Source organism: Trifolium pratense, linkage group LG2 (genome assembly GCF_020283565.1).
Source record: "Trifolium pratense cultivar HEN17-A07 linkage group LG2, ARS_RC_1.1, whole genome shotgun sequence".
NCBI lineage: Eukaryota > Viridiplantae > Streptophyta > Magnoliopsida > Fabales > Fabaceae > Trifolium > Trifolium pratense.
The window spans coordinates 26,701,479-26,842,358 of record NC_060060.1 but is presented as its reverse complement, the minus strand read 5'-3'; the positions used below and the strand labels follow the sequence as shown (position 1 = coordinate 26,842,358).

The following is a 140,880-nucleotide window of genomic DNA, read 5'->3' as shown; positions in this document are numbered from 1 at the left end:
GTCAAATTGTTGATATCACCTTAACACTTTTGATAAATGATAAAGCACCTTTAAAATTTTAGGGTGATGCAGTTCTTACGGCATGTTATTTTAATTCATCGTATGCCATATTCTATTTTGGGCAATAAAATTTCTCGGTACCTTCTTTTGCTTCCATGGGATCCCTTATGTATTTGTTTCCCCTCATGTAAAGTTGCACCTATGATATTACTCTTGGGTGTGATAAATTGTCTACTCGGAGGATTATTCACCACAAAAAAAAAATTGTCTACTTGGAGGATTAAATGTGTCTTTCTTTGTATTCTCGAGTTTAGGAAACAATATCTTATTTAAGGTGGAGACATGCAGTGATTGATGAGATGACAACTTTGAAATCCAATAGTACATGGACTCTTGTTCCTTATTTTACTGAAAAATCTACAATGGGTTGTGGATGGCTTTTTACTGTTAAAGTTGGGCCTAAGGGACATGTGGAACAATTGAAGGCATGTTTGGTAGCAAAAATACACATATTTATGGCTTAGATTATGGTGATACTTTTTCTCCGGTTACTAAAATGGTATCAGATTGTTTGTTCGCGTTTATGGCAGCTCTTTGTTATTGACAACTTGATATTAAGAATCCCTTTATACATGGTGATTTAGAAGATGAGATTAATACGGAACAACCATTTGTCTTTGTAGCTTAGGGTGAGTCATGTTTTATCTTCACGTTAAAAAATTCATTGTAGGTATTAAAACGATCATCACGTTGAGCTTGGTTTGGAAAGTTTGTAAAGTTATTTAGCAATTTCGTATGGTTTGCTATATGAAAGTTGACCACTCGATTTTCTTTAAATGATCACCTTTTAATGAGGTGATTTACCTTGTGGAGTATGTAGATGATATTATTATTATTATAAATGATATCGCATTAAACAACTAAAATAACACTTGCTTACACATTTTCACGCCAAAGATCTATAGTTCGTTTGCAATACTTTCTTAGAATGTTGCTCCACACAAAAAAAGTATTTCAATTTTTGAGATGAAATATGCTCTCGCCATTTTAGAGGAAACAAGGATGCTTGATTGCAAGCTTGATGATGAACAAATGGATCCAAATGTAAAGCTTATACCTAATCAAGGGGAGCCCTATCCAGACCCGAGTTGATATAGATTGGTTAGAAAGTTAAACTATTTCACTGTGACCGGGCCAAACCATGCCTTTTAATCAGTGTCATTAGTAAGTTTCTCAAGTCACCATGTGATAGTCATTGCAATGTAGTTGTTCAAATCCTAAGAAAATGTAAGGATCCCTAAGGAAAAGGTTTATTTAAATGGACAGAGGCCAAACTAATATTCTTGGATATTCAAATGTAGATTGGGCAGGGGATGCTAATGATAAAAGATCCACTTCAGGCTATTATGTTCTATGAGAGATATGTCCTATGAAACTTGCTTGCGACAACCAATCAGCTTTGCATCTCTTAGTCAAATCCAATATTTCATGAGAGAACTAAACACATAAGATACTAACATACTTAATAAGAGTATATTAACGGCCCATAATTCATAATACACATAACAATTGAATTGAATGATAAATATGTCGATCGAGATATATAAAACAAAATGAGTAGTATTTATTATTTAACAAGACAACAACATTGCAATTTCAATGCAAAGAAAAGATAATGCTGCAACATTTCCGAGAGCTCCAAAGTTGTAAGTTGTAACAAAGTCCTAATGTACTTTTTGTGAACAAGAGTTGTAAAATTGTCACTTGATGTATGCAGAAGTATTGGACTCGCTATTACAGATCTCTTGACTTCAATTATATTACTTCCTAACAAGTGTTGAACATAAGTACTCAATCTTGGGTTTGAGAAGTCTAGAAATGTGTGTTGGAGGAATATACTGCGACAAGGATAAACCCTCATTATTGCATCTCACATGTTTAATTGAACAAGGGTTATAAATATCTCATTAAGAGACTCTTAATCTGTATAAGTCAAGGACTACTATAGCTTGCTTGAGTATATATCACAACAAAAATGCACACTCAAGTCTTTGAGCATCTATGAAGTATGGACTCTCCTTGGATTAGGCATGTCCCGGTGTTAGACGACACCGACACTTATGATTCCATTGAATTATGTCATTTTTCAAATTATTATCAGTGTCGACATGTCATTGTCCGTGTTGTGTCTGACGTCTGTGTCTGTGCTTCATAGTTGAGCATGACCAGCTTGTTGAGTGGGACAAATAGTTTAATATCCTTTATATAACAGTAAGTGCAATGCAATGAAATAACTCACATAAGAGATATTAACTCATTGAAATAGCATCTATTTTGATCATACTCACTCTTCTAAGTCATCCACCGACAAAATTACACTTTAAGCATTGAAAAGCAAATAAGCTCACTACTAGCAGACAAACAAAAAGTCCCTATGCCCTATGGGAAGTGAAAAAGCCTTCCAATTGAGGGATGGTTTATATTATGTCTCCACACACTTGTACTATGCAAGTTTATGAATAAATAATATAAATTGATCAATGTTATTAGAGAGTAACATACATGATAAGATAATCTTAAAACTAAAAATATTGGAGAACTGGAAATTTTTATTAATTAAAGTGACACTAATGGTCATTTTACAATCATTTCCTAAAAAGATTTAAACTTCGCATTTGAGTTACAAAGCTAAACTCTTACCGCTAAACTAACACATCAGGTGTAAAAAGATAGGAATACATGATAGGGTAGGAGAATCTAATCATCATAGCTTTGAAAAGAATATCTTCATGACAAAACTTGGTTTGATTATGTGAAGCAATGAATAAAAGACTTCAACCACATATTAGAAGTATGACAAAACTCAATATGAAATTAGTCCAATTTGAGTACAGTAAGGGTGCCGTTCCTGCAAAGACTCCAACTAGTAAGTTAGTTGTGAATTCAAAATAGTTTTGGTAAAGAAAAAACAACCTTAGATGAGAAAGATATTCGAATTCTTAGAATCGTGATGAAAATTGAGAACTCAAAAATGAAAGATTAGCTATTAAACTATATCACAGAAACACTTTATTAAATTTGTTACCTTTTCAACAAAACCACATCACATTGCAAAAGGAGGAATATATAAAAGAATTTATTAGCATACTATCGAAATGACATCAAAATGCGCAGTTTCCTTTTTCTCTCAGCTTCCAACGCTTCTGGGCTGTTCGCATATCTTCGATGCTCCTCTAAAATCATTTCACTATTCTCAATGACTTTCGTGATAAATTGTAGCTGTCGTTGTTCCTTGTTCATTTCCGGTGCTTGTGGAGGTGACGGAGTGGCCACAGGAGATGATGAGATTGGAGTATGAGGTGGTGATGATGAATCCATATAAGTGATTCAAAAAGATTGAGAATGAGTGAAAGGAAAAGCGATATTAATTGTGTGAGCTTAAAAGAATGATATCAGAGAGATGGAAAGTGTTTGCTTTAAAGAATACTGAATGAAATACTACTGCTATAGATAGATGTTCGCGGATTAAGGCGCAACGGTACTGCAATATACTCGCCTATTAAGTCGGTCAATAGGACCGTTACAGTATTTTTCTGTTGACTAAGGGTTACAATTCATAGCAGTTGGATTTTATTTTGGTATAATAATGGTATTAACTTTCTAGTTTATGGAAGAAGGGTACGGTAATTCAGAGTTCTACGGTGAGGTAAACAAATTTTGGCCAAAGAAAAAGAGGTTTGATAATTCAGAGTTCGACAGCAAGGTCAACAAATTTTGTTCTCAAGAATTGAGTTGAAGTTCTTCCGATAGCTGTCGAAATATTGTTTGGTTTGGTGATGCACCGAACTCTGAAGCAGGGGCGTCTCCGAGTTTTAGGAGACTCTGTGCAAATTATAAAATTGGCCACGTTAATAAAAAAAATATAATTTAAAAAAAATTGTTGATTTAAATTGCATATAATATATAAAAAAAAAAATCAATCTTATAAACATATAAATTATCAATATTAAATCAATTGCATTAAATTAAATGGAACAAGAAATACAAAATAATTATCTTTGTATATAACGTCAAAAAGGAACATCCTAATATAAGATCAAATTGTATGCAAAGATTAAAATGGACTAGTACTATATTTACGATTTTATATAACTAATCTATTGATACATATGATATTTTATGAACATTAACAATATATAACTATTATTTTAGGGCCTAAAAATTAATCTATTAATATACATTTGATATTTTATAGGTATAAATAATATATAAATAATATTATAGGACCTCAAAATTTTGAGTTGAGGCTCTCAAAATTTTGAGGCCCGATATCATCGCACACCTCACACATATTTGCGAGACGCCTCTGTCTGAAGGGGTTGACACATCGAAGGGGTGCTTTGTCTTTATATTGCAGAAGTCAGTTGGATATATTTATTATTTACCCTATATTTATTTGTGACTCTAAAGTTCTATATATAAAGTTAAATTGTAGTAAAAAAAAAACATATTTCTAAATCATATATTTAAATTGTTTAAGAAAATTATATATTTAAATAAGAAATAAGTTTTAAAATATTCTAAACAAAAATATAAATCATAAATTTTAATATGTTTTATTTTAAATATAAATCTAAAATATATTTTAATATAAAATCTTCAAAAAATATTTAGAGTATTATTTTAAATATTCATCATTTTTTGTTTGATTTCTCAATAAATAAACACAAAATTGATGAGTTCAGATATGCTCCATTACCTTATTCACCATTACCTTTCCATTACTTGTTCAGATCGTGACACATGGATAAAAACTAATCAATGGTCCAGATTAAAATTAATTTAATTTTTATTTTTTTCTTCTCTTCCTCCAAGAACGCGACAACGCTCCCAATTCCTATCATCCCCGCCCGCCACCGTTACTATCTCCATCACTCACAGCGCCAATCAAAGGTTGTTACATGCCAATCAAAGGAAGCCGTTGTTGTTGAGGAAGACAAATGAAACCCCTATGTTGTGATTTCAACTACTAATTCCTAGTATATGAGGAAGCCACCAACCACTACTGCACAAAATATTTATTTTTGTTTTGGTAAATGATGACGGGTTCATTTGTTTCAATTCTGATGGTGAACGGAGTAAAGGAAGCTGTCGGAGCTACCACTGTTTATCAAAAGCTTAATTTGTTACGGTTCACGTCCTAGAGAAAGGAGGAGACTGGAACAGAACACGGTTAGCTCAAAACAGAGAGAGGAGGAGACTCGAAACCGAGGAAAGCAAGTTGGGCAGAGGCCGCCGTAGCTGCAGCGGCAATCAAACCCCACCGGGTTACTTTTCATCCGTGAGAGAAGAAGGTAAAATATTGTTCATCTGGTTTAGTTACAAAAATAAAAACTAAACTGATTCTAATCTGGACCATTGACTAGTTTTTATCCACGTGTCACGATCTGAACAAGGTAATGAAAAGGTAATGGAGGATAAGGTAATGGAGCATATCTGAACTCAAAATTGATAGGTCTAAGAAGTAGAATATAAAAAAAAAAAAAAAAAAAAAAGGAAAAAAAAGTACCTTAATTAAGGGGACATAAAATATCACCTAGTATAAGTGTAAATTGACTCAAACGGATAATAAAGATAGATAAACCAGCACAAGTTGAACCAACCCTAATCAAGTCTAACAAACTACCACCAATCATGAGCACAACGCAAAGATGATTACTGAACATCTGTGAGCATCAACTAAGGTTTGAACGTTGGCGAATGAGTCGTCCGCCAACACATAAACGAATCCACGTACCATCAATTTTTCGTGAACAACAAGCAAAATGACTCTTTCAAGTTATTAGACAGTTCGAAATCAATTCATTCTAGAACTGATAATAATAAAGTCACACCATTGTAGTGAAGACAAACATAAATCAGTGAAATCTGCAAAACTCAACAAACCTGAAATCAAAGACCCTGGTTCCTCAAAAAAAAAAAAATCAATTTTATGACGGTCCCTGAAAAAATAAAATTAAAATTAATCCCAACATTTTTATACCGAGACAAATTAGTGTTTTTATTATAACAAATCAATGACTAATTTGTTACCGAATAAAGAATAATTTGGATTTTATATATTTTTATCAAAGACTTAATATGCCATCTAATAATTTGGATTTTATTTCACTACTAGATCTAATATTATGTTTAGTGTTTGAATATGTGTATGTATGCTTAATGAAGCTCTTTATTTTTCATTTTTCTTATACTTTATTGTGCCAATATCACAAGTTTGGACAATAATCATAAATTTTGGTTCTTTTTCTTCAACTTGGGTCACACCTTCTTCAACTTGGGTGGGATCTTATATTGATTTGATCATGAAGTGAACTAAGACATCATTAACTTTTTTTGCATGTGCATTTGTCATAGGACATCTTAAGTTTTGTATTGCATCACTTATATCTTGCAAATGCCCTTGATTTGATCACATATGCAGTTAACGTTCACGTTATCACCTCTGACGAAGTAAACGGATGTAGGGGTAATTTGACAGACGAACCACAATTTTAGGAGGGTATTTGATATTTTGAAAATTTCAGAAGAATATTTTACGATTTTTTCAATTTCATGGGATATTTGGCTAGTCACTCATTAATCAAATATATATTATCAATTCTTTCAAAAAGAAAAAAAAACAAATATATATTATCAATTCAATATTTTTCTAACACTTACCCTAACAGTGATATTTATAACAAACTTGTCAGATAACACATGTATTCTCTATGATCATTATTATATATATATATAGGCAAAATTACACTGCAGGTCTTTTATCTTATTTTTTTGTAACACTTTGGTCCTTTATCTTTTTTTTATAACATTTTGGTCCTTTATCTTTTATTTGTAACACTTTAGTCCTTTTTTTTGTAACACTTTGATCCTTATCTTATTTATTTATAAAAAATAAAGGACCTAAATGTTACAAAAAAAAATAATAAAGGACCATAGTGTTACAAATAAAAGATAAAGGACCAAAGTATTACAAAAAAAAGATAAAGCACCAAAGTGTTACAAAAAAATAAGATAAAGGACCTGCAGTGTAATTTTGCCATATATATATATATATATATATATATATATATATATATATATATATATATATATATATATATGGAGAATGTTAACTTGTGCCCTTAAGGGCACATGTTAAGGAGATAAATGTGGAAAAAATTTATTGAACTTGTGGTGTATTCAATTTTCTAAACATTAAATGTTTTCTATCATTAAATGCTATATTTCTATTTTTAGGTAGCTTAACATGTGTCCTTAGGGCACAAGTTAACATAACCCTATATATATATATATATATTCATTGAATAATTGATGTATCCGATCAATATTATAGACTAGATATATTTACTATTCAATAAATATAAAAAATGGAATTTTGCTTATAATAGTGACATAAGGGGTATTTGTCGATTTTTTTATTTTTTATTTTTTACAAGGTATTTGCCTAGTTTTATTTATTTAAAAAAGGATCACATGAGGAAAAGGAATCTCATTTGTTTTCTTTGCATTGTATTGAAGAGGACAAAAATTAATTATTTTCTTTTTGTCTATTATTACCCCAAACAAAAAAAAAATACAAGCTAATTTGACCAGAATTAAATAAATAAATAACTAATCGATGAACTGTATGATAGTTGATCGATTTCATCAATAATATAGTTATCTGGCTGACACTGATTAATTTTTCCCTTCCCAACTGTGAAAACCGAGTTGATTTCAATCTTATCTTCGCCTCACTCAAATCATTGATTCTCCTCAACTCATTCGTAAGTTCTTCCTCCCCCGCTCCACTGTTTCTCAATTTTATTTTATTTTCACAATCTTATGATCCTTATCATTTTTTAGCTTCTGTTTTGTCTTTATGCTTACAAATCATTAACTTATCTTGTATTTAATTTCTCCGAGACCATAATTATAAGCAAAAGTTCACTTTTCTGATTCATTGAATAACCGATATAACTAATCAATATTTGGAATTGAGTTTGCTGGTATTATATTTGGAATCTGAATTTTGTTATTGGAATGCTATATATTTGATTTATTGCAGGAGGAAATTTGTGTTGAAGAGGTAAATCAATTTCAATCAATCAATCAAACAAACAAAACATGTCACATAATTTGTTTGAAATGAATATGAGGTCAGGTGCTGCAGATCTGACCACTGCTATAGTACCTTTGCTGAAACTTATCTGCTTAACAGTCATTGGACTACTTCTTGCAAACCCTACAATGCAATTCATCCCAAAAGCTACATTCAAACTCCTTAGTAAACTCGTCTTTGCTTTGTTTTTACCATGTCTTATATTTACCGAGTTGGGTGAAAGCATTACTCTTCAAAATTTCCTCGATTGGTGGTTTATTCCTGTTAATGTTCTCGTCAGTACAGCTCTCGGTTGCTTCCTCGGCTTTTTAGTGGTGGTTATATGTCGGCCACCACCACAGTTAACTAGGTTTACTATTATCATGACAGGATTTGGTAACACTGGTAATCTACCTCTTGCTGTTGTTGGATCTGTTTGTCATAGTAAGGATAATCCGTTTGGGAAACATTGTAACACAAGAGGTGTGGCTTATGTTTCTTTTGCTCAATGGGTTGCTGTTATTCTTGTTTATACTCTTGTTTATCATATGATGGAGCCTCCTATGGAGTATTATGAGATTGTTGAGGAAGGTGCTGAAATTGAAATTGAGGAACAACAGCGTGCGCTCAATGATATTAGTAGACCGCTTCTTGTTGAAGCTGAGTGGCCTGGTATGGAGGATAAAGAGACTGAACATTCTAAGACACCCTTTATTGCTAGGGTGTTTAAGAGTATCTCAGGAATTTCCTCGTCCGCAATTCCTGATCTTGAGATCACGGCAGAACACAATGACGGTAACAACAGTCCAAGGTCTATTAGGTGTTTGGCAGAACCTAAAGTTGTTAGGAGGATAAGAATTGTTGCTGAACAAACTCCACTTCAGCATATACTTCAACCGCCAACAATTGCGTCTCTGTTAGCTATCATAATTGGCACAGTGCCTCAATTGAAAGCTTTGTTCTTCGGATATGATGCTCCGTTGTTGTTTATTACCGACAGTTTAGAGATATTAGGTGGAGCAATGGTGCCTTCTGTGATGCTTATATTAGGGGGTATGCTTGCTGAAGGACCAAATGAGTCTAGACTTGGACTTAGAACTACAATTGGTATTGTTGTGGCAAGGCTATTAGTACTTCCTATCATTGGTATTGGGATTGTTGCATTGTCGAATAAGCTTAATTTCTTGGTTGAAAATGATGCGATGTTTAGATTTGTGCTTTTGTTACAGTACACAACACCTAGTGCTATATTACTTGGAGCAATTGCTAGCTTGAGAGGTTATGCAGTTAGTGAAGCTTCGGCACTTCTTTTCTGGCAGCATGTGTTTGCCCTTTTCTCATTTTCCTTATACACTGTAATATACTTCAAAATAATTGAGTATATTTGAAGTTGATTTATATATGTTTTACTACCTTGAAATTGATTATGGGGTAGTAGTTAGAAGATTGTAGCCATTGTTTGTTGTCAAAGGTTGGAGTTGGAGTTATGATGATGTAAAATTGTTAGTTTTATTGGTTTGGTATTTTGATGAAGATACAAATAATGTTATTGCAATGATTTTGAATTGGATTTATGTGGTAAACCATGTTTATCGTTTGAAATTATAAGTTGGAACTGGCCGTAGTTTTTCCATTTTTGGAGTATATAATAGCCACTTTACGCATTCATTCATATTGTCTTCTTTATTTCTCTCGTACTATTTTATCTTTTACCACTTACACAGAGTTTAGAAGTACACATAAAAAGCAAAGGACATCTTGTTTTTTACTTCAAAATGTTGACTTCAAAACATCATTTCTCTAAATAAATTATCTAGTTACCCTCGCAGCAGTGTTTGATACTCCAATGTCGGGGGGTCATATGAGTCTTTGCAGTTTTCACACATGATGTTAAGAGAGTTAACTTCATAAGCTTTGGTAACAAAGAGAAAAGGAAAATCTTCTACTATGTTTATAGTTCAATAAATCTATCTATATTAAATAAAAGAGTGATAATTCACATGTGAAAGTGCTTAGGACCGTTAATTTATATAGAAAAACAATTTACTCGAGGGATCTTATCTGAGGCGGCCCATCATTGTGTTTCTGGTTGCGGAGGGGTTGAGTTGGCTCAGCACTTATTCCTTTCTTGCAGCACTTTTGGTGCCCTTTGGTCTCTTGTCAGCTCTTGGATTGGCTCTTCTCTGGTGATTGCTCAGACTCTTTCCGATCACTTTGTTCAGTTTACAGGTTCAGCAGGGGGTCTTCGAGCACGACGTTCTTTCATGCAGCTTATATGGCTTACTGTTGTGTGGGTTGTATGGACCGAAAGAAACCATAGATTGTTCAGAGGCTCAACAAACTCAGTGCATCATATGTTGGACAAGATCAAGATTTTTTTCCTACAGGTGGTTGAAAGCGACGAGTAGTACTTTAGCTTTGAACTGCCATAGTTGGTGGTATAGTCATATGCTTTGTCTGGGCCTTGTATAGTTTCTTTTGGTTCTTGTATTTTTTGACTCTAATGTAACTTCATCTGGTCGTTCTTGGCACTTCTTGTGCTAAGAAGACTTTTTGTTTATATATATATATATATATATATATATATATATATATATATATATATATATATATATATATATATATATATATATATATATATATATATATATATATATATATATATATATATATATATATATATCATTTTGGCTTGTTCAAAAAAAAAAATTTAAAGGTTGGGCATTGCATTTAATCTCTACCAAAATTTATCTTTATAGTGTATTTGGAGGGAGAAATATTTTTGAGTGTATTTTGAAAGTAGAAATACTATTGGTGTGTCATCAAATTTATTTTTAGAGTATATTTGGATGGAGAAATATTTTGATATAAAGTATTTTTTTGAGAAAATTTAAATTTTTCTGTTGAAATTCTTTTGTTTGGAAGATTAATTTGAATAATTTTTAAAATGAAAGAAATTTATAAAGTGTTTTGTCTATCAACCAAAAAAAAAAGTGTATTGTCCAAAGTAAATTTAAGGAATTTCAAATGACACCTAAAAATTAGGATTTTGAAATTTCATCCTCCTCCTGTGTGTTCAAATTGACCCTTATAAACCTTTTAAAAATTGTATATTAACCCTTAAAATTTTCAAAAAATTTAAGTTGACCCCTAAATGCTTTCAATTTGGTCCTTTAAATTTTTAAATATGCAAATTAGGGCTAATGCTACAGTGGTCCACCGTGGACAAGTGATCTACCGATTATGAATTTTACGAAATTCACTGTTGGATTGAAAGTTTATATCGTATAGATCATCCATAAATTTTTTAAAATTTTTTGAAAATCATTTGATATGTTATTGAGACCGATCAAGATTTACGTTTTTTAATAAACTGTTAATCTTGATTTGTCTAAATAACATATCAAATGATTTTTAATTTTTCTAAATTTTTCTATGAATGGTCTATATGATATAAACTTTCAATCCAACGGTGGATTTTGTAAATTTTGTATTCGTTATAATGTTATTCATGACTGGTCCACCATGACCACTTGATGAAGTGATCCGTATTAGAATTTACCTGCAAATTAGTCCCTATTTTCCAAATTTTAAATTTGACCTAAACCATTTCAAATTTATAAAATTGGTCCAAAAATTTCAATTATTCTATTTGTTGGATATTTGTGTGCTGGCCTCATTTTGCTAAAACAAATATACAAGCAAGATGTTAGACCAAATGTTTCAACATGTTGGGTACAAAAGATGTTGGACCAAATGTTGTAACATGTTTGGGTATGACAGTCAGATTGCCCAAATCTCGCGCATTTATTACACGTATCTGCTATATATGGAAATCCACTCTACAAACGTGTATATCAAGATTTGATCTGATCAAGACGTTATTAGTGCAGATATCTTATTATCAAGACTTAATGGAATGATTCAACACATTGTTTATTTCCTAAAGAGGATCAACTATTTTAGGAAAGATTTTATTAAGGTCTGATTTGCTTAGCTGGACGTGACTCAAAGACCAGCTGTGTTCTGAAGCTTATCTTGGAAGATCAGGAGCGTGCTAGCTCTGTCTATATAAAGAAGACTCAAGACCAAGATTTTAATGAACCGAAACCACTGTTCATCAAAGATGTAGTCTTTAGGGTTTCGTGTCTTTAAGCCACTCTCTAGGAGAGTTGGTGTAAGTGAACCACTCGGGTTGTGAGATGGTCACTATGTCCTCACTCAGAAACCTTTAGGTAATGAGTAGAGTATTGTAATATCTCCGAAGCTTTTAAGCAAGGAGATAGTGTTTGTGAGCCTCTCACGTATTGATTTAATACTTGAGTAGGACTGTGTTTTATTGAGTTGTAATGTTTTAAGGTTACTCCTAAGCTTTGAAGCACGGAGTTAACTGTGTGTGATTTACTCGAAGCTTTTAAGCAAGAGTAAAATATGTCACGGTGATTGTCGCCACATTTTATTCAATATTTTATAAACAACACAGGTTGTGTTGAGTGAGTGGAAGTGAGATGGGATCTCATGTCTAGGAGTTCCTAGGCAGAAGTTACATGAGTAGTGTCGAGGTCATAAGGCGTAAACCTAGGATTTGCTGGAGGTCTTAGTGTAAGACGTAAACCGAGGGTTTGCTGGAGGTCTTAGTGACTAGAGCTATTAGTGGATTTCCTTCCTGGATTGGTATCCCCCAGAGTAGGCAGGTTGGCTGAACTGGGTTAACAATTTCCTGTGCAGTTTATTTACTTGTTGATTTTATTATGTTTCGTAAGATGTTCCAACATTAAGTATGACATTCTCTTTAAATTGAATGTTGGAACATCTGTTAAAACATTATTTCTCAGTATCCGTTTTAATGTTATATGTCTTACCGTGTTATTCATGTCAGACCAGATGTCTCGACTTTCTATACAACATCTGGTTCTGCTATACCAGAATTTCAATTGGTATCAGAGCAGGCATCCTGTTCTGTTTTCTGGATGAGATCCTAGGGAAGATACTTTCTGGTTATGGGCAAGAAAGGAATACTAAAAATTTGTTTGAACTTGGAGAAGTTCACATTGATTGAATGGTCCCTAGAAGTGGAGGATGGACTATTCATGATAGGGTGTGTATTAGACCTATCTTTTGTTGTTCAGGCGTGTAGATCTTGTGATGAGTTGTTGTATGGTTTGATTTATTTTCAAACACGTGTTATTGTAGTGTGCCTGAAGTTTGTTGAGGAGTTTTGTGGTTTGAATTCCGCTGCATATATATCTGATGGAAAACTCCTGGTGGTTTTGTTTGTTGAGGATGCACCACTCTATTTTATGATGTAAGCCCTGGTGTGGTGATGCTCGAGGAGAGTTTTTTTAATTAACTTGTTAGAGATGCCAAAGATACTTATGGGTGATCTCAAGTCCACTCATAAAGGCACTCATGTATGAGTTTGTTGAAAAGGGGTCTGAAGGAAGTTATGAGCAATTTATTTTTGCTTTCAACTCAGAAAAGTCAACTTCCAGTGTCTTTGATAAAGGATTTCTTGGTGTGTTTCGTTAGAAGGGAATTGATGTCTTACCAGATGTTGGAACATCTGACGGAACATCTGACGAGCAGATTCTGCAGAATCTTGTTGGATGACAGTAGGGCATGGCAGATGCTTGGGTGCTAAACAAAGTGTGTGTTGGTTACATATGTTTGGAACCTTCTCCTGACCTGGAAGAGGAGGCATCTGTGTCTGAGATGGTTTCTACGCTAGAAACATATCTTAGATAAGTTTGTTGGGACACGATCAACATATGGTTGACCTCTTGGGTTAGTTCATGTCTGATCCAAGTAAGTGATAGTTGAAGTTGTGTGCAGTGTTGATGTGTTATCTGATGTTTTAACCATACATGTTATATTCTTATGATAATATCTAGTTGTATGAATGCATGATTAACAAGGAGGATTTATTATTTTTGGGACCAAAGAATTATGGTTCTCTTGTATTTTTGGTGAAGTTAATTCTTGACCTTGTGCGTTAAAGATATCTTTTGAATTAAGATTGACGAAGTTTTTACTTCCCTTCAAGATGTGTGTTTGTGTTGAAGTGAAAGGAAGTATATGTTGCATCCCTCTCTCCATTGTCTGGTGCACACTAATCAAGGGAAATCCATCTGATGTATTTAGTGTTTCCACTAAGGTCACAAGTGAGTTTGTTGATAAGTCTCTCAAAGGATCTGTCTTTGAAAATGATGTTGTGTCGAATGTTGGTACATCTTTGGCACCTAAGACTGATGTTGTGCTAAGTACTGTCACATCTGTGGTACCTGATATTATGTTGGTTCAAAGAGTTCCAGATACCTATTAGAGGGAATCTCCTCTATAGGTTCAGAAGAATGGCATCAAACATCTCAAAGTAAGACAAGGGGTTGGAACATTAGAAGAAGTTTTTGAGATGTAAAATATGCATGTCCCTGCATGTGTGGATGATTTGATATTGAAGGTTGATCAACTACTGATGGTTGATTCTCCTGTGTTCCCTTGCAAGAGTTATGGACTACTATGGTATCTTCAGACCATAGTTCAGGATGAAACCGATGGGATTGAGATTGATGTCAAAATTAATGTTGAAACATCTTCTCCAACATCTGATTCTTTAGCCAAGGAAGCTGGTTCTACTCAGGGTGGAGTACAAGGTCAAGCAACTGACCTAATCTGGAATGACCTTTTTGTAAGAATAACTGTCATGAGTGGATGTTATTTGTTGGTGCCATATATGTGCAGAAGAATGGTGTCAGATCTAATGTCCTACCTTGTGTGAGAAGGTAATCATATCTGACAAATGATAAATACTTTAATGGGAGCTAAGTATCTGTATATCCTTTGTTGAAGTTATGCATAAAACTGATATATTTGTCTGAAGAGCTGTGCAATTATGTAGTCTGAACTTTATTGTTCGGAGAGTATATTTCTCTTCATGGTATTCAGGTGTTTTTGAAAAACCTGGATGATCTGCATTGATGGTACTCTATTGGGAGCTTCTTGAAGAATGTCTATGCACAATGAGTCCATTTGAATGATGATTTATGAACCAATGTAATTGGGTTCCAAAATCAGAAGCTGATGTCCTAAATGATGTTGTAACATCATATTTACTTATGGCTGTTCTGTGGAAGGTGCTTGAGACTTTGCATGGGAGTGCTCAAGCTGTGTGGTCAGAAGACGTGTTTCTGACTATGTGAATCAGAATGTAGAGGATCTGATCTTGTTTTAATAGTATGCTCTAGCAATGCATGACTATTTATTCCACTAGTATCAACAACTACTAGTGAATGTAAGGCCAGACGAATATTGTCAAATACTGAGGTTTGATAATTGTCTTTGGTTTTCTTCTGTTGCAAGTCACTCTAGAAAAAGGGTTGATAATCAGGATCTTAGTCAAGCTTTTAAGCAAACTAAGATGTTTTGGAGTTTGTGAGTGACTTTACACCTTGTATGCATGACATCCTGCCTATTCAAAAGGTCATGATACATAGTGTGGTTCTGCTAGGACATTGATCAGATTTGTCCTTGTTAAGTGAAGAGGTCAGAATGCTTGGATGTATTCTCAAGAAGTGAGAGTATCTGACTCAGAATCGACTCTGCTGAGGGAGTTGGTGTTGCCCTTCAACATGAAAGCATGAAGTATTTCACATGTTTTCATTTAGTGCTCGAGTTTTTTTTTTCATCTTCAGCTGGAGCCCTGATTATCTATGACAGGTAGAGTCATGTGTTTATCTGTGGATTGCATTGGTACATATATATTGTCTAGAGTGTTGTACAAGCTTCTGGAGATCTTTGCCTCATATGAGAATATGATGTCAGACAACATGTTGTGACATTATGAAATTATTAACAAGGCATGGTTGATTCTAGTCATGTAAAGCTGAATAATTATATCAGTTATTCACATATCTCTCGAAGGGTTAAATGGTTGAGTTTGGGAGAATTTATTTTTCTCTACAGTTTTTTTTGGAAGGACTTTCCAAGAGTCTTCATTATTGAGAGATGTCACAAATGGGATATTCAGATGTCTTGGTATGTGTCACTAAGTGAAAGGAGAACACTTCGAATCAAGTGGAAGACAGTATGTTTGAAGATGTGTTGATCAATTCAAGTAAAAGACGACAATGTCTGACTGAATGTTAGAACATTATTCGAGACATGTTTCCTGTAAGATCAACAAGGAAGTGAAATGGACAGTGTGATCAACCACGTGTCAGAAGGGAATGCATAAAAGGTCTGTGAATACTTTGAATCCATCTGAATCTACTTCTATTTTGCTTGGTCAACAAAATGTGCATCATCTAGGAAACCTATTTCTAAATCCATTATCCGGGTTAATCTTATATCTCAAAAGATCCTAGAAAAGTCTATCTATGTTTGTTGATGATGTTAATGAACCTACCAAACTCGTTTTGATAACCTCATTAATTCAGTTGTCATCCCTAATGTTGAGTCAAATGTTGTTACATCTGTTAAAGGTTTTTGTCAGTTCAAATGTTGTGGGTAGTATTAAAACATCTGTGAGATCTGTCTCTGAAATTGTAAGTCTAGATAAACCAAGATCTCTTAAAACCATAGGTCAGTCTAGTATGAATGTTGTGGTTGTTGATGACATTTTTTTTGAATTTTTTTTATGTGTCATCTTTCAAAGTTGTTGATTCTGTCACTTTGTTATCCCCCACTAAAGTTGTGGTTGTGTCCCCCAAAGAAACCTCACCTGAGTCTGATATCACATCAGATGTCGAAACATCTTGGACCAACCTGTTCGTGTTGTTGAAACCTGTTCTACAATTCCCCAAACTGATGCTAATATGGTTCTGAGAGTCTTAAACCTGATGGTGGTTTGGAGTATTGAAGTTTAGACTGTGGTGGAAGAAACTGATCTTGATGATCTTCCACGTGACCAAGCTATTGCTCAAAGTATGACTGAAAGAGAACTGGTCATGCTATGACTGTTTGTGTGGATGTGCATTATGCGGAGAAGTACTGTATGTGTTCAGATGTGTTGTGATCAGATGTGATAATGCTCAGATATGTGATACTTAGATGTTATTACTACTACTATGTGTGACAGTTTCAGATCTGCTTCTGAAACCTCTAGCTTTATGTTCTCATGAAATATGTTGTGCTGTGATGTCATCCATGATGTCTACACATCCTGATCTGATTTTTGAGAATTATTTTTCTCTGATGTGTGAGAATTCATTTTCCTCAGTATATGGGAGTTTATTTCTCCCTTTGTGCTTTAAAGGAGAAAGAAACTATGAGAAGTATTACTAGCTCCTGACATTATTATCTCAACTGGTGTGAATGTTGTTGATTCCACAAACACAATTATAGATGTTCTTGTTCCTGATATATCTCAGATAAAAGATGCTTGGTTCTGTTGTTGATAAATCAAAACAAATTGTTCCTGAAAAGGATGTTGTGACAGACGTTGACACATCTGTGCACCAACCTAAGGCTGATGTTACTATTGTCCAGAAACCTGTTCAAGAAACTGCTGTGGTGAAAGATGTTGGGACATCTGTTGACCCATCTGACTCATCTGATGAAGAAACAGGGTCTGATGAAGAGAATACTATCGAGGTTGAAGAAGGGTCTCTCAGTCTAAAGAAAGGCATCAAACTATGCCACTTAATGAAGAAGTGGCTGAAGAACATGTATGAGTTTATTGTGCCTGCTAGTAAGAAGAGATAGAGTCTGAAAAGAAAGGAAGCACCTTCAAGTAAATCTAAGTATAATGTTGAGGAGGATGTACCAGACATCACACCCTCTGCCTCAAAGAAAAAGTCTGGTGGGAAAAAAATCCCTCATAATGTGTTTGTTGCTCCCTGTGACAATGTTTCCTTTCATTGTGTTTCCTTTGCACAAAGATGGGATCATGTGTACAGGAGGAGTTTTTGCTAGATGGATGCTCAATGCCCTGATTGGAAGACCAAGTGCTTTGATACCATGCTGGAATAACCTGTGCTAGAAGCTGTGCTACCATATGTTGCAACATCTTTGCTAACATGTGACGTATTTTGTGATTGCTCCTATTCGCTCTGATACAACGCTAGATAAACATGTTGAAACATCTTTGCTAACATGTGCTATGTGTTGTGCTAACATGTGTTGAAACATCTTTGTTGTCAATGCTCTGATACCATACCGGAGGAACCTGTGCTAGATGGTGAAACATCTTGGTCATCATGTTGAAAGTTTTGTGCTGATGAAGTGTGATCTGTTTTAGGCTATTTGTTGATGTCTCCACTGCTGATTTATATCTGATGAGGTATGTATCCCATGGTGTTGTCTTCGTTTGTAGTAGCTCTGTGCACTATGTTCCTGGATATCTCTACTATTGTACTATTTGATTAATGCATGAAGACCCTATTTTGTCTAAACTTCTGACTAAAAAGGGAAGTAGTTTAGTAGTTGGTAGGCATGATATGTTTTTCCTGCTAATGTCTGTTGTGCTACCTGATGTTGAAACATATGCATGCTCTTTTAGTGGTTGGATGTGTTCTACTATATGATGTGGTGTCTGATGCTTAGACATCTGCTAATCTGAGTGGTGTAGTATTGAATCTGTGTTGCTGTATGCTTATGTGCTGATATGGATGATAAAATTGAGGGGGAGTAAGAATTGTTTTCTGATGATCATTCTGATAAGCATGTGTCAATGTATTTGGAGGGAGTGAAATTAATTTTTGTTTTGATTCTGACTTTGAGGGGAAGTAGCATAATGCAATAAGTAGTTACTATTCTGTTGTGCAATGAACTATTTGTTTGCTCTGGATGATGTCCTGCCATATGTTGGAACATCCTGGTTGCATGAGAACTTATTTTTCTCAGCTTTGTGGGAATCTACTCTTCCCAACTGCTATTTTGTGGTTTGCTTAAGGAGCTGTGATCTGTGATGTGTTTTGTGTGCGGTAGCAGTATGTGATGTATGGTATCTGATGATTATATGATGTGGAGCATAATGTTGAGGACATTTGCCTTTTCTGTTGGTACGTGATGTAATGCTTCAGCTATTTCAAGACTATGGATTGCTAGATACTAATATATGGATCTGTTATGCTCTGATATTCTGCACTATGGATTTTTGTGATGTTCATTACTATTGCTCTTAATGCACGAAGTTTTTGTTTGGCATATTTTGTGGCTAAAAAGGGGGAGTAGTATGTTTGGTGTTTGGACTGGTTGCTCTCTTCAGATTGAGTTTCCTCTTCATCAGCAGAAGCTCCTTCATCAGCAATTTCAGTCTCTTCATCTGAGGTCTCAGATGTTGTGAATGTTGTTGATTCCACAAACACAATTATAGATGTTCTTGTTCCTGATATATCTCAGATAAAAGATGCTTGGTTCTGTTGTTGATAAATCAAAACAAATTGTTCCTGAAAAGGATGTTGTGACAGACGTTGACACATCTGTGCACCAACCTAAGGCTGATGTTACTATTGTCCAGAAACCTGTTCAAGAAACTGCTGTGGTGAAAGATGTTGGGACATCTGTTGACCCATCTGACTCATCTGATGAAGAAACAGGGTCTGATGAAGAGAATACTATCGAGGTTGTATCTGATGTTGTGACATGCTAGTCTAGCCTGTCTATGAAGAAGTAGTAGTGTGTGTTGTGACATGCATGAATTCAGGGGGAGTAAGAACCATTTTTTTCAGATGGCCTGATGAGATGCATGAGCTGATGTATTCAGGGGGAGCAAAAGTATGTTTTTCTCTGATATGATATTAAGGGGGAGTAATGCAATATCAAGTTCTCTGTCTATGTGTGCTTAATGTATGGATGTTATGATGCGCTACAAAATGTTGAAACATCTTGATGCTGATGTGGGAATTTATTTTTCCCAAGTGTGCTTGTGAGAGTTTATTTCTCTCTACTGAAGGATGAAGCTAAGTATGTTATGATTCCGCTGCTGTGTATGCCTCTGATGGTTTATGGTAAAGTTTATTTCTTTACCCTGTGCGTTATTTTCATTTGAGGAATTCTTTTGGAAGTAACATAGAAGATGTTCTACCTTCCTTCATATTTGTGTGTTCGCGTTGACTTGAAGGATTGTATGGTTTTTAAATCTCTCTATGATAATTAATGGGCTGAAGTTGTTTTAGCCAAAAATTGCCAAAGGGGGAGATTGTTGGATATTTGTGTGCTGGCCTCATTTTGCTAAAACAAATATACAAGCAAGATGTTAGACCAAATGTTTCAACATGTTGGGTACAAAAGATGTTGGACCAAATGTTGTAACATGTTTGGGTATGACAGTCAGATTGCCCAAATCTCGCGCATTTATTACACGTATCTGCTATATATGGAAATCCACTCTACAAACGTGTATATCAAGATTTGATCTGATCAAGACGTTATTAGTGCAGATATCTTATTATCAAGACTTAATGGAATGATTCAACACATTGTTTATTTCCTAAAGAGGATCAACTATTTTAGGAAAGATTTTATTAAGGTCTGATTTGCTTAGCTGGACGTGACTCAAAGACCAGCTGTGTTCTGAAGCTTATCTTGGAAGATCAGGAGCGTGCTAGCTCTGTCTATATAAAGAAGACTCAAGACCAAGATTTTAATGAACCGAAACCACTGTTCATCAAAGATGTAGTCTTTAGGGTTTCGTGTCTTTAAGCCACTCTCTAGGAGAGTTGGTGTAAGTGAACCACTCGGGTTGTGAGATGGTCACTATGTCCTCACTCAGAAACCTTTAGGTAATGAGTAGAGTATTGTAATATCTCCGAAGCTTTTAAGCAAGGAGATAGTGTTTGTGAGCCTCTCACGTATTGATTTAATACTTGAGTAGGACTGTGTTTTATTGAGTTGTAATGTTTTAAGGTTACTCCTAAGCTTTGAAGCACGGAGTTAACTGTGTGTGATTTACTCGAAGCTTTTAAGCAAGAGTAAAATATGTCACGGTGATTGTCGCCACATTTTATTCAACATTTTATAAACAACACAGGTTGTGTTGAGTGAGTGGAAGTGAGATGGGATCTCATGTCTAGGAGTTCCTAGGCAGAAGTTACATGAGTAGTGTCGAGGTCATAAGGCGTAAACCTAGGATTTGCTGGAGGTCTTAGTGTAAGACGTAAACCGAGGGTTTGCTGGAGGTCTTAGTGACTAGAGCTATTAGTGGATTTCCTTCCTGGATTGGTATCCCCCAGAGTAGGCAGGTTGGCTGAACTGGGTTAACAATTTCCTGTGCAGTTTATTTACTTGTTGATTTTATTATGTTTCGTAAGATGTTCCAACATTAAGTATGACATTTTCTTTAAATTGAATGTTGGAACATCTGTTAAAACATTATTTCTCAGTATCCGTTTTAATGTTATATGCCTTACCGTGTTATTCATGTCAGACCAGATGTCTCGACTTTCTATACAACATCTGGTTCTGCTATACCAGAATTTCACTATTCAAACACATCTATCTAAAAATTGAAGTTAATTTAAATAGAATTGTTTAAAATTGGCATTCCTTTGTTGATCTATCTAGATTTTGTGGTTACAGTTACACACCAACAACTGAAGTAACTTTGAATCACAATGACCAAGCTTCAGTGACTGAAGCTATGGCAATGATGATAACAACAACAACAACATCGTCTCCAACATTTCTCTGCTCATTTCATTCACCTTTGGCCTCAAAATCGTCGCTCTATCATCACCAATGGCACATACTCAAACCAATTCAAACCCCTTTCAGTTCCTTCACCAATTCCCTCTCTTCTGTAAAACCACTCGTTTCCAATTCGAGAAGAACCCACTTGTGTTCCGCAGGTCGGCGAAAACCCACAAATTTAACTACATCTTCCTCCTTGAAAGAAGAGTATGATGGCAATCTAAGAAGAGTTCTCCAAATTGGGTTGTGGGGTGCTGAGGTTGTCTATATTTTGTGGCTCTTTCTGCTTCCGTATGCTCCTGTAGGTACTTTGTTTTTTTTTGTGCTCTCAGATTATGTGATTTTCATTTTTGGATTTTATGTTGTTGTACGAGGTTAAGACTTAAGAGCAATTAATAAACTTTCACTTTCCTTTATCCGTTGAACTTAATGCCTTGTTAACTTATTAGCAGGTATAGTACTCCTGACTCGTGAGTGAACTTAGCTCAGTTAGTAGGAACATCACATTATATATGTAGCGACTGTGGTTCGAACCCTGGACACTCCATGTATTCACCTTAAAGGTGGAATTCTAACCACGACTAGGTTACTTGACCAAAAAAAAAAACTTATTTGCAGCTAATAGCACAAGCGCTTATCATGATGAAATAAAGTTAAATTGTTTTTGTATATGCTATACGATGTTTTCATAAGCTACATTGGTGAAGTTATGAAAATAAGTTGACTGCATCTTATGAAAAATGTCATAAACTAAGTTGAAAAGCTTTAATCTTCCTTTTCAAATGGAATTCATATTAGGACCATAATAACTTCAAGACAGTGTTTCAGATTTGATTTTAAGGCAAAATGTGTTTTTCGTCCCTGTAATATGGGCGAATTTAGGTTTTAGTCCCTGAAAAAATCCTTTCGTTTTGTCCCTGTAATATCAGATTCCTTTCATTTTAGTCCTTCATTCAGACATATCACAAAAACGATGACATGGCATGCATTTGATGATGTGTCCTTTGCCACGTGTGCAAGGAATGATGACTTGACATATTTTTAAAAATAAATAAATGCTTGTAAATTTGACTAGAGGCAGCAACAGAACTTTTACCAATAATCAGTGACAAAACTCCCTTGTGTTTCTTACTTTGCTTGGAAATCTAGGAGTTCTGAAATGATGTATTGCATATGGTTTTTCTTTTCCTTCTGTTTATTGATAATATTATTTGAGATTTGATTTGGTTTTGATATCTGATTATTCCCTTGAATTGTAATAGGGAGATCCTGTATGGGCTATCAGTTCTGAGACAGTCAATTCTCTTGTGGATCTTTCTCTCAATTTCTTTTTCATCTTGCCTTTCCTGAATGCTGGTATGTTTTCCTACTGCACTTTAATCGATAATGTTTAATTTCATTTGTTTTCGCTTCGGGAACATTCTAAGAGAGGAATCTTGTTATAAAAGATATTCCAAAATGACAAACATGGCCATTGCATTTGTGTTTATACATTTCTTTTTTCTTCTCCCCACAAACCTGAGTTTTTGTATCTAATACTTCTTTGAAATCAGCTATTATAATATTGGCTTAATTGCATACTTGGTCCCTTATGTTTAAAAAGTTTCAAGTTGGTTTTTAAAGAAACTTAATAGGGATATCCTTGCACTTCAATGATTTCTGTGCTGACAATTTTGGCAGAGTAGTCGGCGTTCGTCTGATTGATGCCCCAGTACTTCATCCTGTAAGTGTCACTGTGTAAAATATGATTTGGCACCTAATATATTATACATCCCATTTGATGGAACAATTTCCCTTATGTTGGATATTTTTTCTTACTTCAGATGTCAGAAGGACTATTCAACTTTGTGATTGGCTGGACATTCATGTTTGCACCATTACTATTCACAGATCGTAAGAGAGATAGATACAAAGGGTCTCTTGATGTACTCTGGGGCCTGCAAATGTTCCTCACAAATAGTATGTTTCATTAAACTCTCTTGCTTGACTAGTCTTTTTTATTACCTACATGTATTGTCTACGAATTATTTGATCTCAAGTTGATTTTCCTTTAAATATGTCGGTGTTGTCAAATAGCAGAGCAGCTACAGTGGCGTTATAGCATAGCGGTATTTTTACAATCTGCTATTGTTCTGCGATACTTGACTTAGTACAAAGTGTTGTCTAATAGTTTCTATATAGCGTAGCAGAATTTGAATAAACAGCTATGTTTTGCAACCCTCAATTGCATATATGTATCATGCAATTGTATCACATATCATAACTCCTCTTTGTGATTCCAGCATTTTTGATACCATACATGGCTATCCGATTGAATGATGTTGATGATGACAGTGTCCCAAACAAACAATCGAATTTGGGATCTGTTATGACAAATGGGGCTCCTCTTGTTGGACTGATTGGTGGGGGTGTGTGTCTTATATCTCTACTGTGGGCTCTTTTTGGTCGAGCGGATGCAAATTTTGGGGGCATAGCTGACAGATGGGAGTACGTGGTTGGTTATCTTGGATCAGAAAGACTGGCTTATGCCTTCATATGGGATATATGTCTTTATACGATTTTTCAGCCATGGTTGATTGGTGAAAACCTCCAGAATGTTCAGCAAAATAAGGTTTCAGTAGTAAAGTATCTTAGATATGTACCTGCGGTTGGCTTAATCGCGTATCTTCTTTGCTTGGAGCCTGAAGAGGTATAACTTTGTGTTTTGATGATTACTTTACTAGTTTACTTTGCACTAAAGAATGATCTCTTGGAACATTTTTGAGTACACAAACAGTTTCATGTATCAATTCCTAGACCCGTCTAAGCCGTCTTAAAGATTTGTCATGAACTTCCTGATGAGAGGTTTGTTTGAAAAATTTATTGTCATAAAGATTTGTCTTTTACTATCTTCTTCATAAGAAATAAATTTGTTACCAGTTTAGAAAATATATTTGAGAAAAATAGTGTTTTAAGTGTAAAGAATTTTGATCTTAAGGGTACAAGTGATAAAACCCTATAAGACAAAATAATGTTGCTTAAAGCAACACAATCAAGTTGCCTCTGATAACTTAAAGAAGTTTGATTATATTTAAGTATGAAGAATGAAGGATAACACTCAAGTCATGTTCAAGTACTGCATCAAGCAATATATCTTATTGTCTGTTTGGTTTCGCGTCTAAACTTGATTTCGCACGTCCCAATGCTCTCTTTACTGCTATTTGCTGAAGCTAGACATTCAAGCTCCTCACTAAACTTGTGGCCGTTTCCAAACCACAGCTAGACCGAACACATGCTTAGTAGAAATTCATCTTCGAAAAAACAAAAACAGTGCCATAGTTACAATCCAAGGACTCTTGTGCTATAGAAGTTGATTAGCCAAATATAGCACTTTTGTCCTTGATTTTCTTGTTATCAAGCGCATATTTGGTTTTGGGGTGACAAATATTGTTTTTGAATCGATTGATTTTGTAAAATTGATTATACTTGATAATAAACGAATATAAAGTGGTTTATGTTTAGATTGAATTGCTTAAAAATGAGCAGAACAATAAATTTCAATGTAAAAATTATATTTAAAACAGAAGCTACATATCTTAGCTTCAACATTTATTGTTGTTTGACAGCTACTGAATTCGTATTATTACTTCATTTCCCTTACTAACTATCATCAAACACCTTTCATTTTGGTGCATGTTTACTACGATTTGGATCCTCAGCAGCGGCAACCTCTGCTGCGGTGCTGCTGGATCCTGACCCTTCAATTAATCTGCCTTTCAGTTCCATATTAATACATAAATATGTAATTAAACCTAAACGCAGAGGATTATAATTGAAACATGTTGATAATGAAGTTAGGTCTCACGCCAAAGCTTTCTTCACCGCTACAACGATACTACATTCCGAACCAGCATGGTGATCAACTGATTTTTTTATCCATTAAAACAGCAACCTGCATCTATGAAATTCTTTTCATAGAATCATAGATGCAAAGAAATAGCGCTTCAGTTGTTTGCTCTAAGTGGAGGTTTCATTTAAGTGGTTTGTGAATCGCAGATTCGTCCATCTAATATACGATTCTGTGATGCTCACCGTTAGCCGTCGTGTGCCGATCGACTTCACTGTCTGTGTCCACCGCTCAAACAATTTAGGGGTTTCATTATGTTTTTAATCCCATGACTCAAGTGTTTTTACAATCCACTTTTTCATCATTAATAGTAGGCGTTGGATTAATCCAATGGTTTGCATAGATGCAGCAGAGATGGCAGCTGACAACTTTGCAGCCGACGATCCAAATCGATGTTTACTATAAGCACTACGTTGCCATAAGCATACCATTCATCTCTTATTTTTCTCCGCATTTGTAGTATGTTATGATCGAAAAAAGGGATCATGATAATTTTGTAGCAAGTTATGATTGAATAATTGATGAAAAAAGGATCATGTTAATTTTGTTATATGTTTTTATGCTATGACCCTTACCTTTTCAATACCACAACACTATAACCATTCAAATGTGCATTGATATACAAAGCATCACAATAATTAAAAACATTTGCCGCTAACCTATATCTTCTAAAGAAAATTAGATCAGTAGCTACCAATGATAAGGTTTCTTCTCAGTATAACAGATTATTAACAATGCTCTATATCCGAGGGTCGCATCATTTCATCACTGAGTTCCTATTACAAACTAACATAAATAGCCAATCAGTATTCCAGGAAACATAGAAAATGCACCATCGCTAGATCAAGGTGATTATATCAATATAAATCCCTAATCCCTTGGACGGGCTAACCATAACGAGCTAAGTGCTCGTAGTCTTGAAATGTAATCATTTCTGACAAGGAGTGCCCGAGCAATCTGACGTGTCGTCAAAATCCTTTGTAACTGTTGTAGAGTTTTTTGCTTCAGGAGGTCAGCCTAAAAACACAAAGCATGAGAACGATGCTTATAAACCTTTGAAGATAATAAACTTGGTAGTGAATATTTTATTTTAGCAATTGGAATGAAGAAATAAACTATCAATGGTGCTATTTTAATACATGCAGGCATGTAATGCAGCACATTAAGGTTCTTTTGTTTGTATATCTAAAGTTTAGGTGAGTTAGGTCCTGAGAGCTCAGTATGGTCAGAGCAGCTTTAAGGTTCAAAGCGTTAACAAAGGCACTTAGAAATTACCTACCAACAAGGTCATCACACCGACGATAGGAGTTGAACTCACGCTCTTGTGGTGTATGAGTCAACTCAATTGGCAGAACATCCCATAGATTTGATAAAGTTTCAATTAAGTGTTGAATGAGAGAAAGGCATATGATGAAACCGTGTATTTTGAACTACACGGCCAAGAAGGAGCAAACCAGAGTAGGCACACAATTTGCATAAAAAAAAATCTTGCTGGAAGATGGTAATTTAGGGTGTGTTTGCGAGTTGGTTTTTGGAGGATTTTGGAGGGAAGAGGCTTTGGAGGGATACATATATATTTTAATATATATGATATTTCAAAAAGAGATTAATTGCATATCTATTTTACCTGACGAAGGAATTCCTCGATCGATGCAAGCTTGCTCATTGCAAATGCCATCTGGCCCATGTAATCAGCTACATTTCCAGAACCAGTACTAGGTAATGAAGAGGTAGAGGAAAGTGTCTCTAAAAGAGATTGTTTCAATGCTTCCATTCCTTGAGATAAAGCATCTTCAGTCTGCTGAGTAGACTTCTGCAGAGTACAAATTCCCATCAACTGATTTTCGGTTAATGGCTCGAGGTGGTTCCTGACTATCTGAATCACAAAAGAAACAAATATTAGGATCAAACAAATTCAGAATAACTATTTCTACGGTTCTACGCAAGTAATCAAGTTACTTGCAAATGAAGTACTATTGAATTGTCTATAAGGTGTCAGGTCAGCGGTAAGAGTTTGACCTGATAACACAAGGAACTAGGTTCAATTCCAGTTGTTACAGTTGTAAAATATTCATTAACGTCACCTTATTAATAATAATTAATTTCCCCCTTATCCAATTTAAGAAAAAAAAATAGTGTTGAATTGATCAGTCACCTACCTCGAGAAGTTCGGATGAACGGAATGCACCATGCCAAATAAAAAATCTTTCAACCGGTGTCTTCCACTGCCCATAAAGCATGTGAAATATATCCGCCTTTGCCCCTATGCTCTTTAGCCTAAATAATTCATTATAATGTGCCATAACACCATCAACAAGAAGATGCAATTCATTATCACCCATTTGAGAATTTAACGCCGATCTTAGATCGTTCAGAAGACGTTGATGCTCATCAACCCAGTGAGCATAGTCCATGTCAAATGCCATGGCACCTGATTGATCAATAAACATTATCATTTACAAACCTCCCTACCATGAAGCATATTTGAATAGAATCACTCTCATAAATGTACAAATGAGATGTTTAAAAGACACTAATGAAATCTGGGAAATCATCAAGTTCCATGCATGACTTCGATGCGAGTTCACATAAATAAAAATTCAACAGAAAAACAAAAATCACATGAAATAGCATTTTCATTACCATTTCCAACAGTTGAATGACCTTGATCTCCAGGATTCGCAAGATACAAGCCCTGCATTATTAACATTCACAACCATGAGGATAATCAAAATGTTCATAAACATCAAATTGAAAATGGAAATGACAAACTCGGTGCACCTGTTGACGTGCTCGTTGAAGCTCTTGCTCTAATTGCATAAGCTTGACTCGGCTGCTCTCCAGCTGCTGTACATATGCCTATTTAAAACCAAAACCCATTTATCATTCAAATATCTTAAAATCATAAGACATTTTATCTATTCTCCATAATAAAGAGGCTATGCCAACACCACATCACATCACATCTCATAGTTTTTGTAAGAATGTATATATGTTAAAACTTAACTAACTTATGAATTTGGTTACCCCGTAGTTTACAGCAAAAATGCAGACATGGATGCAAAGGGGGGTCGATATCAATTAACTTCACCAATATAAAAGGTAATTGCATAGTAACCAAAAAAATAAAAGGTAATTGCATGGAAACTGTTTACCTTCTTCCGTAACCGGCTCTTCCTAGCCGCCTCACGATTCTGAGCAAGTCTACGAAGGGTCTATTAAAAGGGCATCCAAATCAGGAACGAGCTAGAAGATGTTGACAGATGTCGTAGCAAAGAAGAATAAAAAGAAAGAACAAAAACCTTGTGATCTTCAGCTCTGAACTTGGTTTGATCCCTGGAGTTAGCAACCATATGCGCCTCACTCTTGCCTCTATTGGACTATAAAGTTGAAAAACATTATCAGATGTCAATAAAACATATGTATGACTTTAGAATTAGTTATGATTAATGTCAAATGTTATTACTAATGATCTAACGATTACGATTGATTGTGTAAAATTTTACACTGGCGGTGTATCTGAATCAAATCATTTTATTTTTTTTTTTTAAAACTTGGTATCCGGCCTTAGGACCGACTAATTCAAGGGGACCAATCTCACCGCCCACTTGCGGGGGCCCCATTTAAAGCCAGAGTTTTTTTTGCTCTGTATGGACTTAGCCCACCGAAATTGGCACCAGTGGGAATCGAACCTGAGACCTTGAGAGGAGCATACTCCAAGGGCCAAGCCAACACCACTCGACCAACCCCAAGTGGGTATCTATAATTTGTATCTATAATTTGTAATAATCTAAAGATCTAAAAAAGCAAAACATGTTTGAAAAATTTTTGGAACTCACTTGGTTTTTATCATCAGTATCAATATCAGTGGAAGTATCATCAGTCTGTTGGCTATTATCTGCCATTCCAGAATCAGCCCAATTCTCAACCCCCAAAGGCAAGGAGGCTATTCCCTTGTTGTACATCAGTTGCTGCTGCCCTGCATCCGAACACCCTGCGCCATTTGAAGCTATCTCTGCAGACCCAATATTCTACGAAAACACACAAAGTTTAATCAGATACAAAGCAAATAACAAAGATTATCATATTATTATCTACAGTAAATATCCATTTTGAAACCCAGTTTAGTCTCCTATGGGGAGAAAATGCTTGCGCGAATAGTCCCTCAAAATTATGAAATCCGGACAAATTCGGCCGTATTTCTTGTAGGAACTAACTACTGGATAAAATCCAAGTCGCATATTGAAAAGAAATAAATTCTGGAAAATAATATATCAAATGGCACCACTCCCCTTAAAACTAGGTTTTGTAAAGATGAGTTAGACGAATAAAAGAGCTGGTGTGTCATGAGTTTGATAATTTTTAAATAATATGTTGAGTAAGAGTCATAGACACAAATGGTGGGCAAGAGGAGGCGTGGGAGCCGAGCGGCCCTAGCAAGCGAGGTGACCCCGCAGCATGGTTCAGGGGTATTCCTGTAATCTGAACCATAATTGTATATAGTACATGACTTGTAACACTGAAAATCTTAATTCATTCCAAGTAATAATACGGAACTACAACTGCTCTATAGTCGCAGACATAGACACACTTTGCCGAACTGCGTAATCAAACAATTTGTTCATTGTTTGCAATTTTTGTTTTCCAATTTCTCTTTTGTTACCGGTTGTTGTTCTAACATAAAATTTGTGAAATTTCCCTACTTAAACTAAATTGGATATCAAAAAAAATTTCTTCAAAAACAAAAACAAACCTTATTCTATTATTATGTACTAAAAAGTAAAAAAGAGAAAAGAATAGGATGATAAACCGTGTTGATTGTTGTTTCATACTGCATGTTATTACCACCAATAACAACATTGTTCGACTTTACACTACTAAACATACAACCTGCAACAAAAAAGTTTCAATTTTGAAATAGTTATATACCATCAACCACAAAAAAAAACACAAACATGCATATATTAATATTATTATATTATACATAAAAAAATTAAAAACAAAAAAAAAACAAGAGAAAGTTTATTACTTGAACTTAAATCAACAGCATCTTGTTGTTGAAAGAAAGGAGAAGAATGATGAAAGTCTCCAAGATCAGAAAAACGCATTTGGTTTCTGTTTATATCCTCTCCCCTGTTTCCTCAAAACAGAGACAAAAACATCATTAAATCATTTTATTCATGAGAGAACTCAAAAGCAAAACAACAAAATGCAACATATACATACCGAAGTAAGAAGGGTTGGTGACAATAGAGTTGAGAGTTTGATTGAGCTGTTTTGAAGCTTTGCATAATTATTCTTATTATATTTTTAATTTTAAAAAAAAAAATTAGTGAATGTTAATGTATATTAAGAATGTTTTTTCTACTGAAACATGAATGATAATAATACAGCACACATAACATAGAGAGAGAGAGGTTGTTTTCCTTTGTGTCTTTACCAAAGCAGCAGCAGGAGCAGCAGCATCAGAACCAAGAGAAGAATCAGAAGATTTTATGAGAAGAAGTGAAAGGAAAATCTTGATGTATCTTTAAGAAGTGGATGGCGTATTCATTTGTATTAGTAGTAGCCTAGTAAGACTAGTACTTTTCCTTTTTTCTTTTTTTTTTTTTTACTCCAAATGACAAATTATCGAAACTATCGAAAACTTAACGAACACACAAAATAAAGAGATCGGAGTTCGAATTCCGATAATAAGAGCTGACATAGCGATTTCAACATTTCAGTCGGTTGAAGGATGATTTTTATATTAGTAGTACTTTTCCTTTTTTTTATTTATAATATACTATTTTTTTGAAGAAAATATTTTTTTAACAGTTATCATTACTCATACAAAGGATCTATACGTCTTGGAAAAAGTGAGAAATATTCAGAGAATAAAAAAAGAATAAGAAGTGATAGAATGATGTGATAATAGTGGAAAAATTACAACCATGGTACTGTTAAAATTTAAATTTAAAATGTGATTGTAATTGTAGCATAATATTTCCTCTTGTCTTATATATAAAGAACACATTGAGAAAAATACACAGACTAAAAAGATTTATTTTTTTTATTAAAAATTCTAAAATTTTATGTGTTATTTCAAAAATAACCTTGATGTATTAATTTATTATTGTCTCTTATAATTATCAATATACATCACTATCTTAATTCCAATGTAACTCCTCTTATGCACAAAGCTAATTAATACGAGTATAAAACGGATTATCTATTTAACAAAAAATAAATTTAAAAAGTGTTTCTTATAAAAATAACTAAAAAAAAATTAAAGTGTTTCATATATATATATATATATAGGACCGAAGAAAGTAAATACTACTAAATACTACTAATACTTACTTGCATTTTTTATTTCCTATTTCTAAACCTACAATTTTTGTTCCCATGTTTTAATGGTGAGATCTCCACTATCTATTGACAATTTGTATATATTTATTAAACCATTCGTGAGAATAAGTATTGCATAAGTGAATTTATATGATACTTTACAACTAATTTTTACTTCGGATATATATGATTTTTTTCTTATTAGTTATTGGATAAATACCTAATATTAACTGATATCGTAAAATGAATTTTGTTTAATGTACTGTAATATTTTAGTAGCGTATACTTAATTAATTAGAGGATATAGGACAACGGTGGCAGCTGCGGAATCCACCAGCTATGAGGGGTTTTCCTATACCACCGATATGCTGGGAAAGTAAAATAATACTAGTAAGGGTCTTGTTAACATGTGCCCTTAGGGCACATGTTAAGATATACCAAAATAGAAATTCATCATTTAATGATACAAGAAATTTAATGCTTCAAAAGTCAAAATGCACAAATTAGCATTTAATAATTTCTATTTTTGCTTCATTAACATGTGCCTTAAGGGCACAAGTTAACATTCTCCTACTAGTAATTCATGCATGGATAGATCCAATCTAACGGTCAATGATTAACAATTTTTGAATGGTGGCCTTCCACTTTCTTTTAACCTAGTTTCTCCTTTTTTTTCTGCACCCATTATAGAGGAATAGTTTAAGGTTAATTTCGACGTGAAATCACCTTTATAATTTTATTTTTTTATTTAAATAAGTGATTTTCTTACATATTTAGTTTTTTATTTTGTAAGTTCGTCATTTTATAGTGTGATGTTGTATTGTTCGTCGTTTTGTTGTGGCATTATTGTGTTTTTCCGTCTTGTGCGGTGTTTGTTCGGTTCAAATTGTTAGATTGGATTTGATTCCGTGCAGATTCAATTAATGACTTTGTCATCGTCAACATGGCAAATATGAAAGCATGTTCAGACACTTTAATTTGGTCATATTTGTAGGCATTTTACCTAATAACTTGAATATTGTGAGTTTGTTTGCATATTCATTCGATTTTAAATTTGCATTGATTTATTGTAAAAAAAAAAATTGCATTGATTTTTTTTTGTACATAAATTGCATTGATTTTAAATGTGAAGGAATTTATGTTTATATACATTTATGTAAAAGTAATAGAAACTCAACATTTAATGATACAAGAAATTTAATGTTTCAAAAGTCAAAATACATAAATTAACATTTAATAATTTTTATTTTTGTTTTCTTAACATGTGCCTTAAGGGCACAAGTTAACATTCTCCTTAAGAAAATCAATGTCCATGTCAGCACGATCCATACCACATTAAGTAATTAATTTCACAAGTCACATCAACTCTTAATTGCCACATTAACATCTCTATTAAAAATTGGATGACAACTTGATAGATTGGCTAAAACTGTAACTTTAATAAATAAATAAAAGAGACAAAAATTATTAGATTCAGAAAAGAAGAGTTTTTTTTTGTTGACAGGTGAAAAGAAGATATTAAAATCATATAGAAAGACATAGAGGATAAAAGACATTCAAAGCATGGTAATAACATGAGAAAAAAATTTAGTATATATTTTTTTTGGTTAAACTTTTTTTTTTGGTTACTTGGTATTTTTTTTTAGTATATATATATATATATATATATATATATATATATATATATATATATACTCCCTCCGTCCCATAATATAAGCAAAAAAAATATTTTCACACTTATTAAGAAAAGTAAAATGTGATAATTTTAAGGATAACTTTTTCTGTTTTTGTTGAAATAAGTTTAATGGGAAGATGTAAAAAAAGTTTTTATTGGTTATTGACTATAGGAAAAAAAAAAGAATAAATTAAGTAAAAGTCTATCTTGAAAATGATAAAAGAAGATTTTTTTGCTTATAATTTGGGATATTTAAAAATGATTATTTTTGCTTATATAATATGGGATAAAACACCCTAACATCAACAAAGACACAATTTTTTCTATAAAAAAGATACACAATTTTCAATTTTTAAATTAATTTTTGTACTCCCTCAAATCTTAAATATAAGCAAAAGTCAAAACGTATTTAGCTTAAATTTGAGCAAAAAACATTTTAATTTTTGCTTATATTTAAGACCGGATAAAACATCTCTAATTTTTCTCCCTGCTCAAATCCAACATCCACATTCATTCAATAGTATACTAGGATTTTTTGTCTCCAAATAACACAACTATTATAATATTATTATTATTATAGGTAAAATGGGATGGGATTGGGAGGCTTTTATTTATTTGTTTATAAGCATTATTATAAATTGGTATCTGACTCGGGAGAGATTTTTATTTTCCCAACAACTCACAGATACAGTCACACACTGTTCAATAAACTATCTCAATCTCTTCCCCATAAGACGTCTCCTTCTTCTGTTTTCTTCTTTTTACTACTCCTATGTCCTAACCTACCTACAAACACCATTTTTTGCTTTTATTTTCCATCTAATCAAAAGCATAATTACTTACCACTAGACTCTAATCTAAAAAGGTGCTGAATTTCCACTCAACAAAGTTTCATAATTTTTACATTTCAATTTTTAGTTACTTGTTAGGGGTAGTCTTTTCAGTCCTTAATGTAAAAAAGATTACTTTCTTCGGACATAAATATAAGAGAAAAAACACTTTAAATTTTGGACACAAATATAAGCAAAAGTCAATTACTTTTAAACTAATTAATACTACTATTCTACTATACCCTTATTTAATCATTTCGCTTTTTAAAAGTTTATGTGAATTTCAAGGCATAAATCACTTTTCAAAGGGTAATATAGTAAATTTAACTCATGTTTTGCATTAAATCAAGAAAATTAACTACACTTAACTAAATTTCTTAAACACTGGGTAAACGATTATTTTTCCTTATATTTACGTCCGGAGGAAGTAACATTTTAGATTCATGAAATGATTGATAAAATAAATAAAATATATTAAATATTCTATGAATTTAAAATGTATTTAGTCTAAAATATAGACCAAATATATTAAATTCTCGATGAATTTAAAAAATATATTTCTTTTTATATTTAGGATGGGTGAGTATTAAGGAGGAGTATTTAAAAAACAAGACTAGCAAAAAAGAACGTATTCATATTTATCACTTGGTATTGCTAAACGGCCATATTCGAAAAAGATAAATAAACGAATATCCGTTACTCAACCAATAGCAAACGCGATTCACGTTAGTAACATGTAACAAGGAAACACGTGCATTTAGTAAACGTGCAAAGTCAAAAAGATTAGAAGCAACAAGTAATAGTAATAATTTTAATTAAATGATCAAGAACATTTTAATTAAATGACTAAAAGTTATTAAAAAAAAATAATTAAATGACTAAATTGATGATTAAATTTGTGAAAAAACATTAAAATCAACCTCAAAAGTAAGATAGGAAGCATTGATACATATCATAAAGATAACTATTATTTCATCCGTCCCAAAATAAATAACTTATTTTTTACTTTGTCAATTATTCATATGATTTTTTTTTACCGTTATTGAAAAAACATCAAAGATAACGGTAAATTGATGTCCAAGGCCATTTTTTAGATTTTACTAGTCTAAAGGTGAACTTACATTTTGGATCCTAATTAATAAGTAATATAAAAAATTTGATTTATCATTTTTTTTTCACTACATAAAATGACTATATCATTCAACATTTCTTGTGATATTGACGATCTCAAGTAGTTTTTCAATAATTTTAACTTCGGAAAACTCATTTACACATATGCAACAGTCACCGACATAGTTAAGAGAATACAATAAGCAATCGAGACATTTGGATTACTGTATGCAACTTTGACAAATTCAAGAATTTCAAATGTTGACATTAACATATTTGACAAAGACATTTACAACACTTTCAATTCCGTAAATCACACACCTTGAAGAAAAAGAAAAAAAAATTGAAAATCATATATACAAAACGAGAAAATAAGAGAAAACTATAAATGATTGATCATGTGCAAACTTGATACCGTAGAAAACTAGAATAAAATAACGGGTATGTATAGCGATAAGGGAGTAGTACAAAAAGCAAACCGACAAAGAATTAATATTTGATACAAGAAGAGAGAATTTTATCATTGATCATTTGATTCTTCATTCCAATAATTCATTGTAATTGACTCCGGACAATTGCACAAGTTGCGTAATAATATTTATAATGATTCGTCTTCACAGGGACCGTACGAAAATAATTAATTTTGTTTAGGAATTTAAGATAGAAAAGTAAATTTTCATTCGCTTTTGAGTTTGATAAGGTTTTCATAAAATAATACATAAAATAAGATAGATAAATTCAAGATGAGACAAGTCGTTAGGCGCTTTCGATTTCATCCCATATCTCTTGCAATTATTTCTATTATAACCCTAAAATAGTGAGACGTGCTTGCGCATACAAAAATCACCTTATTGCAATTGAAGACACTGCCACTAAACCAAAACTCATGTTGTAACATACATGTTGTCACATTCATACCAACCTTAATTGACCAGTTGTAAAGCATGCAGAAATTAATTAAGTGTTCGTTAATCTTATAGTATGTAGCATCGGGTGCTTGAGTTATCTTTCCCAATGCTAGCTAGATTAATTATCTAAGGTCTTGAAAGTGATTCCCAACCCCCTTGAGAGTTGTTTTGTGTGGAGTGAGAGGAATGAATAATTGTGGTGGAGGAGAACTCTATTTATAGTTTTTCTTCTTGGATTTAGGCTTTCCATCATGGCACGACACATTCATCGTGGCACAATGTCTCACAGAGGTACATCGTGGCACGATTGCTTCAGATTTTCTCCCAAAATATGCCATATTTTCTTCAAATAAATAATTCTTCATTGTGGCACGATATATAACTGGGCTTTTTATCCTTTTTTTTTTTGCTCCTTTTTGTGTAATTTTCTCTTTCCTTACTTCTTGGTCAAGTAACTTCATTTCTTAGGTCATTGGCATGCTTTTGGTCTTGAAAACTAGTAAAAACTAATAAAACTACGAGAATGTTAACATGTGTCCTTAAGGCACATGTTAAGGAAGCAAAAATAGAAATTATTAAATGTTAATTTGTGCATTTTAAGTTTTGAAGCATTAAATTTATTGTATCATTAAATGTTGAGTTTCTATATTGAGATATCTTAACATGTGCCCTTAGGACACATGTTAACAAGACCCAAAAAACTAACCTAAAAACTATCTGAAATATCACAAATTTATGTCATCAATGATCTTTTCCTCTGAATGGCTGGATAAAAGCCAACTCTGATGGTGCAACGAGGGGTTCCCTAGGTCATACCTCAGCGGGGGGCATTTTTCGTAACTCAAGTGGAGGAATGAAAGGCTACTTTAGCATGTATTTGGGTATTCAATCTTCTCTCTTTGCTGAAGTAGTGGCAGCTATACATGCTATTGAAATTGCTCATCAAACTAATTGACATAATTTTTGGCTGGAATGCGACTATAAACTAGTGGTGGATGCCTTCAATAATTTTCATATAATACCTTGGAAACTTAGAAATCGTTGGTATAATTGTATTTATTTATGCTCTCTTATGAACTTTAGAATTTCTCATATTTTTAGGGAAGGAAGTTGTTGTGCTGATAAGCTCGCAAATTTTAGTTTAAATTCTCAGAAAAATCATTGGTGGGAGAATGTTCCTAGTTTCCTTGCTGAGGATTTTTTTCGCAATTGGACGGCTTTGCTGTCTTATAGATTTAATTGATTGTTTTTTCTTGGGTTTTGGCCTAGTCTCCCAATGTTCGGTTGCTTTCATTTCAATAAATTTTCCTATGTGGTGCTGCAAATGATTGATGGTGTTTGGGGTGCCAACATAGTTGAGATGTCAAGTTTTTACAACTGATGTCTTTTCACTGCACTAGCCTTTATATAAAAAAAATTCATCAATGATCAAATGTGAACCAAAACCAGCAAAACAATAGCAAATATGAACCAAACAAATCAGAAACAATTAAAAACAAGAGAATTAGGGCACTCTTTAAAACCTTAAATAGTTAATAGAATTTTTGTGGGAGTATGTAAGGTCATGACATTGAAAATTATAGTGTTTAATTTTTTGAATAAAAAGTTTCATTAAATGAAGGCTTAAATGCAGTTTTGCCCCCCTGTTTTGATTAAATCGGAATTTTACCCCCCCTGTTTTAAAACGCGGACTTTTACCCCCCCTGTTTTATAATTTGTTGGATTTTGCCCCCCCTAAAATTCTGCTTTCGAGTCACAACTTTAAAGCTTCGCACACAACTCAATTTTGATCAATAATTTACCAAAAGGATACCGAAATGACCGTAATCGAGTTATCTTTCCACATAATCAAACCCCACTGAATTTGGAGTTACAAAGAGAGATTAATTTCCGTTTTAGTGAAGGTATGTCCCCCAAAATTCTGCAAAAAATTTGCTTTCGAGTCACAACTTCAAAGCTTCGCATACAACTCAATTTGGATCCATAATTCACCAAACGGCTACCGAAATGACCGTAATCGAGTTATCTTTCCACATAATCAAACCCCACTGAATTTGGAGTTACAAAGAGAGATTAATTACCGTTTTAGTGAAGGTATGTCCCCAAAATTCTGCAAAAAATCTGCTTTCGAGTCACAACTTCAAAGCTTCGCATACAACTCAATTTGGATCCATAATTCACCAAATGGCTACCGAAATGACCTTAATCGAGTTAGCTTTCCACAGAATCAAACCCCACTAAATTTGGAGTTACAGAGAGAGATTAATTACCGTTTTAGTGAAGGTCTGTCCAATTACTAATTCTGCAGAAATCTACTTGTGATCTTCAAATTCAACATCGTCTACCGAACACATCGTAACTCCAAATTCGACGAAATTGAAATGCCAACAAGGGTAATTTCGTTAGATTTCCATACATGTAAATAGTATTAAAAAATGAGCTACAGGGTGAGAGGAATGACGAGAATACCAGTAGTAGTTTCATACGATAATTAATTTGAACAGACCTTCACTAAAACAGTAATTAATCTCTCTCTGTAACTCCAAATTTAGTGGAGTTTGATTCTGTGGAAAACTAACTCGATTTCGGTCGTTTCGGTACCAGTTTGGTGAATTATTGATCCAAATTGAGTTCTGTGCGTAGCTTTGAACTTCAGGCTCAGAAGCAGATTTTGTGCAAAATTTTGGTGGGGGGCAAAATCCAACAAATTATAAAATAGGGGGGGTAAAATTCCGCATTTTAAAATAGGGGGGGTAAAATTCCGCATTTTTCAAAATAGGGGGGGTAAAACTGCATTTAAGCCTTAAATGAAATACTTTAATTAGTCTATTGGTCTCTTAAAGATATTTTAGGTTTTACAATGATCTCTTAAAGAAAAAAAGGTCCGGATTGGTCCATTAAAGACACATTTGTTTCTCACATTGGTCATTTTCGTCAATTTTTATAAAAAAACGTTAGTTTTAGTTAACTGAATTGTGGATGTCATTAAGTGTAAGTGGTCCACCAAAAACCTTATTAATTTTTAAAATTTTAACCATTGGAATTTTTTGTTATATTTGAAGTTAAAATTTAACGGAAATGACCAATATGACAAACATGTATGTCTTTAAGGGACCAATCCGGGTCTTTTTTTCTTTAAAAGTCCGTTTGGTTGTAAAGAGAAAGTGACAAGAGAGAAATAGGTGAGAGAGAGTAAAAGAAGAGAGAAAAATGTGAGAATTATAGTAGATTTGATGTGTTGATTGGTGTAAGAGAAAAAGAAGAGAAATAGAGAAGAGAGAGAGAAGTATTCATTATTTATAAAAGTACAAGAATGCCCATGAATAAAAAAAAAAGGGTCATGTTAACTTGTGCCCTAAGGGCACATGTTAAGCTAGCTAAAAATAGAAATATATAGCATTTAATGGTACAAAGAATTTAATGCTTAGAGAATTGAATACAACACAAGTTCAATAAATATTTTTCACATTTATCTTCTTAACATGTGCCTTAAGGGCACAAATTAACATTCTTCAAAAAAAAATTATGGTGGGTATCTTAAATGGAATGACATTAATGGAAAAAGCATCAAATAAGCTATTTCTCTCATCTTTCTTTCCTCCTAAGAAGAGAAACAAAAATGAGTGGGCCCCACATCAAATTTTTTTCTCTTCTCTCTTTCTCACATGTGCCAAACAAGAGAAATATCATATTTCTCTCCTCTTTCTCTCTTCTATATTTCTCTTTTTCTCTTGTACCAAACAGACCATAAGGGACCAATCCAATTTTTTTTTTAAAGGACCATTGTGAAACCTAAAATGTCTTTAAGGGACCAATAGACTAATTACTTAAAGAGTGCTCCGAATGCACTCGTTAGCTAGACCTTAAAAATAATAGTGCTTCAAACAATATGTTTGGAACTAAATTAAAAAGAAGTGAATAAAAGATCAAATTGAAAGCTAGTAAGTCATAAAATATAGAGATTTAATTAATGATAAATAATTAAATATAGAGATTTTATTAGAATTAGAGTTTTTTTAAATACTACTCTAATTTTATATATAAGGAAAATTTAATTTCTTAAATTGATTGAAAAAGTATAGTCTATTATTTACTTAGATATATCACTTTTTTAATGAATTTAAAAAGTCAAATTTTACTTATATATAAAACGTTGGAGTATAAATAAAATCATGAAAACCGATGTTAGTTGGTTTAGCGGTGATTCACTACAACAAAAAAGGACATTTAATAGCGCTTGTTTTGACTTTTAATAGCGCTTAAAAACGCTATTACTGTTACCGCTATTATAAGTCTGGTTGCCTATAATAGCGCTTAAAAACGCTATCAAAAGTCCACTTTTAACAGCGCTTTTGGTAAAAACCGCTATTGTATGCAAACTAGCGCCACTTGAGAGGCCTGTTGAAACGACATTTAACATCGCTTTATTCTGAAAGCGCTATTATAATTCTTCAAGCATACAACGTTTAATAGCGCCCGTGCCCTGAAAACGCTATTATAGGTCATCTTTTAATAGCGGTCTTTGCAAAAGCGCTATTATAGGTCCTTTTCCAAATAAAAAAAATATTTTTTTTTTTGGTAGAGAAAATAATCCTTTTTTATCTAAATCTCTTCTTTCAAGAAAAATATCTTTTTTAATTATTATAAATTTGAATAAAAAAAACTAAACAATTTTTTATTAATCATAAAATAGAACAATACATTAGAAATAAGTGAATACAACGTATCGGTTATAAAATAATCCAACAAGATACAACTCAAATATAAGTATATAACAGAGGCATGAAAATGACAAACTTAATCAATCCTTTGCATATAAGCATGTATGTATATGACACCACTGGTTTCAAAATAGTACAAGGAAAAAACCTTAGTACTAATGTCACAAGATTCATAATTTCATGTGGTGCCTTACTACTAATGTTTAGTGGCAAATTCAATTCCACAAAAAATTAACAGTCACCTAAAATGCTAAACATGAGTGCAACGTGGACCATCTCTTCCAATTTAACTATGTCACTCTCCCATTAGATCTTTATATACTATTTGATTTAATCTTCTCTTTGGGTGTAGAGCTTCTTTACCTGAAAGTTATTCAAAGATGATTCATCACTTAGTGTTCAGACCGGAATGAAGAATACACTACTAGTTTCACAATTCTTGTACACTAGTACACACACTTGAACCTACACTAAACAGAACTTAAACGACCTACACATAGGCATACAATTATGCACCACAATAACATTTTCAACAAAAACAAATATCCATCACTAAATATACATACATAAATACAAGATTCTTGCTTATGATTTGGTATTAAATATTAAATATCCTTAATAGTTGCATAAAAGAACATTTTAGAAATTAATCACGCAAGTAGGAAATAGTAATAGCTCTTGAAAATGAAATTTCCTATAAATGTACAAAAGATTTTTCATGTAAAACACTTACCTTTGTATCCCACATCAACTTTCTCTAAAAGTAAATGCTTTCCAATATTACCTACAATACAAGATATATAATGTTGAGAAATGTATTCATGTCCTACATGAATTTAGTTGCTTTCAAATTAAATTGAATATTTTTTTTTGCATGGTATATATCATATACCACACCCTATGAGTAAGTGGCATATTTTTTATCTGACTCCATGTCAATGGAATCTTCTCTGCATATTGGTTTCATATATTGCCATTTGTTTTGCTGCAATAATATGTGCAGTTTTTTCCACTCATTAAGATATTAATTTTGAACACAGAGGAATAATTACTTAATTATAATGATTAGAAATTCTATGATGGTACTTGAGTATCCAAGTAAGAACATTTGTTGTAGTATCTTGTGCTACAAATAGTATTTCCAATGAACTTAATGATGCAAATTATCTCACTTATAATCTCCTGAATGTTGTCTCACCTAATTTAGCATTTCTAGTGAACTTAATGAACAATTCCAATGAAGTGTTTTATTACTTAGTCAAGACAATAGCCATTCTATATGAAATCATATGAATATTACAAATAGGAAATTCACAAACTTAATATTGCACAGATTTTGCGTATGTGAACTTACTTGATGTCGTCCACGAGGGCGCGAGCAACCTCATTGTGTGGAAACATCTTCTAGCAATGTACACAACTCTACATGAAAAAATGGGAAAACCAAAAAGAGATGTAAGCATTTAGAGAGAAAATGAAGAAAAGGGAAAAGCAATCAAACATTTCCAATAAGCATTACAGCAAGAACAAACAACAGGATCTACACTCAAAAACCTCTTTGTGTGGTAACACACTCCAACAGGATCTACACTAAAAAACAAACAACACCTAATAATCCCCCACCACCACACACCACAACACTAGGTGGCAAAGCAAACCAGGAGCACCTTGAACTAAAACAAAAACTTTAAAAAACGAAACACATAAACCAAATAACCAAAACAAGAAAACCAAAGGGAAGAAAACCAAAAGGGCAGCACTCACTCCACACTAGACCTGTTAAGTGACAGGAACACACCAAACACTCAAACCCAAGCAATACCTAGCACAAACCAACAAACTGAACCAGCACCTACTAAAAGAAAACTGCAAAGTTTTGATAAGCTATATTCCATTGTGATGCAAAGGAAAAAGACACAATCCATCTGCCAAGCCTAGCAAAAACACACAGCCATACGAACCAACTAACGCACAAACCAACAATATCCTCAAACAACAAACACCTCCGCTCACACCGCAGTATCAACAACAAAACGCAGCAGACAGAGTTTGAATGACAGAAAAACAAACACAACTTGAAATTAAAAAATACTAGTAATATTAGTTAATATTAACAAGCACCATCAATTAAATCAACAATTAACAATCCCACATAATATGAATCAATGAAATATAAAAAAATAAACCCAATCAAAATGGTGGTTGCTCACCTTGTTCATGTTAAAGCTTCAAATTGAAAGACGTTCCCCTACCTATGCTGGAATCAAGCTTAGGGAGTGTTTTCAACTGTTTTCTTCTTAGTAGGTCTTCGACTTCGCCAATATCAAAATAATCTATGGAGTACATGACTGGGCCTGCAATTTTTTGTAAATAGTATTCAAATTAAAAGATGTGGAGATATAAGGGTTGTTCGCTGAGAATTTTCATTCCAGGTATACTGAAAATCACAAGATTTAGGGTTCGACGGAGATGGAGTCGGCCGAAACGAAGACCTAGGGTTCAACGGAGATTGAGGTTGAACGAGGGTATAAGGATTTAGGGTTCGACGAAGGATCTTGATAAGGATGAGGAGACGAGATGTTGTGAGAGAGGAGGAATAATGGAGAGATGAGGAGAATTGGAACAAAAAAACTGTCAGTAGAGTAGAGGAACGATTTGCGTCTAAGAGTAGGAGATAAGTTTTTTTTTTAAAAAAATAAATAAATTGGAACTCTGTTTATTATTATTATTATTTTATTATTATTATATATTATGCAACCAAGGGGTCAAAGGTTCGACACCCACCCATAACAATTTTTAATTTATTAATTTTACTTACTATAGCTTTTATGCAAAATGCGCTATTATAGGGTATCAGGTTTAATAGCGCTTTTCAAAAGTGCTATTATAGGGGTTCCGCGTTTATAGATTTAATAGCGTTTATTTCAAAAGCGCTATTGTAACGTTCCTGGGTTCAAGGTTTTAAGAGCGTTTATACCAAAACCGCTATTATAAAGCTCCGTGTTAAAGTTTTAATAGCGCTTTTTAAATAAGCGCTATTAAATAGGCGCTATTAAAGCTCTTTTTTGTAGTAGTGATTGGTGCTGAACTTGGTAGGGTGAATCACGGTTCCATTCCTGCAACTGTAATCGGGTGAAAGCTGAAATCACTTGATGTCAGAAATGATCCAAATTAGATTAGGCGTCCAATGAACCGAATACGAATATTGAAGGTGGAAAAAAAACACATGAAACTACTGTATTTGATGGCGTGAGTTAAAAACCTAGGAGTATTTGATGGTTTACATAAAAAATCATGAAACTACAGTTTTGTAGAAATTAGAATATACTGTGTGCCACATCCCGAGGCATATAAAACGTATAGGATTGATCCTCTCTCTTGATAGGGTCTCTCCCTGCTCAGCTGTGAGCTCTGAGATGATCTGATCAATTCTGAACTCTTTGATTTCTGAAGAGTTTTCACAGCGTTAGATACCACAAAATTAATATTTGTACTATATGAAATCACGAATAGAATAATGTTAGCAACACACTCTTTAACAAACACATTTTAACACACTTTTTTTTATTGGTTGAAATTCACATGGATCCCATAAAAAAATGTGGACTCATATAATTTTTATGAAACCCATATAAATTTTAACCAATAAAAGAGAGTGTGTTAGAGTGTGTTTGTTAAAGAGTGTGTTGCTAGCACTCCTCATCACGAATATATAGCTTCTAGGTTAGTGTGAAGACGGTGATCAGATTGTGGACAAAAAGACCAAAGAAAAAATATAGTAATTTGTATATCTTAATTACTACCTTTCATATATAAATAAATAAAATTTGACATTTTAAATTTATATGTTAGGTAAGTTTTCGATCCTTATAAATATCTTAAATTTTGTGTTTAGTCTGTATGAAATATTTGAACAATTTTAGATCTTCAAATATTTTCTATCATGATTTTAGGTCCTTGCATTTTAGTCAACTAGTATATATCATTCGAAATTTTAAAATTTTGTTCCGCAATCATGTTTAATATCCTTCAAAAACAAAATCATGCTTAATATATTATATAAATATTTCTTGCAAAATTTTAATTTTTTTTAATAAAAGATGAATTAAATATTAATTTTTAGTTTTTTCACTTCAAAATTCATAAATATTTCATATGTTAAAAAATTCTAAATTTTTGTGGAAGATGTTTATAATAATATTATAAACAAAAAAATATGAAAGTACACAAGAGTCGATTAAAAATAGGAATCAAAAGTTGTCATACAAAATATTTGAGGACCCAAAGTTGCTATTTTTTATAGGTACCAAAAACAAAATTCAAGATAATTAATGGGATCAAAAACTTATTTCACTTTAAATTTATTGAAAAATTAATGTATTTGATTAATAATGTAACTAGATATATGACTTTTTCAATAAACCTCAAAAGTCAAATTTTACTTATATAAGAAACCGGAGTAGTATAATACTTGAATTCTTCGGTATATATCTTATTTGGATATGTACTGATACATCGGTTGACATGAACAATTTTGATTGGGTTATGCTTAACTAGTGTTTCGGGAAAACTAATTAGCATGAACTTTAATTTTTTTTTATATTAAATAACATTTGTTGACCTATTAAAATTATCTATATCAACGGTGTATCAATACATGTTTAAATGAGATGTGTATGTTATAAGAGAATTGGATTTTCATCAATAACTCCGTTGACGGCGACACAATTACTGTTTTAAATTGTCCAATCTAAACTAATGATTGAGATCATTGAATAATGTTAAAATTGAAATATAATCTAAATTGTTCGATCATAAATCAACGACTATGATCAATTACTGTATATAACCGTATTATTTTGCTACAACGGCAAATCTGGATCCCATATTAAGTACTCACAACTACATCTTCATCCATTTTATGTTTTTAACGGCAAACTTCACTCTAGGGAAGTAATGAAGGATAAATAGCGTTACATTATATTATATATAAATACAAAAACAAAAAAGGTAAAAGAGTTCAGAAAAACAAAGAGGTACAAGAAGCACACTCTACCGGAATTCAATAATTTCTAAGATAAGACATAAAAATGTTAGACGCTATGACCATGACTTAAAAAAATAACATTTTTGTGGGAGAAGTTCTTATAATGTTATAAATATGAAAACAAAAAATTATTAAAAAATTTGAAAGTACAAAAGAGTTTAATCAAAAGTTGGGACCGATAGTTGTGACAGCAAATATATGAGGGACTAAAACTTGTTGAAATTTTTTATAAGGACTAAAAATGTTCTTAGCAAAAGAACTTAGTTACTCATAATAACAATATTCATAGCAAAAGAGTTTGAGAAAGAATACATTAAATCCGATGCACAAATGCGTTGAAATTTCCTTTCGGATGAGTCTCCGGCCCTAGCACTCTCGAATTCGTGTTCCTTGGCATTTTTCCACTCAAAATCCACCCTTAGGTCAGTTATGAAAGCCTTTATTTATAGAAAAACGCAAAATCCTAATTTGGTGCTACAAAGCTGTGCGAGACGCATGAAATAGAACTGGAATGCCTTGCCTTTCTTCATGAAAGTTGTAGCTCTGGATCTTAGTTTTCATTTGCCGCAAGTCCCACCTCATTTTGAGTTACGAAACTCTAGATATGGTCAAAATACCGGACACACGTCATAATGCAAATTGTGTTGATTTTGCAACAACAGAGCTGCGCGAGGCGCAAGGTACAGACCACAAAAGCTTAATTCCTTGCTTTTCTTCAATTTGCGCGAGGCGCAGAACACCGTGTGCGAGGCGCGTGCAGCAATGTTGGGAAACTTCCAACATTCTTCAAAATTCTTCATATAATTAGCCTGAAATACCTGTTTTATGAGCTCTGCATCCAAATCTTCAACTTCTTACATAATCATCTAAAACCATATCTAAATGACTAGGTGTCATCATTGATTATTCTTACCACAATCTTTCTAGAGTTATATTGAGTATTTTTACCACTGCATCTCTAGACTGTGATTAGGTATTCACATTGCAGAAATGTTCTTCTCCTTCATAATCCATAATCCAAGTCTTATTTAATTGTGCTAGGTTGGCCGGCTTCAACACCTCACCTTTCAATTTTTCTACACACTTCCCTTGAATCAAGGTCGCTTCCGCCTTCACTTTCCACAACTTAAAATTGTCTTTGAAAAGTTTTGTTCATGATGCTCACTTGAAAGATTTGTTCTCTTGTTCCTCGGTGGACAACACTTATCATCAAATAGGGATTCAACCTAGAACAAATCTAGACCATGCGTGTAAAGCAAAACCACACAATCAATTCAAAGAATATGATAAAGAGACTAGATGAACAAAAACACCAAAATTATTTATCTAGTTCGGATAAATTGATCTATGTCTAAGAGAGAGTAACTCTTCGATCAACTTTAATGGGTCTTTATCATATACACAAAGAAGTTACAAGAAATTTGCTTCAATACTTCTCTAAGAAGAAACCGTGAATTTCTACTTTTTTTTTCTTCTTTCTCTTAATCTATTAAAAACAAACAAATTTCTCTTTAATATTACAAAATAAATTTTTGATCCAGCTTCCATTAGTTTGCAATCAATCAACCACTTCATAGATTTCACTCAAAAACTCATTAAATAAAGTTTTAATCCGGCTTCCATTATTTCTTGCTTCTCAAGGTGTTTAGTGTATATCTTTCTCAACCCAAATTTCTCAGCACAAAACTTTCAACCCAAAAATTTCTCTTTGATATTGCTATTACTAAGTAGATATCAGGAACAATATTAGTATTATCTATTTCTTCTTCAAAAAAAAATTAGCATTAAATATTTTTTTATTTTATTTTTACCATTACTATTCGGTTCACTAGACTGACGGTCTAATCTAATTCAAGGGTGAACAAAATATTTGATGTTTTGTTTGTTAATGGTGGTGAGTAGATATATAGTCAGAGTTAATTAAAGGCAAATCCTTTTCTTGAAAGGAACCTCCTGTCTGTCCTGGGGTTTTGGCATTTGGTTTGAATTAGATACATGGTTGAAACCGTGCATAGTAGGACTAGTAATGTGTATTTTAGGGTGCTCTTTTATTCAATAATAACTGCATCTTGTGTCAGAAACCTTGCATGTATATGTTTCACGCTAATGGTAGCTAAACCCTCTGTTTCTAGGCCCAAATTGGAATGCGTTATGACGCATTTTATACAGCTATCGTACACTTGATGGCGTGTCAGGGGCTCTATTTCAACCATGCTTGCTGACTTTCTATACTTCTGTATCTTTGTTTTGGCACTACCCTAGTGCATCAATGCTAATGCTATTACATTCAACCAATGAACTCATTCTTTTTTTTTTTGAAGGAAACGTTAGTGAATTAGTACTGCACGTACTTAACTTTGGAACTGAGGCTACTTTATGAAAATATTTGGACATAATAATTAATAATATATTGCAAGATATTCAAATATTCTATTATTCTTTGAATAAAGTATATCAATTATACTATACCACAAGTTCTAGCTTAACTGATAAAATTGTCAAAATTGTTAGGTTAGACGTCATGGTCAGGGTTCGAACTCTGACTTCCTCATTTATGTATGTGAATTTATAATAGTTTTGTCATTTCATCTATCTACCAAAAAAACAAAATATATAGTACCAATGATATAAAACAAGACCAAGTCAATGAGGAAGTAAGTTACATTTTGCTTACCTAGTGTACAACTTCAAATTTTCATGTCTTAAAAAAAAACCACTAATAATCTATTTTTTCCAAATCATATTAGTTATTGAGCATAATTGTGGCTGACTTTAATAGATTAAAATTCATCAACTCCAATGGATTACTAAATCTACCATTTGTTGTATCCAAAAAGTGAAAGTATGCAAGTGTGCAAGATTTTAATCTTGCTACACATTGTTCAATAGTGAATTTCTTCTCATTTGGTATTGTAGTTAAATGTATATAAAAAATAGGAGGACATGGAATTATATTGTTTCTATATCATAGTATAAAATAGGCTGTTATGTGTATGGATTGCATATACATAGATTATTTGGAAGGCAAGAAATACAATAGTGTTTGACAATAAGATGGGGATTGATAATATAGTGGACTAATTTAATAAAGCTTTGATTATATTGTTTAATATGTCAGTCTATTATATGCATGTCTTACGCTTTCTTGCTGTAATAATATAAGAAAAGCAACATAACTGCTAAAAATTATTAATCACCGCAAGTGTGTTGAATGTTGAATGTTGCTGCTCCTTTGATTTTTCTCCCTCATTATTAATCACAGCAAGTCTCTCCTGCGTTCCTGCTGTGGTGCTGTAATGTTAAATTGACGCAATAATTACTGTGTCTGCAGTTACTCGTCTTAGCCATCCTATCTAGAATCGATGGCCGTTATTGTTTATAGTTGGTTTTATTAGTGTGTAATTTGAACCGTTTGATTTCTAATTATCGGCCAAGATGCAAAACGTGTAACTGCGGGCTAAACAACAAATGGCCTGCTGTGTTGGTGATGGAAACAGGAATCAAGTGTCAAATCATGGATTGTGCAAGGTGACAATAACGGTTTGAGTACAGGATGAGTATATCAGATGTATAAACCTCTGCTATACAAAGTAAATAAACTCTTGTATTCCTGATGTAAACAGATGGTGGTGTTGTCTACTAGATTTCGACAGTGTTACCATATCTGAGACGTAAAGACTAATTTGTACTAGTCCTTGAATTTCTTATGCATTGGATAGAATTTGTTGGCACCTGGTATATGCAACATCAAATATCGACTAGCCGGAATTTGAACAAACTGCTATTTTCTGCAATTTACAACATTGCCTCAACATCGACCAAATTTACTTCTCCAATTACTTTGAACTTTTTGTAACATGAAAGTTACACACACAACACAGCACATCATGAAATTAAAAGATGTGAAGAGTTGACATATATATAGAAGATAATTTAAATAAACAGTTCTTGTATAATACCATTTAGTGATTCCTCAAATTTAGGGGTTATCTGGTATATGAGCATCGAGGTGATTGTGGGTTAAAACTTCCCTTGCACGTGAACTCCTATGTTGAAGTCGCTGATGCAGTGTTTCAGAAATCTGGTTGAAAAAATCATTGTCCCATCTCTGAATCAATAATGGGTCTTCAGCATAACAGATATATATTGATGTCACCGCACTTTCCACCACAACCATAGCCACTCCAACCTGAGAATTGGAAGTTTGAATGATCTTTACATATTGCAGATATTTATGGATGATAGACAAAGCTATCATTTTTTTTTTAAAACAAAAAAACAAAGACATCACTGAGGTGTTTTTTTTTGTATTAACCCTCTAGTTCCCATGGGAACGGGGCTCCGGTAATCCAGAGTTCGGCCACAAGGTAAGTAAAGCCCAGCTATCATTGAGTTTTGTTATTAATGGAAGTGCGACATTTAGTGCTTTAGAAGGGAAAGCAAGAGTTGCACAAAAATATGCTTCCGACAATGTATAAAAAACTCTTTTACATCATACATCATAGTCTCAAATCTTGTAATTTTTTCTCAGATTTGAGATCAATTCCAGAGAGAAAATTTAATAAAAGTAATAAAAAATCAAGAAGGTTGTAAACATACCAATATCATCCCCATGAGCATTGATGTAGATCCAATCATAAAAGCTCTGTCACTCCATTTCATCCATGCCCAAACACCAGAGCAAGTTCCAGTTATCAACCCACCTAAAATGGTTCCCATTAACAGCACAGCACCTGAACAATCATATGCCACAAGTGCTTCAACTCCAGTTGATTGAAATAACTCCCAGGCATCTCTAGCAGAACGGTTAAAGCTTTTACCATAAACACCAATCTGCAAGGAACATGCGCATAAAACATGCTCACATAAGTTTCTCATTTCAATGTCCATGAACATGACATTTTCACATTTTGACTCTATAGAAACAACAGGTAGTTACACTAAAATAAAAAAATCAGCAGTATCTCATTCTAATCTTGATTGCCGAGATCAATTTCTATTGTTATCGTATATTGAAGTGCTTACTTATATAGACACAATGAGCTACCTGGACATAGGCATACTTGTTAAAGAATCGGACGAGAGTCTCTACAAGATGGAAAAGAAAATCAACGCAGCAAAGCAAACACTCATTGTTGCCTATCTTTGACCGGATTCCTCTTATCTAAGAAATAAAATTTTGATGAGTGTACAAGAGAAATGGTGTAATATGTATAGGAAACGAACGTCAAATAATTCACAAAAAATGAAAATGGTGGTAGATAATACCTCCCATCGCAGTGTCCTAATAGCAGCTGTGAATAATGAGCCATAACAAATGCTACCAAAAGATGTTGTTAAAGCATACTGTAAAGATTTCATTATCGAGTTAGTGGGAATTGATGCACCCTCGGAACCACCATGGATACTAACACGAACAAGTGTCCCAGACACTATGACATGTATAGTATTACAAAGCACAGCACCCGTCCAAAATAAGCTTACAGAGAGGACCTGCATGCATGCATAATTGCAATATCTGATAAGATAAGCTTACACAATCTGAATTCATAACCAGCGAATCCAACAAGAACAGACAGAATGAAGAGCAAAACTTGCCAGCTCACCACAAGAAGCCACCAGCGCCCACCGTCACCCATGCTTGAAGCTACAACACCAGCAGCTCCAAATGACCACAAGGCCATCCATAAAAGCACAACGGCCATAAACGCATATGCGACTCTCAAAACCTCAGGAAGATTCCATACCATCTTCACAGCCTTTTGCAAAACCAACATTGTAAATGGAAGTCTGGATAACAAAGAGAGCCAGCCACCGGAAATTAACTTGATTATTTACATAATTATATACAAAGAAAATTGATGGCAATGATGAAATTATACTATAATAATAAGATAAACAACAGCAGAGAGCTTCCAAAATATAGAAAATTGCAACATCTATCTTCCTGTAAATGAAAGTATCCAGGTTGCAAACGGTTATTTACAAAGTAAACATCTATTTATATGCATTTCCATGGAAGAGAGACATTACAGTTATTACCATAGACCTGGTTGATGAATTGTGATATTATAAATTGAACATTCTAACAAGACTAGTTTAGTCAGACGTCCAAATTTATATCTATGTACAACATTATGTCTATGATGCATCAACAGCATAAAATGACCTAGGTTAATGGAATCGCTAAATATGGTTCTCATAATCCAGGCATTATAAAATAATCAACAACCAATATAAGATTTTACCATAGACATGGATTATAAATCTCAGTTAATTTTGAATTTACAGAAGTTGAGTGAAAGTTGATAACAACCAACATCAATTTAATTAATCATTTCGTGTATTGGGAACTCAGGAAAGCAGAAGACTTCTTTCAGTAATTGAAAGGATTTATTAGGAGGATACAGAATAGGAGAACTAGGTAGAGCTCTTAAAATGTTAAAGATTTCGACCCTAAGATGAGCATTACTTCTGAATTTTTTAAATAAACAAATAAACTGGTTAAATCAACGAGAATGGGAGTTTAACAAGAGAGATCAACCTCTTGAAAACTCTACCACTTGATATACTTGAAGAAACTAGCTTGCTTTGATTTCCGACTGAGTGACACTTGTAAAATATGTAAAACTCTGTGTCTAGAAAAAGATCACAACTTCTATTTATAATGAAGCTGCAATAATTACATTAAATGTCTAGGAAGTTGTAATGACTAGGAATACTAACAAATAACACTCATATGGATCCCACCGTCAAGCTACTACCAGTTAGGGGGAGCCACTGAAATACCCAGGCACCGGTAGATATTGACTTCTGGTTGGCAAATTTAATTACCTCACTTTGACCAGACATTCATTTTGTTGTAAGTGTGGTTAGCCAATTTCCAAATGATCCATGTGATGACCATTGGAATGTTGTGATTCGCATTCTTAATTTAAGAATGTGCCAGGTAAAAGATTACTTTATGATAAGGGTAACACCCAAGTTGTGTGGTATTCTGATGATTCTGATGCTGATTGGGCAGGTTCACCAAGGTCCACTTCAGGGCATTGTTTCCTTATTGGAGGAAATTTGATCTCATGGTGGAGCAAGAAACAGAACATAGGAGCAAGAAACAGGGAATTGTTTCCTTATTGGAGGAAATTAGAATATTGTGCTATGGCAACAAAGAGCTTGAGGAGGAGTATTAGAATTAAGTAAATTTGTCCAGTCCTTACAACTTCCTAGGTTAGTGCTAATCAATTAGACATTCAATGTAAACATTTATTGTAACTCCCTGATAAATACAAGTTGTGTGATCTGTGTATAGACACACAAAATTTACAAAAAAAAGAAAAGAAACAAGAATTAACCATTTCACCTTCAAAACAACTTCACTCCATCAATTCCATTTGCAATCAAGGGAAAAGACAATTTCATGTTACACATTAAAGGGTGATTTCATAAAGTTATCAAATTTTAAATAGCAAGAAATGTAATTGGTCTCAATACTTGTTTGGATTGACATATTTGAGTTTATCTACTCACATAAGCACTTGTGAGACTATTTGGGAGAGATTAAGGAAACAACTTATAGCATATGCATAAGATGTTCAGCTAATTTGGATAAGCATTTCATGATGGCTTATGAAAACACCTTATAGCTTATATGAAAAGATATTGCCTTTATTTTATTTTTTGTTATAGATATAGTTTCTACATAAGCACTTATATGCTATAAGCACTTAACTAAGTTGTTTATTTAAACAGGGTCTCGGCAAAAAAAACTGTAGGCAGCTTCAAATATTAACTTTACCAATCGCTAAAATATGGAAAGGGATGGAGCAAGCAACAACCTCCAAACAGCCAATCAGCAACAGGAAAACATCATCAAAATTCAAATAAAATACAATGTATCCGAAGGAAGGATAACTACTTACCTATCTATAACAGATATAATATACAAAAACTGCAGAGCTGCTCCAATAGCAAAAGCAACACCCCAGAAAAACTGTTGAGCCCAGAAACACAAAACACTGATCACAGCAAGATAAGTGGTGAGAATGTGGACAGATACCTTCATCATCTGGATAGCGCGTGAACCCAACAATAACAACCAACTCCATCCAAGAACAGTCCCAACACCGCCGGCTACAGCATAGAGTGGCCAGTAATCCTCTGTCAAACCAGCCTCATTCTCCATGAACCGGTATGTGTATTTATCAATGTCAAGTCTGTTCTTTTTTTTGAACCTATTAAGGCCAAGAATCGCAAGCGCAAAACCCAAACCAATCAATTGGATCACGAATAGTCCTAACCAGAACAGATCGTGCCAACGCCTTTTTTGTTCCATGCTCACCACTTCACTTATGTTGTTGCCACTTTTCCTATAATTCCCCTGCACATTGTCAAAAATCGATATGATCTATTTAGATATCTACTAAAAAAGAACACAAGTTACCCATGATCGTTTTGATAAGATCTATAAGATGACACATGTCGCTTCTAGCTTAACTAAGGTCATGGGTTCGAACATCTATATTTATTTAGATACTTAAAAAGAACACAAGTTACCCATGATCGTTTTGATAAGATCGATAAGATGACACATGTCTCTTCTAGCTTAACTAAGGTCACGGGTTCGAACCAATGCAACAACATTAAAAGGTTCGAGAGATTAGTCTCCACAGTTGTTTGCCCAATTTACACCAAAACAGAAAGGAACACAAGTTCAAAGATAATAACAGAATCAGTGAAAACAACACAAAAAAGGTAATGATTTTTTTTTTTTTTGGCATGATAAGGTAAGATGGGTATACCCAGATAGATGATATTACAGATAATGAATAAATCAAAAGCTTATAGTACCTTATAGAGGGTAAAAATGACATCTTTATTATTGATGGGGTAAACAAAATCATAAAAAAGCAGTGAAATGAAAGGGGTATGTATGTGTGTATAACAAAAGAGAGTGAAAATGGAGAGAAGAAAGTACCTGATTGTTGGTGGTGGGAATGGAAGAATCGATCATTGTAATTGGATATGAAAAAGCATTGTTGTATTAAGAGAAGAGATAGAGATCGAAATGGAATGTGACAAAACTTGAATGTAATGATGATGATGATGCTTTGAATGAATAATAGTAGTAAAACAAACAGTGATGATGATGACGATGGAGAGGGTTTGGTAATGTTGTTGAGAGTTTAAGCAGAGAGATTGGTAGTAATTATGAGTTGGGTTAGCACAGAGAGAAAAAGACGGTGAGTGAGATTGTGGAGATGCCACGCGCCATGATTGTAAAGTTGCCATGCGCCATTATCATCATCAACGAGTAGGGTAGGGTAGGAGAGTACTATAATGCTAGTGCTATGCCTAGTAGTTAGTCCTACTAATTATTGCAGTAACCCAAATCTCAGACATTTGTCGCTGGATTAGAGATATGTCTTTGGCTACCAATCGTTGGTAACCTATAATCACATACACGTGTCGCGGTGTCTGACACGTGTTTGTGTCTGACAGTCCTACGACACTTATACGATACCTGTCGAATAGCTTAGATCAACGTCCAAAAAAAATTAATTCTTTTTTTACTTTGACACTCCTTTAATTGTGTCCGACACCTGTAAGACACTCGTATGACGCGTGTCGAACAAGTGTCAAAAAAATGTTTTTCTTTGCTTATAATCTCCTTATGTGCATATTAGACAATAGACATATCTACAAAAATTAAAAATATGTCGAAACAACATCGTTGATTACAATATTTGTAGTTTTTCGATAGTAGGCGGATAAATAAAGGTAAAATATTATCATATCTTGTTTTAATTTTTTTTAAGAAATAACTTCATCGACTTAGATTTAAATGTAAATATTTTCATTCTTAATTTATACTATCTTTTATAAATATATAGCGGTGATAGTGTTCTATATGTTTTACATTAGCAGTGTCGTCGTATCCGTGTCGCCGTGTCCGTGTCAGAGTCCGTGCTTTATAGTTGGTAACTTCGTTAGTAGATGACCAGGATTCAACCCCACAATTATGATTGGAAGAGGGTTGAAATCACAATACCAGAACTGACCCCGAATTAGATTAAGTAATCCGGTGAATTGGATATCGGTGGTGGGAGAAAAAAAAACATGGCTTGTCAAGGATCATTGGAGTACCGTAGCCGCCCTTATAAAATGAATGGCTCATTTTAATATATTGTTTTTATCAATTTTTTTTTTTTGAATTATTATTAAAAAAATAGTAATAAATAAAAATAAATATTTGTATATAAGATGTTGTATTTATTTTGAAGAATATTTATATAGTTTATTTATTTTTTTATTATTTTTAGATTTAATTCCAATTTTCATCCTCATATTTTTTATTTTATTTTGCAGAACTGATCCATCTATTTTAAAATTCTAACAATTTTGATCTTTCATCATATATTTTGTCTAAAATATTGTGATAGAGCATATAGTATAGACTATATTCATTGATTATTATGTAACTAGACTAGATGGGGTATTCTTTAGAAGAAATAAAAAACAGCTAGTGTGATGGGGTTTCTTTTGTTTTTGTTGTGGCACACCTTGTGCTAACGTATCATTTTTAATGCAATTTCAGCTTCTAAACAAAATAAATATATTATTTATTCTATATTTTACAAACAGTTTTACGAACTGTTAACATAAAATGATATTTTCCTTCAAAAAAAACATAAAATGATATTTGTAATAAACCCGTGTTAATAGCACGGATGTCTTAAATTCATAAAGATAACTTGACAGGAAAGGTGTTCACATATATAGGGATCATTAACCAGCTAAATAAGTTTAGGAAAATGCTAAACAGTGCCCTCGGGGCACTAGTTAAGAATACAAATATAGAAGTTTTATCTCGTAAATTGTGCATTCAATGTTTTAATGATGTGAAAAGTTATTCTCTCTCATCATTAACTTTATCATTTGTTTCCTTTTTTAGTATGCTTAACTAGTGCCCGTGCCCCAGGGGCACTGTTTAGCATGACCCATGAGTTTATATGTTATTTATTCATATTCATAATCAAAGTTCCTTGTCTTCATCATAAGATAATCAAGTTTTACACATGTTATGTCTGTTTTTTTTTTTAGGGGAAATTATGTACACACCCGATATTTCCTATCTCACCCGAAGGTTTAAACTGAAAGATGTGATCAACAACCACCACCTGCAGGTTCAATTGAACTGAGTAAACCATTGCCTCTAAGTTGCATGCAATGATCTTCAGCATCAGCTTGAGCACAGATAATCACTACTGACATTCCATTGTGGTGAGCTTCTTGCATGATGTTAACCGCATTATCAAGGGTCATTCCAGGGATCACCTTCATAAGTACTTGGACGACATACTCCCGTTTATTATAGTCGTCATTGTGTAATATTACACGATATGGCGGTGCTGTTTTCCGTGATTTCCTGCACATCTTAGAAATGCCAGAATCAAATATTTTTTCTTTACTCTACAAAGAAAGAAATAGTTGAATATCCTATACAAATTAACCAATCAGCAGAACAAAACAACACAGCATCTAAACCACTACAATGGATCTCCAAATTATATTTTCTAAATGACTAAACAAATTATTTTGAAGTAAAAAAGTGAAAAGGGGAAAAAAAAGGGTTCCGAGTTTAAATCTTACCATCGCTATTCTTCCACAAGATACTATTTAAGTATTTAGATGTTTAGGCTGCCTTTCACTACATGTGATGTGACGACATACCTTGAATTCTTATCACTATTAGTAGGACCCTATTGAAAAATTATCACAAATTTCACATATTTTTAATAAGTTAAGAGAATAGAGGACATCAAAGGATCTTTAGGCATGCCAACTAGGTTGGCACATACAATAACAAATATCTTCAAATATTAATGGTTAATAGACACATTGTAATTATTGAGGTTTCTCTAATAACATTCAGAACGACAAATATTCTTAGAGTGGTTAGAAAATCTTAAGTTGATGATCAACAATCAAAACTTTCTGCTTACTTCAAATCAAATTCAGATTCCCGGCCTGGGGTGGCTTTTTCAATAATTGGCTTTTCCAGGATTCCTCCCCCTTTACCAGATCCTTTTGTTAATACAGCCATGGGAACACACAGATTGGAGCATGGGCCCTTACAAAAAGAATATTTGTCCCCTGTTATGCAAATGCTCCATAAGTAAGTACTATATGCTTAGCATGAGACAAGGTTTTATGGAGACATGAAATTTCAATCACAATACATAAATTGAGAAACAAATGAGATAAAATATAAATCGGAAAAAGAAAAACCCAATATAACATTCATAGTAAGCACTATCAGTGAATACTTTTTTAAGTCATTATGGATACATAAGAACAAATAAAAGAATATCCGAACCTACACAGATGAAAATGAAGGTTCATGAAATATGTAATAGTGTACACAAGGAAGTTTTAAATATGCCAACTACATAGTAAGTACCCTGTCAAATTTTGATAAATGTTGTAATAGATCATTTCATCTAGATGCAATAATTTAATATAAATTTACTTTATGGATATATCTCATACTTAACAAAATGAATGCATTTAAATAATCTATTATATTTTTATTCTGATGTGAACTATGGATCAATATGAGATTTGTTCATATCAAGAGTATTCACTATAAAATTATTGCATGGTATACAAAATTTGTTGAGATAAGAAATGAAATGGTATCTTTGTAGCATCCTCACAATTTGAGAGTTCAGTTGAATATAAGTTTATGGCGGCTATTAATAATAATTAGTGGGCGTGTATATTTTTTACTCTCGAGAAACTGATAAATTACACATAAAATGGTAAGTAGAGAAAAAGAAAGAAAAAAAAACCCAAAACGAACCTCAATAAATTTAGGTTGTAACCAAACCAACAAAGTTCAATACAAACAGGACTATTGTTAACAGTATTCAATAACTTCAACAGAATTTAGCATCCACAAAATCCATTATTAGATCAACATCAAGATAGTAAAATGCTTATTAATAGAGATATAATTAATTGTCCATATGAGCATAGCTCAGTTGGTAGGAACATTGCAATATGCAAGGACCGGCGTTCGAACCCGAGATTTTCCACTTATTCCTTTAAGGGGTGAAATTCCGGCTACTAGGCTACTTGACCAAAAAATGAGATATAATTAGTTAGAGATTAGTAATTAATGTTAGTTTGTTAGCCTATACAACAGCTTGATATAATCACTTAACTCATTCTACTACAATTTATATTTTAATTCTTTGTATGTTCTATCTTCCATGACTTCTACCAAGTTTTGCAATATAGTATTAGAGTCATGGCACCCACCTTGAACATTATGCATTCCATGTTTGTTTCTAACCTTCATTGTATTCATTTTTCAATTTCTCAAGAAATTTTGCCAACTTTTCGTTCTCCGATCTTATGTTCAGTATTTTTGCTCCTATTTCAGATTTCATTTTTTTGACTTTTATCAGGTCTATCAATCTATCAGTCTTTATTGTAAAATGTTCTAAAGCAATTACCAATTTTTCGTGCTTGTTCTCTTTAAGTCACTTTCTATATCATCCATCTTTTCATGTGCATTCAGTACAAGGGTTGTTCCTCTTCTATAATGTGGTGGGTGTGAATCCTATTGGAATTGTTGAGAAGCCTTTGTTATGCGGTTAAACATGTTTGCTTTTGTTATGTGATTAAATCTTGAGGTATGGTTTCTACTCGATGGTTAAGTAGCTACCTCTATTGGTTTATTCTGACAGTTTTGGCTTTTGCTTTAAGGTTGTTAAGCATTTTTCATTGTCTTTCTGCTTATGCTAAGTGATTAAACTTAGAGGTATAGTTTCTAATTGGTATTTAAGCTTTTATCGTATGACTTTTATGACTTTAACTTCTGCTTTGTGTAGTGTTTAAGGTTTTTTTTAATATCCTTTTTCAGACGATGTACTTTTGGCATTTGCCTTTGAATATCTCTTAGATTTCTTTTGTTTGTACTTGTACTGTTCATCTCAAGCTAGAAGTGGTGTGAACACCTTCCAGCTCGCCGGGAGTTATTAGCTTTTAGAAAAGGCCTGATGTAATCCCTTAACTGATTCTAACACAATTTATATTTTTTCAGTCTTTGTATTTTCTCTCTAACAATTCGAACAAACTGCTATTTTGTACGATCCGCGATTAACAACACTGCTCAAAACTTTGCCAAAACCAAACAATTCTTAAACTCACTAATAGCAGCTTGATGCAAAAACATCAATTCACTCAAAACATTTCAGCCATTCCTGATAAAATAGCACAACATCATTAGGTAGGAAAGTCATTATACTTGGGGAAATTGATCACATTGTTTTTTGGGTGTAAACCAGGTATCCTCTGCGCGTTGTCGGACCCAAATGGGTAGCAGAGAGTTTTAATGTTGTTGTATGCCCAAACAAGGGATCAAACTCATGACCTTGGTTAAGCTAGAAGAGACCATGCCATCTGATCTAAGCGCTATTGGGTAAAATTTACTATCTCATTTAGTTCAGCATGGAAAATCAAAATCTATCTGATCATTTAACTGCTTGAAACAAATAAAATAAGTAAAATAGCTTAAAATTAGCAAGAATAACAGTAACTAACTTCAGAGATCATGCTGAAAACACCAATATTCAATGAATTGCAGTTTGTGAACTACTTCTGATAGCTATAATACTCCTACTGGTCCCTAATTCAACAAATTACTTGATGATAACCAAACCCTAGTTTCCCTAAATATGAGAAACCCTAAAGGAAATGCAAAATTAATTTAAAAAAGAAAGAAATTGATTGATATCGGAAGTTGAAGATATTATGAAGTGCAAAGAAATCGAAATCTCAGAGAGAGTGAGAGAGAGAGAGACCTGATATGAAGAGGTGGTTGGGAGAGAGGCCGATGCTCCGACAAATCGCAGTCTTCATCTCTCCTGTTTGTTTATATTGATTGATAATTGATGATGATCTTCTCTTCTGCGTTTTGTTCATTCACTCACTCACCAAAAAATATTAGAGTGGAGAAAAATAAAAATGAAAAAAACAAAGAAAAAGCCAACAAGGGATCACTCCCTAATAAACTCTACACCCCAAGCATCATCTCAGAGTGGCTTAACTAGATCTCTGGGAGGAGTAGGAACATTCACCAATGGCGAGTCAGAGTTAGCACCTAATTTAGCCAACACATCAGCACACGCATTTCCCTCACGAAGAGTATGAGTAAGAATCACCTCCCAATCATTAGCTAGCAGCTTTCGAATACAACAAATCTCATTCGCTAAACGATGATGTGCTGTAACCCCTTCCTTAATTAAATTAACAGAGAGTAATGAATCGGAGCAGCAAAGCACCTTACGGAAATCACGTTCCCAACACAGCTTCAAACCGTACCATATCGCTATAATCTCGGCAAAAAGAATATTCTGCATCGTAGCAGACCCGTAGAAACCCCAAATATACTCGTCATCTCTGTTCCGTAACAGTCCACCATATCCTGCAACATTAGTCGAACCCAATAAACTCCCATCCACATTAAGGCATACAAAACCTTCTGCTGGTCGAGACCACGACACTCGTTGCTGAGTCATAGTAGACGTCGAGACTGCTGGCATTAAACTAAAAGCATCAGAGCTAGCATTAACTATAGAGTGAATTTTTGATACGCTAGTGTAAGTGCTTTCACGGTGCTTGTTGAAAATGAAGTCATTTCTCGCACACCAAACTATCCATAATGTAACAAAGACAATGTTTCCATATCTTTTACCCAACAGTTTACACCATGTCAAAAGATCAACACCCTGAATAGTAGAAGAGACGCTATGCAAGCCACACATATTCCAAATAGCGACCGAATCACCACAAAGAAACAGACAATGATCGATTGTTTCGGAAGATAAAGAGCAACGATGACAAAAGGTCTGAAGTACATGATGAAATACAAAAGCAAGTATTTTCGTTATATCGTATCCACAGAGACTAGTGTGATATCAAACGTTGATTTGCAATTTCCATGATTTTAAGTGCGGGTTTTTGTAAGATTTGTTTTGAAAACATAAAAGTGCGATTGGATAAAAGGATTTTTAAACTTTCGGATAATAAAAAGTTGTCGGAACTAGATTCATTATCTCGTTAGCATGTATCAATCAACCTCACTATATATATTTCATTTACCAATCATTATTATCACATATCACACATCGAACGTATCCGTGTCCGGATTACGCCGTGAAATCTATTATCTCTATCAACGTTCGATGTCTCGAATCATTAATCGACATAATAGCATTAAGATCTGATATTTGACGTGATTATTAAACTTGACATCTATGTCTAAACATTGAAGTTTAATAAGTGATTATCTTTTACTCGTGATTCAAACAATATATGTCTATGTCGTTCAAATCTTTTAGAAATAGACGATTAAAACAAGATAACACTTATAATGATTGATAAAGAAAACATATATATTAAGATTAAATTGACTACATGTTCACAAAATAACTACATCTAATCCCAACAACAAAGGAATTTAGCTAGACATGATAAAAGTAAACTTACAAGAACAAGGGATGAAGAACATCTCTTGATTTCTCAAGTAAAATGATGAATCCACCTTCAAGAACTCTAAAAACTAATGTTACTTCTGTTTATCAACTATTACAAAAACTATATCTAAGAAAATGGCTTCTGAGCTCTATTTATAGATTTTCAGGACAGTGGAGTTCGCTAAGCGAAATGACGTTCGCTGAGCGAACTAGTTACTTAAGCAAGGGGTTTCTTGACACGTAGCAAAAGGCTTGACTCATCACTTTGTTCGCCGATGCTCGCTATGTCTCGCTAACAGACCCTTCCTCCCGGGTTGTGCTCGCCATCTCTCGCTATCTTTCGCTGAGCGAACGTTTAGTTTGCTATCCTGCTCGCTGAATCTCGCTGAAGCTCGCCATGGACCCTTAACCCACTGGTTTAGTTCGCTGTAGCTCGCTATGGCTTCGCTGAGCGAAGGCTTCAAAACCTGCTTTTCTAGCCATTCCTAACAAAAATGCCTTGGGATCAATTCCTCTTTGATTTAATGTTATATTTACACCAAAAGGGGTTTTAATCAAGATTTCTTCATAAAAGTATTGGTAAGTGCTCATAATTCATGATACAATATAACTAAAATTGGGCACTTATCAGTACACACCTACCGATGGTGAAGCATTACTTTCGTTGGGATAGATTCATGCACCAATTGCCATATAAAAAATTGAATATTAGCCGGGAGATGTAATCTCCAAATCCATTGCCAACCGGTGAGATTATTACAAGGAGAGGGCTCCAAAAGCCAGCAATAAGCATCCTTAGCATGGTAGATGCCAGAGCTAGAATCATGCCAAGTTATGGTATATTACGAAATATTATAAACTACATTGAAAGTGTTACTTGTATATTCACTATCTAACAAAATTTGACTAAACTTTAGTCAATTTTTTTTTTTACTAAACTTAATTTGACTAAACACTCAACTTGCAAGTAACAAATACATAAACAAATACTAAAGTTTAGTAAAAATAAGAGCTTTCTGAATAAGAGTTTTGATCTATTTTGTTTTTATTTTGTCAAAAAAGAAAAAATAAAGATTGGAAACTAGTGGACCAGTATAATGACACGTGTATATATACAACTAATCTTTTAAAAATAATATGTTATTTTAATTAAAAAATAATAATCTGTTATTTTTTTAAAGGCAAATGCTAATATATTACGAAATATAATAGACTACATTGAAAATGTTACTTGTATATTCACTAATTATCTAACAAAATTTGACTAAACTTTAGTCAATTTTTTTTTACTAAACTTAATTTGACTAAACACTCCGCTTGCAAGTAACAAATACATAAACAAATACTAAAGTTTAGTAAAAATAAGAGCTTTCTGAATAAGAGTTTTGATCTATTTTGTTTTTATTTTGTCGAAAAAAAAAATAATGATTGGAAACTAGTGGACCAGTATAATGACACATGTATATATACAACTAAATCTTCTTTTAAAAATAATCTGTTATTTTAATTAAAAAATAATAATCTGTTATTTTTTAAAGGCAAATGCTAACGAGTGCCTCAGACACTATTTAAAATTTTAAATAATTAGTTTTTTTTATTGAATTTTTATGGGAATATGTCAACATATTGAAAATTGTAGAAGTGCAAAGAAAATAATACTTTTTTTATTACAACCATAGAAGTGCAAAGAAAAGAACAACTACTAAAATTATTGATTATAACTATGTCTTGAGAGGGCTCAAATTAACCGTAGAAAAGTATGTGTCAAAGAACATCCTAAATTAACAAGAAAATCTACTCACTTTCTACTTTCTAGCCATCTTGATGGGTATTGCTGCAATGTTTGTGTAGACATCAACTTAAAGTTTTTGAGGAATATCAGGTTTTATGCACCTTATATATAAGATGAACATGTAAAATTATGTAACTTTTATATATGAAATGTTAGCCGGTTAAGTAGTTAATGCAATTTTTTACTTAAGTAAAGAACAACATAAAATCTTGAAAATTTCGTGTATAGAAGGTGTTATCTAGTTTAATAGCGAATGTAGTTCTCTAAGTAGCAAATACTCCCACCGCACCAAATTATATGTTACTTTGAGAAAAAAAAATTGTACCAAATTATAAGTCACTTTACATTAAATTCTTAGGTGAATCATCACCTAAGCATTAATGATTAGGCACAACCAATCATATAATTAGAAATAATTAAAATATTTAAAAAAATTATAAATAATTAATAGTGTAGTAATTAATAAAACCAAATCTCTTTAACCAAAAAAAAAAATTAACAAAATCAAATCTTTATAAATAAGGAAAGGAAAAAAAATTACATGTGCACTTTATATTTTTATAAAGATTTATTTATAGGTGAATTCTTAAGAAAACTCATACGCTAATCATATTGTTTTTTTTTATACTAAGCTTTCTTTTTATTTTTTATTTTTTTTACTAATAAGCTAATTCAATTAGTTTATAATTTATATTTTATATTTGACCTAAAAAATAGTTTATATTTTATCATTACTTTCTCTCATTTTATTCCTATTATCTTACTTTAAAATAATTAAATATTAATTAAATATTTTTTATGGCACTTTATATTAATAAGATAATTCAACGGTTAATTTTACTAAATAATGCAAATTGAATTATCTAGCCTATCAGCTATAAGCTACATTATAATTTATATAATATAAGTTTGTTTATCAATTATTCATTATTTCTTTATCAAACAAATTCATAATAATAGTTTGGACAGTCCCTAAGTTTCCAAAAAGTATAAAAATAATAATGAATAAAAATAAGGTAAATTCTTTGGTACCCAACTTATATTGCTGGACACCGCTATTCCATATGCAAAATTCTTTGAAATATGAATTATGTAAATATAAATTAGTATCAAAATATGATATGACATTATACTTAACACGTATTCAACAGTATATTAAGTATCAAAGTGTTCACATAAAAGTAATTTATACAAAGAAATTAAAAATAAAAAACAAAAAGAGAGAGCTTAGTAGGAACAAAAAAATATATATGTGCAATTAGAAAAAAAATTAATAAAGTACACATCACATGTTTCTTGATAACTCTTTTTTTCCCCTTATTTATGGAGATTTGTTTTTAATTACTACTCTATTAATTATTTATAATTATTTAATATATTAATGAGTTGTAATTATTTAATTGGTTGTGCCTAATCATTAATGCTTAGGTGAGGACTCACCTAAGAATTTCTCAAGGTTCATTGGTTTGTGTATTTTTTTCCAAATTGTTCCTTATAAAAAGAACCGGAGGAAGTATGTTATAAAATAAATAATGTGTTATATTCGTTAAATAATATGACAATATATTATTAGATATAGTGTACAACAATTAAACTCTTGATTCATTCACTCGATTAACATGACATAATAAGAAAGAAGGCTATTGAAATGGCTTGCTAGTCCCTCCTACATTCCTAATTAACTCTAATAATTTGCAAGGTGACACACATATTATATAGATATTGCAATGACATAATATAATATAGTTTAGGTGTAGAAGCTATAAGTTGAGGAATCAGCAATGATATTCCTGAAGCCACCAACCGTGGATGCCAGCATAATGCATACGCCAATGTATATTGCAGCCTGAAAAAACACACAAATTGAGGGTCAAGAACGAAAGTTCGGGGCTAAAAAACGATCAAATACCGTCTTAGTCTCATCCATAAATGATGTTGACTAGCGACGTCAATACTTGTCTTATCATGTGGATACACAAGTTAATTTCAAAATTCTTACCCAATTGATGAACCAGTTGATGCTAAATCTCTTTGGTTTCTTGATTATTAGCCACATTATACTAGGAAGCTGAAAATATTGATGCATCAGACCAGATTAATTAATGATTGATCTTCCATGTTTTGAATAAATAAATTCTTGCATGAAAGAGACTTACAAAATATGAAGTTGGAGCAAAACCAAATCCACCAAAGAAGCCAAGAAGATCGCCGAAGAAAGGGAATGTAACCCCAATAAAAAGCGTAAACGCTGCAAAAAATTAACAAGATGAAAAAGAAGATAGCATGAATGATTTTGGACTATAAAGCACAGATACAGAAACCGTATATCACACGAATACTGACATATCAACACCGATAATAATTTAAATAAATTATAGTATTCAATGTAAATTATATGTGTCAGTGTCGGACACATCGACACTCAGACACATCGACACTGGAACACGCCTAATTCAAAAGGCGTTCGTGCTTCGTAGGTTTTGGATATATTATGTATGTATATATCTATCACTCTCGCCGACCTACAATAGAAGATAGCATGAATGGTTTTGGACTAAAAAGCACAGATACAAACACTATACACGACACAAACACTGACATATCGACACCGATAATAAATTAAGAAAATTACATAATTCAGTGTGATTATATGTGTCGGTGTCAGACACATCGACATTGGAGCACGCCTAGTCCAAAAAGTGTTTGTGCTTGATAGATTTTGGATATATTATATACGTATGTATCTATCACTGACCTACAAAAGAAGATCTAGCAACAAGTCTGAGAGGCAATCCAGGAGGGAAATTCCATCTTTTGATCATCATCCTCTCAATCAAATCAAAAACAGGCATAGCATAAACCTGATAACTTCCAACAACATGAATGAATACCATCAAGTTAGCTGAAGCAATGAGCCAAGCAGGTCTTTCAAGTGACATTAGAACATTATCATCAACATCTCTTCCAAATGCCCAATATCCAATAAGTGCAACTGGAAAATAGCATATTGCATTTATCACATAGGCACCAATAGCACCTTTCCACATTGGTATTTTTGAAGGTTTTTCAGGTGTTGATGGAATTGTTGCTTGAATTTCAAGTGCTACTGCATGGCCAGCAAATGCAAATGAAATTTGACCAAGTGCATTGAAGATTCTGAATATTAAGTCACTTGTGCTTGTTTCTTTGTATAAATAGCTCACATTCTCAACTCTACCTCTGGCTAAGCATGCCACCCATGCTATAGTTGAATAGCTGCATTGACAAGAGAGTATTAGTTATTATAACGCAGCACTGACACTTCAGGTTAGAATGCGTGTCTTAAGTACACTTCGCAATGTCAAACACTCTTTTGACACACCTTAAATTGATTTGATTCTCATTAGTTTTTTTTATAGTAGATGGATGAATTGAAAGCAAAACACGCAGTTCCGTTGTTCATTGTTTGTCTTGGAAAAAAATTTATGAAAAGAAAATTGTTCAAATTTAATAACTTTTAGTATTTTTTTGTGCTTGTGTGTCATGCTGAGCAAAACTTTGGACATTACCTTTTGTATGTTGTGATACAATTGAATGCATATGTTAAATTTTTGTATATTGATAGTGTATACTAATTCAACTATTTATCTCATCATATAGTTTTAGAGAATAATTTGTAAACAAATAATATCAATTATCATATGATATATTGATATTAGTACTATCAATTATATTTTACTTTAATAATTGATTCGACCCATGAAGCAAAAAGGACTTTTTCTGCCAAAAGCAGAATTTTAAAGCTTAGCATTGTGTGACTCTGCTTCAACGAATATACAAACATAACATCAATGGTGAATTTATTGATACCTTTCAACCTAGAGTTAGTGAGTGCCTTTACAAAATTATGAGTTCATGGGTCAGTTCTTTATGCTTTTCACACAGGAAGAATCCAAACAATACTTTTCCCGATAATCCACTATTTTTTTTTGGATCTGAAAAGTGAAGCTAGCTCCAATTAAATATACTCGTATTTTCAAAATAACAGTAACACCGTAATTATTGTATTGTATTAACAAGCTTACCGTTAATTTAAACTAATAATTTTTTTTTTTGGGTTAAATTGTATTTTTGGTCACCTAACTTTTACAAACTTGCGATTTTTTTCATGAGTTTAATTGATATGCACCGATGGTGTAAAATAGTTTTACACCATCGTCCAATAAACAACCATTATTTTGCCATGTCATATCAAGAAAGTGGGGTGATGTGGCGGAAAACATGGTTGGTATTGGTTGACAGTGTAAAATTATTTTACACCGTCGGTGCATATCAATTAAATCCTTTTTTCATTTAACTTTTAAAATATTACTTCTGACCCTAACCGTCGGAAACTTGTAATTTTGTCCCCCTAACTTTAGCCCAATTTGCAAAAGGATGACTCTCCACTGATTTTGACCAAGTCAATGTACACATGACAAGTGACTCACATGTGCATGTTTTGTCACGTGGACAATGATTCACAGTTATTCATGCCATGTTAGCATGGCTTGCTACATATGCTAACGTGGCATGTGAATCATTGTCAAAGTGACAAGACATAAGATGTGATATATGAGTCACTTGTCATGTGACTTAACTTCCTAAGGGGTTCAAAATTGCAAGTTAATCTAATTTTTTTTGGTGGGTTATCATGATATAAGTTTCTACCAGCGTAGTTTAGTGATGACATGTGAGTTCTCTTCTCCGAACTGAATTCTTTCTATATATATGTAGGAGCCATAAATCAAATCCCCAATCACCGGCTTAAAGAGTTTAAAATCTTTATTCAGTTGTATCAATTCATTGTAATAATAAATCTATATTAGTATTGAAGAAGAATTATGTACCTTAATGACATGACAGCTGCTGCTAAAGAAACAGAGGCAACAGAATTGAAATTGGGAAGCTGAGATAGAAAGAAATGAATGCCACCAAAAATCAAAATCCAGTAAGACTGTTTGAGTTGTGTGCAATTGATGCATGCAATCTCCATAAACTTCTTTAGACACTTTCCTCCAATTACCATGTAAACAATATTACACCCAATTTGAACAATTAGTTGCTGTGGTAGCACAATCCATGGTCCAAGTTTTGGTCCAAAAGCATGTTTACCAAGATCAACATAACGATCGAAACGAGTACCCGGAACACACTCATGGAGCTGAATCATTTGCCACATTGTGTTTAAGGTTAGACTCCATGATAACAACAACATCAAAGTCCCCGGAATCCTGCCAAGAAAGTAAATTCGTCACTTTATAGTGTTTCGATCCTTTAGAGTTGTTTGTTTCAATTCTGAACCGACTAACATTTGGCATATGAGTTGAACCGACATTAAGATACATCCGTAATGAACTAACATTTCTCGATTTAATCAGTTGAACCGACTAACCAGTTTGATTGTATTTTCAAAACATTAAGATAGATAAAAAACCATAGTATATGTTGCATTGTATTTGAATTACCATCCTAGATATGCCATGGCATAGGGAAGGCTGAGAACACCTGCACCTATCATGGCTGTCACAGTGTGGAAAGTTGAATACCACCATTTGGCATTGCGAGACTTGCCATTGTCCACCCATTTTTGCTCTGACTCTACTTCCTGTAAGTGTATAAATATGCAAGAAAAAATTTCAATATTTTTTCTTTTGATTTATTCATCTAAATATTTAGTAACAAAATTTGTGACTAAGTTTTATATATTTTAATTTTTGTCACTAATTTTAAAAAAATAGGATTGAAAAATTAAACAATATAAAGTAAAGAAACTTGATTGAAAGGCTTACCACCTTAGAAGGGGGAGAAGAAGTAGCTGAAACCATTTTTGAATAACTTAGAAAGCAAAGCAGAGCTGAGAAAAAATACCCTCTTGAATTTTGGAGCTATAGTAAAAAATGTTTAATGTATTAATGATGAAAATACAAGAATAGTATGGTTGCCACTTTTGCACTAAAATGTTCTGCTCAAGAAGATAGGAGTCTGACTGATAACCCAACATGCAACAACTAAATGTGTGTGTATCTAGTTCAAATTCAGACTACTTACATTATAACAAACTAATAATAACTTGTAGAATAATGTTTTACTTTATAAATTACTTTTGCTATAAGATAATAACTTGGAGAATGATTATCATGATGGAACATCATTTAATAATGACTCAGTAGGACAGTAACCGTATATTTCTAAATGGGTAAACAATTTAATAATGACTTTATAAATAAGAATGTATGGCGAAAAATTGGTAAAGGTGAACTCGAGAGAGCTTAGATGAGATGACACGAGTCTCTTTTAGCTTAACCAATGTTCTGGGTTCGATATCTGATTTGGGCATGCAACAGCGTTGAAACTCTTAGGAAGAGTTTGTCACCTATTTAAATCCACAAAGTTCGAGTGATTAGTCTCTACAATTACAAGCAGAGGATATCCGACTTACACTAAAAAAATTGGTAAGAGTCAATTTGGTTTATGATGTTGAGATCTAACAAGTGTGAGAAAAAGTCTCAAATTGGTTGGAAGAGTTGAAGTAAAACACTTTATAAGTGAGAGGAACCATGAACCTAATGTATTAAGGTTTTGAGTGAAGATATAGTGTTAGAGTCACTTATAAGATTGCTCAATGACCAATATAACACTCGAATCCAGTGAAGCTCCCCCTCCGACCCAACATATGAATGTGTGAAGCCAAGTCACTAGTAGTTGAATGTAACAAAATTATAGAAACATACCTATATGTATATTTTGGTTATCTGGTGTATCTTTTAGTTAGTTAGTTTACTTAGAAAATGTATTTTTTTTTTTATCAATTTAGTTCATAAAACTATTAACAAATAAGACATCATATGACGAAGTTTCATTTTAATTTGGAAATCAAAATGACTCTTTATCTATTTTTTTGACGCAGGCTCTTCACCTGTTTTAAAATCACTAATTAGTGTCATTTTCACATCCAACACTGCTGCTCTAGAAATTTGTACTCACATTTTAGATCTAATATATTCCCATATGATATCATATTTACCTTTATATGTGGGACACTAAGAAACTTCCTACTTTTATTTAGTGGGTAGGTTAAGTGGTTTGATGAGGACTCAAGAGATTAACATGTAACTATGTAAGCCTTATGTAACAAATGATATCATAAAAAGCTTCAATGGTCAGGGAGTAACGGAATAATATTTCCTTTGTATTTTTACATATTATAATGATTCAAGTTGCATGAGGCTGAATCAATTTCAGCATTCTCTCTAAGCATTAATAGGCTTCCAAAATTGAGGTAAACTGGACAATTTCAAGACCAACAACGGTTGAAATGTGTCTACAATTGTCAGATAGATATACGAGATTAAAACAAGAGATTGTGAGTTACTATTGATAAGGTGAGATGAATAGTTCAACTGGTCGAACTAAGGGTTAAAATGAGTTAGAGGTTCAGGAATAAGTCCTTGTAGGAATTGAATTACCCGTAAATAGTATGATATCCTCCTTATAGTTATAGTAAGGTACTGAGGGAATACTATCCATACATTTCTCTTAAAAACAAATATATATAATAATATGCATAGTTTCATTTCTAATCAAAACAAGTTGATAAAAAAGTTCTAATAAGTTTAAAAGACTATTTTATATTTAATAACTAATTATATTTAAGTAATTTTTTTATATCTTATTAGCGGGTACGAATATCATTAAATCTGTATACATGTCTACTAAATAACGAGTAGTTAAAATATCTAGTTATCTTAATTATTCTGGAAAGTATAATTGACCAATTATGAAGAAATTTTTTGCTGGTAATTATGAAAGGAATCTAACATTTAATCCATTACCCGGCTTTATTTAGTCTTGAAAACAAATTATTGAATATTATGGTGGGCAGTTCATGTTGGTTGAAAAGTACTATCATCTTACTATTGAATGCCTTGAGGGACACTTCTTAACCAAGCTTTGGAAGTTCAATATCATTCCCCCACATACTCATTTAATGAGGAGAATTTTGCATGATAGAATCCTACTGTAGTTAGATATGCACTCTTTTGTGGCCAACAGACAAAAACAACTGATCATCATTTAATGGGGGGTGTGAGTGACTAAAAGCCTAAAATCCTTTGGTTTGCTTCTTTTTGTTAGATATGGTGCTAATGTTGAAGATTGTTGTAAAATGTATGTATTCTAATTTTCACAATTTAAATTCCCTTCCCGCGATTGGCAAATCAAGCCTTGCAATTTGTAATTAGGATTGTGTGTAGATCGAAAAAACTTCAAGTTATTTTCTTCGGTCTCATATATAAATATAAATTAATTTTTTAAATTCATTGAAAAAATCATGTATCTAACAAACCGATCCTCGTGCATTTTTTATTGTGTGCTCAAGAAAACGTCATTACTAAGATATAGCGCACTTGTTTTAGCATACAATATTTGAGTGAACTTTGCATACCTAACATAGTATTTTTTTATCATCAAACTCGAGTAATAAAATTTTGTATGGCGGATATACCTCACGGCTTACATCTATGTTTGCTTATATTGTCTCCATAGAGAGCAAATACTATTTGACTTTTTTGCAATTGCAGTTGGCTCTGGCACTTGTATGAGTATGTATGGATGATATGCTAATACTTTTTGGTCACTATGGTTGCATTCTTGTTGCCCTTAATTTGCAGGATAAATAACGTTAAAATGAACTGGTACTAGTTGAAGTGTGAGGATTTTGCTTTCAAAGTCTAGGTACAATTTAAGAAACTTACCCTTTTCAGCTCTTATTTTAAATCTATTCGATATTCAATTTCCTCTTGTAGAGGAAATCTTCATTTTCGACAGAGCAGTAAAAATCCCATTGCTATTTGCTAACAAGGGAAGAAGGCCCTATTGTTGAAGAATTTGTTAGGACCAAATACAAACAAATCATGGCTACTTGTCATGGTGACGACAATCTGAGGGTTGTATGGATGAAGAAGCAAATTGACCAACGTGTAGAAGTGAACAAATCCAAAAATAAAAATAAAATATTAATTTTCCCTTCCTACAATAACAAGAAATTATCATGAAGGCATGTATTGAATATTTCCCTTTTAATGGTTGTTCTGAATATGCCTAGAAAAACCTTAAAATCAAATCCCATGAAAATGGCTGGAAAATTGCAACAACTTGCCTCCATCGTTCCTTTGTTTTGAGTTTTATGATGTCCAGAGTTAAATCAACTTTAGGCAAAACCACACAGACAGAATGACAATAATTTGTGACTTGCATTGTACAACTATATAGGTTGTTTAACATATTCTAAACTTTGTATCCATAATACACCCAATGAATTTATAGCATGCTCTCAATATATACAGCCTATCAGTTTTTAATGGCTCAATGGCTAAAGAAATGGTATGACCATATACCGTTATTATATGACCCAAGCCTATCACTGTCTACCATAAATTATGAGCCAAGTACTTGAGATTGCATGCTAGTACCCTACGAACATAAGTTTCTTGTTCACACTGATGTGCCTGCCAAAATATAAAATAAATATAATCCCCAAAACACAACCTGTGCTGTGTCAATCTTGGGGAAACTGAATCCAAAAATGACCTAACTCATGAAATTCCCTCCACCAATGTTTGTAGCTCCTTGTGATGAAACCTGTCCCTGAGAAACCATTTGTGAGCGTCCAGGTCCTTGAACATAGGTTTGACCTATTCCGGCCCCAACCATCTGTTGCTGCTGAGGAAGTTGTTGATGCTGCAGTTGCTGTAACTGCGGCAGCTGTTGTTGCTGCTGCTGCAGTTGTGAAAGCTGCTGTTGTTGGAGTTGAGGGAGTTGCTGTTGTTGCTGGATTTGTGGAATCTGCTGTTGAAGCTGGGAAAGCTGCTGCTGCTGTTGTTGCAGCTGAGGAAGTTGCTGTTGCTGTTGCTGTTGTAGCTGTTGCTGCATCTGCTGCTGCTGCTGCAATTGTGGAAGATGCTGCTGTTGCGATTGCATCTGCTGGTGCTGTTGCATTTGTTGCTGTTGCATTGGTTGCTGCTGCTGACTGGACAATTGTGGCTTAAATACAACCATATCCTGCTTGCATTCAAGGTTTCAAGTAAATAAATAAAGGTGTCATCGATCAAATAAAATAGACAACGAAGAATCAACAACTATATGTTACCCCAGGAAAAAGCATCCCAATCAAGCGGCAGGCTTTGTCAGAAACAGATAGTAGCAACGTCTGTGATGGCAATTGAATAACTGCACACTGAAATTAAATAATATATTGATAAGACCACAAAATTTATCTTGTAAAAAGATGAAATAAATGGTTCACAGCCATATTGTCGACAAGTAATACGGGTGTAACCTGGAGAAATAAGGAGATAACCAAACCAAGTAACTCTACTGTTGAGTATTGTGGAATTAATATTCTATCGGTCACAAGATTTATTATTAATTCAGGACCAACAGGAATCGAGTTGTTGAGTTGAGATGCTCACAGTATCACACCTAATTTCATTTATTCAGGAAAACATTGACAGTCTAACTACAAAAACTACCTTATATAAGAAAAGGGCCACGTGGACACGGGTACAGTACTGTACATTATACGAGATTTTTTGAAAAACTAAGGTAATATGTCAATAGTATACAAATAAATGTATTTCATAAGTATAACATTTACCAAAAAAAGATATAACAAAATGTCTCTCATAATATACTATATCTCAAATCAAAATAAAGTTCAGAAAAAAAAAAAATACATATTCATGAAAATTACGATAAAAATAGTATATTTACATAACAGGAGTCTTATAAATAAATGATTATATAGTGAAAAGTAGGAGCATAATAATATACAATATAATAGAAAAATTACTTACCGGTATCCGATGAGTACCGGGTACAGGTGCAACATGAATTTTAGACAAGGGTGTTTAAATAATGGAAAGAAATACTAAACTAGAAACTCACAAATAACCTACCAGCTTCTTTTCTTGCAGCTGACCAAGAAAACCATGCGGATTCATTGCCCGAAAAACTAGGAAATCTGCCTTTCCTACATATTGTCTAATCATATCATACAAAATTAGCACAGCTACAGAACAAAATTCTAGGAACAAAATAAACCTAAAGAGACCAATACATATTAAAATAATACAAATTGAAATAAGGACATACTTGTTATTCATGTGATCCTGAGATATAAGCCGAACTATTTGCATAACAGGAGGCCAGTTAGCTGCAAGTCTGAGATCGATAAAAGTAGTATCGCATATGTTAGTGAGTCGAAATAATTAAGAGGATATAAAATATTTGATGATATGATTTGGTCAGATAAGGAAGTCAAAATCATAGAAATCCAATACAGACTCGGTAATTGCAATGAAATTGTAGGAAGTAATGCCACTAAAACTCTTAATTGTGGCATTATTTTGTCAGTAATGCCAGAATTAAGAGTGGAATTTCTACTAATTTTTATTGCAGATGAGTTTTAGTGCTGAATTTGGATTATATGAAATATTCTTAAAAGGTGTTGAGTGAGCATTAAACCAAATGTCATTTAATAAAACAAATAATAATAATAATAATAATAATAATAATAATAATAATAATAATAATAATAAACAATTTAAGTTTAATGATTTGAATGAAGTAGGGCACCCCAGAAGTATTCAGTGACCTCTAGTGCAGAGAATGCTTTTATTTATTATTCAATTGCAGCCACCATTGGTATGCTTTTAACACTGCCAGTGTTATCAATGACGGATGGTGGATTATGGCAGTCAGCCACCAATCCGCCATATAAACATGCCATTGCTGCCTATGATAGAAACATGGCGGGAATAATAGGTGCTGCGGCCTATTGCAGCAGACACAAAATCTGCCATGCTATAACGCCATGGCGACACTGAACACTGCTAAATCATTTGCAAGCAAATCATTTTTCTTTTCCAACTGAATTGATTTTTCAAACAGACAGAATTGCAAGAAGTGACAAACCACAGAACTATTATCACTTCCATTGACAGGCAAAACAGAATGCTCCTACACAGAAAGCAAGGATTTGTTGTGTCCGGAACGAATGACATGCCAAATCATAAGGCGGAGAGTATAACAATAAACTCAACCGGAAAATTTACGCAATGTGACACATTATTGACTTAAAGTTTATTTGTTTATTATTTTCTCTTAAAATAACATGTTTTATTTTGTAACCAAACAAAAATAGGTTATACTACACATAGAATCTCTTAAAAAATAAGCCATTTATGCACAATAGGAAAATCACTATTTCAAGCTAAAGTTTAATCAAATGGACCCTTGGTAATAAATTGATGAGAGAGGTTGCTTTGTCAGTTCATATGGGGGTTTAAAGTTTATTTTCTTCACCGTGTTTTCGTTTGGAAGATAGCTTGTCTTCTGTTGTATTTACCCTTATAATATTTCTCTATTTTTATATAAAAATATCTAAGCATAAATTATCAATCGAAGTTAATCAGTGCTAAGAAAATTGTCCCAAGCAAAACATTTTGTTGAAATACTACTTTCCTTATCTATAACAATATCAAAGCATAAATTCTTTTGACTCTAAAGTTTAAAAATCAACCCAACATCAAATGCTAATAATAATTTTGCGGCAATTGTATTATAAACTTCAATGTAGTCTAGTATTTTGAGAAGAGATAATACAACTTCTGAAACTTACGATTCAGATGCAGAAGAACTCCTGTAACCCTGCCACAGAGAAATAATGCATCAGGATTACATGTCAAAGAACTACACAGTGTCCACATAATTACATCAATTGCAATTGTTAAGAATGAGACTTCAAAGGCTATACAGGGAAATGACAGTAGGCTGGAAAAATAAAAAAGCAGAGCTGAAATAGATTAAAAGATGTAATATATATATATATATATATATAAAATCTCACAGATGAGAACATACTTCGAGTTTGGTGATAAATACTGGCTGTCCTTGTCTTTGTCCTGATAAGCTTCCCTGCACGAATGTCAATTATTGAACATGTAATACTGATGCACAAGCATGCTAAAACAATCCAACAAATTGCGACCACTATAGCACCACTGGTTCATTCTTTGACAATTACAAAAAAAATATACAACACAGCATATACATGATTATTTCCGTAGAGTATTTTATGATTTAGAAAGAACATTTCAATGAGATATCAAGACGTCTCTAAGTTATAATGTAAGAAGTACTTAGAGAACACAAAGAACAAACGAATTATAAATTCCTTCTATTGCACTCTAAACAAAGGGTGATGTACTTGGAGATACTTTTTAAATACATATTAAGGCATATTTAAATCAAACATGATCAGTAATTCTAGTTATCTTCCCTGAGGAATTGACTCTTAACATAGTATCACAATATTGCATTTAAAACAGTTTCACATTCAAGAACAAATATCGAAGTTAATAGTAAAAGCTTCAGCAAACAGTGGTCGAAATCACTCGTCATGTCTGGTATTTGCTGGCAGATCTCGTCACAAAAACAACAATGTTGTGCTAGCAGTGATACTATGTGGATTTCATTATACTAATATCCAAATTTAAGCTTTACAAGATATAAGAGAAATACAGCTTGATTATTCTTACTATATCAAATAAAAATTATTGAAAAGAAACTATTACCTATTGGTGCTAAACAAAATGAATTGCTAATGGAAGATTTGTGTGGCCAGTTTAACAAGAAATAAAATTCTATACTGAAAGTCTAGAACAAACTGAAATTCTTGAGAAACTTCTAGACACTGCTGTAAAATCAGAGATATAAACTTTAATATAGGCTTAAGAAAGAAGTGGACATACCTCCCAGACCTTTATATATTTTGATTGTGAAGAAGCCGTCTGTTGGGACAAAGGCATATTAGCAGCAGCTGCATTATTCACAAGCGGCTGCATGCTTGATTGTACTTGTTGAGGCATTCCAGGAGTGGGAATCATTGCGCCAGTTCCAGAAGAGACACCTGATTGATTGAGGCCATTCATTACATTTTGGTTCATGTTAACTCCGCCTTGCACCATTTGGGCCCCTGAAAGGTTTCCTGGGTTCATACCGGGAACCTGTTGTCCCATACTAACAGTTCCTTGAAGATTAGCTAATGGTTGTGAAGTCCCATTGTTTGGACTTGAAGTCAAATTAGAAGTGGCTGACGTTAATGAAGCAAGACCTGAGTTTGGTCCGACCTGTGCAGAAGCAGTAAGAGATCCAGAACTAGTCATTACTGGCGGTCCGGATGAAAATACATTTTGACCTGTAGGTCCAGAAGATGTCGTTCCACTAGATATCATGTTTGACATGTGCATGGCAACAGGAGTCTGGCCCATTGACTGAAGTCCCATAGAAGTTCCGCCACTTAAAGCGGCAGAGTTCATTACCTGTCGTACTTGAGAGAGATTATTCAAAATGTTCACATTCGCTTGAGCCGGATTCGCAGGCCGTGATGGCTGCAACATTGACACTGTAGGCTTTGTATCCTGTGCATTTTCATTATTTGTCATAATATCTTGAGAAACAGAAGATGGAGAAGATGTCTGCAAGCTTGGAATTCCTTGACCATTACTAGTAACACGCGGAACTGACGGATTATGAGGAAAAGCTGGTCCATTTACCATGGAAGTTACAGGAACTGGCTCCTGAAGAATTATCATATAAATCCAGGATCATTTGAAAAATTGAATCATAAAAATTGAAGTGCATAGTTTACATGAAAGTTAAAGTGATTATCTAGATATAAGTTTACCACTTTCACAGTAGCAGGAGTCACATTCCCAGCAGGTATTGGCTGCCGGTTTGTAATAGATCCATTCACTAAAAAATCACAGAAAACTAGTTAACAATAGTACCTTTTCAACCTGTGTGTCAAAAGAATAAATAAGCCACTTAGAATAAACTGCTGACCAACCAAGTATGACAAACTAAGAGCTCTAAAGCAACTACCTGCTCATGAATTATGGTATTGTACTTTTCAGTTAAATAAAGAAGACAGCAATTCTTTTTCCATTTAAAAGTATAGCAATGTAAGAAGACTTTCAATCAAGATCATTGTTTTTTACAAAATTGACTGCCACAACCACAACATATGTTTAACATAATAGAAGATGCAAGAATAAGAGAAATGCACGAGTACATAAATTCTCAACAAAATAAGACCAGACTAGCCTACATAATTCGGGTATTGTATTTTTTATGCTTTTTTCTTGTTCACTTGCTGTTATTTCAGATCTGCGTACAGTTGTTGTTTGATAGGAACAAACACTATGATAAACTGAAACTGATGGAAATAGAATTAATGACAAACTCAGAGGATGAATCTATACAAGATGAATAAAACAGTAAAGTAATTTACAATGAATGGAGATGAATCTCTTGCAAAAGGAAGAAAGTAAATGATATCCCTCACATTCACCCATCCCTTCATTACAAAATTCCACTACCTATACTCTACTGCTCCCTGTCCCTGCATTCAGTTATGCCTTGTGAGTTTTGAGAGAGTATTTTTGCTATTTCCCATCCAGCCCTCCCAGCAACCGTGAGCCTGAAAATACTTACCCCAAGCACTTGTTGAACAGGTCCGGGGTGGGCCCACAAACGAAGGAAGCTTTAAACTTTTGAACTTTGAATTTAAAGGTGTTGGTCCAATTCACCAATGTAAGTTATAGCCTAACAGGTTGTTCATGTGGACCATGACTCGGGATTTCTTGATCTTAGAGTGACCCTACCCAACTAACTCTCAAAGAAAGATCTAGCCCTGACTTAGTCATCTTGATAGGAATGAGGGAATAGGTCAGTCCTTCTACAATCAATTCTTTCTGGCCCAGCTAATATCCTTGATTTCTACCTCTATCCCTCAGGATTCATTGGTTGCAAAACCGTAAACATAACACCTCAAGAATAAATCTTCTGAACAAACTTCTATTCTAGCTATAAGTGCTACGAAGTTGGTATTCAAAATTATGTAAAAGGAAAGACAAGAAAAATAAAGTAACCATGCAAACTTATTTTTTTAAGTATATCCCTATTACTTAATACAAGGAGTGCAGATACTGCATATGCATAAACAACCTGATGGCAATGAAGTTGGGGGTGCCCCTGTAACGGGTGTGACAGATACAACGTCTACTTTTACAGGACTTTGATTTGAAGGCAAGTTCGTTCCAGAACGACTCAAGGCACCACGGGCTTCCCTGAAACCTTCTGATATTAAAATAAGAAAATGAGTGGCTTTAGGATCAACTGGTGGTTCAGCAGCTCTATTATTTCGTTTTCCCTGCAGTGCCAAAAGGATGTTATCAATATCATAAAAATTATTCAATAGCAGGAAAAAAAAGTTACTTTTCCTAATAATATCAGTATAATAACTTATAATATAGGCAAAATTACACCAGAGGTCCTTTATCTTATTTATTTGTAACAGATTGGTCCTTTATCTTTTTTTTGTCCCAATCAAGTCCTTTATCTTTATAAATTGTCACAGATTGATCCTTTTTTTCATTTTTTATTAGAAATATGATGAAGTGGCAAGCCACGTAGGATAATATGATTTTCTTAATAATTTTTTTTATTGAAATTTTTTAAAAACTAAAAAATCATATGAACATTCATCATCTTCTTCATTATCCGTTAACAAAATACACACAAATACCCCTCAAAATTATATAAATTTATGTGTTTTATTTACCTCAATCTTATTCTAAACTCAAAAATAAAAATCCCTAATTCTCATTAAACCCTAAATTTATTAAATAAAAAATATGAGAATGATAAATATTATTCATCAACCCAGAAAATTTCATACGGAAAGCATTCCCCTCCATTTTTGCCTAAATAAAAGCAGACTAATACTTATAGTGTTAGTTTTGCTAAAAAATTGAAACATTCATTGTTGCTGGAGCTGTCCAGTATTTGTTTTTTGATGGGCGGAGCTGTCCATTATAGTTTGATTGTTACAAGTATCTTTTCTCCTTCATAAGGCCATCATATGGTCTTTAATTTTTGCCCCTACTGCATTAATCCTCATATTTTTTATTTGGTAAATTTAGGGTTTATGAGAATTGGGGATTTCAATTTTAGAGTTGAGAAGAATATTGAGATAAACAAAACACATACGTTTATTTAATTTTGAGGTGTATTTGGGGTGTATTTTGTTATTGGATAAAGTGATGAAAATGATGAAGGAGATGAAGAACATGATGAATGTTCATATGATTTTTTTATTTTAAAAATTTTCAAAAAAAAAAATTATTAAAAAAATCATATTATCCTATGTGGCTTGCCACTTCATCATATTTTTAAATAAAAAAATGAAAAAAAATATCAATTCGTGACAATTTATAAAGATAAAGGACTTGATTGGGACAAAAAAAAAGATAAAGGACCAATATGTTACAAATAAATAAGATAAAGGACCTCTGGTGTAATTTTGCCTATAATATATTTAGCATATTTTTGAAAATATTAGAAAAATTTGTGATCTTGAAAATATTAGTGTGTATGTTTCAAGAAATGCAAAACTAGTCCAGAAAATGTGAACTTGCAAGTGTACTGTTCTCGTGTTTAGTACTAGTTAAAATTACATTTGAGTGTATTATTAATTCCCAGGAATCCAGGTTACCCATATTTTCAAACTTTCTATTACAATGAAGTGTGGGAATCTTTCAAAATAAACAAATAAATACAGATTATAATTTTAGTATAAGAGTGGTAAATCATCATTACCGCATTGTAGATGGCTTTAACTTTGGGAAGTTGTTTTGGGCAGATGACCGATAGAGAAACAGAAAACTGCATACAGAGTATCGCATTCCATTAACAAGTGAACAGATTTAGAATCTCACAGCATCGAAGATATAGAGTGCCATACAAATCAAATAAAAAAACAAAGTACCTGCGGAAACACTTTAGCAACAGCTTCAGCATCATATAATTGGTTCCCTGGGTCTGAGTCAATGGATTCACTCTGCTCTAGACTCGGCAGTTGCGGAACATATACTGGTGTCTGCAATGGGTAAGGATTACTGGCTGCCACAAGGATACAATGCATGTGCATATCCACATTCTGCTGATTTGGGCCTCCACTTTGAGAAGGGGGGAACATCTAAGCATTCCAGCATTGAGTGAGCATTAAAATCAATCTTACAAGATATGTTCATAAAGTTGTCCAACAAGCAAGTTTGAAACAATATATTAAAACTATGTAGGGTGTAGATACTGAAATTGCTAAAAAAATTACGCTTCAAAAAATACATCCAAGCAATCAAAAGATGATGAAAATAAGACAGGAGTTTTGGTGTACTGATTACATCAGTAGTAACCAAGGAAGGCTTAAAAGAAATGAAGATGAGCACAGAATAGACTGGACTATCCACGATTAAAAAGAAAAACACATTTAGGAAAAGTGTAGCATCACAAACAAAACAAAATCTAAGCCCAAAGGTAACTATTAATCAAGGCTGTTTACGATTTTGTATAGCTCGTACGTAAAGGATTATTTTATCTAGTAGTAGAAGATTATAATAGTACACTACATATAGGAACTGAACAGTACGGTGTAAAAGACATGGACAAGGAAAAAGAAACAGGGCCTCAAATAGCAAGAAGGGTTGGTATCTTCAGTTGGCTCACATGTCTGTATGTGTATATAATAGAGCCCCATTGTTTAAGACACGTAAATTTCATCATATGTTTCCATTTCTTTCCTCTTTAAACATGGTGGCAAAGACTATTCTAGGTCTAACGTTGAGCCACCTAAAAATGAGCAGTGTTAATATATCAAAAAAAATAAAATGAGCAGTGTTACTGTTGGAAGCTTCATGCTTCAGAAGTCCTTATGATCGCAAAAGACTACTGATCGCAAAAGGTTATTATTGTTATTCCTCCTAGTCTCTACCAGTATCTGGCCTCAACCGATTACCTTCTTTGAGTGTGTATGTTTCACACCTAAGACTATCTCAACAACTTTATCTCCTATCCTAAATCACTTCATTACATACACTCCCGCCAGAGATACTCAAGACCATTATTGCTATACCTAGATCCATAGATAGTGGATACTTAATTCGCTGTCCCTAATCATATGATTCTATGTTCCCCATTTTTCTATGGTTACATGACAACATTTTGATCAAAATAAATGAAGCCAAGACATCATATTAAAAAAGGAAAAACAGACTGTCAAAAACAAAAGAAGGAAAAACATCCATACACATAAAATGTGCACATGCACAAACATAGATGATAAAGGACTTAAAGGAAACAGTACAAAGGAATGAGGATCAACATATATTGTATGAAAATTAAAAGAATAAACAGCAAACTTAATATATAGAGAGTATGCATACCATTAAAGCTTCAGCGAGCCCTTCAGCAATTGCCGCGTCATTAAAACCTCCACCAGAAAAGGGTATAGATGATAGCCACTGTAAGAAAACATCTGGGTCTTTTGTCCAGCCGGTTCGTTGCACGAGGATACCTGCATCCAGTGATGCTAAGATAAGTAAAAATACACAGTAGATTGTCAATTGCACATAAATTTGCCAGTGTAAATTGTAAAAAAAGTTGGATAGATTTCAAGAACCCTAAAAATCCAAAAGTTATGCTATGGAAAGTATAATCATTATAGCCTAACTTCCCACACTCGAACACCCATTTGCTAGTGTAAAAGAAGATAGAAAGAATTCGAGCATAGTAAAATCCAAGAAACAATGTTTTCAGCAAAATCTTGTCCATTTTATAGTTTAACATCCCACACCCACACATGTGTGCTCAAACTGTGAAAATTTTATAGATACAAACAAGTTTAATCAGTTTTCCTTCTTTATTAGTATGTGACACTTTATTTAAATACAGGAACTGGGTAATTTAAAATAAATCAACTATCATGGGTAGCAGCAAGAAGTTAATTCTGACACAATGCAAAAATTCTGGCATGAACAGTTTTAACAAAGCAATGCTTCACAAAGCAGGAAATAATAAAATTAGCAAAACTGTACCAGAATAACACCCATGAGTATTATAGGTGACTAGGGCAAACTCAACGTTGGAAACAGAAGGCTTCTGCAAAAGAAAGGGAAGATTATAAAATCAATAGATGAATCACAAGAACGTCATTACACAAGAAAATTATGATTTGAACAAACGCACACATGTGCTCACTAAGCAATGATATACCAAAACAATTTATCTTTTTGTCTCTTAGATTTTTAGGTACTGAATCCCACAAAAGTATTTCTTACGTTGATGGATATTCATTCTTTATAAACTCTTCACAACTCTCTAGGTAATGTGGGATTTGGATTTTTCCAAATACATCACCTGAAACCCAGAACTACGGGCTTGGTGTGTGGATAATATGGTGGAGATCTAATGGATCTTGTATACACTTTAATAATGTCTTCAATTTTTAGGTAGGGTCTAACTTAACCTAACAAAACCGATTTATAAGATGAGAAATGCCTATTTTAATCTCAAGAATTACGTAAAAATATATTTGGTTAAAATATGACTTGGTCAATTACGGTGTGTTTTGGTTTTAGTCCCTGTGAGTTTTTTGTTTGAATTTAGTCCCTGTAAATTCAAAAATTGTTGCGTTTAGTCCCTGACGTTAGCTTGTTGGGCCATGATGCAGGATTTTATTGGACCACACATGACATTAGGGACTAAAAACAACAACTTTTTAATGTGCTGGGACAAAAACCAAAAAAACATAACTGCAGGGAATAAAATCATATTTGAACCAATATATTTTATTGAATGAATTATGCTTACAACACATCAGATGTATATACAAGAATTGCAAGATAGATAGGTCAAAATTGATCAAGGGATTTCACCAAGCTTAATCAGGTATTTTCTCTCTTTCCACTCATCCCTTTCAACAACATCCCTATCACCAGCCTTCTTAGTGAGGTGTTTTTGAAATCGCTTGACCAATTGAATATGATTTCACCATATTTATCTTTCAATTCTTGTATTTCAAATTGGTTTGCAGCTACCAGCTTAAAATCAAATCAATTTCACCATTCAACCTTTCTTTGTGACTGTGGTAGACCCAAATTAAGAAAAGTAAAATGAACTTTTCTGGCAGGCTTTAGCCTTGAAATTAAACTTGCGAAACTCAGCCATGAAAAAATGAACAAAGACTATGAAGAAATAAATGCAAAAACAAATAAATCAATGAAATTGTACGATTTTACGATATAGATCGCAGTTTTAACAACATTGTAAATGAAAGCCCTAAATACTAAAAATCCTAGGGTATACCAAACCACAAAACACAAACACTAGAAGCAGCTAGATTAGTGCAGAATAAAAAAAGGGGCAAGACATAAACATTTGTCATGAGTAACTCACTAATCATAGTTAGGGTTACGGATTTTAGGGAATTTTTGCATTAAAAAACTAGCAAGAATATCTTTATTTGCTGAGAATGGAAGTTGGGGGAGGAACGATATATATAACAGTATTCCTTAACAGCAAGAAAAACTTTGGGCTTTAAGCAAGTTATTATGCTGTCAAGCCTGTGGGAAAGACAGTATTTTTATCCAAAGCCAATGAAAATAACTAATATATATTCAGTAAATAAGATATTAAGACAAATCATAAGTGTTCAAGTAACACTTTAGATTCTAATATTTTCATTCATTTTTTTCAAAGAATGAAATTTTCACCGAAGTATAAAGTATACCTGCCCAGTTGACTCGTTACCACCGAAGCACCTGTAACAATACCACAATAGGTTAAAACATGTGAATCATATGAGCTATGATGATATAGCCTTGAAAATAGCTCGATGCTTGTGATGAGACGAAATAACAGATATCTGCATACATGCATATAAAAATGGAACTATCCAACATTTAAGCATAATGGCTGATCCATTTCTTCTACTAGGTGCCAAGTCTTAATGTGGTACCGAAGAGACCATCTATGTTAAGCTAAGACTTCTGTTGAATCCTAATTGCCAAAAGAAATGTGTTGTCTTGGGTTCTCGATAAGATACCACTAGTTGTTTACTTTTGCATTTCCAGGAAGTCAGTTTCATTAAGAAAAAGGTTATTGGGAATTTTTAGTGGATTCTCGGTATCCTCTGAGTTGGACTAATTTCTTTTGAGCTATTCGCCATTAGTGATAAGAGAAAGGTTTTACGCCAAAATGGTGCCAATTGCCAAATGATGTCTTTGACTGTAAAGAAGCATTTGGATCATGGCAATAAATATGTGTTGATATTTGGTATATGAATCACAAAACACATCGAACATTGAGGCTGCGAATACTAATCTATATCAGTTTCAAACAATCGTGCGTGAATCATTGAATTGAATCGAATAACACTGTTCACATATACTAGGCTAATGCCACCAATTAGGTCAGACATGTTTGTTAAAATCTACCACTAACTAACAGTTTCTCTCCAATAAACCTAACCTAACAACGATCAACACAATTTCATTTTCACTTCTTAATTAATCAACAACAATCAACACAATTGAAGCCTAAATTCCAAGAAAACCCTAATATTGATAGAATTGAATAAATCAGAATATTAATAATAATGAGAGAGAGATGGTACCTGACGATTTTATGGAGATAATCCAATTGAAGAGTGTCCCAGTAAGGTCCCATAGCGGCGGTGCTTTCGACAACGACGATGACCTGTTTCTCTGCCATGGTGAGGCAAAAGCAGAATTTGAAGAACGAGAACGAAAGAGAGTAATAATATTTAGGTTATAGTGTTGGTGTGGTGTGAGTGAAGAAGAGAAATTGGGGTTTTATTTATTTATATATAAGAAGAAAAGAGAAAAAGAAGAAGCGTTGGGAAATTGCGTAGATGGAAGGTGGTAGGAATGAATTGATTAAGAAGCATAAGAAAGAAATAAATTGATTTTGAGTAGTAAAAAGTATAAAATAATAATAATAATAGTTTCTTTGTTTTGATGCGACTCAATCAATGGGTTTAGTTTAGTAATCTTGTTGATTATTGATTATGGAAGGCCACCACGGAGGAGGACTGGAGTGGCCACCACGGGAAGCGTTTCGTTTCTCAGCTCACAAATTGTTAGAGTTTTAACGAACACACTTCAAATTCCACAACATCAACGTTTCAAATTGTACTCTACTTCTGTCAAAAAAAAAATGAACTGTACTTTAGAGTTTTATTATCAATCAATCAACAAAGAAAAAAAAATACTTTTGATATAAAAAAAAATTTAATTGATATGCATCGACGGTGTAAAATAATTTTACACTGCCAACCAATACCAAGTTTTCCGTCATATCACCCAACTTTCTTGACATGACATGGCGAAATGATAATTATTTATTGGACGATCGTGTAAGTAGGGACGGACTTGGGCAGGGGCAAGCAGGGGCTTGGGCCCCTCCCTCCCTCTTGTTCATTCGCTTACAATACTAATAATATATCTGTAGTCATATTGAATAAAAAGATTATACTCCCTCCTTTCTTAGTCATATTTAAGATCAGTAGTAATGATTAAGGAAATAAAAATGGAATACACTACTTTTAAAATTATACTATCAATTTTTTGAAAGAAATTTTTTTGTCAGACTTTATTTAATCATCTTGCTACTAAATTCAGACTTTACTTATTTAACATTTAATATTATATTTTTCGGCGCCTTGTCTTATTAATTTCTGGATCCGTCCCTGTGTAAAACTATTTTACAACGCCAGTGCATATCAATTAAACTAAAAAAAATTACTTTATTATTATTATTATTATTATTATTATTATTATTATTATATTATTAGGGTCATGTTAACTTGTGCTTAAAGACACATGTTAAGCTACCTAAAAATAGAAATATATAACATTTAATAATACAAAGAATTTAATATTTAGAGAATTGAATACAACACAAATTCAATAAATATTTTCCACATTTATCTTCTTAACATGAACCTTAAGGGCACAAGTTAACATTCTCCTATTAAAAAAAACAATCAGTAGAGAAGCACTTGCAAAAACACGTCATTTATAACATGCCAAGTGGCAAACTGTTTAAGCAATAGCCAACAAGAATCGTAACATATGAACGGGTGGCGATTGAGTGGGCGACGTTACATATTAAGCAGAGACGGTTTAGTCAGTAAATCACCTATCAACCAACCATCACCACCATGGCCACATTACAATGCAATTCTCTCCTTCTCAACAAAACCTCTAACCCCATAAGAAGAAGACACTGTTTCAATCCCTCTTTCTCATCTGCACCTGGTTTCATCTCAACTATTGCCACTTCAACTTCCACCGGATTAAACACCAAAATTTCCAAGTCAGTCAGTTTCTATCACACTTTTAATGTTCACTTAACAAACTAGTATTCATTCATTTTTTTTTTGTTTTATTGAATAACCGATATATCTAGTCTATTCGACAGAAATATAAATATTATTCAATAAACTGAAAAGTGTTTTTTTTAATAGTGACCAAATGTTATGTTATGTTTATTTTCAGATTGAGTTGTACTGTTTCTGCTGACAACTCAGTTGTGTCGGATATCTCTGTAACTGATGATTCCTTCAAACTTACATATTTAGAAGTGGGTTTTTAAGGTTCTTGCCATTTCAATTATTTGTGTTTAGTTTTTATGATTTTTTGACATGGGTTGTGTTGTTTTGGATATAGGGAAATAGTTGGCTGTGGAATGTGGCTGGGGCCAACATATTGGTTGATCCAATTTTGGTGGGTAACTTAGATTTTGGAATCCCTTGGCTATATGATGCTTCTAAGAAATTTGTAAAGAATTTCCAGGTATCTTTTTCACTTTTGATGGAGGCTACTAGTTTGTTACTTATGGATTGTGATAGGGGTTGTTCATGAATACGGGTCAACCGAAAGAGGCAAATCAATTCAAAGCGTTTGGTTTTGATGCTTGCTCTTAGCCCCCTGCATTGCTCACACTAGAAAAAACACTACCGGAAGATATCTCTCCTGGTATGATTTGCGATTTATACTACAAAGAGATATCTCCTGGTAGATGGGAGGGATTCTGATCAATTTAATCGGAGCAAAGATTAACCATCTTTGGTTTTTCTAGTTTTAATTGAACCTAACCAGATCAGAGTCTAAGTGATGTGGTTCGGATAACAATCTATGATTTCAAACCCTCAAATGATGGAATTTTAAACCATGAAATTTAGTTTAAATGTTCAAATTTTCAAAGAATAAAATGTCATATTTTTTTAAAGTTTCTTACCGGGCTGGGTTGTCTTGGATTTTAACGAAAAATATTGATTTTTTTTATCCAATCCGAAGTGATGAATTTTGATTGGATTGGGTAACGGTCTAGCCAAAACTGACTCAACGTGACCCGTGTACGCCCCTAGGCAATGATTACCTCTTTGTTACAACAAGGTGTGGAAAGTCACGATCTTGCTATATAACCTGTATGCTTCTATAGTGCAGCTCAGTGATCTTCCTGAAATTGATTGCTTACTCATTACTCAAAGCCTTGATGATCATTGCCATTTGAAGACCCTAAACCCCTTTTCTCAGAAATTTCCAAATACTAGAGTTATCGCAACACCTAATGCCAAGAGCTTACTGGACCCTCTTTTTAAAAATGTAAGTATATATGTTCTTTCTATATAATGATGCAATGATCTGGTGTATTTTGGTATATCCAATCTGATTCATGCCAGATCGACAACTTTTAGTATAACTAGTCTACATAGTTTGATGGTACATGAAGCATGGTTGGGGATTTTTGAATGATGCATTGATCTGATGTACTGAGTTGGTTAGGGGGAGATGGTATAACAAAACTAGCTAGAGGTGACTCATGAGGTTATAAGATGATAGAATATATAATTGGAGCACATGCTTCTCCGAACATATGCTTGATTTGCTTGAATTGTCTTAAAAGCCATACTGAGTTGGTGCACAATTACATGTGTTTAGTGTTAATAGTACTAGACCAGTTTCTATAATTTATAGTTTTACTCTTTTACTTCATCTTAGTTTTGTTGGCTGAACACCACATTTCAGTTCTGCTCATCGATATACCCCGTCAATGTTAGCATGCAATTGAAACCTTCAATATGCATGAAGCATTGAGTCATATTATCTATAGACAAATTATGGGTTTGCTACTTAATTTTTTTCACCTAGTTTCATATATTTTCAGGTTACATATATAGAACCTGGACAGAGCTCTGAATTTGAAACAAAGTATGGTTCTAAGGTCAGGATTAAGGCTACAGCAGGACCGGTTCTTGGACCACCTTGGCAACGTCCTGAAAATGGGTAAATACTGCTGAAGTTTTCTGGCTTATTTTTCTCTCATGCATGTTTGTCTTAGGTTTATATCCACCTTATTTGTTAGTGTCTGTTTGTCTGCTTTTTTGGGTCGCACATTTCTCTTGCCCTGATTTTTCCTATTTTGATTGGGTAAAAAAGAGAAAATTTGTATATAAAATAGTTTAAAGGAGGGTGAAAGTGGAAGAAAATAGAGTTACATCAAAAGTTAGTAACCCCTTTATATATAGGTATAGAAAACTCAGTTATTTGATTGGCTAAAGAATGAAAAAGTTATAAATAAAATAGTTTAAGTGAAGGTTAACATTGGAAGGAGAAAATCACACCAAAAGTTGGTATCCTCTTTATATATAGATTTATTCAAATTCTATTGAACAAAAATTGACGGTTTTGTGCTGCATGTGTTGTATGTAGGTATCTTGTTACTTCTCCACAAGTCCAATTGTCTCTCTACTATGAACCTCATTGTGTGTATAATCAAAGCTTCATTGAAAAGGAAAGGGCAGATATTGTGATCACACCAGTCATAAAACAGTTATTGCCTAAGTTTACCTTGGTTTCAGGACAAGAAGATGCAGTCAAACTTGCAAAGCTACTTCAAGCGAAGTAAAGTTTTTGTATTTACTTGAAAAATCACAAAGACATGCCATTCATTTCAAATGGACCCTTGTAGAAGGTCAAAAAAGCATTCTTGCAAAATACAAAAATGTGAAAATTTGTATTTGCATATAGTTATTTCCATGGGCCGAAAGAATTTGTTCGTAGAAATATTGCCATTGAGGATCAATTAACCATTGAAGTCATTATTTTCTTCAATTAGTGGCTCCGAACCCTTAACCATTCTTTGAATATCATTAACTAGTTAAATAGTTAGTTGTTTCTCAATGAAAACATTTCTCCAAGAATTCATTTTGGTAATTTTCTCTATAAAATTCTAGATTTTTGGAATACATTTGAACTTAACCTCACTTTGGTGATTTTGACCATTTCTCTTATTATAAAGTTATCTGTTAGATATTTGATTGTTCTTCACAGTCGTCTCTGTATATCTTATATGTTATTTCCTTATTTGACAGGTTTGTTGTGGCAATGAGAAATGGAGAACTAGATAGCAAAGGGGCTCTTGCAAGTATAATTCAATCAGAGGGAACAATAGAATCTTTCAAGGTTAGATAAGTTGCTTAATGTGTCATTTCTGTTATTTATGTCCAAAAGAAACATCATTTTCTTTTACCCTAAGTAACAATAACCTATTGGTTATTGGGCCCTAGAAAGCATGTAGGGTAATGGAGCTGTAATAGAAAAACTGCTTGAACAATGGTCATCAGGCCATGTTTTGGCTCTGAAAACAGAATGATGGTGTCGCTTTCTTCATTGCTTCCAGCATTAACATGAAATGCATACTGCCAGAATTAAAAGTCTTTTTGTTGGTAACTTGTCTACATAAGCGCCTGAAAGGAAGCCTTCGGCAATGGCTTTGAAAATACTTCCCCTCACATAGTTTTCTAGCTTTTGTCTTTATCTTTCCAGCTTGCCCACTTCCCCAGTAAACAGAAAGCTGTTGGTGATTTTTGGTGGTTTCTTGGCTCTCTATCTCTCCCTCTATCTTCAAATAGCTGATCAGCATTAAAAACTAGCTGTTAAGGGTTAATTTCTGATAGCAACCTGGGTTTTTAAGATTCCTCCAAGCACTTTTAGGGACTCCCTTAAAAACTAGCTGTTAAGGGTGAATATCCTAGCCATTTGTACTCCACTAATCATTCTGGACTACTTGAAGTGGGACTTAGGCTGAGGCACCAAATAATACTCAAGCCCCTTCAACAGCACCTCCTAAGTGCCGGTGTCCTGGCAGCTTGACACTATGATGCTTCACCCAGCCTTTTCGGCCAGCCCTTCCACAAACATATCTTTTTGTGTCACCGACAACCGAATCTTAACCATTTGATAAGAACCAAAGTCACGCGGATCCCTCCCTTAAAACCCAATTGTTAAGGAGGGAAATCCAAGTCACATAAGTGCACCATCGAGCATCCCATTTTATTCGATGTAGGTTATAGGCACCCCATATATCCAAGCCCCTACCAGCTGATAGTTTATTAAGTCACAGAGTGTGACTATGAACAAAGCACATAGATCTTAAGACTTAAAATAGAATGAGGTATGCTTTTTTAGTAATAGATGAGAGTGCCTGACTAACATGGTCAGAACTCAGAAGTACTGAGAACAGCATTATTGGAAAAAAATAAATTAGGAGAGATACAATGAGAAAAGACTGAGTGGTTTCAATAAGATGTGTGTGATGATGGACACAATGTGAAGCCATAAAATAGAAGTTGCCACTTGATAAAGTGTGAATTGAAACACCAAATTGATTTTTTATTTCATCATAGAAGACTAGAAGATAGAAAACAAATTTGATGAATAACAACAATCAAGTAAATATAATCATAAAAAATGTGATAAAATATCTTGTCCCTGTGCACATAATACAACTAGGATCTTGTACATAGTGAAAGAAAACGAAACATAGCTTAATAATTGACACAACTAGGAAAATAACTATTTAGACATGTTCTGCAAATTTACACAACTCACACTAGACGAAATGGACTCGAGTCATCAGTTGTTGTAAGTTGGTAAGCATGGATGGGCAAAGGAGAGTTGATTATCAAACTAGACCTGAGGTATTGATTTAATAAAAGCTATAGGACTAACATCCAACACCAATAACATAACATAGGACTTAGATGTGTGCATAGTAGTAGAAAGGGTGAATAATCAGAAGTAGAAAGAGTGGAGAAAAGGGACTTATTACCACTGATGTAATTGGTTGTCCCATAATAAAGGACCAATGGACCAATAACATAGGACTTGGATGTATGCATAGTAGTGGCATTGAAATTTGATATGTAAACCTCCTCATACCTCTTGACATAGTCAACAAAGATAATCGATGGTGCTTGAGGATCAAATGATGGCATAATGGAATTAAAGGGAACAAGGAAACATTTGTGCAAATTTTTGTTGTTTGAGGATGTCCATTTAGGGAACATCGCCTATCAGTAGTGCATTTGATTTTTGTGGCAATGGTCACAAACAATTAGGACAGCATTTTCTTGGCTTGTGAGACTAAACACCGTCAATCCTCTGAAAGAGACCAAGGAAGAGTAATCAACAAGGGCAGGCAGAACGTCCACTTCAGAGGATAAGAGTTCATTAAAGTCTTGTAGGATACCATAAACAAACCGAAAACTAGTCAGCGGTGGAACTGTTAATTAGGAATTGATCTTATCCTTTATTGTAAATTATTTACTTTCCTATAACAGGTTAGATAAATTAGACAATAGAATATTTGTCATTATAATTTGTAATTACTGATACTATTATATATAGTATGAAATGCAATAGAGAAAGGCATCAAGCCATAATTCCTGACATCTCCATAATGTCTTCCCTTTAACATACATCCTAGCCGGTAAAACGGACACAAAAAGAAAAAGCCAATTCACAATCCAAAAAAAATTCCACAAACTAGAGTCACCAAAACACAACAATAATTATGAATTGTGTAAATCACGAACAGGAATCATGATCAAGAAAAACACCTCAGAATCATGAGCAAGCAAAACCCAAAAGCCGAACGAGAAACTGCCAGAAACAATCAAGAACCCACCGAGAATGACGGTCTCACCGAGAAATTGTGACGACTATCAAGAACGGTGAAGACGGAACCAAGAGACGGACAAGGAGGAACTATGAGCAGCTAGAATCTAGAGTTCGCACAAAACGAACAGAGACCTAGAACAAATTTCATGAGACCCAGCGGGGTGTCGCTGAGCAAAGCCAAGATGAATTAGATTCTCACAGGTTTGATCGAACTTACTCATACCATGTCAGGAATTATAGCTTGATGCCTTTTTCTATTGCATTTCATACTATATATAATAATAATATCCGTAACGGTGAATTCTTTGGTACATATTATGTGATATCTGAGGTACATGATTCCGATTGGTTTACAAATAGTATTTATTGATTTTTCTATATTGAATACTATTTGTGGACCAATCACAATCATCCACCTAAGCCGTATACCGGTACATATCCACATAATATGTGTATCGGAGTGTTCACCATCAGTAATTACAAATTATAATGACAAATATTCTATTGTCTAGTTTATCTAACCTATTATAGGAAAATAAATAAATTACAATAAATGATAAGATCAATTCCTAATTAACAGAAACAATGTCTAAGGGCAACAACACTTATGATGTTTTGGTAAACCCAAGGTTTGAGTATCATTGGGACAAATGACCTTGTCCTGCTCTCAAATATCCTGCCTCCCAAGTTTCATGAGCACAAAAGATTTGCTTCAGCAAGGCCGGCCAAGTAATCTTCAATAGTAAGGGAGGCCTGAAGCATATTTTAATATACGGGGTTTTTTGGTCTGCATATGGGGATTTTTTGTTTAGTAAAAAAGAGTTTCTTGTTAGAGGTCCAAAGCAAGGGCTTTAGTAGCCTTACCATTGGGAATTGGGATGAATGAAGAATCTTGATTTTGATGACAATGCATAGTTGAGCATCAATCTTAACCCATTGAAAACAGACGGCTGCAGGCATAAAATTGACCATCGACTCAAATTCCTTACCTGTAAGAGTGGGGCCCTGACCTAGCTGGCGAAAATGGGAAGATCCACCCTCATAGGGTCAAAACTATCTATGGATCAACAAGAGAGAGAAAGAGTAATGGACAAGGGTTGTATAAGCAAGACGATGAGACGCCGTCCCCAAAACCTACAAAGGGGATGAGGATTTAGTGACTAGGAAATGTGTCCATATCGTGTGGATTTTGTGCATATAACGACTAAATCTGTTTGACTATAGCTGATCTTTCTGCAAGTGTACAGAGATTTTTCCCCAAAATTAAAATATTTTCATCAAAAGAGCAAACTTGTATCAGAAAGGAAAATGTTGTGGGGGATAATGGTTTCAAACTCAGATAACATTGGCCAGCAACATGTAAACGCACCATTTATTTGAATACTCTCCTATCCATTATATTTGCCTTGTTCAAATTCATGTGCATCCTTGATTGTTCCAACTTCCAAGTGTCTGTTTTATGTCTCACCAAACCCATGAGCCTTCACTCACAGCAACTTCAAGTTTAATATCTGGCTTCATTATCGGTCTCTCTTTAATATCTGGCTTCAATCACCTAAACCATCCAGCCTTAAATTGAAATTCTGCATATGGCTTAGTACTTCTTTTGTCGGGATGGTTGTTTATATCATTATCTGTCCTTCACGAGACGCTTATTATGTCCTTTCTATCAACAACTTCTGTGGAAGAACTCTATCAATTTAATATTTTTTTCTTGTTTCTGCTTTATGATAAGTTATGAAAACAACTTACAACTTGTATAAAAACAATTTAACCTTATGTTTTCTTCGATGATAAAAATAGCTTATAAACACCAGTTCATTATTGATGATTTGGGGTGTGGTAGTAGGTTGAAAACAAAATGTCTATCGATGAACTTTATTTGTTTTGAAGTTACTCTCGATTCTATCTATTTTGTGCATGCTAAATAAATCTTCAAATGGTTATCAATTGCAGGAGCTCTTATCAAAAGAATTACCAGATGCAAAGCTTGTAGAGCCTACCCCAGGAGTACCAGTTGAAATTTCAGCAAATTAATCGGAGTTAAAGAAGGAAAATCAATCAGAGTGTGCTTAAACCAAACTAATCTTTTTCGGTTCGCTCTTTCTATAGTTAAAGAACGGAGCTGCTTATATACGCTGCACTAAACCAAATTGTGTACAAACTGTCAAACTGAACATAACTGTATATCATACTGGTGAACTGAATTGTTAGCAATCTGATCATCAAACCTTATGTGTATAAAACATTCAAATAGTCTCAATTGCAAGAATTTGAATATACTGCTTGCAAGGCCTAAGTTGTCTCAATTGCATACTGTGAAAAACAGGCCAAACAAAATACAGAAGCAGTACTTATTTCATATGCTAGAAAGAGTGGTTTATGAAAGTAATAAAAATGTACCAAAAATAGAAAGTTCTAAAATACTTTTATCATAGTATTTTTTTTTTTTTTTGTTACTATATTGGATTTCTTTGTTGATTTCATTTTGGCTATACAATTTAATTGTTTTGCGGAAAATTGGTAAACATGCGGGAGAAAAACTCAACTAAATTGACAAAAGTTGGGTTTAACTCTTTCTCAAGATTCGGGTTCAATTGCTTGAGTTGAGAGGTGAGAATTTGTCACTCATAGGTAAATAAGTGTTTTGATGTCTAAACAAATTGTTGGAATGTTACACATTTATCTTAAATGTATTGGATAGTTAATTTTATTTGTACCCTTATTTATTATGAGATAAAACATTAAAAGTAACTAAGTTTGTAATTTAGTCTCTTTTTCTCTTTGGGCTTATGCCCTCAGCTATATCAAAAAAAAAAAAAAGAAAAAAAAAAGGTTAAATAGAGGTATTCATGGAATACATTTAAATTTATAGAGTATTAAATTAAAATAACAATTTACAATGTTTTTATTTAGTCTTAGTGATTTTTGTGTTTTGTTTCTTGTAAAAAGAACCTGATGGAATAGTTAGCATTTAAATATTTAATCTTTAGTTTAACAATTTAATCTTTAATTTAAAGTTATAGATAAATTAACAAAATATTAAAAATTAAATAGTTAAATTATTAAACTAATGATATTTAATTTATAGATAAGTCATTTGGAACGTGTAAACTTTTATAAAAAAAAAAGGGACTAAAATTAATAATATAAAACTTAGAGGAACCAAAATTTGAAGAAATGTTTTAAAGGAATTAAAAATAAAAATTAATATATTTAAAGGGAAAAAAAACATATTTAATTCTAATAACTATTTAGAGGGAGCACACTCTAAACGAGCTCATTTACCCACTCCCATTCTTGTCTTGTTTTCTTTTACCTATAATATTTAACAACCATAAACAATCTGGCAAACCATTATTTTCTTTTAAAATTAAAAATAAAAATTAATATATTTAAAAGGAGTAACTCGTTGTCACATTAATCTATGAATGTATTAAAATTGTAAATATATCCCTAAATATCTATTTTATTAGTTATTTTAGTCCCTTGAAAGTATTTTTAGATAGTGAATTTTTTCTTTCTGTTACCATGATATTGGTAGAAAGTTTCTCCATGCACACAAGGTGAGTGAATCGAACCACTGACCACATGTTTAAGAGGATCAAAATGCTTACCACTTGAACTAATTAATTGTTGGTTTTTTTAATAGTGAATTTAAACCTTAAATATATTTTGTATTAGACAATTTAGTCATAAAATTACTATGAAATTAGATATTGGAAATTCATTTACAATTTCAATAAATCAATATAACAACGAGTTGACTAAAATAATAATTTGTCGGCCCTATATTCACTCAAGGGACAACTTAGGGCAAGTCATATATATAGGTGCTAGCTAAGAGCCAATCCCCACTACCTACCTCATATATATATATACACTAAATTAAATTTATTCGAGTCTTAAAAATCGATCTGATCACGCCAAATCTGTTGATGGATATATGGAATCTTGGTGAAAGTAATTAGTTTGGAAAATCTGACCGAATATAGTTTTAGATGCTGCTACTTACACGCACAATAGTAAGAGGATAATATAAACAAAAGAGAATATACCATGTACAATTCGTTAGATAATATAAACAAAAGAGAATATACCATGAAATTAGAAAAATGATATGCTTCCTTTGTTATGGAATATTCGGATGTGGACCATAACAGCGAGACCATGATATGAATTGCACACTCATATCAAACATATTGATCAACGATAATTTATAGAATAAAGTTTCTTCAACGACTCTTGTGCACTAGAGAAATGAAGAAACGACTACGAAATATTTTAGACAAAATTTAGACTCATGTGAACATATTCTTGGATGTGTTTTTCTGTGTTATGAGTATCTCTCTATTTATAAAGAAACTTATATCATTTGATGAAGAAAAATAATCATTGAAATATATCATGCAATGTTAATATGAAATAAAACTATGATTCACTCTTGTAGGTTATTAAAAGGTTTCAAGACTAAACCAAAGAAACTTTATTTCAAACTAATGATTGCATTCTTTCAAGTATATTTTGGAAATCCTCCCAAAGAGGATAATTCCTCGCTCTCCGTCCCCAAATTTGTTCCCCGTCCCCATTCCCGATCCCCGCCACGGGAATATTCTTCCCCCGATATCTACAATTTTTTATAATTTTACGAAGCATGAGACTAGTAACTTGCTATTTCTTCATGTGTATATATATATTGCATCTTTATCTTTTAAAAATAAAAATACATTTTGCATCAATAACAGAATAAAAGGAGTAGACAGTGTCTACACTATGTATGTACTAATACACCTTTTAAGGTTTCTTAGAGTAATGAAACAAGAAAACAACATGATCACCCTAAGGATGACTCTTAGTTTTCTATCATATTAACTACAATATTAAAAAGAAAATGATACCAAAAAAAAGAAAATGATATTCACAAAAACAAAAATAAATGTAAGAACATAACAATTAAAATGAAACAAAAGTGGTACGTTAATTACTAAATTATCCTTAGTATATCATCCATTAACATTTTTTTACATACAATAAGAAAAGTTAATAGCAATTCAGTGATGATTGACGCTGTACTTAATAGGAATGACCACAAAATTAGATTAGACAGTTCAATGAATCAGATACAAATGGTGAAAAAAAAAGTTAATAGCATACTTAATATGCATATTTTCAATATTAATTATTACTAAATTATCTTTGATGTATATATGGATATATTTACTATTTGAACTTTGTTCAGAAATTATTTATCTTAGTTCATCGTGATTCAGCTGGCGTGAATACGAAATGATGTTGTTGAGATGTTGATGAGATGATTTCTTGGTCTTTTGTGGGGGAAAAGGTACCTGCAAGATTGTTAGCACTCCAACGCTCAAGTCAGTATTTGAATGAAGTAGTAATCGGAGGCGGAAATATTTCATACCTAGGAATTTATGTATGAATGCTTATATATAGAAGAATATTAGGGTTTTACAGTATAATTGGGTCCCCATGTGCAGAGGATCAACCACATATAACACCTAGATTGTCCTTTGCATGGGCGTTTGACATCTGTCCGTGCTCGTTGTTTGAGTTCCGTGGTCGTTGCGCCACGTGATTAATCTTATCCTGTTTTGATGAGCCTCAGTGTGTGTTGAACTTTTAGCCGATCCGAAACAATATTGACTTAAAAAGCAAAGTAGTAGTATTAAGTTGAGATATGTTTGGAAAAAAAAAGCGAGCAATAATTGCATCTACTAACTTTGTTCAAAAAAAAAAATTGCATCTACTAACTTAAAAAGCCATTTTTTTAGGGTCACTTTTATCTTTTAAAAGTTACTTATAATTAGGGATAAAAGAAATATATTAATTTATTGTTATCACAATACCTTACGCGAGTCTGTTTGATATGCAAAATACAAGTACTTGAAGTATTAGATAGAACGGTACAAGACAGAACAACACAGGATAAATATTTTAAGATATTGAACAAATTTTGTATTGTACGATATTTGGTGGACAAAAGATTATTTTGGTATTTTAGACAACTTGTGCAGATGACAAAAATTTGTCCTATGATTCAGTGGGGGACCAAAAACAGTTTTAAAATCAAACACAATACAGCTGAAGTTGTCTTATTCAATCCCTTATTTTTTAGAAGATGAAACACATTCTAATATGCAACTTCTTTGTCCCACAAAAGGTCAAAATAGACATTGTGTTCATTGTAAATATTCTGTAGGATATTCTCAGATTCTTCCCTTTGGAATCATTTATAAGCCGCTAGAATTAGAATCCTATACTATACTATATCCCTATCACAAGCATCCAAAACAATATTTGGACTATCCATCTCAAAAATTATAAATGTCCTCAATGAGTTACACGTATCTTGATCGAGTGCTATAAATTAAAACACAACTGAATAATTATTTTCATCTTTGTCTGTACTGTAGGGATCAATTTGATCACTAAATTGACAAATGTGAAATTACCTCCATAAATTACATACACTAATTTGTTATTTTATAAATTTTTGAATTAAATTGTTCAAGACTTGAATTAAAAAAATAAATAAAAAGATTGTTCAATTATAATTGCAACTTTTAGAACAAAAATGATGATTTTTTTACAACAAGCCAACAAGGGACCCCACGCCGCTGTACAAGACTAGAATATGGTTGAACTTAAGTGGTTGATGAACCCCTTTCAATATTTAAAAGATTTAGAGTTTAATATTTATTTGAAAATAATTCTTGATCAGACTTTAAGTATAACTCTGAATTATCAAGATTTTTCTATTAAAAAAAGATGGTTAATATAAAAAAACGAATTTCATTGTTTTCAAATTCAAACAATGACAATTTCAGTTCACTTGTTTGCTAACATAGCTAGAACTAGAATTGTGATTTATTTACTTACAAAACTGTCACTTTTATTTCACTATATTTTCACCTCTATAATCTAAGTCCACAGAAAGCAAGTAAAAGGAAAAGTCATAAGTGATAAATTATATTTTCTACTACAACATGGCTACAAAAATGAATTATTTTTACATCAAATCAACAATGAGGTGAAGCGGTTATGTTATGAGTGGAAGATGATGATGCAGGGGAGTTAGAATGAACAATAATTCCTTCACTATGATTAGTCCTTTCTTCAGAATTTGAATTTTCACTCAACTCTAATTTCTGAAACTTTGGCTTTATAACTGTGGTTGTAGTTGGAGGATGTATAGCCACAGGTGCATAAATTCCAGTTGGAGTAGTAATTTTGGCTGATTCCCCTGACACTGTTGTGGTGGTAGCTACTTGTGGTTGAACATAAATGTTCCCCACCAGGAACATAGGAGTTGATTGTGTATTCGCATTGTTGTGAATTACCGGACTCCTCCTTGTGTGCAGACGAAATTTCTGTCGATCATATCCCAAAATCAAAAAATTTAGACCATAATTTTCATCACAGAACTAATTTTTTTAAACAATCAAGTAGATCATCCAATTATATTAATACACTGCTCAATCTTAGCATGACCAATATAATAAGGATCCGGATTCTCTGCAGTCACAATTTTGATAGTCGAGGATCTTGACCGTTAGATGAAGGTCAGACAACTCATATCTGGTGTAATAAGAATAGGAGATGTCTAATCTTCATTCATGGTAAAAAAATGCGTCGATTACAAGGTTTACTGGCTGCAAAGAATCTAGGTCCGGAACATATAAAATGATAGAAATCATAGAAATGGAACTAGAAATTGAAATGATAAAAATACTATACTAACCTGCAAATGACTTTTAACTTCGTCGTTGGTGAGGCCATCAACTTTCATTAGTTCTCTTATCTGTTTTGGCGTGGCAGCTGCAATGCAACATGTCAAACACAACTCAGAATTGCATTGGAACAATTGATAACAAGTAAGAACTCATTGTATTTGCTGATGAGAATGAGATATATTTACTCACTGTCTGAACCGCCGAGTTGTTGAAGAGCGTGCAAGAAGCACTTATGCAATTCCTGTGACCAGCACCGACGCTGCTTCCTCTGTCCTTTATCATCTCTTTTGCTACTGGTTCCGACAACCGGTTCAGTAGAACTTGTAGCAGGTACTTGTGGTGAAGTGGTTGATTCTTTACAAGCTTCTGATGCATTACCCTTTTCCGCAGCAATTTCCTCTCTGTGAAATGGATGAAATGCACCACCACTTCTCTTCACTTCCACAACATTTGTTTTCCTAGGCACTTCCTGAACAAACATTTCATATTCTCTTAATTTTTTTTTTCTTTCTTTCTTTTCATAACGAATCAAGCAAGCAATTCAAAAGCAACACTTTCATTCAATGTCTCAGACAGTTCCATTAATAACTTGAAAGACGCCGCAAAAGTTCTAATCAAAAGTATCATCAGAGTTCAAAACACTGATAAATAACCAACATAACTAAACTACTAATTTATTAACATTTTACTTATAAAATAAAAATTCAATTCCAAACAATTAAAATCAACTTTAATTTACAAGGCTAAGTATTAAATTATTAGTCTCTGTAGTTGCGTGCAGAAGATACCTCTTTAGCAGGTGGTGGACTGGGATTCCACAACTGAACGGATGTTAGCCAATCAGATTTCATCTTACGTGATGAATGTTGCTCATCATAATCATCATCATCTTCATCATAATCAGGTGTTAACGCTCTTTTCTTGATAGGAATAAACTCCTCTAAAACACGACCTTCTTCCATCGATGTCTGCTCTGAACACTCTGTTTCTCCATTCAAATTGTACTCTGTTGTTATTCCAGACAATTGTTGCTTACAGTTTTCAATGGCTGCATCAAATTCACACATGAAAAAATCCCATAAAAAATATGAAAAAAAAAGGTATTTTTTTGGTTCTTCTGGTATATGTTTTGTTTACCTTGAGTAACAAGTTCGAGAGAAAGAGGAAGGTCTCTTGGGAAAACTTGGATTTTCTTCTTTTCTTCCTGAAGTGCTTGGATGTAGTCATGAAATCCCATTTTGTGGTTGAATTGCATTGGAATTGTTGTGATTTAGTTTGAATTGTTGTTATTGAGGAAAAACAGTTGGTGGAAGAGGGTAAGAAGATGAATGTATATAAGGATTGAATAGCGTTTTGTCCAAGCACACAAAAACGGATCCACCAATGAAGAATATGGGATCTAAGCAGAATCAAATTTTGGAATAAACCCGGAAGAGAGAGAGAGAGAGAGAGAGAGAGAGAGAGAGAGAATGGGAGAGTGGTTGAGAAAATAGAACAGGTCGTCGCATACAAAGGAATCTTTGCTGCCATTTAAATTGTTGCCATTTCTTTAAAGTTTAATCATTGTTATTACCTAACTAGCATAATACCCGTGCGTACTACGAGTCGCGACGTTGCAGCGATATTTTTTTTTATTGTAGTGAGTATTATATAGTATAAAATTAGTGACGTTATAAAATTATTTATCATTGTGAAGATTGTTGTCTGGTGTATAATAACAATAGAGTAAGGTAAAATTACTTGTGATAGCATGATCGAAAATTATTTTTCAATCATTTTGAAACAAATGGAGTGATAAATAATATGAGATAGAAATGTAGAAGGAAAGTGATTCATTATTTCTGTATCAATCACAGTACATTGGTGTATGAGTCCTATATATAGATCTGAGATAAGGGTGACTAACTATTACAAGAGAGTTATTATAAACTGATGGACTAAGTAACTTGTAAACTAGAACTAGTGTTAGTTTTGACTAATTCTTCCTACTTCGTGTCACCATGAGCTTGTTGCTAATATATGGATTCCTACTGACTTGTAGCTATTTTAGCATCGTTGATGAATATATATCATGCGCGTTTATTTGAATTATAAATATTTATATTAATATATGATTAGAAATATAGATCTCCATAGAAATTACTTCTATAAATAAAAGGAAAATGCTAAACAATATCCCCGGAACACTAGTTAAGGATGCAAATATGAAAATTTTATCTCGTAAATTGTGAATTCAATGCTTTAATGATGTAAAAAATTATTTTCTCTAATAATTAATTTTTTCATTTATTTTCTTTTTTAGTATGTTTAACTAGTGCTCGTGAATACTATTTAGCATGACCCTAAAAAAAAATAGGCATGCATATTAATATATGAATAGTAATGTAGATCCATGTTATGTAGAAATATAAGATCCCATAGAGATTCTAAAAAAAAAATTTAGGCCCGGGTATTTTTTGGTTCCTAAAAAAGCTCAAATTTAGTTTTAAATATCTATAAAAAATTTAAGTGAGAGTTTTGATCCCTCAAATATGTGACGCCACATTTTTTTACATTACTTTTAGAATTTAATTTATATGCGCCGTTAGTGTAAAATTATTTTAATACGTTCAATAATATACCAACACATTATGTATGGTATTTAGAAACACATGATGTGTCAAGTTCGTTAAATGATGTGGCCAACACATCATTGGATGCATGTGTAAAAAATTTTTACACTGACAGTGCATAACAATTAAACTCTTAATTTTAACCAATCCATGTAGAGGCATGCATATTAATATATAAAAAAATATAGGTCTCCGTAGAAATTATAAATATTAGACACGCATATTAATATATGAGTAAAGATATAGGTCTCGATTGAAATTATAGAATACAGACACACATATTAATATATGATTAAAAATATAGGTCCTCATAGAAATTTAATCACCACATGTGTCCATATATATATATATATATATATATATATATATATATATATATATATATATAGAGTTAGGATCCGTTGACACCAGGTGTCAAACTTTAATTTGACACCAAATCTCAACCGTCTATTTCTTTTAATCAAAGGCTAATAATAGTTTCCTATATTAACTCATGTGTGTATTTATTTAGGAGATTCCTTATTTTTAGGTTGCATAAAAATTTGATTTGTTGTTTTACCAAAAAAAATTGATAAGCGTTCTACCAAAAAAATAATAATTTTTTTTTCTACAAAAAAAAATTGATTTGCTGTTCTACAAAAATAAATTGTTGTTATCCCCATCATTACTATTCCTCTTGCGTTTTCATTCTCTTTTGCTTAACTGTCAATGTCAATTGCAAACTATGCACATAAACAACCTACTACCAAACTCAATTTAATTAAAATTGTTTTCTATACTAAAACCGATAAAATTGAATTTTTATACCCATATATACCATGATTGATGATTCATATATGTACTTGCTTTCAATGATTTATAACCTATATGTCCAATAGATTCATAAACTCAATTCATACACCATGAGAATGAAAACGTAAAGGGGAATAGTAATATTTGGGGTGATTGAATAACAATAAATATAGGAAATTATTATTAGCCTTTGATTAAAAGAAATAGACGGTTGAGATTTGATGTCAAATTAAAGTTTGACACCTGGTGTCAACGGATCCTAACTCATATATATATATATATATATATATATGGGGTTTTCTAACTTAGACCCTAGTTAGGTCTAAGTTAGCAAGGTGCACCTTTTTAATTGGACCAAAATACCCATTCTTTTTAATTAATTAACCAAAATACCCATCAATGGACGCGGATCCAGTGTCGCGCGCGTACCGAAGGACCATGGTTACAGACCGTTGATTTCCATCAGACAGCCAAGATCTGATCTCATCAAGACTGTCTGATCAATCCGACAGCCCAGATCATCCTGATCCATCAGATTCCAGCGCGTGCGCCACACTGGATTACACCCTGGAGAGAGAAAAATTTGCTTTTTAAAAGTAGGACACGTGTCACACAATGGTTGGCTGGACGTGATTTTTGTTCATTTAATACTTTGAACTCAATTATTTCGTTGTAAATTAATTTTTTATTTTTTTTTTATACCAAAATTCATAATTTTTTTTTTCTACAAATAGAGACTTGGTTCGTTTGATTTGGACACCGAAAAAAAAATGCAATTTTTCACTACCTTAATCTCATTTTTTGTCTACTAAATACGTTACTTGTGTGTTGTAATTTAACACGCACCACTCAACCAACTCACTGAAACCATTATACCAGGAAAATAGTAGATAATATTCTGGAACTTTTGGTATATTTTATGAAATTTTTGGAGACCTGAAACTATTTTTAGTTAATTAAATGAGATAAAACGGTAATTAAAAACTAGTGTTTGCTTCTGAAACCATTTTACTGGTAGAATGGTTGCACATAGTTGTATTCTGAAACCATTTTACTGGTAGAATGGTTTCAATGAGTAATTTATTAATTGTGTTTGCTTCTGAAACCATTTATCTGGTACAATGGTTTCAGAGAGTTGTAATCTGAAACCATTTTGCTGGTAGAATGGTTTCAGTAAGTTGATTATTAGTTATTTGCTTCTGAAACCATTTAGCTTGTAGAATGGTTGCACATAGTTGTATTCTGAAACCATTTTACTGGTAGAATGGTTTCAGTGAGTAATTTATTAATTGTATTTGCTTCTGAAACCATTTATTTGGTACAATGGTTTCAGAGAGTTGTAATCTGAAACCATTTTGCTGGTAGAATGGTTTCAGTGAGTTGATGTAAGGTAGTGAAAAATGAGATTAAGGTAGTGAAAAATTGGGTTTTTTTTTTCTGTGTCCAAATCAAACGAACCAAGTCTCTATTTGTAGATAAAAAAAAATTATGAATTTTGGTATAAAAAAAAAAAAATTAATTTACAACGAAATAATTGAGTTCAAAGTATTAAATGGAAAAAAATCACGCCCAGCCGATCAGACAGCGACACGTGTCCTGCTTTTAAAAAGTAGATTCTTCTCTCTCCAGGGTGTAATCCAGTGTGGTGCACGCGCTGGAATCTGATGGATTCGGATGATCTGGGCTGTCTGATTGATCAGACAGTCTTGATGAGATCAGATCTTGGCTGTCTGATGGAAATCAACGGTTTGTAACCATGGTCCTGCGGTACGCGCGTGACACTGGATCCGCGTCCATTGATGGTAATTTGGTTAATTAATTAAAAAGAATGGGTATTTTTGTCCAACTGAAAAGGTGCACCTTGCTAACTTAGACCCAACTGGGTCTAAGTTAGCAGCCCCCTATATATATATATATATATATATATATATATATATATATATAATTAACACAATAAATTTAATAACATAAAGATAAAAGAAGAAATTACTTAAAAACATTTTATTCATAAAGTATTCTTACAATTCTAGAGGCAAGCAAACTTCTTCAGTTTCTGACTTCTAAAATTTTTGCATGCTTTCTAAAGAGAACTAAACATCCTTTTATAGGAGAAGGATGAGTTCGGACTTCAAAATAATAAACTAAAATACATAATACTACAGTCCTAATTCCATCAGAAATAACAATTATTACAAGATGACAAAGTAACAGAAAAAGTGATACAATAATTTTTAAATAATCCAAACTAAATGGCCGACAAGGGGATTCCTTCACCGAAAGTAGATTCTTTTAATAATTCCCTAAAAGCAGCTTTTTGATAATTCATGCAATTATTCCAAAAATCTTTTAGAGATCCATTAATCCGTAACAGTCGTCTTCATTTTGAATATCTGTAACGCTAGTAATGCTAGTGCTATCGTTATCTGATAAGACTGACATTGCTTCCTTTAATTTTTCCATATACTCCCGAGGATTGGTAATGTTCTTTAATGAATCCAATAACTGTGGTTGTAATGCTGAAAACTCAACGGGACCAGGTACTTGAGATTCTTTGCAAAGACTAGGATTAGCTGAAAACCAAGCGTTTAATCTAGCTGGAGAGATCAATTCCGGATTGAACTTACTCCACCATTTAACTGAGTACTTTTTAATTAATTGTTGTGGCATGGGTTCTTCCCATAATGGAGCTGTGGACAAGGTCCATGAAGTGATCCAAGTAATTCCAAAAACTGCACAAAAACAAAGCAGAGCTTTGTATTGTGGACAGGTAGTAACTTCCTTAAAAACATTAAAGGCTTCCTGAGCGAAGTCTGGTAATATTTTCACAATCGGACCAATGGTGTAAAACCATTCTACGAACCAGTTTGGGAAACTAATTGATATATTTTTGTTAAACCATATAAACCAAGTATGATTAAAAGGCTCAATATCCAAAAAATGATACCAAGCTTTCATATAATCAAAATAATTGTAACATTGCGGGACAAAAGTCCTGCTAAAAGCTTTTTCTTTGTGAGGAGGCTGACTCCAGTCGGCTGGAGATAAAACTTTATTAATTTTGAATTTAGAGAAGGTAATTTTGTTTGAGTCTTTCGGGTCGTAATGATGGGTTAAAGTTATAGAGTCTGTATCTATTAGAATAAATTCGTAATATTTTCTTGTTTTGAAAAGATTTGAATCTTCTGGCAAATAGAAGAATCCAGGGGGTAATATTTTTGACACTATTTGAAGTAATGAGAAATTTGCTGGGCAATAGGAAGGTTCTAATGGTAGAATAGGTGTAATCTGTTTTTTAGTAATGAAAGAGGATTTTTGAGTAGTTTCAGGGGGTGAGTAATAAGCTAATTTAGACGGTCGTAGTTTTTGAGGAGAAGGACTTGCAAGCTGGGCAGAAAAGTGTAATGGAGATATTAGGCAAGGCCTAATTCCTGGTTGAGGACTAATTTTTGAGGTAATGGATTGGGGACTAGACATAATTTTATTCAAATAAGAAGGTGACCCTAAGGTTAAAGTTTTATTTGACGAAGATGATGAAGATCCTAAAACTAATTCTTTATTGGTTACCTTCGGAGGTCCATAATTATCTCGAGGATCTGATTTTTCTTTACTCATGTTTTCCCTGCAGAAATTCTCTTGTTAAAAAGTCTGGCAAGGAATTCTTAATTCCCTGTATATGCTCAATTTCGAAATCAAAACAGGAGAGTAATGATTGCCATCTAGCAAAGATATGTTTTGAAACTAAATTTTTTACATCTTTTTGTAAAACACTGGTTGCAGCTTTACAATCAGTTTTTAATAAAAATTTCTTAGAAAACAAATCATCTTGAAATTTTGTAATGCATAAAACAATTGATAAAATTTCTTTTTTAATAGTACTATATTTTAATTGGGCTGGGTTCCAAGTTCCAGAATAATATCTGACTACTTGTTCCTTAGCCATACCCGGTAGTATTTGCTTTAAAATTCCTCCAAATCCAAGATCAGAGGCATCTGTTTCCACTATTAATTTGGCTGTAGGATCTGGTATTCCTAAACAAGGTAATTTTTTTACTATTTCCTTTAATTGTAATATACTCCGAGTCATTGTATCATCCCAAGGTGGTGGATTTTTCCTAAGTCTCTTAAACAAGGGGATACATATAATTCTAAGGTTAGGGATAAAATCTGACACATAATTCACACATCCTAAAAATCTCTGTAATTGAGTTTTATCCTTTAATTCATTAGGAAATTTACTAACAAACTCTAATGATCTACTAATAGGGGTGTACATCCCTTGTGTTATGTCGAAACCTAAAAATCTAATTTTAGTTTGAAATATTTTTAATTTTTTCTCTGATAACACTAAACCATTATCTTTAATAATTTGAAAAAATAGTTCCATATGGTGAAAATGCTGGTTAATGGACTCCGAAAAAACTAATATGTCATCTAAATAAACTATGGTAAAATCTGAGTAATCATTAAATATGGTGTTCATAATATTTTGAAATTCAGAAGGAGCATTCTTTAGTCCTAAAGGCATAACGTTCCATTCATAGTGACCAAATGGTACCACAAATGCCGTTTTATATTTATCCTTTTCTTCTAATTGGATTTGATAATATCCTGATTTTAAATCAAATTTTGAATAAATACTTTTATTATGTAATCTACTAATTAAATCTTTTTTATTAGGTATAGGATACCTAATCCATTTTAACGCTTTGTTTAATGATTTATAATTTATTACTAATCTAGGACTTCCTCGTTCTAATTCAGATGCATTAATAACATAAAATGCCGAACAACTCCAAGGAGATTTACTAGGCCTAATTAAGCCTTTATCTAAGTAATCTTGTATTTCTTTTTTGCAATAATCTAGGTGTTCTTGATTCATTTGTATTGGTCGAGCCCTAGTGGGTATATTTATTTCTTCAAAGTTTGATTCATAAGGTAAAGAGACAGTATGTACCTTTCTTTTCCAGAATGCATTAGGTTGTTCAGAGCAAAGATGTTTTTTAAATTTTTCTAAAACATTATTAATTTTTTCTTTAATATTGGGTGTTTTTATTTGGTCCTCTATTCTTTTTAAACGTATTTCCTTATTAATAAAATTAATTTGTTTTTTCTTTTTATTTATTAAATTAATTTGAGATATAGCTTTTTCTTGTACAAAGTTTAAATCTCTAATTTTTGGTTTATCTAAAAATTCAAAATTAATTTCTCTATTTTCATTTACTTTAAAGGGATAAAGTAAGGTTAAGAAAGGTGTTCCTAAAATAATTTCTTCTGTAATATTTTTAACTAATAGAAAGGAGGTTATGTAACATATTTTATCTTTACAAACTTTAGCGTTGGATAACTTATACGAAACTTGTAATCTATTACCATTAGCTCCTCGTAATGATTCTTTAGTTTTTTCGTAGAACTGGGTAGGTATTAATCCTTCTTGTATGCAGTTTAAATCTGCTCCAGAGTCTACTAATGCAGTAAATTCATAAGTCATATCTCTGATTATTAAATTAATCTTTGTATACCATTTGTGAGAAATCATTTTTTCTATTTTATTAATATAGATTTCTTCTTCTTCGTTCTTACTAGAAGAAGGAAAAGGAATCATAGTTCGTAGCCTATTCTGTTCTTGAATAATTAGAGTTCCTTGTAATTCTAGAATTTTAACTTCCAATTCATCATCTCTATTTTTTAATGATTGAATTTCTTTTTTAAGGATTTTAATTTCCTCTTGTAAGTCTCTTAAGGTTATGGGATTCTGAGAAGGTTTCTTAAAGAGTTCCATAACATCTTTAAATTCTACTTTATGTAATTCTTTCTTTTCTATTTCATTATCGTCAATTATATCTTTAATCTGCCTCATAAAAGCTTGTTTACTTTCAGATTCTTCCATTTTGTCTAATATTCCTATTAAGGTATTAGCTTGATGATTAGTTAAAACATTAATGCTTTTAATGCAATTATTACAGTTACAAAAATCTATACCTAAGCATTCTTCTGATTCTTCTTCACTAGACTCACTACTTTCAATTAAATTGTTAATCTCTTCAACTTCAGATTCACTAGATGAAGAGAAATCGTCGTCTGATAATAGCATTATATTTTCTAAAGTACGAATTAAATTGTTTTTTAATTCCTCTGATATATTTAAATTACTAATTTGTTGAATTTTTTCTTTAACTTTGCAGTCATTGGCGTAATGACCAAATCGACCACATTTATAACACTTAATGTCTTTATTTTTGTTATTATTTTTCTGGTAAGAGTTTCTACCTTTCTTTTTTCTTGAATTCTTATAAAACTTTTTATTTTCTTGATAATTTTCTTTTTGGTAATTATCTTTCTTATAATATTTTTTAAGATTTTTCTTATTTTTACTAAAAGCTTTCTTTTTACTCTTAGGATTACTAGGAGCTCTTATGGGGGTAGCACCGTATTGTTCGCAGAACGATCCCAGTTCTCTTTTATTATTTGCTTTCTCATTTTTAATCTTATTTTGTATCTTATAATCAGTACAGATTTGTAATCCAGTTTCAACAATATAATTTGATATTTCTCCCATAGTTAATGAGTTAAAGGGTATCTCTCCGTTGTAGTTTTGTCTAATATTACCTTTAACTTTTTCTGCAAATAATCTAGGTAATCCACTAATAAATCTTTCTTTCCAATAAATGGCCGCTCCATCAAGACGCAGACATAACTTAGAAAGAAACATATCTTTATACCAACGGTAATCTGACATGGTTGGACAATAAAGATTTAATAATTGATCAGATGCTCTTTGTTGTAATTTTAAAGGTTCTCCTATAAAAAACTTAGTTATCGCATATAATAGGGTTGTAACACAAATTTCTTCATTTGTTTCTAGTTTAACAGCTGAATCAATTTTTAACTTATCTTCCTCACTGAGGATATTATCCCACCAACCTTTTAATTGGCCTGTAAACCCCATTACAAGCATATCTTTTGTTTTCCTATCTGAATTCTTTTTAATTTTGAAGGCAGTTGCTGCCATAGTCATATTCTGAATAATATTTAATATATGTTGTTCAGATGCACCATCTATGTTCCACTCTATAATACAGTCTCCGGAGTAACTGTCTCCGATAAAACTATTTCTTTCCTCAAACTGAACATCAGCAAAGGAAGGCCTAGGATAATAATTTCGAGTTTTAGGCCGAGGGGCTTTGTCCAAACGAGAAATAATATTCTCTTCTTCATTTCCAAGTGATAGAGTGTTAATTTTAACTTCTGATGTTGATCCTATATTTAAGACTTTTAATCTATCTACTAATTCATCTAATTTCTGTTCTGGATTAAATCCTAGAGTCAAATCTTTAATTTCTTTATCTGTAGGTATATTATAATGATAGATTGGCCTAGTAGGGTCAGATACTTTAGTTTCTAAAGTTTCTGGTAAAAATTGTTCTACTCTATCTAATTGTTGCGCCATGGTGTGTAATATTTGATTAGTGTAATTTAGTTGACTATGAATATTATTTATATCTTTCTTTTGCTCTGTAGAGTTAATTATAACTTTAAAAGGCGAGGCTTCTATTTCGATGTTTTCTTTAGGTGGTGTAATTTTAATGGCTTCAAGAGGAGGATGAATAGCTTCAACTATCTCCTTTCTTGACGTTTTCCATTTAATACTAAGTCTAGTTTTAGTATTTAAAAATAATTTTTTAGCATAAGGATTTAGTAGGTTATTATCTAAATAGTATAATTCGAACCAGGTAAAGAAGTAAATGTTCACTTCATGATGTTCTAAGAATTGATAAAATAATTTTAGATATAAACTTCTTTTTTCTTCCGGAAAGGTATCAAAATACCATCTACGTTTTTCTTTATTAAAATAAGCTAAAAAATCTTCTCTAATCCAGACTTTATCAATTTCAAAAGGTTCTTCTGCTTTAATCATCCCTAATATTTGAGATTCAGTAGGTGAAGGAGATCTACTGATTCTCTCTTGATAAATGGGTTGCGGTATTGTTGGAGCAAAATTTACTCCTGCTAAGTTTAATCTAATCGTGGAGTCTACAGAACGTCTAGCAGAGGAAGATCCTATGCTTGGCGACTGATTGTATCTAAACGATTGACTTCTATTCATTCTAATTCTAATGTTTCCATCTTGATCAGTAATAATATCTCTAATAGATCTTGATTCTAGTTTTTCTGGTTGCGTAGTAGTATTTTCTATTATCCATTCTTCTGGAATCTTCTCTTTTAATTCTGAAATGGTTAATATTTTCGGGGTAATTATACTAGATTTCTTTAGATTAGCTTCTATAATACATGTTTCATTTCTAGGTGTAGATCTTAAAGATTTATAATTGTAGTTAACATTGGTAACCTTATAAGTTATTCTAGTAATAATATCTACATTAGATATTCCTTCTGTAAAGTTATCATTTTGATGTTGGACGCAGATGACTAAAGATGAACTTGTAATCTCATCATTTAAACTCATCGAGTAATTTGGATAACAATTAAAATAAACAGGACCATCATTAAGATTAGATTCTAACATGGCTATAACAGAGTCATGAAAGTCTCTAATTCTAGAATCTCGTAAAATTAGTAATATGGGTGAATTTAATCCTAGTTTATGTAAGGGTTTTACTGCCACTTGCACTAGTCCCAAGTGGATGTATCTGAATCCATCTTTATAATGTTGGTCTAATAGTTTTTTATCTAATAACGTAAAAGTTTCTTGTTTATTCTTTACATTTCTAGCTTGTTCTAGAGTATGTATAACTTTTTGACTTTTAAAATCGAAGGTACTAATCTTATAAATTTCATTTAACTTAATCTCTGGCATATTCCAATTAATTAATTTATTTTCCATTTCTTGTACTTCTAATTCTTGATTTTGAAAAGTATCTTGGTTTAATGTTGTTTCAGTACCTGAGGTAGGCGGGACTAAAGTTCTGTTAGACCTACTACTTCTACCACTAACACTGCTCCAAGCCCTATTCAGTAACCGAGACATCTCTGAATTAAGTTTATTTTTAAAATTTATACAGATTGACCTTGAATTTTTATTTAAAATTTTCTTATCTTTTCTTTACTATGTGACTCTCTCTCCTCCCCTTATTTTTGTTTAAGCTTTAGATGAACATACAACTAGGCTAAACCAACGGTTTCACTGCCCTAACCTCGGGTCTTACTACCTGGACCACCCAGCTATTCAGCATATTCTTCTAAAACAGGCCAACACTCAGGGTCGTGGATTGAGGCACTTTAGCAAAAATAAGAAAAAAAAATGTTTAAAGTAAATATTCAAAATGCAAACTATAACAATCTTAAAAATTTATTAACTCAGGAGGTCTCAGAACCCTTAAGGCTCTGATACCATAATGTGAGCATGAACATAATCCAAACAAAGGTATTGCATGATGAAAATAGTGGTAAAAGATTAATAAATATAGTAAAGTCATTAATAATTAACACAATAAATTTAATAACATAAAGATAAAATATATATATATATATATATATATATATATATATATATATATAACTCCCTCTTGAGATTTTTTACTTGTATTAATATATGAGTAGGAATATAAATCCCCGTTCTATAAAAAAAAGAAAGAATATAAGTCTCCGTAAAAATTATAAAAAAAAGGCTTCCGTATCAATATATATGAGTATAAGTATAGGTTCATCAAAAAATTATAAAAAAATAAGCATGAGTTATATATGAGTAGAAATATAAGTCACCGTTAAAATTATAGAAAATAGACACTTATATTAATTAAAATATTAGTATAAATATAAGTCCTCATAAAAATCATAACATCCATCCTTAATTTTTTTTAAGCCAAAAGGAGGTTGGTAGCAAAGAGCTAACCAACCCAAAATATATATAAGATAAAGAGCAAGGATTAACAAAACAAAAGGAGTGGGCATAGACCAAAACTCCTGCAAGAGTTGCAAAAACGAAAACTAGGAATTCCTAACTTGTTTTTTTTAATTAAACTAGCATTTACAAAATCAGGAACTTGTTGCCAAGATGTAAAATTGAGAATAGAACAACCATAATTAGCAAGAGAATCAGCCACTTGGTTCCCTTCCCTACAAATATGGGACACGGTACAATTTATTTGATTGCAAAGAAGCTTCACATTGTGCTATCTATTTCTTAAATTCCATGAAACATTTGAGTTGAAATTTTTGAAAGCTAAAACCACTAGCATTGAGTCAGTTTCAATTCAAATATTGTTCCAATTCATGTTGTGTGCCACCTCTACAGCCCTCACAGCACTACAAAGTTCAGCTTGAAAAGATGTAACAAGACCCAAAGGCTCAGCAAAACAGTAAATCAAATCAGCCTCATGATTCCTAAATACACCACCACATGAAGCAAGTCCTGGATTTCCTTTATTCGCTCCATCAATTGACTAAAGGAGGTTGCCACAACATTTCTTTAATCTCAGGAGCATTGGAATGATGAATAACTATATTGAAATGTTTCAAAACTATAAAATCTCCTAATGGAATTAGAAGCAACTTTCTTAGAATTATTACCGATAAAGTAGTGTTGGCAGTTATTATGGTAATGAGAGAATTCCATGTGATGTGATTGTTTTGAAATCTAGCTTGATTCCTTGCAAACCAAATAGCATTGATCAGGTTAACCAAAGCTGCAGCGACTGTAATTTTGCATTGAAGGGACCAATTCATGTTAAGAATCATGATCCTACATAAATGATCCTTGATTCTCTCTTTGTTTTGTCTGATTTAGTTTACTGTCAATATTTAATTATTGCCTTGTATAGCTACTTCTGATTAGCATAATAGTTAAGTTTCCTTTGTTTTAGGCATAGTTTCATCACTCTCTCGTGTACAAATAGACAGCAACAAGTGTAATTCAAAGAGATCAATAATACACTAAAGATATTGTGTTCTTTTACATGGTATCAGGAGCAACCAAACCTCTATAGCTCAAATACCCTTTTAATCATATTTTCCATGGAAAAACATGATGAAACCTTATCAACGCCCAAAGCATCGAACGACACAAAGAAACCCATTATCAATGTGTACGATGATCCAAGCGATCCGCTATATCTGCATCACTCTGACCAACCAGGTTTGGTTCTTGTGACTCAACAATTGTCACAAAGCAATTATCCTCTTTGGAGTCATGCCATGCTCATGGCTCTCACCACTAAAAACAAGGATGGCTTTGTGGATGGATCCATCATGAAGCCATCAACAACATCCTCCAAGGAATACAGGCAATGGATCCGCTGCAACCTTCTTGTCAAAGGCTGGATTCTCAACACTATTTCACCCAACATTGCTCAAAGTGTAATGTACACTGATGATGCCTCTAAGATCTGGATGGAATTGAAAGAGCGTTTCTCTCATACAAATAGTGTGCATCTCTTCCACATTGAAAAAGAGATTCATGAGTGCATTCAAGGAGATATGAGCATTGGTGACTACTACACCAAGTTAAAGGGTCTGTGGGATGCACGTGATGCCCTTAGTCCTCTTCCACAAATTAATGGTGACATGGCTAAAAAATTAAAGGAGTATCAACAATCTCAACGCACCATTCAGTTTCTGATGAAACTCAACCCAGTTTATGCTGGAGCTCGAGGACAAATTTTACTCATGGATCCATTACCACCCGTGAATAAAGTATTTTCCCTCATCATCCAAGATGAAAAACAGAGAAACATTTCTCCACAAACAACAGCGGATGCAATGGCATTTGCTGTCAGAAACGAGCCACCAAATTTGAAAGGGAATCATCAACCGAGGAATCCACATATCAAATGTGACCGCTGCAATCTTGTTGGACACATTGCTGAACATTGTCGTCAACATCTAAAATGTGATCATTGTGGCTACAAGGGTCATACCATCGACATTTGTCGCAAGCTGAAGCGAGTAAATGTTCAAGGGGATAAGAAAGATCCTTCAAACTCACTCTCTAAAGCTCATCATGTGAGTTCCAAACTTGACAAGGTCGAAACAACACCCTCCTACAGCCTGACTGCAGAGCAATATCGTGATTTACTTGAACTTATTGATCGGACAAAATCGGTTAGTGTTGCCAATCAAGTGTCGACAATGAACAACCTTTCAGGTATATCCCCTACATCTCCCACATATGGTAAGAGTGTTAGATGGATATTCGATACAGGAGCCACTGATCACATGGTTTGTTCGTCTCAATTTTTCACTACTAGTAGCCCGGTTACAAATCGTTATGTCCATTTACCTAACCATGCCCTTGCTCAAGTCACACATATAGGGACAATACATTTTTCTAAAAGCCTGATACTTTACGATGTGCTTTGTGTACCTTCCTTTGAATTGAATTTAATATCTGTGGCAAAATTAAATCAAACCTCTTTTTGTTATGCAACTTTTACCAACAACCTTTGTTATGTGCAGGACCAACATTCGGGGAAGACGATTGGGACGGGAATTGAGGAAGCTGGACTTTACTACTTGGATACGTCGAAGTTTTCTGGGTGTAGTATTTTCGCTGCCACGGTCACTTCAAGAAATCCTCTTCTTTGGCACCAACGACTTGGTCACCCCTCAAATAAAAGCCTGCACGCCATCTCTTTATGTTCTGATTTTGTAAAATTTCATTCTATTAATGATTGTTCCATTTGTCCACTTGCTAAACAAACTAGACAACCATTTTCTGCTAGTTATATTAATACAAAATCTTGTTTTGAATTGATTCATGTTGATATTTGGGGCGGTTATCATGTTCCAACTTTACAAGGGGCAAAATATTTCCTCACTATAGTAGATGATTTTTCTCGATGCACATGGGTTTACCTTTTACATACAAAATCTGAAGCTAGAAATTATCTACTTACGTTTATAAATCTAGTAGAAACCCAATTTGAATCGCGCATTAAAATCATTCGTAGTGACAATGGTCTAGAATTCTCCATTCCAAACACATATCATGACAAGGGAATTATTCACCAAACGAGTTGTGTCTCAACCCCACAACAGAATGGTGTTGTAGAACGAAAACATCGTCACCTTCTCAATGTAGCCCGTGCCTTACTTTTTCAAGCAAACCTTCCCAAAACCTTCTGGGGTGACTCTATCCTTACTGCCGCCTACTTAATCAACCGCACATCAACACCCATTCTACATGGAAAAACACCTTTTGAGATACTATTCCACAAACCACCGACTTACCACCACTTACGGGTTTTTGGTTGTCTATGCTTTGCCTCCAACCACCATCATAAACCAACAAAGTTTGACACTCGTTCAATTCGCTGCATTTTTCTCGGTTACCCTTACGGTACCAAAGGTTATCGAGTATATGATCTAGCCACCGGTAAAACTTTTACTTCTCGAGATGTCATTTTTCATGAGCACATCTTTCCTTATTCTTCCGCTGCCACCATGCCCACTCCTTCAACACACCAAATTCCCCTTCCAAATATTGAGCCTTTTGATTCAAGCTCCCATGAAACTACGCCATCCTTTCCTACACACACACCAACTGCTTTTGATGACCAACAACCAACACCACCTATTGTGACACCAACTATAGAGTCTCAAGATACAATTATTCCTACCATTGTCTCCACTATAGAAGCCTCAACTTCAGATTCTACAACAATAACACCACCAGAAGCACCTCATGACATTCCTCCTCCCGCTCTTATGGCTAAGCGACTCATACGACCACCCAACTATCTTCGGCAGTACCATGTGGAAGTGTCCTTGCCTACTCGTTCTTCATCGTCGTCTCACTCGGTGTTGACTGCTCCTAAAGGTATTCCTCATCCCTTATCTAGTGTTCTTAATTACGATAGACTTTCTCCTGCACATCGTGCTTTTACCACTTCTATTTCAGCTATCAAAGAACCTACCTCCTTTCACCAAGCAGTCAAGGATCCTAAGTGGCGTTTTGCCATGGATGAAGAACTTCGTGCTCTCCATGATAACGGCACTTGGTCTCTCCAACATTTGCCTCCTAACAAGAATCCAGTGGGTTGCAAATGGGTTTATAAAATCAAATTTAACCCGGATGGAACCATTGAGCGCTACAAAGCTCGTTTGGTTGCAAAAGGGTACAGCCAGATTGAAGGTTTTGATTATCGTGAGACATTTGCACCCGTTGCTAAACTTGTTACTGTTCGGTTATTGCTTGCTGTTGCATCTTCCATGAATTGGCATCTTAGACAACTAGATGTCAACAATGCCTTTCTCCATGGTGATCTTGAGGAAGAGGTATACATGTCCTTACCTCCCGGTTATGGAAGAAAGGGAGAGACACGCGTTTGCAAGCTTCATAAATCTTTGTATGGGCTAAAGCAAGCCTCTCGTCAATGGTTTATCAAATTATCCAAAGTCCTCATCCTTGCTGATTACACTCAATCAAAATCAGATCACTCCTTATTTGTTAGACACCGTGACACTAGTTTTACTGCCCTCCTTATTTACGTCGATGACATCATCTTGGCAGGAAATAATCTCCAAGAAATTGAGAGAATTAAAGCTCATCTCATGGAGCAATTCAAGCTCAAGGATTTGGGTAACTTAAAATATTTTTTGGGCATAGAGGTATCTCGATCCAAACAGGGAATCACTCTTTCACAAAGAAAATATGCACTTGAAATATTAGAGGACATGGGTTACTTGGCTGTAAAGCCAGCCAATTCTCCAATGGAGCAAAATTTGTCTCTTAACAAAATTGATGGTGATTGCATCGATGAGCCATCTTCTTATCGAAGACTTGTTGGGAGATTGATCTACTTAACCATTACAAGGCCAGATTTGGTGTACGCAGTTCACATCCTCAGTCAATTCATGGACAAGCCTCGCATTCCACACTTGGAAGCTGCACAAAGGGTACTGCGCTACATCAAGAAAACACCTGGACAAGGTATTCTTTTCCCTTCCACAAGTACATTACAGTTGAACGCTTTCTGTGACGCGGATTGGGCTCGATGTCAAGACACACGCAGGTCAACATCAGGTTATTGTGTTTTTATTGGAAATTCCTTGATATCTTGGAAAACCAAGAAGCAAGTCACTGTATCCCGCTCAAGTGCAGAGGCGGAATATCGTTCCATGGCGTCTGTTTGCTGTGAGGTCACTTGGTTGCTAAGTGTTCTACATGACCTTGGAATAGAGCATCAACAACCGGTTAAGCTATTTTGTGATAACCAAGCCGCTCTGCACATAGCCTCCAATCCGGTATTTCATGAACGGACAAAACACATAGAGATTGATTGTCACCTTGTTCGGGAAAAGGTTCAAGCTGGGGTTGTCAAAACTTACCACATCTCAACATCAGAACAACCAGCAGATGTATTCACTAAAGCATTGAGCGTTCCACAGTTTTCCAACCTCATCAACAAGTTAGGAATGATCAACATCTATTCCAACTTGAGGGGGAGTGTTAAGAATCATGATCCTACATAAATGATCCTTGATTCTCTCTTTGTTTTGTCTGATTTAGTTTACTGTCAATATTTAATTATTGCCTTGTATAGCTACTTCTGATTAGCATAATAGTTAAGTTTCCTTTGTTTTAGGCATAGTTTCATCACTCTCTCGTGTACAAATAGACAGCAACAAGTGTAATTCAAAGAGATCAATAATACACTAAAGATATTGTGTTCTTTTACAATTCAAGCCACAAAGCTTCCACATATCCTCCATAGAATTGAACTGAATCACCGTATTCAAAATATTGGCAAGGCAAGACCAAATCTTAATAGCATACTCACTTTAAAAAAAATGTGAAAAGTAGTTTCAACATTATTCCTGCAAAAAGAGCACATAGGAGGCAAAACATAACCTCTAATCATTAAGTTATCATCTATTGGTAACATCCATCCTTAAATACAAGACTATTCAGATTTTTTTTCTGTCCCATTTTATAAGACCCCATTTAAATTTCGAAGGACATTAATTTTTGTGTAGAAATTATAAAAAAAATAGACACACATATTATTATATGATTAGAGATATATCTTTCTGTAAAAATTATAAAAAAATAGACACTCAATAATATATAAGTAGAAATATAGATCGCCGTAAAAATAACTACTATAAATAAAAAATGCATTGATACTAATATATGAGTAGAAATATAAGTCCGCGTAGAAATTATAAAAAAAGTATATTTGATCTACTCAAATATGATGAAATGTTGTAAATATACAATTATGCCCTTGGATTGACTTAGGTGTCATAAAAGAAAAAAATGGAGAAGGGTAGAAACGACTATTCATTAGTATCTTGCTTTAATTTAAAATTAAAAGATGACACAAATGGAGAAGTGTGGAAACGACTATTCATTAGTATCCTGCTTTAATATGTTTAAAAGATTTACTTATATTTGTCTGTAATATTATTTTAGGTTAAATAGACTCCGACAATGTCAAATTTTGAATTTATTTCTTATAGGTTAAAAACTAATAATGAAAATAAAAAATTATTTACCGATCGTTAGTTGGTTCAGTGGTGATTGACGCTGAACTTGATAGGAAGGACCATGGTTCGATCCCTCGCAACTGCGATTGGGAGGGAACTGAAACCACTTGATGTCAAAACTGATCCCCAGACCATATTAAATCGGTGATAAAAGCCAATAAAATAAAATAAAATACTATTTGAATTCACTATGTTTGGTCTAGTGGTAAATGGTTTAAATAGTATGAATGAGGTTCTGAGTTCGATCCACAACTTCATTATAAAAAAAAATTGGTAACATTTCGTTTGGTATATGATCTCACCACGGACATGTCAAACAAGTCAAAAGTCAAAATTTCGTTTGAAAAGCACTGCCACGATCAGGGATGATATGGCCGCGGTTGTTGCAGAACCAACAAAGTGGAATGACAATTTTTATCTTTTTTTTTTTTTATTTTTTTTTATTTTTTTTATAATGACAATTTTTATCTTTTCATTTCACATTTAAATATTGGTTATATGTAATAAAACTCCAATTAATATGGAGGTTAAATCAGTATTCCCAGGGTGTAAATTAAATAGGACCTTATTTCTTCGTAAAAGTCAAGTTACACTATTGTAAACAAATTTCATGTATAAATAAAACTTTCTTAGTTTTAGTTTTCTATTTTGCTTAGTTTACGCAACTGCTCTGATGGCTAGATGTGATTAGTTCACTTTCATTTTGTGGTTATGGAGAGTAGTATGTAACATATTCTCTTGATCTTTTTCTTGTGTTTTTGTTGATTGAGATTATTAACAAATTTTATCATGTTTTATCTCTAGGACAAGACGACAAAGGACCGAACGAAGAAATTGATGTATGTCCAGAACCTATAGGCTATGACCGAGCACTTTGCAAGCACCATGTGTGTTTCGGGGGTATGCGAGTATTTCTATCATACTTATACGAAGCGCTTCGTTAATTGCCTGGAGATGTGACATTTGTCATAGACTTATTCCATTATCCTCAACTTGTTTATAAATTGTTTTCTTATGACAAGAGTAAATTAAATTAAATTGCGTTAAGATTTGTGTGCTTGTGATGAAATCTATAGGGTGATTTTTCATATAGATCATCTATAAAATATTTGAAAAAAAAAACATGCTGAACTTTCATATAGATCATAGGGTGATTTTTCATATAGATCATCTATATGATTTTTGTTTTTTTTTTTTTAGTATTTTAAAGTTCAAATCATATAGATCATCTATAAAAATTTGAAAAAAGTTGAAAATCATTTGATATGTCATTAAGACCCATCAAAATTAACGGTTGTCAATAAAACCCATAAACCATTATTTTTATGGATGATCTATACGATATAAACTTTCAATCCAACGGTGTATTTTGTAAAATTCGTATTCGTTATAATGTTATCATTCACTTGTGTACTGTAGAAGACTTTCTCCACTTGTGCACCATAGACATCGCCTAGTTTGATATAAAATTGAGATTTTTAGGAGTTAGTTTAAGACAAAACTGAGATTTATTTTGTTCAAAACCGCGATTTTTGTTTAAAACCGAAATTTTGACCAAACTTTATAAATTTTATGACTTCGTCACTGCCGATAGTTCTTGTAAATTTTCAATTTAAGATTGTTAATTACAAAGATATATTTATGATGATAGACCGGCTCTTGTGGCATCGTGGCATCAAAGATCACCTCTTATATTTTTTAATTGTGTCATTGTTGAAGGTTCAAAATGATGAAAGTACGAAACACGAGGAGGAGAGGGGGTTGAATTGTGTTTTTCGGTTTTGAAAAATTAATTCTTCTTATTAAAATAATGAATAAAATATTCTTTATCAAATCATTTAACTTTTGTAGACAAACACGAAAGAATTGAAATTAAACCAAAAAAAAAGTAAAACAGTAGTGCAGAAAAAGAGAAAAGACACTGTAATTTTTATACTTATTCACTACCAAATAGTCAATTAGTCCAATCTCCGATCCACATCTTTTAAAGTGATTTTGCTCCTTAAAGTAAGAGAGACTTTCCACTATAATCATATAATCAGATTACACTACTCAAGATATCCACCAATTATTAACTCAATTAATAAAATATTATTTATCAAATCATTTAAATTAAATTGACAAACACGAAAGATTTGAAGTAAAACAAAAAAGAAAATAATCAAAGTAAAATAGAAGGAGCGCATAGGAAGAGACAGGATGTAACACCATAATTCCCCAATTGATTTTATTTATAAAAAGTTAGTTAATTTATTCAAAAAAGGATGTCACGCATGCTCAACGAAACTAAGACAACAATCTGACGAACAACAATCAAAATTGGATACTAAAATTGAAGATCTTACATATAATACTAAATTGAAGTATAAGGAACAATGTATTATAAGAGAATTCAAATTACAGAACCATAACTGCATGGTATGTGAAATTAGGAATGGAAAAAGAAAAAGAAAACAAATTCAATCATTGGATGCCAATGTAGCACTTAAGTGGCATCATGAAATATTTTATCATAAACTATTTGATATTTTGGTAGTTCAAGAAACCATTCTACCATATAGGAAATTCATGCACTCACTATGATCTTTCACTCCAAGTGGTTTTTATACCATTATGAGGATCACAAACACATTTGTGGTTTCTGCAAAACGGAATCAATGGAGCCTTACACTTAACTTTGTTTATACATTGAGAGTCGTTATCACAGTCAAAAACCGCTGTAATGAAACAAGAGAAAGCATAAAACTGTTACTAATTAAAGGGGATATATGATTATATTAAAAGTTAAGAAGAAAATTTAAAAAAAGAAAAACGAAAAAATGGGTTACCGTCAAAGTTAGCCGCAACAAGAATAAGGGAAAGAATTAGAGTCATAAAAATAACAAGTTTCATAAATTTAACCATATTTCCACTTTGCATGTAACAAATAGAAAATAATTTGATCACTTTATAAAGCTCAATCTTTCTTTACATGTATGAATTAAATAGTTTTTCGCACTTATATAATTGTGAAATATCTCTTAGCTACATTGAAGTGTTTTGTTTGTCTCTTTAATACACTTAGTAAATAGATCGGTGAAAAAAAATTCCTATTAATTATAAGAAATAATTTATATCTTTTATCCTTCCATGATAAAAAAAAAAATTAACAAAAGAAAAATAATATTGTTAGACAATGTGCATCTTTTACACCATAAGCATTTATAAACATAATAAAATAAAAAAAATATGGTTAAATAAATTCAATTTAAAAAACTCACTACTATAGAAGTCATCATCACAAACTTGCAGAACAAACATAACTAGTGTGTGATTTCGTGCTAAGTATTAGCACAACGTACATATAAAATTTTAATGAATGCAATTGTAGATAAAAAATGCACCTATAAAATTTTAATAAACATACATGTAGAGAAAAATTTGCACAAAAGTAGTAGTTGTTGTAGGTGAATTGAATTGGTAACAAAGTTTATTAATAAAGTGAGATGATTTTAATAAAGTTTAATAGAGCATTTTTACTTGTGTTTTTTCTCTTTTAATTATTAGGAATAAATCCTTGGAATATGAAAAAAAGAGTGGTTAATGATGCCTTGAAGTCTAAGATTTGCATTATGATAGTTGTGGAAGACCTCCCTTAATGAAAGAATGCTGGAAAATCAATACAAATCAAGTTCGGGTATTGTCAAAATGTCTAGAAACCGTCACCAAAAGCTCTAGCACATAAGATTAATTCACTCAAGCTTAAATTCCACAACTAATTATTCTTCTTAAAAAATGAGTATTGAGCCTAACTCATCCTACAAAATCGGCTTGTAAGGTCACTCCCTCGCGTCCAGTGCTATTGGGTTTGGTACACGGATATAAATGGTAGGTGACCCGATATCGGGTGGCCCAACGAATTTTGGAGAGACTCTGATATCATCTTAGAAAATGAGTATTGGGCTTAACTCATCCTTATAAAACCGGTTTGTAAGGTGAGGATTGCCTCTAGTTTATAAACACTTAGTCAGACCATCTCTCAACCGATGTGAGACTTCTTAACAATTCTTATTGTCTTTTGGTACATTGAAAATTATTCTTTATTCTAATGTGCTCTTTAGAATACATTGAAAATTATTCTCTATTCCAATATGTGTTCTTTAGAATATATGAGGCAATCTCATATCTTTGTTGCCTTTGAATGATGGCGTGCGTGTCTATATATATATATATATATATATATATATAAAAGAGGGAAGTGACTATTGTAAGGATCCGTGGAGCAAGCCAAAAATAATTAGTGACTAGGACTTGTATCTTGTTGAGAAAGTTATTCTCAAAAAGAGTTCTTGTAATTTTCGGATTTTGGTTCAAGACATTATGCCTAATTTTTTTTTTTAAATTAATTTTAAAAAAGTTTATATATATATATATATATATATATATTTTTATAAATTAGTTTTTTTTTTTTTTGGATTTACAATGGAGCTGAGGATTGAACCAAGGACTTTCAGCATAATACCCAAACCCCTCACCACTAGACCAAACCTACTGACTTTATATATTTATTTTCTTAAAAATACAATATTTTATTATTAAAAAATTTAGTGGAACGTATCCAAAAAAAAAAAAATTTAGTGGAACTTCATAAATCAATTTTATTTATTTTTTTTAAAAATAAATAACAAAACTTAATATTCATCAATTTTAAACATTGTAGAACTAATGATCTGCAATGAGCTTTGTTCCATAAAGACACGAAGTAACAAAGTGCGGAAAACCTAATAGCTTCAAGAAGGAAAACTTTAAACCCAGGTCTGATGAAGAAAACGTTGATAACACCAAGAAAATACAATAGAAATATCAAAACTTGTCTAACGGGGCAGATGCAAATCTAGGATCCAAAGAGTGCAGAAAACCTATGCTTTAATAACATATTTCCTCAATGGGAAATATGTCTCCTTTTTCTGCTCCCTCTGGGTTTTCAATGAGGCCTGGTGCTTGGTGAGCCTTCTGCGAATAGCTCTGGTCTTCTTTGGGCGAAGATCGAGTGGCAAGTACTTCTTATTCTTGTACACCTCCCTCAATGCTGCCTTCTGTTTCTGAGAAATCACAGTCAAAGCCTGAGCAATGGAAAGCCTTAATCTTGGAGAGCTTAGGTGCACCACCGGTGACCTTAGCAACACGGAGCAAGGCGAGTTCAGCCCTGAGGTCTTTAAGCTGAGCCAAAAGATCAGCTTTGGTTTTCTGCCTCAACTCATGATCCTTGATCCTTGCCATTGCTGAATTCTTCTACGGCTGCTGCGCCTCTCCTCATAAGTCAATTTACAATCGGATGAAAACCCTCTTTAATTTCCCCAAAGTCAATTTATGATTGTTTTAGTTAAGTCATCTAGAAGTTGAAAAGTTGTGTACATTGCTTCAAAAATCTTTAAATCGGATGTTAATTGCATAATGGAAGAATTTCTTTTTTTTGTTGTCATGTATACCTTTCTGGTACTAACTACATTCCCAGCTTTGAAGTTGGCCATATCAGCAAACTATGGTCTTTTTGAGATGGAAAATAAGTGTTCATCTGGAAATTCTTCCACGATGTTTTTCTCCTTAGCAGTTACCACAGTGTTGTCCAACCTTGATAAATGGTCCACCACTACGTTCTCTACTCCTTTTTTGTCATTGATTTCCAAGTCAAATTCCTGCAATAACAAAATCCGCCTAAGTAGTTGAGGCTTTGATTCTTCTTTCGTTCTGGGCGTTTGGCCTCTGTTTGTACTCGTGATTTTGGTTTCATGGTCGTTTTACCACGCGATTGATCTTATCCCATTTTAATGGGCCTTCACGTATGTTGGGCTTTTAGCCAATCTGAAACAGTTTCAACACATCGTTTTAAAGCAACATCAAGGTGACCTAAGCAATCGTCAAAGAATTTTCCAAAAACTGAAAAATCATCCATAAACGCCTCAATAGATTGTTCAATCATATCAGAGAAAATAGAAAACACACCTTTGAAATGTTACTAGTGCATTATAAACCAAATGACATCCTCGGTAGGCCTAGACCCTTGGTGAAGATCCTTATATCACATCCTGATTAAATGATGTGGTATATGAAGATATCACATCCTGATATCATTCCATTGCCACCACGAAATTTGCCTAGGCTAACTGTGTACAACAAGGAGGAGGAGTAAAGGGGGTCCGACTACATAGTTATTATGTTTGTTTGTAATAATTTTTGGATAATTTTGTTTTATGCACGTATAATTTTATGCTTTTGTATAATTACGTGTGGATCATCTGTAGTTTGGTTTACGATGGATCATTATCTGATGTTGCTTTAATTTATTTATTTTTGACAGTATATATGTTGCTTTAATTTGTTGTTTTAAGCATTTTTCTTAATTTTCATATATACATTGTTATTTAATTTATCAATACCGGCCGGTTCAACAACACACAAAATAGAACGTATCAAGTTCTAGTTTACACTTTAAGTAGTAAACCATCTCAGTTCACATGTTAAGTAGCGAACTATAATAGTACACAAATGGGTGGTCTACAACGTACCGGACGATTTGTGTCATCTAAAATCCACTAGAATTTGTTTTAAATAAACGTGTGGTTCATTTTTCATACACAACTAAGAAAATGGACATTTATCCAATACAAAAGATAACTCGCATAGTTGTAGTCTACTAAAACAAGGGGAAACCAAACTTATTTAGGATCAACGTCAAAACTACGTTGGGCGATCACACCAGCTGGACCAATTTAACGGCCATCTCAACTGCATTTTATTAAAAGACATTAATTAAAGACTTTTAGGTTGCGTTTGATCCAACTTTTCTTAGATCTTAAAGTTACTCTAGAATTAAAGTAAAAATAAAGAACTTTAAAAATAAAGTTTAATATAATAAAGAGATATAAGTATATGATGAAGGCGAAACCTGCTTTATCACCTGATGTCTAGATGCTCTTCGTCTTATAAAAAAAAATGTTTAAGTCGTATGGTAATTTTAACTTTTTAACTTAAAAAACTATTTTGAAGTTAAACTTTTTATTGAAATTCTGTTTTTGAAATACCTCATTTAACTTTACAAATTTATGTTTTTTTTTTTGGTTAAATTACAAATTTAAATTTTATAATTAAATTGACTAATACGTTTAAATAAAAAAATTGAGGGTTGGAGTGAATTGGACACTCTGTGTAAGTGATTCCTTATGATTACTAACATAGGTGTTTAATTTGCATTCATGCATACATTTTGTGCTATGGACCTAGTCACAAGTATGTGACGACAATCCTTTGTAAAAGTAGTGTGTCTCAAAATAATAAGTTGAAGTATAAGGAAAACAAAGTGTTATGGAAGAATTCAATTTAAATTATAGCATTTGCTACTTTATTTCATTTTATTAATTACCACCATCTTAAATTACAAAAAACCATAACTGCATGGTATGTGAAATTATGGAATGGAAAAATAAAAAGAAAAATAATTCAATTATTGGATGCCAATGTAGGAAATATTTTATCATAAACTATTTGATATTTTGGTAGTTCAAGAAATCATTCTACCATATAGGAAATTCGTGCACTCTCTACGATCTTGTACTCCAAGTTGTTCTCGGACCAAGATGAGGATCACAAATACATTTGTGGTTTCTACAAACCGGAATTAGTTTAGCCTTACACTTAACTTTGTTTACACATTGGGAGTCTTTATCACAGTCATAAATTACTGTAATGAAACAAAACAAAACATAAAAATGTTACTAATTAAAAGGGATATAAGATTATATTAAAATATAAGAAGAAAATTTAACAAGAAAGAGATGGGTTACCGTCAATGTTAGCTGCAACAAGAAAAAGGGAAAGAAATAGAGTCATAACATAAACAAACTTCATAAGTTTAACCATATTTCCACTTTGCATGTAACAAATAAAAAATTATTTGATGGCTTTATAATTTATAAAGCTGAAGCTATAGCTTTTCGCACTTATAGAATTGTAAAAAAAATTAAACCATACTAAAATTAGAATCATTATAAAATGTCTCTTAATTACATTGATGTGTTTTGTTTGACCCTTTAATACACTTAATAAATAGGTCGTAGACAAACATTCCTTTTACCCCATGAGCGTTTCTAAACATAATAACTACTACCTCCGTCCCTAATTATAAGATTCTGTTTGACTACTGCACGTACGCCAATGCACAATTTTGATCAATAATTTCTTTCATTGTCTATTAGTAAAAATTATAAAAATTTAATATTTTGAAAATACGCACCAAAACAAATTGAACAAGATTTTATATGCTAATATTTACATTTATATATTATTAAAAAATATGGTCAAAACAAGGTAAATGAATAGTAAATTTTTGTCAAATAGGGTCTTATAATATTCCTAACTTTTATCACAATTCCCATTGTAAATAAATTTGTATTTTTTTTATAATATAAAGAAGCAATAAAAAGAGAGGAAAAATGAGAAGGAAAAGAATTATGTTTAAGGTTAGCTTATGTTAGCAAGCTTATAATATAAGAGATTCTGCCGTTCAAATTTATTGAAAAACGGGGTAACGTATTAGGTTACCTAACTTTTATCACAATTGAAGCACATGATCTAATAGTTGAAATGTTTTATTGTAAGCAAGGATGCAAGTTCGATTCCCATTGTAGACAAATTTGTATTTTTTTTAATATAAAGTTGCAATAAAAAGAGAGGGGAAATGAGAGGGAAAAGAATTAGGTTTAGGGTTAGCTTATGCTAGCAAGCTTATAATATAAGAGATTCTGCTGTTCAAATTTATTGAAAAACGGGGTTAACATATTATGATTCATAAGCAAGGGATGTATGTTCGATTCCCATTGTAGACAAATTTGTATTTTTTTTTAATATAAAGTCTCAATAAAAAGATAGGGAAAAGAATTAGGTTTAGGGTTAGCTTATGTTAGTGTAAGACTCGTAATCATAGCTAGGGCTAGAACAAGTGTCGATATCTTTTTGTGTCTTTAATCCTAATATTTGGGTATTCAGCGTTTTGTCGTCGGTAAAATTGGAAATTTTGCTGCGTTATTTTAATATTTGGAAAATTGGCACAATAATTTCATGAGCTTTAATCTACACATAAAATTTTATATATGTATAGCTTATAGTTGTTACACAAAAAATCCTTTACGATAAACATACGAAATAGACAACAATCTGACAACCATCAATCAAAACCTTTACATATAATATATAATACTAAATAATAGTATAAGGAAAATAAGGTGTTACAGAGAAATTCAATTGAAATTAAAGCATTTGCTGCTTTATTTCTTTTTACTACCACCATCTTAAATTACAAAATCATAACTGCATGGTTTGTGAAATTAAGAATGGAAAAATAAAAAGAAAACAAATTTAAATATTGCCAACGTAATACTTAAACGACATATCATGAAATATTTTGTTATAAACAATTTGATATTTTGCCCGTTTAAAAAGTCATTATACCATATAGGAAATTTGCACTCTCTTTGGTCTTGCATTCATACTTTTTCTAAGAGTTCTTCTAGGAGTGTCACAAATACATTTGTAATTTCGACAATACGAAATCGCTGGAAGCTTACACTTAACTATTTTTTCACATTGAACATCAGTATGACATTCATAATAATCTGTAATGAAAAAAAAGAGTATAAGAATGTTACTATTTAAAGGAGATATAAAATTATATTAGTAGTTAAGATGAATATTTTAAAAGAATGAAAAAATGGATTACGGTCAAAGTTAGCTGCAACAAGAGAAAGGGAAAGAAATAGAGTCATAATATAAACAAACTTCATAATTTTATCTATATTTCTTCGTACAATGTAACAAATAGAAATTGAGTTGATCACTTTATAATTTATAAAGCTAAACCTTTCTTTACACGTATTATATATAGTTTTTCGCACTTATATAATTGTAATAAAAGAAAACTATCATAAAATTAGAATTATTATAAAATGTCTCTTAACTACATTAAAGTATTTTGTTTGTCCCTTCAATACACTTGATAAATAGGCCGTAGAAAGAAAAAAAAAACCAAATATAAGAAATAATTTTTTTTTAACCTTTCATGATTAAAAAAAGGAAAATAGTAAAAGAAAAATTATATTGTTAAAGCATGTACACCTTTAAACCCTTGCGCGGTTATAAACATAGTATAATATATATTATAAAATAAATTCATTTTAAAACACTCAAAAGAATAAAAGTTATCAAATTAACTTGCTGAACAAACATAACTAGTGTGTGAACTCGTGCCGATTACAAGCGAAAAAAAGTACATATAAAATTGTAATAAATACAACTGAAGATAAAAAATGTACCTATAAAATTAACAATTGTTGTCGGTGAATTGACGGGTGGTAACAAAGGTCTTTTTAGACCAAGAAATGTATTGTGTAGAATTTGGGAGGTTATGCCAAGGACAAGGTTGGTTTTAATGTTTAACTAGGTCAGAAAACGTATATATGATGCAGAATTTTGGAGGTTATCCCAACCTCATACTCGTAAGGTCTATCTAGGTCAGAAAAAGAATTCTGTATAATTTGGGAGGTTATCCCAAACACATAGTGAACTCTGACAGTCGCGTGGACTGTAGTATTAAAAAAAGTATCAAATCTATAGGGACTCACGCTATTAAAAGTGAGGGTTCTAAAGTTTAACGTGTTAAAAGTAGAGTTTGATTGATTTGGATAAATGTTAGTTTGTTTTGGTAGAATACCGATGGGTCCACACCTTATCCAACCGGAGTACATGTCAATATCCTCAAAGGGGCACACATTCCAATGGTCGTCGTAAGGAGTCCATGCTCATATTTGTCTGCCCCTTTATCGGCTTATATTTGCAAATGCGGGACATTACCTCCTCATACTTCTTGCACTTCGTCCCGTCAATGTCCTCAAAGTTGATGTAGACCCAAGCCTAAAAAAAATTAAATACAATATTTGCATAAAGGTTAAAAAATGTTTAAAAAATTCGTAAGTAAATCAAATTAAATGTAATGTAAATAACATAAAATTTACCTGCAGCAGTGTCATGTATTCAGCCACATATTTGCAGTTAAGGACAATGGCGTTTGACAACTCCCGGTATAGGAATGTCAGTGCAGCTGTAACGACCCGATTTTTATTATTCGTTATTTAAGTGTTTAATTAATTGTTGCGATGACTTTTAATTAATTTAGTGGCGAATAATTAATTATCGAGAGCATTAGCTAACGAGCGACATAGGACGCGTTGTGAGTGATTGGCCGAGTTATTGGGCCTTGGACTTGGGCTTTGGCCAATTGGGCCTATGTCACAAAATGGGGAGGGCTTTATATAGCTTATGTTAGAGAGAGAAAATCACTTTTGGTGATTCAAGAAGGAGATAGAGAGAAGGGAGAGCTTGAGCAAAGCTAGGGCAAAGGTAAAAGCTAGAGATCCAAGAGCAATCATCGAGATCTCGTCGAATCCAGGTATGAGAGTAGATTACATGGTTCTTGAGTGACTCATAGAGAGAGGAGAATGTTGATTTCTCCATACCCAAACTCTCTACACTTATTTTAGTTTAGGTTTGTGAGATTTTTCTTAATGAAAATGAAATCCATTGATGATAACATGTTTAATAAACTGTTAACAAGTTGTATGAACAAATTGATGGGGTTTAAAATGGGAATTTGTAGATGTTTTGTTAAGAACTTTGTGTTTGATGAGTTTATGTATAAATGTGTCAAATCCATGAAATAAGTGATTATTGATGTTAATAAGTTGTTTTTTAAGTACTTTTGAACATGTATAAACATATTCTACGTGTGATATGTTTTATGGAGTTGAAATAAGTGATTTTGGGTCAAAATAAGTGCTTTTACGCTCAAAATCGCGTTTTGACAGCATCTGGATCGATCCCCTGCACCTGGCACAGCATTTTCTGGAAAAACTGCTGGTTCTTGAGCCTGGGCGCAGCTCGGTCAAATTTCTACGTTGACCGTTGATTTTTTGTTGACTTTTGACCTTTTGACGGTTTATGCACCCGGAACCTATTCTACTCAGTTTTTCGCGTAGATTCCGATTCCGGAGTTTGTTTGGTGAGATAATGCATAATTAATACAATTTTCATATATTATTAGTATTGTGTTAAAATGCGAGATAAATACATTGTATGTGATGATCAATGTATGTCGATAACATGGATTAATTGTGTTGTTGTGCAATTATGATTGCTTGTTGATGAATAATGATGTGTTGATGAATTGTTGATTGTATTTGTGGAATATAATTGTTTGTGTGTGTTGATGATGTTTGTGTAAATATCAAAGAAGAATATTAAGGTGTAAATCAACTTAATAAAGAAGAATATTAGGAATTGTATTATAATCCTAATAAATAAGAATATTAGAATTATGTTATTCTAATAAAGCATGATATTAAGGTATAGTGTTATCTTAATAAAGAAGTAATGTTGGATATTGTTCCCCATTAGTAAAGGAAGAGCTTAATGCTAATTAAAATGATTGTGTGAGAGTATTCATGAAAACATACATGCATTCATGAATTATATTAGGGATATTGGATATTCCAATAAAGAAGGATATCAGATTATATTTACCCGATAAAGATGGATATTAGAGGTGAGATACTCTAATAAAAAAGAATGGTACCATATGCATTAAATATGTCTAGGGTGACATAGCATGAGTTGTGGCATTAGATGCATTAGGATGATGCGCATATTGCGTGATAATTGATATGTGACATTAATTGGATTTCTTGATGATTTGCCTATATGTGTTAAGACTTGATTGAAATGTTAGATGTTTATTAACTCTAAATGATACTTCTATTTGTTGATGCCTCATAATCTTATAAATTGAACGAAGATTGAGAATGTATGATTGTGATGCTTTGTTGTTTATAAATGATGTTTTGATTACAATTATCTTGTAATCTATTATTGATTGAAGATGTTAATGTATATTTGTGAGTTAGAATATGCATGATAATAATGATGAAGTGTGAGTATATTTCTCACACTAATATGTTGATTATGTTTTCTAACTCTCGTACTTTGTGTTATGTGCTGAACCTTTGGGGGTCCAGATTCACAGGTTATGTGTTTATCGAAGTTGAGTCGTCGGTGAAGCTCCGCTCAGATTGTGACACGGGAAAATGGATTTTATATGTATAGTCTACTTATCTAGGTTGTTTTATATAGCTAATGAATACATTATTTGATTCAATAATTTGTATAAACGAGTTTTACTAATTAATTACATTAGTATTATTTTTGTAAAGAGGAGTGTAATATCTCGAACCAACAATTCTTCAATCTATTGATTTACGTCTAGAACTTTATTCTAGCTGCTGCGTCGTTTTTGAAAAAATAAATTTTAAAGTCAGAATAAAGACAATAATGAGTTTGGGTGTTACAACAATAGTGGGCCAACCCATACATTCTTGTGGCCTTCAAGGAATAAGTATCATGTCAGGGCCAACCCATACATTCCTGTGGCCTTCAAGGCTACCTCCCACCAATTCAACCCATTAACTTCAACACCACAGTCAAATAACTTCCTCGCATTGTTGACAACCCCAATCAACTCATTATCCTACGAATTAATAAATAAAACAATCAACTAATTAATAATTTAAATCACACAATCAATGTAACCAAAAAAAAAATCACACAATCAATTAATTAATAAATCAACACTCACACAATCAATTAATTAATAAATCAACACTTAATTAATTAACACAATCAACTATTAATAATTTAAATCACACAATCAACTAATTAATAATTTAACTTTTTACTTACGAAGTCGTTGTACACATATCTAACAATGTGCGGCGTCAATCCATAATCAATCAATATCGTCTTATCAGACGGCCCCCCGGAAACTCCATAGGCTCAGGCTTACCCTCATAAGAATTTACCCAAATCGGACGTCTAACCTTAGTCAGACCATCATCATCACCTTCCTGCACCCTCTCCTCCTCCTCCACCTCAAGCACGATATTGTCACAATCATCGCCGGAATGTCCCTCCTCCATAGCATCAACCTGAGCAGACACAACTGAGCAGGGTCACCGTCATCATCAGCCTGAGCCTGAGGCTCCTTCGTTTTCCTTACCCGCTTCTCAGGAGGGTTCTCAGACGCCTTTTTTCTCCTCCGAGATGCAGACACTGTAGTTGGCCGTTTAACTTAATCTCCCTTTTGAGATGTAGATTCCATATCTATACATAAATTAAAAAAAAATAGCATCAACATCATCAACCAAAAAAAAGCATCAGCATATTAGTAACGCTCACTTTCTGGAAGGCGGACATATCACACAACGCTCGCCAACCAGAAAGCGAACTACCCCAAACGCAAAAAATAATAATTCAGAAAAATGGAACAAACGCAAAAATCATGGATTACCTTATGTTAATCTTCACTTAGTACAAGATTTCGACCGCAAATCAGCAACAATCCTTCAATTTGGATGAATTTTGCGAGTATTGGGGTTTTGGGAGGGTTTGATTTTTTTTTCCTTCATTTTTTTTGTAATATGCAGAAATGGGGTAGAAGAATGTGACACGACTTATATATAAGGCGTGTTCGCGTTCTAGAAAAAGAAAGGTATCCATGTTTTCGCCATCTAGAAAGTGAGCATGTCCTTTCACCTGGGGGTGGAATGATTCTAAACGGTCACTTTTGGTACACGCTCGCATTCTACAATGCAAACGTCGTTCGCGTTCTAGACAGCGAGAGGGGTAGTTTAGTCATTTTAGGGGGTGACTGAGGAATTCCAGGGGTGCTAAAAGTACAATTCATTTTCTTAATGATATTTGGGCCTAGCTACTACCCGACTAGTCCGCTAGCCATGTTTTAAAAAGTCTTTGTTTATTTATTATTTTTTTTTATCATTGTGCCAAAAATAAACTAAAGGGTTAAATATGCATAAGGTCCCTGCACTTACGAGTCATTTGAGTTTTAGTCCCTGCATTTTAAAAACATTTCATTTTGCCACTGTACTTTCATTTTACTTTAAAAATGGTCTCCGGACCTTTTTTTTTGTTGTTGAAATGACACATTTTTGCTGATCTGTCACTGTTGACTGGACTTTAGAGTTGATAACTAATTTAATTTTGCAGTGAATCGATCAAAATACCCTTAAATAAGTAATTTTTTAAAAGTAAAATAAAATTGACACATCATAAAAAAATGTGCCACTTCAACAAAAAATGGGTTCAGGGACCATTTTTAAAGTAAAATGAAAGTGTAGTGGCAAAATGAAAGGATTTTAAAATGCAGGGACTAAAACTCAAATGACGCGTAAGTGCAGGGACCTTTTGCATATTTAAGCCTAAACTAAATAAGTTCATATATACATAAAAATAGTTATTGTATTATTTTATTTTTTAAAAAGTATAAGAAATTGTTGAGTTGATTTAATTTTTAATAGTGTGAAATATGAATATTATATTATTTTTTGTTTATTATTTCTCTAAATAAAAATAAAAAATATAATTAATTAAAAATGATCAGATTCGATTGAACTCCTGTGGGTGGTTTGGTGCACTAGAAATGCCTTCATTTTTATTATTATGTGGGTGGATTGGTGCACTAGAAATGCCTTCATTTTTTATAACATTATACGGTGTCTGTTAATGATAGTGTGGCGAAAGTACTGTCCATGGTTACTTTTCGGTTGCCTTTGATACCCACGCGCTTGGGACTAACCAGGCCTCACAACGTCTGATAGCATGGACGTGTCCGAACGAGGGGACTGTTTGTCTTAATGTTGATGGGAGCATGTCGGGATCGACACAATCTGCAGGTTTGGGGGCTCATACGAAATAATTTTTGAGCTTTTATGAAAGGCTTTTATGGTACTGCGGCGCACTCAAGTGTTCTTTATGCTGAGATCATGGCATATCTTCATGGCCTTGAGTTATGCTAGTTGAACGGCTTCCGGAATATATTGTTACTCTGACTCCTTGCAAACGGTTGCTTTGATTAGAGATGGTGTTTCGTCGTTTCATAAATTTGCGAATGAGATCCAAAGCATTCGTCATATGTTGAGTAGAGAGTGGAACGTTGTTATTGAGCACACCTTTCGGGAACGGAACGCCTGTGCGGATGTTTTGGCCAAGATGGAAGCGTCAGCGACCTCGCCTTTGGTGGTGTTAGAAGAGCCTCCAGTTCAGTTGTTGAGCGCGCTTCGCACGGATGCTTGGGGAGTAGCTTTTGTTAGGGATTAATCCCGCTGTTTTGTTTTTGTTTTCTCTCTTGTAACCAACAAAAACAAAAACAAAATCGATTGAACTCCAATTCAACCAGTTGAATCTTACACCGGTAAATATGCCGGTTCAATGATTGATCCGCCTCTGATTATATTGAATTTGTTCAAAATATATATATTTTTTTAATTTGAATTTTGTTCAAAATATAGTTCTGACCTCTTGTGACCATAAAAAATTACTAAATAATGAGATCAATGTACAAATGCAATGAAGGTGTGACATATGAATTATGGATTGGGTGGCTAGTAAAGTCTGAGATGCCACTGTTGGATTTGTCCGAGTTTCCATTCTCGTACAAGAGAGAAACAAATTGGCAAAACTTATCTTTGTCTTTCCCTCAGTCAAGTCCCTCTTATACCAATTTCACAAAACATGCATGAGCCCCATGAGCTACAGTTCTTATCTGTATGTACTTTTTTAATTTGGCCCATGTCATTCAATCAATGTATAGAATCCAAAGTTTTTTATTAAGTTGTGTTAAAAAAAAAAAGTTTTTTTAATAAAAAGCATATTTTCTCCGTCCTTTTTATAAGAAACTTTTGAATTGTACTTGCTCTTAGTATATATATTTGGTCTATGTTTTCAACCAATGAAGTAGGAAACTATGGAGTAAGTTTTTTACACCTTAATTCACTAATCAATCGAATTACTAAAAAATGAAGAGTGATTGAGTAACTTTGTTAGGTTTATTTTGCACATATACTAACATGTAATTAACTAATTATTGTATAGTGTTGAATTTGATTTCAGAGGATGTTCCATGTTCAACCGTTATGGGAAAATGTCATTTCCTCTGCAGGTTATGTAAGGACAAGGTCATTAAAACCAGTTTTGGTGTCACCGGGTTAAGCATATATTCAGAGTCCATGTGAACACAGTGAAGACTCTATTGTTTGGCATTTCGATGTTATATAATATATACAGTGAACTGAAGATCCCATTTGACTGATCAACTAGATCGGATATAATATCACACGACACATTTTTTTTTTAAAATAATAATAATTATATCATGACTTATCCAAAGTCCGTTGCACCAGATGTTATCATGTAATTTCTATTGAATAATTAGAGTCATGCTACAAATGTCTTGTCTTAAGTGAGAAAGGTCTTCACCATGATAGGGATTTAACGGTTCGTTTGGTTGGAAGGAAATAAAATGGAAAGATGAAGAAAAATACAGAAACCAGCGATGAATTTGTTGGGGAGTCGGGAGGAGCTTGAGAGAAACAATATGGTTAATGCTACAGGACCACAAGAGAGATAAATGTCATGCTCCAGGACCACAAGAGATATAGACGCCACATCTCCACCATAAGCCTTAAGACAGGTTAATGAGTCACTTCTCTTATATCCAATATTCTTTTCATACATAATTATGCGAGACTTAACCACTCACTTGAAACTCAACATTCTCCTCCAGATCCCATCTACACCCTTAAAACAAATGCATTCTCATTTTTCTAATATTTTTTTATTTTTAAATCAAAGATTCATTTCATTGCATCATAAATTGATAGGAGAGAACCGTTTCTCCGGATAAACCCGGCCTTCCTCCCTCTTTGTGATAAGTTACTTAAGAAACTATTTAGTATTTACTTTTGTTTTTCACAAAATTAATTAGCAAACAACTATGTTGCATGTTGCATGGGTACTCCATTTTAGACAGAGTACCGGTACCGGGTATGTACCGAGTACCGATACGCGTATGGTACTCCTCCGATATACACCGGTGCCGTACCTAGTTTTTTGTTTTTGTTTTTTGTAATGGGTACGCGCGTGGTACACACGTGGTACACCAATCTAAAAAAACCCAGTTTTTCTTTCTCCTTTTTCTTTTATTAGTTTTTTTTATACGAATATTTTGGTTTTTTATTTGTTTATAATATAAAAGTAGCAACTACTGCTAAAAAACAATAACAAAATAGCCGCTGAAATTATTCACTCATTCATTGAAAAGGAATAGGCTCAATCCAAAGAGAGATGAAGATCTAGTTTTTATTCATACCAATCTTCGTCTTCTCTCGAGAAAGAGAAATAGTAATACTAATGAAAGTGCAACAAAAATATGGGATATTCGTAGAGATGAATGAGATTTATTTAATATATAGTTGATATTCTTGAAATTGCTAGTCTTTTTCATGGCGAACCTGACTAGAGGTCGCTCTTTTTAATGATGATGAAGAAGGAAACAATTGACTCATTTTGAGCTAATTGCTTTTTTGATGTTTCGAACAATTTAAATTACTTTTAAAGTGTGATGTGATATTTTTATGTTTAATTATTTGTTTTAATAATATAATTATATTATTTGATATATATAATTATATTTAAAAAAAATTATAGGGACGTACCCGTACCTTAATTTTTCTAAAAATAATGTACCTCGTACCGGTACCCGT

General features: G+C 33.0%; 10 protein-coding genes, 3 long non-coding RNA genes and 1 pseudogene across 17 annotated transcripts; 3 read left to right on the top strand and 11 right to left on the bottom strand.

Annotated features, from left to right (window-relative positions):
- The first annotated feature begins 7,549 nt into the window (after window positions 1-7,549).
- LOC123911665 (protein PIN-LIKES 2-like) lies at window positions 7,550-9,745 on the top strand. The gene is made up of 2 exons (XM_045963135.1): window positions 7,550-7,829; window positions 8,111-9,745. Exon 2 carries the CDS (start codon window positions 8,170-8,172, stop codon window positions 9,529-9,531), a length of 1,362 nt encoding a protein of 453 aa, XP_045819091.1. The 5' UTR covers window positions 7,550-7,829; window positions 8,111-8,169; the 3' UTR covers window positions 9,532-9,745.
- Window positions 9,746-21,619: 11,874 nt separating this feature from the next.
- On the top strand, window positions 21,620-24,697 carry LOC123911664. The gene is made up of 5 exons (XM_045963133.1): window positions 21,620-22,070; window positions 23,032-23,125; window positions 23,455-23,492; window positions 23,593-23,728; window positions 24,052-24,697. Exons 1-5 carry the CDS (start codon window positions 21,720-21,722, stop codon window positions 24,462-24,464), a joined length of 1,032 nt encoding a protein of 343 aa, XP_045819089.1. The 5' UTR covers window positions 21,620-21,719; the 3' UTR covers window positions 24,465-24,697.
- Window positions 24,698-26,290: 1,593 nt separating this feature from the next.
- On the bottom strand, window positions 26,291-31,234 carry LOC123911663 (transcription factor TGA2.2). Its single transcript, XM_045963132.1, has 11 exons — window positions 30,882-31,234; window positions 30,685-30,788; window positions 30,466-30,545; window positions 29,495-29,686; window positions 28,958-29,035; window positions 28,811-28,870; window positions 28,437-28,514; window positions 28,299-28,350; window positions 27,815-28,086; window positions 27,283-27,531; window positions 26,291-26,672 (listed from the first exon to the last, which is right to left on the bottom strand). The coding sequence occupies exons 1-11, from the start codon at window positions 30,944-30,946 to the stop codon at window positions 26,526-26,528; spliced, it is 1,377 nt and encodes a 458-aa protein (XP_045819088.1). The 5' UTR covers window positions 30,947-31,234; the 3' UTR covers window positions 26,291-26,525.
- A 10,063-nt stretch (window positions 31,235-41,297) lies between these two features.
- LOC123911662 lies at window positions 41,298-44,037 on the bottom strand. The gene is made up of 4 exons (XR_006810613.1): window positions 43,440-44,037; window positions 42,584-42,651; window positions 41,963-42,013; window positions 41,298-41,592 (listed from the first exon to the last, which is right to left on the bottom strand). It is a non-coding gene; the product is annotated as an uncharacterized LOC123911662 (long non-coding RNA).
- A 6,053-nt stretch (window positions 44,038-50,090) lies between these two features.
- Window positions 50,091-55,664, bottom strand: LOC123911661 (CTL-like protein DDB_G0274487). 2 transcript variants are annotated; one of them, XM_045963131.1, is made up of 7 exons: window positions 55,251-55,664; window positions 54,196-54,653; window positions 51,883-52,066; window positions 51,545-51,769; window positions 51,324-51,440; window positions 50,876-51,109; window positions 50,091-50,465 (listed from the first exon to the last, which is right to left on the bottom strand). In XM_045963131.1, exons 1-7 carry the CDS (start codon window positions 55,284-55,286, stop codon window positions 50,256-50,258), a joined length of 1,464 nt encoding a protein of 487 aa, XP_045819087.1. In that variant the 5' UTR covers window positions 55,287-55,664; the 3' UTR covers window positions 50,091-50,255. The 2 variants fall into 2 exon arrangements, with proteins under 2 accessions (XP_045819087.1, XP_045819086.1); XM_045963130.1 differs by lacking the exon at window positions 55,251-55,664 and adding an exon at window positions 54,830-55,063.
- A 1,614-nt stretch (window positions 55,665-57,278) lies between these two features.
- LOC123911660 (ATP-dependent Clp protease adapter protein CLPS1, chloroplastic-like) lies at window positions 57,279-61,314 on the bottom strand. The gene is made up of 3 exons (XM_045963129.1): window positions 61,147-61,314; window positions 58,279-58,429; window positions 57,279-57,701 (listed from the first exon to the last, which is right to left on the bottom strand). Exons 1-3 carry the CDS (start codon window positions 61,265-61,267, stop codon window positions 57,440-57,442), a joined length of 534 nt encoding a protein of 177 aa, XP_045819085.1. The 5' UTR covers window positions 61,268-61,314; the 3' UTR covers window positions 57,279-57,439.
- Window positions 61,315-61,377: 63 nt separating this feature from the next.
- LOC123904476 lies at window positions 61,378-62,109 on the bottom strand. The gene has a single exon (XM_045954138.1). It carries the CDS (start codon window positions 62,107-62,109, stop codon window positions 61,378-61,380), a length of 732 nt encoding a protein of 243 aa, XP_045810094.1.
- Window positions 62,110-66,133: 4,024 nt separating this feature from the next.
- LOC123911659 (lysine histidine transporter-like 6) lies at window positions 66,134-70,761 on the bottom strand. 2 transcript variants are annotated; one of them, XM_045963127.1, is made up of 7 exons: window positions 70,423-70,761; window positions 70,099-70,238; window positions 69,481-69,864; window positions 67,368-67,867; window positions 66,769-66,860; window positions 66,612-66,680; window positions 66,134-66,458 (listed from the first exon to the last, which is right to left on the bottom strand). In XM_045963127.1, exons 1-7 carry the CDS (start codon window positions 70,456-70,458, stop codon window positions 66,360-66,362), a joined length of 1,320 nt encoding a protein of 439 aa, XP_045819083.1. In that variant the 5' UTR covers window positions 70,459-70,761; the 3' UTR covers window positions 66,134-66,359. The 2 variants fall into 2 exon arrangements, with proteins under 2 accessions (XP_045819083.1, XP_045819084.1); XM_045963128.1 differs by having other exon boundaries at window positions 70,426-70,758.
- Window positions 70,762-73,865: 3,104 nt separating this feature from the next.
- Window positions 73,866-87,761, bottom strand: LOC123911658 (mediator of RNA polymerase II transcription subunit 25). 3 transcript variants are annotated; one of them, XM_045963124.1, is made up of 15 exons: window positions 87,207-87,761; window positions 86,322-86,352; window positions 84,628-84,691; window positions 83,977-84,107; window positions 82,524-82,733; window positions 82,355-82,420; window positions 80,702-80,906; window positions 79,380-79,447; window positions 78,445-79,272; window positions 77,555-77,608; window positions 77,313-77,341; window positions 75,785-75,853; window positions 75,589-75,673; window positions 74,781-74,867; window positions 73,866-74,692 (listed from the first exon to the last, which is right to left on the bottom strand). In XM_045963124.1, exons 1-15 carry the CDS (start codon window positions 87,302-87,304, stop codon window positions 74,222-74,224), a joined length of 2,496 nt encoding a protein of 831 aa, XP_045819080.1. In that variant the 5' UTR covers window positions 87,305-87,761; the 3' UTR covers window positions 73,866-74,221. The 3 variants fall into 3 exon arrangements, with proteins under 3 accessions (XP_045819080.1, XP_045819081.1, XP_045819079.1); XM_045963125.1 differs by having other exon boundaries at window positions 78,454-79,272; window positions 87,207-87,760; XM_045963123.1 differs by having other exon boundaries at window positions 75,589-75,853; window positions 87,207-87,743.
- Window positions 87,762-88,659: 898 nt separating this feature from the next.
- On the top strand, window positions 88,660-97,043 carry LOC123911657. The gene is made up of 8 exons (XM_045963122.1): window positions 88,660-88,930; window positions 89,113-89,197; window positions 89,284-89,409; window positions 90,064-90,222; window positions 90,785-90,903; window positions 91,330-91,521; window positions 91,992-92,082; window positions 96,538-97,043. Exons 1-8 carry the CDS (start codon window positions 88,776-88,778, stop codon window positions 96,616-96,618), a joined length of 1,008 nt encoding a protein of 335 aa, XP_045819078.1. The 5' UTR covers window positions 88,660-88,775; the 3' UTR covers window positions 96,619-97,043.
- Window positions 97,044-101,380: 4,337 nt separating this feature from the next.
- On the bottom strand, window positions 101,381-104,513 carry LOC123911656 (transcription factor HHO3-like). Its single transcript, XM_045963121.1, has 5 exons — window positions 103,473-104,513; window positions 103,124-103,383; window positions 102,525-102,804; window positions 102,344-102,420; window positions 101,381-101,972 (listed from the first exon to the last, which is right to left on the bottom strand). Exons 1-5 carry the CDS (start codon window positions 103,588-103,590, stop codon window positions 101,622-101,624), a joined length of 1,086 nt encoding a protein of 361 aa, XP_045819077.1. The 5' UTR covers window positions 103,591-104,513; the 3' UTR covers window positions 101,381-101,621.
- A 20,030-nt stretch (window positions 104,514-124,543) lies between these two features.
- On the bottom strand, window positions 124,544-126,036 carry LOC123911655. The gene is made up of 2 exons (XR_006810612.1): window positions 125,014-126,036; window positions 124,544-124,902 (listed from the first exon to the last, which is right to left on the bottom strand). It is a non-coding gene; the product is annotated as an uncharacterized LOC123911655 (long non-coding RNA).
- An 854-nt stretch (window positions 126,037-126,890) lies between these two features.
- LOC123911654 lies at window positions 126,891-127,584 on the bottom strand (annotated as a pseudogene).
- A 3,820-nt stretch (window positions 127,585-131,404) lies between these two features.
- On the bottom strand, window positions 131,405-132,100 carry LOC123911653. The gene is made up of 2 exons (XR_006810611.1): window positions 131,937-132,100; window positions 131,405-131,832 (listed from the first exon to the last, which is right to left on the bottom strand). It is a non-coding gene; the product is annotated as an uncharacterized LOC123911653 (long non-coding RNA).
- Window positions 132,101-140,880: the final 8,780 nt, after the last annotated feature.

What these genes read in the sequence shown, in the direction of transcription:
- LOC123911665 (XM_045963135.1), top strand. Translation starts at nt 8,170, where the DNA reads ATGTCACATAATTTGTTTGAAATGAATATGAGGTCAGGTGCTGCAGAT.
- LOC123911664 (XM_045963133.1), top strand. Translation starts at nt 21,720, where the DNA reads ATGGCAATGATGATAACAACAACAACAACATCGTCTCCAACATTTCTC. An exon ending in CTTGCCTTTCCTGAATGCTG is followed by an intron (nt 23,126 to 23,454) that starts GTATGTTTTCCT and finishes TTGGCAGAGTAG; the next exon opens with TCGGCGTTCGTCTGATTGAT. An exon ending in ATGCCCCAGTACTTCATCCT is followed by an intron (nt 23,493 to 23,592) that starts GTAAGTGTCACT and finishes TTCTTACTTCAG; the next exon opens with ATGTCAGAAGGACTATTCAA.
- LOC123911663 (XM_045963132.1), bottom strand. Translation starts at nt 30,946, where the DNA reads ATGCAAAGCTTCAAAACAGCTCAATCAAACTCTCAACTCTATTGTCAC. An exon ending in ATACTGATGATAAAAACCAA is followed by an intron (nt 29,036 to 29,494) that starts GTGAGTTCCAAA and finishes TCAACTTTATAG; the next exon opens with TCCAATAGAGGCAAGAGTGA. An exon ending in TCATTCAACTGTTGGAAATG is followed by an intron (nt 28,087 to 28,298) that starts GTAATGAAAATG and finishes TTGATCAATCAG; the next exon opens with GTGCCATGGCATTTGACATG.
- LOC123911661 (XM_045963130.1), bottom strand. Translation starts at nt 54,916, where the DNA reads ATGTTGTTGCATTGGTTCGAACCCGTGACCTTAGTTAAGCTAGAAGAG. An exon ending in TTAGGACACTGCGATGGGAG is followed by an intron (nt 51,441 to 51,544) that starts GTATTATCTACC and finishes TTTATTTCTTAG; the next exon opens with ATAAGAGGAATCCGGTCAAA. An exon ending in ACAAGTATGCCTATGTCCAG is followed by an intron (nt 51,110 to 51,323) that starts GTAGCTCATTGT and finishes TGTTCCTTGCAG; the next exon opens with ATTGGTGTTTATGGTAAAAG.
- LOC123911660 (XM_045963129.1), bottom strand. Translation starts at nt 61,267, where the DNA reads ATGAACAAAACGCAGAAGAGAAGATCATCATCAATTATCAATCAATAT. An exon ending in CAACCACCTCTTCATATCAG is followed by an intron (nt 58,430 to 61,146) that starts GTCTCTCTCTCT and finishes TTTGCATAACAG; the next exon opens with GGGACAAATATTCTTTTTGT. An exon ending in GAATCTGAATTTGATTTGAA is followed by an intron (nt 57,702 to 58,278) that starts GTAAGCAGAAAG and finishes TAAGATGTGCAG; the next exon opens with GAAATCACGGAAAACAGCAC.
- LOC123904476 (XM_045954138.1), bottom strand. Translation starts at nt 62,109, where the DNA reads ATGTGTGGCTTGCATAGCGTCTCTTCTACTATTCAGGGTGTTGATCTT.
- LOC123911659 (XM_045963127.1), bottom strand. Translation starts at nt 70,458, where the DNA reads ATGGTTTCAGCTACTTCTTCTCCCCCTTCTAAGGTG. An exon ending in CTTCTCCCCCTTCTAAGGTG is followed by an intron (nt 70,239 to 70,422) that starts GTAAGCCTTTCA and finishes ATACACTTACAG; the next exon opens with GAAGTAGAGTCAGAGCAAAA. An exon ending in GCCATGGCATATCTAGGATG is followed by an intron (nt 69,865 to 70,098) that starts GTAATTCAAATA and finishes CTTTCTTGGCAG; the next exon opens with GATTCCGGGGACTTTGATGT.
- LOC123911658 (XM_045963123.1), bottom strand. Translation starts at nt 87,304, where the DNA reads ATGGCAGAGAAACAGGTCATCGTCGTTGTCGAAAGCACCGCCGCTATG. An exon ending in TATCTCCATAAAATCGTCAG is followed by an intron (nt 86,353 to 87,206) that starts GTACCATCTCTC and finishes GTATTGTTACAG; the next exon opens with GTGCTTCGGTGGTAACGAGT. An exon ending in GGCTCGCTGAAGCTTTAATG is followed by an intron (nt 82,734 to 83,976) that starts GTATGCATACTC and finishes TGGAATGCTTAG; the next exon opens with ATGTTCCCCCCTTCTCAAAG.
- LOC123911657 (XM_045963122.1), top strand. Translation starts at nt 88,776, where the DNA reads ATGGCCACATTACAATGCAATTCTCTCCTTCTCAACAAAACCTCTAAC. An exon ending in TTAAACACCAAAATTTCCAA is followed by an intron (nt 88,931 to 89,112) that starts GTCAGTCAGTTT and finishes GTTTATTTTCAG; the next exon opens with ATTGAGTTGTACTGTTTCTG. An exon ending in TGGACCCTCTTTTTAAAAAT is followed by an intron (nt 90,223 to 90,784) that starts GTAAGTATATAT and finishes ATATATTTTCAG; the next exon opens with GTTACATATATAGAACCTGG.
- LOC123911656 (XM_045963121.1), bottom strand. Translation starts at nt 103,590, where the DNA reads ATGCAATTCAACCACAAAATGGGATTTCATGACTACATCCAAGCACTT. An exon ending in GTCCACCACCTGCTAAAGAG is followed by an intron (nt 102,805 to 103,123) that starts GTATCTTCTGCA and finishes ATGTTTGTTCAG; the next exon opens with GAAGTGCCTAGGAAAACAAA. An exon ending in ACAACTCGGCGGTTCAGACA is followed by an intron (nt 102,421 to 102,524) that starts GTGAGTAAATAT and finishes GTTGCATTGCAG; the next exon opens with CTGCCACGCCAAAACAGATA.